The 121,896-nt window shown below is 37.0% G+C and overlaps 2 protein-coding genes across 10 annotated transcripts; one reads left to right on the top strand and one right to left on the bottom strand.

The window, feature by feature from the left end:
- The first annotated feature begins 1,591 nt into the window (after positions 1-1,591).
- Positions 1,592-39,280, top strand: CLIP4 (CAP-Gly domain containing linker protein family member 4). Of its 8 annotated transcripts, none has more exons than XM_087934769.1 (16): positions 1,592-1,614; positions 6,873-7,020; positions 11,663-11,802; positions 12,269-12,362; positions 13,854-14,015; positions 17,339-17,457; positions 17,796-18,032; positions 22,357-22,492; positions 23,919-24,056; positions 26,272-26,352; positions 28,802-28,945; positions 29,525-29,656; positions 31,324-31,447; positions 33,316-33,377; positions 35,527-35,599; positions 36,501-39,280. In XM_087934769.1, the coding sequence occupies exons 2-16, from the start codon at positions 6,888-6,890 to the stop codon at positions 36,820-36,822; spliced, it is 2,097 nt and encodes a 698-aa protein (XP_087790895.1). In that variant the 5' UTR covers positions 1,592-1,614; positions 6,873-6,887; the 3' UTR covers positions 36,823-39,280. The 8 variants fall into 8 exon arrangements, with proteins under 8 accessions (XP_087790895.1, XP_026551413.1, XP_087790898.1 ...); XM_026695628.2 differs by lacking the exon at positions 1,592-1,614 and adding an exon at positions 1,649-1,804 and having other exon boundaries at positions 26,272-26,343; XM_087934772.1 differs by lacking the exon at positions 1,592-1,614 and adding an exon at positions 1,649-1,804 and having other exon boundaries at positions 29,528-29,656.
- A 4,413-nt stretch (positions 39,281-43,693) lies between these two features.
- On the bottom strand, positions 43,694-79,733 carry LOC113433073 (ALK tyrosine kinase receptor). Of its 2 annotated transcripts, none has more exons than XM_087934733.1 (11): positions 79,626-79,733; positions 71,183-71,369; positions 65,365-65,455; positions 64,430-64,494; positions 63,638-63,767; positions 56,063-56,160; positions 55,474-55,566; positions 52,175-52,276; positions 51,728-51,862; positions 50,350-50,440; positions 43,694-49,228 (listed from the first exon to the last, which is right to left on the bottom strand). In XM_087934733.1, the coding sequence occupies exons 1-11, from the start codon at positions 79,630-79,632 to the stop codon at positions 48,557-48,559; spliced, it is 1,671 nt and encodes a 556-aa protein (XP_087790859.1). In that variant the 5' UTR covers positions 79,633-79,733; the 3' UTR covers positions 43,694-48,556. The 2 variants fall into 2 exon arrangements, with proteins under 2 accessions (XP_087790859.1, XP_087790852.1); XM_087934726.1 differs by lacking the exon at positions 79,626-79,733 and adding an exon at positions 76,414-76,529.
- Positions 79,734-121,896: the final 42,163 nt, after the last annotated feature.

Genomic DNA, 121,896 nt, shown 5'->3' with positions numbered 1-121,896 from the left:
TAGATAATTTGCCTAAAGGTTCAAGTTAATAGAGTTTTAAATGCAGATACCAGTAGCTTCCTTTTCATTTCCAAAATGGAAAGCAAGAGACAAGTGGAAAATTTGCCCGATTAAATGTAGTGTTCTAAATCAGAGCAAGAAAAGCCAAGAAGCTATAAACAAAGCAAGTGCATTTGCGTCCTTTTCCTTTTGCACATATACTTGAACATATTGAATGGTACATTTTTTGAAAAACTAAAATCTTCACAGGGCTGTGTAGTGGGCCATAAAGGGTGCTTTGCATGATGCATTGACAGTGCACTTATAACATCTCTGCATGTCAAAATGTGTCACTCATTATATCTTTAAAAGGAGCAATCAACAGAATTGGGTAGATTTCAGGAAGCACCATGGAAGAGCTGCTGAATCCTGATGGGTCAATTTCCTGTTTTATAAATGTATTCTATGTAATCCCTTGGGGATTCTTTCCCTACAATTTTACATATAATCATATTTTACTTAAATTTTAAATACTAATTTTTGTAATTTTAGATGTTATTACATTTTACAAAATTTTTGAGTCTACTTTGTAACTTTATCCACTGTATAGATGTACTTCTTTTGCTCTAGTTAGGTTGTTTTATAAATTTAACTAGTCTTAAATTTTATTTGCTATTTACCAAGATTTATAAATACTCAAATAACACATTGCTTGTACTAGTCTAAGACAGTCAGAAACTGGCTCTCAGCTAACAGTCAGCTGATTTGCTGAGTGTCATTATATTCCTCTGCTTATTTTATTAGAGGATTTACTATCTGAATCTAATTTTTCTTATTCAAGGGGGAAAGGACATTCTTTTGCTCCTCTTTAAATCCACTTGCTTATGGCCACAACTATTTCATTCCATCTAATACGAAATAAAAGATAAGAATAGTTTTATTCCATCTAAAAATAAGAATACTGTAGTTTAATTCCAACAGAAAAGCCAGTACAAATGTATAACCTATTAGCACAATGCTACACAAGCTTATTCAAAACTCCGGTCTAAAGGATTTACCTCCTTAGTACTTAGCAGCACTGTAAAATGCCTATTTTGATATTATACGAGGCAATAAGATGAAGTTATTTTTGTGAAAGAGAACACGTTACAGTGTTCTATTATCATTTAGTGTAACTTCCTATAAAAGGACAAAAATTAGTGATCAAAGTACACAGATACAGTTATAAAAACGAAGTGCTTTTAGGTCGCCTATCATATATATATCTATCATATATATGTATGTCTTTACGAGCCTACGCTCTGCAATGTTTACGAAGCTGCGAAAGTCTTCCCCCTCCATCTGCTTTGAAACCAGACACAAATTGCTGAGACCCGATGAAGCCGCTCGAATTGCTTTCCGAGGTCTGCACATGCGCATCTCTTTCTTCATCTTTAGAAAACTAAAGAACGAACGTGGGGGATCGAATTCAGGTGCTCCCCTCCTCCCGGGAGCTAAACCACGCAAGAGGCGCATCGGGAGGCGAAGGCCAGCGAAGGAGGAATCCTGGATATGCAAAAGACTTCAAATAAGGGGCGGAGTTAATGATGCTGATTGGCTAGGCCAGACAGTTGCGTGCCGGAATGGGAGTGAAGGGTAAGCGACGGGAGAGAACCTTTGATGCAGATACATTGCTGCATGGGGGTGGTCGGGGGCGGGGCGTAGCTTAGCGGGACTACCTGATCTACCCTCTCAGACGTCTGTGCGGTGGGCGGGGCCCCAGATTGATGGGCGGTAACTTTTCCCCCTCAGTTCTCAGGAGCCGCAGTTGCGGAGGGGACGGCAGGTGAGGGCGACCGGGGACGGGGGCGGCGGGGAGTTGTTCCTACTGCTGCTGTCTTCATGCGGGTTATCTGGAAAGACTTCGGGGCAGAGCACGCCGAAGGGTTGGTCCCCATTCCCCAAACCGGAGGCGTGGCGTGGGTTAGACTGGGGGAAGGGGGGAAGGCAGAATGACGCGTTGGGGGGAGGGTATGCCCAGCTTTCTGGTGTGAGGTGGGGGGGGAGAGGAGGGATGACACGTGGTACCCTAACGTCTGAAAGGAAACCTGCCGCTTGGCTGCACGTGCACCGGGTGGCGCGGTGGGAAGCCGGTTTGCGTGCGCTGATAACCGCTGGTTTCGGGAGCGCGTCTTGAGGGTTTGTGGCAAGGTGAACGGTGGCGATGTTTGCGGGCGGAACTGGGAGCCGAAGTCAAGACAGCTGGAATGCCACCCAGGATCTGTTTCTGCATGTATAAAAACGTTATGTAACACAGGTTTTTAGGGAGTGAAGGGACTGCTTCGGTATCCCCTAAAGGCGTTTACCCCCATCTCTCACGATCAGCCGCATCTTTTTATCAATTTCATAGAACAAATAGCCTCTTATCTTTTTTTGAAAAGCCCAAGACTTTTGAAGTTAAGACTTGATTTCCCCTCCCCTTGGTTTCCTGGTCTGCCCAAGCTTTGGCAAGGAGAAACAATTCCACTAATAAACCTTTCATAGGTGTCACGTCTTTAAAGTGGAGGCATTTAAGGCAAAACTGCAGGCTAAGGCCATAGATTGACGTTGAAGTTACCTGTCGTTTTTCTTCTGTCCATTTGCTACTGATTAATTGAGGTCGGATTTAATTTGAGCTAAGGGAACTATTGCCCTATGTGTAAAGCAGCCAGATTGAGCAGCTTTCAGTCCTAGTAACTCCCCCCACCCCCATTTTGGGCAGCTAGCCTGGTTACTTCTTTGACATACCAAACCTTTTGTGACAGAATTTCTGTTTAATAATTTTCTGCCAATGTCCCTCTATTAAATGAGCAGATAGTATAACATTTTATCATGTTTATTTTTGAACATTCAGAAATACAGTCAAAATTTATTGGTGGAACAAGGAAACATCCCTTAATTTATGAAGATTAATAAATGCCTTCCGTGTCAAACTAAAAATGTTTTGGTGATTAGGTTTTATTATTTATGTATTATATTTATATCCAATTGCAACAGAAAAACCCTTTTGATTTCTGTGCAGTTATCACAATATGAAACTTTATACGCCCTGCATCTTGCTGAAACTTAACAGAACTGTTGGTTATAGTTGATGAAGCTTGTGCTATATTTAGTAGCAGGATAAGACCTAATGGGTGTTTAATGCTATTTACAGGCTAAACTGTGCACAACAACTAAAATGTAGAACACTTTCTCTCTTTGAATTCTTTAGTTATTCACTAAATGAAATCAACTAGATGTAGGAATAGAATAGAATTCTTTATTGGCCAAGTGTGATTGGACACATAAGGAATTTGTCTTGGTGTATATGCTCTCAGTGTACACAAAAGAAAAGATACATTTGTCAAGAGTCAAGAAAGGTGACTCTTGAGCTAGCTGTCTAGCACATTTAGGATGTGGGAGTGTGTTATAACATCCTTTGAGAAGTAAACCAACTCACTGAATCCAGTGAGTGAAGAAATTGAGCCTAGTTACTTGTGGCTTGGCTTCCTTCAGATAACCAACATGCATGCAGCTGGTGCGTTGAAAAGTCAAAACATGTTTTGAAGGAAGGTGTGACTCATAGCCAAGTCCATCAAAGATGTATTTGCCTTTTCTTTTGTTACAAAGCTATTATTAAGTATTATTGGAGAATTGTTTTGCTAATAAATGCTTACTATATTCACAATTTACAAAACACAAGATCTGTAACATTAAATATTTCTGGAAGTCACCCAGAGTCATTGATGAGTAGGCAGCCCTATTAAAGTATAAATAATATCTAATTTGCAATTTAAGATAGTATAAATTATTTTATATTCTTAAATGTATCTTATAATCAAGATTAAAGTAGTAGATTTAATCAGTTCAAATATTCTAGCTCACAATAGCCAGACACTGTTTTTTGGCTAAGTCTAAAAACACTAGAGAATTCCTGGAAACCTGGCACTCAGACAAAGCAGCCATCAACAGGCACATAGAAGTAAACAACACACACATACACACACACACACACACACACACCACATTCCAAAGAGACAATCAAAAAGCCAAAAATGAAAGAAAGAAACCAAAACACCACCCCACCATCACACAACACACAGATAAACTCCGAGACAAATACAAGAACAGTAATTGTTTACTTGTTTGTTTACAATATCCCAACAAACTAATAGTAAACAGGCTAATCAAGGAACCACAAGAACAGTAACACTGGTATATAAAAAGAGAACAAACCCTACACCTTTATAGCACTGATGTTACCTTGTTTGGTAATGAAACATCTGCCAGAAAACAGCTAAGCTTAGACAGCACCCAGATATATCCTGAAGTAAAAAATTGTATTATAATATGCTCTGTCAGAGAAATATTCATAAACATATGAAATAAGTAAATAAAATTGGATAGAATCCTGAAAAAAGTTCCTTCAAAATACTAGTGGAATTGGAATCTATAAAAACAATAGGCCAAAGACAGAAATGATGGTTGCTTTCTTATTTTATGTATCATTTCACCCATCTATTTCTTAAAAGAACATTCCCAAGTATATGAAAGAATAAAAGAGATTGACAGGTTGTAATTAGGTTTAAAGAATATTAAAATGTTTTTTGTATTTTGCTGGTAAATTTTGCTTTATGTATTGTTGCAGTGCACTAAAATTGACTCATTGTCTTTAGAGGTCCGCAGAATATAATTCTCAGATAATTTACAGTTATTGACCCAGATGTATCTAAGCTAGCTGATTGCAATGAATCAAGCTAATAAGAACCGTCTCTAGAAATGTAGAAAAACAGTGCTTTTCAGACGTCCTAATTTATTTTTCTATATTTAACTTCGAATAATCAGTAGATCATGGAATAGCAGTGCTGAAACAGAACATATGCATTCTAAGATATCTGGAAAGAAAAGGAGGTGTTTTTCTGCTTCATCTAAGACTTTTTTTTTCTCCAAAAAAGAAAAATGAAAAGAAATTGATTTTTACATATTTTCTTTTCATACAATAAAAAATATTTGTAAAACAAATTGATATGACTTTAGAGATATTTCTGCCAAATCTAAGAAACAAACAAGTGAAGGGTTTTACTTAAGTCCATGCAAATGATAACAGAAGATTATACTATAGTTTGCTGTTAAGAAAACATTTCATTTGAAAAAAGATATGGATTCTGAGTGGCTGGAAGCATGGTGGCTCAGTGGCTTAAAGAGTCTGGAGAAAGTCTATGCTCTGGCACTTCGAGTCCTAGAACGGGGTGAGCGCCTTGGCTTCTGCCAAGCTATCAATTTGAGAGCATGCTACATGCAAGTAGATAAATAGGTTCCACTTCAGTGGGACAAATAACAGAACTTTATGTGGAAGTACAAACACAATTGATGCTGGATCTGCCCGAGTGCAATGTCTGAATGCGAGGCGACATTGGTAGAGGGAAAAAGCCCTGGCTGCTGCTGCGGAATGCCATTAGCCATTCTGAGTGCATTCTAGCTCACCCTCTGTGGTATACTTTTAGATAGCGTGTGAGCATGAACCGAATGGACTAGCAGTCTTAGGCAGGCAAACAACTACTCTATATTAACCCTGTAGTCTCCTAGCTAATGTATCGTTACCTTAAGATAAATAAATCCTGTGGCTTCATGCCTAAGGCTGGATTAGAAGTCTCCTGGCTTCTAGCCTGATGTCTTAACCATTACACAAGATTGACTCTCATGCATTTAATAGTACAATTATTTTTCTTATCCCATGATTGAGAAACACTCTTCAATTTTGATTTGGTGAAATCTATGCAAGTCTGACTTGAATCATATTTATAGCTTTTTTAATCTTGAGTGCTATACACTGGCTCATACAATAATTTCCCACAGAATAGTTGATAAATGTTTACAAAGAATTCAGGTGATCAGCAATAGCTCTATATTTACATATGGATAATAGTCATCCTGTAAGCCTTTATTCTATTTAAAACCATCCTTATATATTAATCTATAATACTAGATTACAGATTAGTCTTCTTTAATTTGTATTATAGGTTATTATACTAGATTATATACTACTATAAATAACACAAAATGCTATTCAATGACAAACCTTTTGTTTTTTTTAAATGCTTCATTGCATTAAAAACAATGAATAGGTTTTTATTTCTATAACTTCACATTTGGGGAAAGTATTTTATTACCTACCTTACGTAATAGTGACCTTAAAGTTATTTTTGCTGAAAAGTAAATATTATTTAATTAAAAATTAAAGATGCAATGCTGTTACTGTTAGCAAGCCTAACAGTAACCGTAACAGTGAGAGAGAAAAAGTAATATCCTTTGAGCAACCTTTCCTACATTTTGCTCCTCAGTTCTCTAGAAATAGTTCCTAAATTTCAGATTAATTAGAATAAATGTGTCTTAAAAGATTTGACCAGAACTATTAAAAGAAATAGAATATGTAAACAACAAATTAAGATTTTCAAAGAATGGATATTGAACTACATGTTTCATAACTTTATATCTGTAGCAGGTATGTTCTTGGCCATATTTTCAAGCAATGTGAGGACCAAATTTTATCTAGAAAATTGCAGGAAAATAATTTTTGGATTTAAGACCATATGCAATATTTCAGTTTAGATAAGGAGATCTGCTAACCCTATACCATATTGTCAATTATACCTTGCTAAGTAAGATTTCATTTTGCCTTCTAGTTTCATCTCAAGCCTTGTGATAAAATTCTAATATTTAGGAGTGATGAAATGATGATGCAATAACCTATGAATTCACATGATGTTCAAAATATTTGGACATATATTTATTATATTTTAGTAAGTAAGAGAAATACAAATTGCATGAGCAGATAATATTTCCAGTCATTTGTCAATTGATGAGATATTTTTGAAAAAAATCCTTTTTCGCCAAAGGTGGCTTTCTAAAAGATGACCATAGAGGAACTTCCTGACCCTTCTGAAGATGAAGTTTCATTAAGTAGAAGACACCAGTATTTTATCTTGGGCTCTGAAGATCCAATTACACATTCAGTCTCTGCTGCACCAATGCCTTCAGAATATGGTAAGACTATTTATAGAAGGAGGTAACTATGCAGAGCTGTTTTCAAAATATTGAATGAGTAGAGATTGATTCCAAAGGGATGCTCGGAACTTAAAACTAATTAACATTATCTGGCAAAATATTACAATTCTTTTAAAAAATGTGCTGTATGCTAGATGTAGTGAATTATCTTTCTCAGAATAGCTTTATTATATAAATGGTGCACAAGACACATCTTGGAAAATTACTTGGGTTCCAACAGAAAAAAGTAGTTTAGTATGAAATATATAAAATTATATTGCTATCAGGGCATCAAGAACAATTTTGAGTGCTATGAGAAAAAAATTTGTGCAAGTGTCATGGAAGCTGTTGTACAATATTTTATATGCTAGTCATGTGAAAAATTGATATATTAGAACTTCTTTCCTCTTTGGGCATCTTTCCTTGGTGCAAGACTAGAAGCAAGCAGGTGAATAAATATTCTCTGACAAAATAAACTTGCACAAAAACAAATTATCTCAGATTTGCATATATTGTAATTAATTAAATCACATTACAATTAAAGAAGGCAGCTCAATAAATAAAATGTGTAATTTAATACAAAGCTAAATAAAATATTAATAAATAACATCATATTTGTTAAGCTGAACTAAATTTAAAAATGAAATTGAGAAATTAAGAAAGAACAAAATGAATTGTAGCCGCTTCTTCAATAATCTTAACAATAAGAGTGACTAAAATATAGTTTTAGTGAAGACCAGTTTATGCACAGCTTCAGACTATGTTGCACTTGCTTCTGATTATTAACTTACTCAAAAGATCAAATAGACAATGCAGATGACCTTCTGACAGGTTAGAATTACAACAATAAAATGGATAAAAAGCTTTTGAATATTTCTTGGCACTGAAGCAAATGGCAACAACATTTACCAGTTTTTGTAATGCAACAAGGTATGCGCTCATGGTTTCTGTTTTAACTTAGTTAAACAGAAAGCTATCTTGATTTTACTCCAGGAGGATAAATTTCTGTAAAAATGCTTATCTGATTGTCTGTATGAAGTCTGGTTTTGTCTACACTTGTTCACATTGGGAGACATATGACTTAGAGAAGCTACATTTTTAAAATAAAATTTCGAATTTGAAAATTTCTAAGCTGCATGTTTTGGTCTCTATGTCTAACAGCTTGAGGTTAGACAGCTCTTTTCTATTAACAGTAGTCTCTAGAATAAGATTTCTCTCAATTTTGGCTATTAAACTGGTTTTTAAGACTTTGGATAAATGAAATAAAATAAATGTAAAGTAAAATTGTTATTATCTGCACAGAGTAAACGTGAAACAGATAATTAGTTCATTGACTAATTAAAAAGGGAAGGTGCCAAATCACAACCTTATTTCCTGTCTCTGTTTAGAGAGGATAACATGAAGATTAGGCATCCCTTAAAATATGAGGCATAGACAAGATATAGAAGGTGATGGAAAAAATTCCTGTGATAAAATTAAGTATAAATTGTATTGAATGCCAACATCCACAAAGAAAGCAAATAATTTGCCCATCCTGATCTCTGTATGTTTATTAAATAAATGATTTCAAATATAAGCTTTATCAACAATAGGGTACATGTACACCTACTACAGGTTTTGCTTGTTCTGAAAATATATTATGCCAATATCTCTAATTTTATTAAAAGAAATTGCACATATATTTCAGCCACAATCTTTATCAAAGTAATTGTTCTTTAATTAATGACAGTTACCTACTCCCACTTAAAAAAATCTTATACGTCTTGTATGCATGCTTTTAAGCTCCATGTGTTTAAATTTCCATCCAGTGGGCATATGATCAGTCAATTTTTATTATAAAAGATTTTACAAAAATTGGCACTACAATTCAGGTTTATTTTATATAATTAGCCATATAATTAGTATCTGAACAATAGCAGAAGGTAAAGTGGTAAGAACTAATAACTTGTTATCTGTAACAGGGTACCAAATAAGTGTAGAGTAAATTTCAGAGGATGCTTTTATCTGTCCTTCTGTTAAAAGATAGATTTAAAATGACATACCTCTTCGTTCTGGGAAACAATTGTTACAGTTCTGATAAAGTATTTTCCAGAACCCAGTTTGGTTTTTTTAAGTTCAAATGCAGTCCATAACTAATTCTGAAATAGCTTCATGTTGTATTTTTAAAAAAACCAATTACCCTTCTTGTCTAACTGATGAGCTTGCCTCTTTTATATGAGGTTCTTTGGTTTCCAAAACAACACAGAATTCTTTTGTTGTCAGAGAGGACTAAACATGGTCTAATATTTTTTCTCAGTGCTCTAAATGATTCCAGTATTAATAGTCTATTTTAAAAGTATTAGAGATTCAGATGTTTAAAACCATTCAGTACTGGTTTAGCTAATTGGTCATTTCAGGGACATTTTATTTATTTTAAAATTGATATAGCACTCAATCTGCAGAAATGGGACTTTGACTCTGTTATTGCAATCTTTATTTCAATATTTATGGGCTTAATATATAGAGTGCCAAGACAGCCAGATCCATCGATGCTTCCCATTAATAGATTCATCTTTAAAAATGAAAAAAGAAATGCTTGCTGTTGAATCCAAGAGTGAAGAAATGTAAAATGCTCTCCTAAAATCTCTTTTCCTATTTTTCTTTCTGCATAGTTAAAATTGTTTGAACAGAGTCATTCAACCTACTTCAGATATTGTACAGTTATTGTTCTTCCTCCCTCACATTCATCCTCTTTAGGGGGAAACTTTTCACAATAGTAATTTAATCAAAAGTGTTTTCCTATTGCACAATAACTTATTTTTCTTTTTTGCAATCTGAAGTGTAAGTCACCACCTAAAGAATTCCACTCCATTCTCTGCAAACACTGATGATTCTTTAGGGTTTTATTTGAATCTCAATAAAAATCTAGTGATATTTTTGAATATAAAACTAAATGGTATATCCTAAATGGTTTTTGTGTATATATAATTTGTAGTAAGAATTTTAATTACAATGGAAGAATCTAATGCAAACTAAAAGTAAAATAGAAAGTAAATGGTGCAAAGGAGAAGAAAAAACATAGAAAATAAAAATTAAAAATAAAAATATAGCAATGAAAGAAAAAAGCCATATATAAAGAAATGACTTCCAATCTTCATCATAATAAATATATAAATATAATCTGTTTTTGTAACTCTTCACTCCCTCCTAATTTACAACCAATGATGTCTTGATCCAATATCCGATGTCTTATCTATAGAGAAGTCCATAAAATATCATAGCCCTAATGTCAGTAGAATGTTCATTAAGTATTTATTTATTTATTTAATTTATATTAGCAATAGCACTTAGAATTATATACCACTTTACAGTGCTTTTACAGTCCTCACTAAGCGATTTACAGAGTTAGAATATTGCCCCCAACAATCTGGGTCCTCATTTTACCAACCTTGGAAGGATGGAAGGCTGAGTCAACCTTGAGCCGGTGGGACTTGAACTGCTGGCAAACAGTCAGCAGAAGTAACCTGCAGTACTGCACTCTAACCACTGAGCCACCACAGCTCACTAATTGGCGCCTATTCATCCATGGCGACTCAAGGCAGCTTACAGAATATAAAAGCACATTTAAAACAATAAAACTAATAAAAAGAATCAAATTAATATAGTAAAATATAATAAAATTTTAATATAATAAAAATTTTAATATAATAAAATCACCCCCAGCCCCTGCCCTGGCAACAGCAGATCACACAAGCCATGTAATGGGCTCCATCCTGCTCTGGGATCCCCAGGCCCATTGGCAGAACCAAGTCTTCAGCGCCTTCTGGAAGAGTATTAGAGTGGGGGGCATGCTAATCTCTGGGGAAATGATGTTCCAGAGAGGGAGCCACCACGGGGAAGGCCCTTCTTCTGGGTCCCAGCAGGTAAATTTCTCTCGGGGATGGGACCTGCAGCATTACCAGAAATAATAAATTATTTTATTTTAACCTTGGTCAAATAAACCAAGTTTATATTCCTTGCTTTTAATTTTGACAATCTTAATCTTTAATCCATTGAAATGCCATAGAATTTGCTTTCTTTTCATTTTTTCTTTTTCCCTTCTGATGAGATTGTTCAAAGTTTTAACAAGCTTTTTTGTAAATCCAGTATAAAAGAATTATCCAAATCATGGTTTATTATTTTATTTCCTTTTTGATTTTTAAATATCAACCCATTTCTTTTCTTTTTCATGTCATTCCCATAGCTTGTCTATTGTATATCCACTTTAAGTGCCATCTCTATCTTGTCAAGTAAAACATGTTTTTCCTTAATAGATTTTCTGGGTTAAGAAGGAAGATTTTCTATAGCAAAATATGAAAGAGTAGTACCCTGAGACTGCCACATTTAAATAAATAATAAGACATCATAAAAATTGTAAAAAAAATATCCTATGTGGAATATTCAGTATCATCAAATTAGAGAATCCCTTATTGATTACATAGTAAAATGTTTTCCAATTGTAGATTGTCCAGATGTTTTACATTTGAACACTGTATCTTTAGCTAGCATCTTCAGGGCACTAGGTGGTGAAGGTTTGTTAAGTTGTATTGACTAAAAGTGTTTTTAAAATCTTTCTGAATATTTTTATCAACTAATTTTTTCTTTCATTTTTTCATTCCTGTAGAGTTCTCTTTTTTTGATCCAAATGATGCAGCATGCCAGGAAATTCTTTTCAATCCCAAAACATCTGTGTCTGAATTATTTGCTATCTTAAGACAGTGGGTTCCCCAAGTTCAGCAAAATATTGATATAATAGGAAATGAGGTGAGATATTTATTGATTTCCTGGATTTATCTATAAATATTTATGTTATGCCCTCATTTAATATATGGAAATATTTGTTTAATTTTTGTTTACAGTTCAATGTTACCAAATATGTCTTTACATCTGCATCCTTATTAATTAGAACTTTTCATGATCTGCTAAGAGCAGAATCCTTCATTAAAAATGCATTAAGAACTATATATCTTTTGGGGTTTACATGATTTTGGCAAGTTTTTTTAATTTAAGTAATTCTATAGTACTAAGTGAACTGATGAAATGCAAAGTGGTAATCACATGAACCCAGATATTTATGTCATCATTGCTGTGAAATGTATCAGCTAATCCCTTTGGCAACAAAAATAATTTGTTACTAGGTATCACTATGAGAGTGATATATATTTTACCTTCCAGGAAATAGGAGTTGCTGCATCAGAACCATAAATGATATTTTTTTTCAAAAAAACAGATCATTAAGAGAGGCTGTAACGTGAATGATAGAGATGGCTTGACTGACATGACTCTTTTGCACTATACTTGCAAGTCAGGAGCTCATGGAATTGGTAAGAAAATGAATTGGAAATTTTCTGTGGCTAGTTTTTCCAGCAAGAATAGTAACTGTTTTTCCAAACTTTATCCAGGTATATTGCTTATGCCATTATAGAGAGGAATGAAGTGTCATTCCTCTTCAAATCATCTATCTGTAATATTCTAATATATTAGAAATTCCACCTCCCTCTGTGTTCAAAATTCTACCAATTTGAATAATTTGGATCTTCTGCAGCAGTTTTCCCACCTTCAGCAAATTCTGTTCAAAAGCCACATATCTTCCTGAGCACCCCAAAAATCATTTACTGAATTTCTGAACCCTCCCTCCCACTGGCCAAAGTGATGCGCCTTGGTAACATCACAACATCAGTTCCTATAAGGCTTTGTATAGATGATAAATTAGGTTCTGATACATCAAATAGCATTTTAAAATTCATGAAGTGGCTATATTTACTATATGTAATCACAGACTTTGTACGCTGCCCTTTCTCTCCAAACTTTCTAAATGGAATCATACTACCTTTTCTATTTTCCCATTGTTCTGTAGCCATGTAACCTCCTATACAGCAGCAATTTTAAATTAATGGGGTGGAAATTGACAGAAACTTTATATTTTATCATTTGAAAATCCTAGGAAATAATAGAATTACATGTTAGTACGTGGTACAGATAAAAATGTAACATAATTTAACAGTTGAATTAAATAGTTTTAGTCCTAATTGCTATGTAGAAATCAACAGTAGCATTCCACTGAAGTCCTAGCATAGGTATAATTTCACTAATATTTTGGTCAGATGTCTTTTAGCATTGCTGGATTGATTATGGGACTCTCTCTACCATTGGTTACTTATCCATTAGCTCTCTATCATGATCTAGAATAGTAACATGTGATGTTTAAGTTATCATCACCACCACCACCACCACAACTGTTACTCCAGCATCTGTGCAAGGAAGGAGCTGTTCTTACTTGAACTTCTGTTCCTATTGTATGAGATGCAATGGATCCTGCAGTATTTCTGCTGTCCTAAAACAGAAACAAGACAATGTAATTCAAATCGAGACATAGAAAATTGCATGGCATACCATAAAATATATTTTTCTACAGAAAATAAGACAAAACTCAAGCATCTTTTTTGCTGCATATGAATCTGTAGAACAAATTTCCCCAATTTGAATCTTTCCAGATGTGTTGAGATAGCAGTTGTCATTAATTCAAGTCATTGGCTATAGATATTTAGAATCAAGAAAGCTATTGCCCTGGACATCCAGAGAAAAAGGCTATATATAAAGTACTAGGAAACTTTACTGAGTTTTTTCTTCATTGTTGATGTAGTTATAGTCTGACTAATCTTCAAACTCTGGTAAGGAAACATCTTGTAAGGACTGGCTATATGGAAACTTGCCAGTTTTTGACATAGTCTTCTGTTATCTAGTATGTTGTGAAAATCTACCAAGAACCCACTAAAGTACATATAAGCTATGTTTTCAAACTATTTGCTTTGCAGGGGATGTGAAAACAGCAGAAAAATTTGCCTCTCAACTTATTGAGTTGGGTGCAGATATCAGTTTGAGGAGTCGCTGGACTAATATGAATGCTCTGCACTATGCTTCCTATTTTGATGTTCCAGAACTCATTACTATTCTTTTGAAAAATGCAAAACCAAAAGGTAAATCTTGTCAGATGTAATATCAATAAATAAAATGTTCCTTTCCCTTGCCAGTAAGACTATATCCAAACTGATGTTGCCCTGAATATGAGGACAATTTAAAAACTTGGACAAAGATGCATATTGTAATGTGATAACAATGTTGCTAAAATCTCCAAATTATCACACATCAATGAATTACTCATTTTAGCTGCAGTATTTATTAATTATCTCTATCTCTCTGTTTGCCTTCCTTCCTTCCTTCCTTCCTTCCTTCCTTCCTTCCTTCCTTCCTTCCTTCCTTCCTTCCTTCCTTCCTTCCTTCCCTGGTTTCCGTCTATACCAGTGACGGCGAACCTTTTCGGCACCGAGTGCCAAAAAGGTGATGAGGAAATGTCGTGTGTACACGCGTTCATCAGAGCCATGCTCCGGAAAAGCCGAACTTCTGGGTTCTGGTGCACATGCGCTCCCAACAATCAGCTGGCTATCATGCGTGTGCACACCGGTTATCAGCACTGGCACATGGGCGAAGGACAGCTGATCGTTGCACACGCATGCTCACCAGAAACCCGGAAGACAAACAGGCAAGGCCATGCGTGCCAGGCGACATGGCTTCGCATGCCACTTTGGGCACATGTGCTATAGGTTTGTTATCACGTGTCTATACTATTACTGGCAATTGGAGGGTGTAGAAAGGGAAAGGGAAATGTTTTGCTCCTACAGTGTTTAAATATACAGCCACATCGCTGATCACTGATATTTACCATCATTGTGTCTACCTGAACATACTATTACTAAATATCTATAATGATCTCTTGAAAGTGAAATAATTTAGCTCTAAGATATACAGTATATCTTAAAATAAGTATGGAAAGAAATATTAGAAAAGTGTGTGTGTGTGTGTGTGTGTGTGTGTGTGTGTATCAGTACGTATAAATTGCATACACATTTTCCATATTGAAGTTTTGAATTTCTGTTTATTCTGTTAGTTCCTAAAATTCCATATCAATTGCCACTATTTTAGTGGAAACTTTGAATTGCCATATACTCAAAAAAAAATTGTGTTTTTTATATATATATATTGCATTGTAGGTTATGAGGTCAATCATTAACAAAGCAACTGGGTTAAAAGGTATTTATTTTGGAAATTATGGCTCTGAACATTCAGTTAAAAAAGATGAAAGATAATATGTGGCCTTCCTTTGAGGTAGATTCTTCAGAGAGAATTTGAGATGGATTTAATTATTATGTGTAATATATTATTGTTTTGAAAATTATATTCATCTTTGTTTTCTTAATAACACATGACAACTGATCTCCCCTTCCTCATGGTGGCTCTTTTTATGCTTATGTCTATGGAGTTGTCATAGACAGGTGATGTAGAACATACTGATATCACATATATTCATTTTATTTAGTTCTTTAAAACATTTTCTTTAAGTAGCTCAATCATACAGATATAGTTATGTCTTATCCTCCCCACCCCTTTTATTTTCATAATGATATTGAGTTTGTGGAAAATAGGAATTAATGACTGCTTTCTGATCATCTTATGAAGTTTCATGTCAATTTTTTTTCATCACTTAATGTTATAAAAATTTAATGTATTCATAATTTTTTACTTTGGGTTTTAGCTTGAAGCTGAATTAGAACAGATGGAACTGTTTACTCCTTTCTGCTTTTTGATTTCTCTTTCTTTTGTTCCCAAATGTATTTTTCTCCTTCAAAATTTCTCAGAATTTCTAGCACAGGTTCTTCTTTTTAATAGTGCAAAGATTTATATTACCAGTTTCTTTTAGCACATGTTTTTATTGATGTGGATGATAAGGAGTAAGCTCTTCACTTCTCCAGTAAATCATTAGAATTTCTTTCTGTCTTCTCAAACATATGAGATGACAGCATAAGATTAGCTATATTATAAGAGGCAGAGAGTGTGAATAAGTTATATGATGGTAGTCAGATGAAAGAGTATATTCCTTGTGAGCCCAGGTTCATGATGTTTGAAAATATTAATTTATTTTTTTGTAAAGCCTTCATGTTTCCCTAGAAGGGAGCATTGGTTCATAGAGGATGACTTTAAGCAAGTTCTTAACCAATGTCAGCACTTCGCAACAACACGGTTGTTACATAAAGTTGACAGCCGTGTAGGCTTCCAGTAACAGGTAGTGTTTTCTCTGATGCTAAAAGGTTTGCTGCATCTTGTTCCATTGAAGGGGAAATTTTAGCAGAACCTTTGAAGGAAGGAAGTCCTATTTTCCCTTCCCATTGCTATTTTTCTAAAAGCAGAGGAACAATTGATCCTTAAAAATGCCTGAGAACTATTTAATGCCTGAAAATTATTTATTGGCCCTTTTCTCACGTTACGTTTAATTAGGCCAGGGAATAAGTGTGAAGAAGCTGAAAAACTAACACATCAGACAATAAATTGAATAAATCACAGGATCAATTCAATTTCCTACTCTATACAGGAATCCAAATTCATCCATCACAAATGGAAATCTAGGCTCTACCAAAACACAACCAATGGAAGGGAGCTATCTATTGTATTAGAAATTTAATAATTATAATTCATTGCTGCATTGTGCAGATTTTCTCTAAATATTGCCTTCTTTCAGTTGTTTCAAATGTATGTTTAGTTTTACCCATGAGGTATTCAGCTAGCTTTGCTCCTCTTTATTCTTGTTCATTCTATCTTTAAATAGAGAGGATACTTGTGTAACTGAGAGCTTCCTTTTGATACTTTATGTTTAATTTCCAGAGTTAAATTGTTCAAACAATCAGGAAAGAATTTGTATCTGCCTTTTTAAAAAATGATGAATTTAAACCATCAGCATATGCATGCTTGGATAACACTTTTGTGTGTAGTGACCAATGTGAACATGAAACATAAATATGCACAAAGAGACAACTGGAGAAAGATTTCAAAGTACTTCTGCCTAGTTTCCTGGAGATCACAACTGATCTGACACTTTGAGGAGGAATGCTTTTTGCTCATACTTTTTTTGCTCTCACTTATTATTATTGCTGATGTTGAATTCTCATATCCCAGCTTCTCTGGTCCCAATGTTTTCAGACAGCCTTTAAGTTGCTATTTATTAATCTGTCACATGAATTGTATTCAAGCTAATTGATATTATTTCTCTTATTGCTAAAAAGTCAATTTGGAAAGCAGTAGTTGCATATACATTTAATAAATTAAAAATATTTTTGCGTTTGTTTAGTGGGTGACTGACTGTTTGACCTCTCTGACTTGAATTTGAAATTTTATTGGCTATATCTAATGTTGTCTTAGTAATTGTATTTGCTCATAGTATGTCATTAAGGATATTGGTTCTTAATTGTAGATGTTGATGCCACTTGCAGTGACTTTGATTTTGGAACTGCCTTGCATATTGCTGCCTTCAATTTATGTACTGGAGCTGTAAAGTGTCTATTGGAAAATGGTGCTAACCCTGCTTTTAGGGTGAGATGTTGATTTTGTCAAATATTTGTTTTATCTGGCTGAATCTGAATTACAATGATTGTTTAAAAATGCAGTTTAGTTTTATATTGGAAACATCAAAAATGCACAGGAAAATATATGTAAATTATATTTGTACTTCAGTTTATTTTTAGATCTTTTTGTAAATTATTTGAAATTTGTTTACCCTGGCAATGTAAGTTTAGGATTAGTTGTGTTTGATGATGATGATGGCATATTTAGTTATATAATAGGTGTTAATGTATTAATAGCTCTGTTTTGATTTGGATCAATACTGTGTGTGAATTTACTCCCTTGTTTTGGTGATTATTGTTCCACAGAATGACAAAGGGCAGACACCTGCTGATGTGGTTCCTGATCCAGTAGATATGCCATTGGAAATGGCTGATGCAGCAGCTAGCGCTAAAGAAATCAAACAGATGCTTATAGATGCAGTACCTCTGGTTTGCGACCTTTCCAATATAATGCTTCCAAATTATGATAATGTCACTGGAAAAGACCCGCTTGAATCCCTTGGTCTAAAACTGGGAGATCGAGTTGTCATTGCAGGACAGAAGGTATGGTTAATAAGCAAATTGTGAAAGAAAAATTAACTGGATTGAAAATGTTTCTGGATTTATATGTTGGGCTGTTAATCACAATGAGCTAAATGATTCTCCTGGTAGCTCTGTCACATCAGCTAGTAAAATTTAATGTTTTTAAAGGAGATCTGTAACTGGCTTACTTGGATACACTATGTAAAAATTATATCATCCCTGCCCACCTGAATAATATGCACGTGTTCTCTGTCGTAAAGTAGCAAACATGGTACCAGGTTGATTGCAAGTTTCATAAAACTGTGCTATACTTTGCACTTTAAAATGCATGTTGCAAAGTTTTATCGATCCATATGTTGCTTCCACAGTATTTTATTAATTTTAACTTTTAATGAAATATAAATTGTGCTTCGTTACCTTTAAAAAGAATTGATGCAAATATATTTTGGAAAGCAAACAACTTTGAACAGAAATTCAGTATCTGGAACTTCATAGAACTGTCACATTTCTGATGTGTTAGAAGATTAGATATCTGATAGCTACCCTAGTTGTTATTTCTAGACACTGCTCAAAGCAAATTCTTAGTTTTAATGTAAAATGTAACATGCAAAGCACAATGGTTCCAATAAAAGTTTTGAAACAAGCTAAATTTTTAAGCAGAACTGATTTAAAACTTCAATTTTTTGAATAAATAATATAATAGGAAGTTTTGGTTAAATGTTATATTATAATTTAGCATGTTTGATAGTAATGCAATTGTATTTAGTGACCAACAAATAATTTGAAATTAATAGTTTGTGTGTTAAAATTTCGTATAAATATGCTGAGCCAAATTTAGCATTTTGAGAATTTTGCTTCAAACATAAAAAATTATTTTGGCAATGGTTTGCTCTCTAAGCTTGTTTCAATTTAGTTTCTGAAAGTTTCGTTATCAGACAAGGTAACATCATCAGTAGGTTTCTTGTCTTATTCTTCTTTCTTATAAATAAACTGACCAATGTGGTCAGTTGGTCATGGGATTGGTTGTTCATTTAGAGCTATATTTAAATTCTGAGCAGCTGATTGGTTCTCTTGTTGAATGGTTGTTCAAACGGTGTGGTTTCTTACATATTCATATGCTGGATCTAGATGAATATGCTTGTTAATTGCTCCTTTAGTAGAATACCAGGCGTCAATAAATTCACAAGTATAGTGAGTGTTGGCATGGTCAATTGTTTGTGTTCTTCCAATGAATTGATGATGTTTATCAATATAGTTTGAGATGTGTGCATGTGTATAATATTTTTAGATATTGTATGTATTGAGTTATAGAATCATAAAACTGGAAGAGTTTAACTTTATCTGCACAAAAACATAATAATAAAATGCATGATGATATAAACACTAGGAATTAAAAACAGCACAGCAAAGTGTTTGCATTTGTTATACCTGTTTAATATTAAAACAATTAATTAAAATGTGGGAGAGTAAAAACATATTTCTTGCTTGCTGAGAAGACAATATTGTTGGCTCCATGCCTAGGGAAGTTAGCCCAGAGTTGGGGAAGAACCACTGAAAAAGCCAGTTCATAAGTCCCACTTACAACCCTCTGTATTTATTTATTTAGTCTGCCTATATCCTGAATTTCTGTCTATATAAATATGATAATTAAGATATAAATAGGACACAAGCTGGAAGAGACATTATTTCAATTACTGTAATTGCAAGCTCTGAAAGGCTTTTCTAAGTGAAGAGCTTTCTAGAATTAAAAATGAATTTGAGAGCCAGTAAAGATTGTATACAATGATTGTATACTATGTTCATTATACTTAAATCCAGTCAGTACTCTCACTGTAGTAATTAACTGAAGTTTCTGAACTGTCTTCAAGGATAGTTTCGTGTATGAATGCATTCAGATAATCAAACCAACAAATTACAGGATGTGGATTGAGGTAGCAAGCTCTGTCCGAACGGGTTTGTAATGGGTACGCAATATAAAGTAAGAAGAAATTGTGTTCCACTGAGGATACTTGCGCCTCTAGTTCATAGTTAGATATTATGGCAAATACATTTTTTTCTCCTCAAAGTGTCTAAACAGATATTAGCTTGTTCTGAACCAGATTCCAGAAGACTGAATCATTTGGAAAGACTTTAATGGACATCATTGAGAGGACTTAGTAGTGGTGGAGAAGAAATTGCTTCATCATCATTGCCATTAAATGGATCAATATTAATTTTCTGCCATCTGTGTTTTAGTTGTCTTCTTTTATAGTCTTCAGCTGGAATATGTAATAAGCCTAAATGGGGTGCTGCATAATGGTAGAGGATATCCAGAAGTGATCATGTGAACTACCCAAGTCATGTTAAGCAAAGGGTTAACTAAGGTTTTAAAAAGAGCATCTATCACTATTCTACCCTTTTGTAGAATCCATCATAAACCATTATTTTTCAGTTTGGACAATTCTAATTAGTACTTCAGTTCTTCAGAGAGGAAGTTATTGCAAGTATAAATTAGAAATGTTCTCACCATGACAAAGAACAGATTTAAATTCCCCTGGTTCAGACCATTGTTCTGTTCAATAGATCTAAGCATCTATTACCTGGGTTAAACAATGATAAGTTGGGCAGAACCGTGTTCATTATGGCTATCGCAAAATCTTGAGGAACTGCAATCATGGCTGTCCTGGATAATGAATTCCTCTAGAACTGTTATTCTGGAAGGCCTTGGGACCAAGTCCAAAACCAAAACCATCTCTGTCAGTTGGGGAGAGTGCTGAGTAGAAAGGAGATGGTTCTGTGACACAAATCCTGTACTATTCTTAGTGCACAATATTCAGTCAAATATTCTAGATTGGCTCTGCATAGGCAGCAAGTCTAAAACAAGAAGAATATTTCTTTATCCTTTAATTGCTCCCTCTTCTCATCTCTGATCTGTTTTGGAGCTGCAATAAGGACTAAGACTTTCCCACATATGTGCACGGCAGCTCTCTGATCCAAGTTAAAATGGTACAAACCAAATGGAACCTCATAAGCAAATAACCAATGAGATAAATCTTATTCACTGATCCACCATTTAAGAATTGTACCTGCACTGCAGGCCAGGGGATGAGGCAGTATGGTTACCATACTTGTCTGAATGGGAAGAACCAGCATCTCTGTAAAAAAAATCAGGTGTTCGGTTCCTTTCTTTGTTTGTTAATTCCAAGAGCTACACTTCCCTGGACCCATAATAGCTCTTAGTTGGGGTCCTCCTCCCTTCTATGGCATTAGGTGAAGACTATCTCAGATTCATAAAACTAGGCAGCAGAGGAGAAAATAAAAGTGGCATTTAACCTCAAAGAGGCTTTCTGCACATTGCACTGTCAGTTCTGCAGAAGTCAATCGACCACCTGCTTTGGGCCTGGAAAAGATACTTCACTTGCTGTTTCAGAGCCCTTCAACAGCCTAGTAATTACTGCACAGCCTTCAGGAGGATGAAACTGTATTCACTTGGGCTTTAAAATGAAAGTTGCTCTTGGAATAGCTGCTGGTTGAAGGAAATGGAGCACGGAGAGATTCCCACTTGAAGGCTTTTCTTAAGAAAGTTAGGAGCACTTGCAGACAGGCCAAAGGAAAATAAATGGCGCTTTCATTTTAAATTTTGGAATTGAGAGAAGAGTAGCACAGAAACAACTCTTTTGCCTTGTTACACTTCTTTTTCTCTTTACCGCATTTTGACACAAGCTTTAAACATAATGGATGTAGGTAAGCTTTAAAATCAAGAGGATAATGCAAGCAGGGGGTGGAAGGAATAGAAATAAAGCCAGAAGGAACATCTTGGTGAGCATGCCTTGGAATAACAGTGAAAAAAGCAGAAAAGGAAATTAAAGAACAGAGGGACAAGAAGGAAGAAAATATGGAAGCGCACTTGTCCTTTTCTAAATCCCAAATTAGAAAAGTAAAACAAGAGAATATGAGAAGAGGCTCTTGTTCTTAGAGCTGTAATAGAATAAAACAATATAGATGTATAAAATGTGAGGCATAAAATATAAAAGACAAAAAAATAAAAGAATCCCATAATATTTTCTAGTCTCTGCTTAAGAACTGCCAAAAATAATAAAATAAAATAAAATACCCTACCATCCCTCCGGTGATGGTTTTATTGTCATACCACACTTCCTTTCAAGAAGTTTCTCCTGTTCAAAAGGAAATCTATCAGCATGATGTGTGGAAGAGCTCATATATAAGCCTTCAGTTCCTGTGTTGGAGTGAAGAACTATTGAGAATAACACATTCTATGTTTCAATTTTTTAATATAATATTCTGTTATCACTTTCAGCTGTTGTCACTTCAACTTTCAACTTAGTTGAAATATTTTTTTTTCCAGATTGGCATATTACGATTTTGTGGCATGACAGAATTTGCAAGTGGGCAGTGGGCTGGTATAGAATTGGATGAACCTGATGGCAAAAATAATGGTACTGTTGGAAAAGTACAGTACTTCAAGTGTGCTCCAAAACATGGTATTGTTTTTAATTTTTAAACTTCTTCATATTTCTCTCATATTAAGCCATTTTTTAAAATTTCTCTAATACTATTTGAGTCTATCATTGAAAATTATCCAACTAAGCACTTAAATAGTTATTGATATTTTCTTACTTTGCATGCCAGTGTTGTAATTCAGACTGATATTTCTTATTCCTCTTTCCAATACTGTTATGTACTTTGATTACCTGTGATATACCTGAATTTATGTAGGTTAGCTAAAATTGATATTTAATAAATTATTGTATTTGCCTACATTCTGCCTTGGGAAGTGGCAAGCAGCTCTAGAACTGGTGTGGCTCAGGGGCTTCTTGGGGCTCTGTGGGTCTGTGGATGCAAGAATCCCCTGAGCTGCACCAATTCACCGGTTGCACCGGTTGCACCGGTTGTAACCGCTTCCAGCAATCACCAGCAACTGGCGCAACAGTCCGCTAGCAAATATTTGTTTGCCCAGAAACCTTCTGTCCCAGTTCCCCACACCAACCTTTCACTTTTTGCTCCCAGCTGCAGCTAGAGTATAAGCGCCTTGCTTCCTTTGCTGTCTCTTTTCAGACCTGCAATCACCATGCCACCCCAGCTGCTCCAGCTTCTCCCGCAAATGCTTCCTAAATATCCCCCCACCCCAACCCAGTCCTGCAGTGCAGTGCAAATTAGAATGCCAGTCAATGGGGAAGGCTGCAAGTGGTTTCCTCCAATGGGAAGGCACCAGGCTTTGGTTTAGGATTGGCTCACACTTCCTACATGTGGCTCCCAGCCTCACAACAGCTGAATGCAAAATATGAAAGGTTGGTTTGGGAAACTGGGAGAGAAGGTAGCTGGTTGAATGAATGCTTGCTGGAGCTTCCTAGGTGTTTCATCTTGGCACCATACTGTTGGGCCGGGATGGGGAAGCTGCAGCCCAGAACTACCACATGGCAAGCAGCCCCAGAGCTGTGTATTTCTGGAGCTGCTTGCCATCCCACTAGGCAGGGTACGGGGCAGCCAGAAGAGCAGAGATGTGGTGGGGTGGATATAGGCAAGTGAGGAGAGTTGGAGGCAGTCTCTTATCTTATTGAGGCACGTGACTGGAAGGAACCAAGTCCAGAATGGCTTGGCTTGAGGTAGGTCCTCTGCTAAGAACCACTGGAGTTTGTTTAACAACGGTAACGAGGAGTGTTGGGATTTCCTTGCTAAGTGATGGAGTCATATGTTATCTTGCTTTACTACCATATTGTTTAGAGATGGAAATTCCAATCTAAGTTGCGGTCATAAATCAAAGACTGACAATGTTTTATTTGATTGGCTCTTGCCTTATATTGCTTTCAAGTTTTCTTTACACATGAAACCTTATAATTTCTTTAAATGTACTGTGCAAACCTCTTTTTAAAAAAAGGATTGTACCTTATCATGTATCTTTTCTTCTAGGTATCTTTGCACCACTCTCTAAAATAAGTAAAATTTCTGGACACAAAAAAGGTACAAAAACTGCTTCTTCACGACCTTTGCCTATAATCAGATCCAAGAAAATTGATGTAACCCACATAACCTCTAAAGTGAATTCTGGTAAGCATGTGGACATTTTATTTTGAAGTAAAAGAACGCTTCAGGAAGTATAACAATTTACAGACTAAAATCAAAATTCATGGTTTGTAAGTAGCCTTTGTTTTTCAGAGACTTAAGCAATAAAAGGTATTATAATGTTAGGTTGGCAAAGATTAATTAGGAACAAATTCAACATGCATTGAAATTCAGGACTAATGTGTGTTTTCTCCCATTGTAATTATTTTGCTTTCTTGGCATATTTAACAGACATTACCTATCTGTAACTGTCTTAGGATTTAGATTAGAGTCTTTCCCAACCCTAAAGCTCAAAACTTTTCATGCAAAATATGTGCTCAATACACTGGACAAGTTCTCTGATCTTTTCTTTGTATTCTGGATTCTTTTTCCTGAATTTCTTTTAGGAATTTTCATTTTCTTTTAAAAATTTAAAGCATGTTTTTAATATTCAATTATGTACATTTTTAGAGGTGAAATATTTTTAGAGCAATGAAATATTGCTAAGCATTGTTATTTTGTTTGCATGGAAGGTTGTATACTTTAGACAATATTCTTTTGGCAAATAATTGATTATATTGTACAATGCTTTTACATTCCTGTTTAAAAATAGGCTTGGGTATTTTAAATGTGTTTTGTGCTAGCTTATACAAATGACAGCTTACAACTGATATAATGTAAAAGAGCTTTGCTTAAAAGCTCCATAGTTTATTTAAAAGCAGACCCATCTGTTTATGTACTACTAAAACACTTGTTCCCATAACTTTTAACTGGGCAATATAGTCATATCACAACAGTTTTTGGACCAAGGTACCTCAAACCAGTAACTCACAGAAATCTAGGACATGACTCTCATACAATTGAAATTTGGTGAATTTTATAAAACGTAATATAATAAAAGTATCTTTAAAAATCTCATGTGATCAACTCCTGATATTTGACTGAGCTATACAGATCAACATGAGCTATTTTCAAGGCAGATATTTTTCTGAATATCTATTTGAAGTTTTAAGAACTTTTCAAGTGTATTAGAAGCTCTGCCATTTGTGAAGGCATTGAGGAATCTGGTAAGGCAGTATCTCTGAAATGTTTACCCAAGGGTCATGGATTGTCTAGTTCAGCGGTCACCAACTGGTAGGCCGCAGCCTACTGGTGGTTGGTGAGAAAATTTTGGTGATCTGCAGAGAAATGTCACCCCCAGAACACCCCCCCAAGCAATTAATCCAGGCTGCACAGGAACACAAGGCTGCGCCACCCACGTGACCCACTGGAACTCTCCCCGCCCACTCACTCTTTACCTGACAAACTTGCCTGCTAAATTGCTACTTTTCCTTTTTCTGACCATCAGCTGTTCTGCTGTGCCAGGAGATTTAAATTAGCTAGAAAGCAGGAAATCGTTGGATTTCCTGCTTTCTAGCTAATCCTTAGATGAGCCAAATCTTCCTTAGGACTAAAGCAGTGCATACTGAGCTAGCCGATGGCAGAAACACAGATCTCTATGTGAATCTGTGATTCTGTGAGCAACTCAATCTGCCTGCCTGCTTTGGAGTAAAAGTTGCTCTTTTTGAAATAAAAAAATTCAAAATTTACATATATGGTGTGTGAGTTAATTTGCTCAAATTTTATGGGTTTGCTTGCAAGCAAATTTTATGTGACAGACTGAGCTAGCTGATGGCAGAAAGATAGATCTCTGAACGAATCTGTGATTATGTGAGCAACTCAATCTGCCTGCCGGCTTTGTCTGCTTTGGGGTAAAAGTTGCTCTTTTTTAAGAGCAATATTTATATAAATATTTATAATACTTACATACAAGCCATGCCCAGCCAGTTACATGACCACTAAGCCACAATCACAAATTATGCCACACCCACAGAACTGGTTAGTGATCCCCTGTATATAAAATTATGATTTTGGTGGTCCCTGAGGTCCAAAAGGTTGGCAAACCCTGGTCCAGTCGCTACTGTATCTCTGAGATCTCTTCAACTGAAAATTGAAGAAGGCATGTTGATAAAATATTGATTTTTATTGGCTTGTGAAATGCAAGAAAGGCCTTCATGCACTTATAGATGAGTTTACTTACTTCCAATATTCCATTATACATTAGAGGAAAATAGAGGATTTGTATAAATATCTGTTTACATGTTTAATTGTTATATATACAAAGATGTTTGGATGTGTTATTTAGACTATGGTGGCTTCATAGGTTTGGTTTGACTTACAGGTTTATCAAGAAAAGATGGTACTTCCAATTCCACATTTGTAGGCAGTGAAGAAGTAAAGAAAACTGTGTCAGGTAAACAAGGTAATGTGTCTTCCGGATATTTTTGGCTGTCATATTTGGTCTGGATGAGGGAAATCTATAATGATACTGTATTACTAATTTTAGATAAAGTTCTCCATACCGTGAAAATCTTGTTTGCTTATGCCAGGATATATAATTCTTTTTCAGTGACACTTATTTATATATAGGAGTGCTTGGCTTGAAACCTAATGAGGTAAAACAGAGAATAATAATTCATCGTTATTTCAGTCATAAACTGCTTTTGCATCAAATAGATTCCAATGCATGTGGAGGAAGAGTGTTCAGAGGTCAGTAACGTGTTGGATCTTAGTTGGTCCACTGGAGGGTTATCTTGTCCCAACCAGCTGCTGAGCTTTATGCTTCTGTGCCTATTTCTGTTTAGCTGTAGAGAGAAGAGCCAAAGCAAAGCTAATTTATTTTTAGCTTATTAGGTGAAGGAAGTATTGACTTTGTAGAAGACCAAATTTCATTTTTCCCATTGTTAAGCTCCTAGCAAAGATGTGCTGGAAAAGTGGCCAATGGGTTTAGAGAGTCCTCCACTCTGGGTAGTTCCTTAATCCTTGTTAAGCTATACTTTCTAAATTACGTAGGTGCTATTAATCCAAACTCCCCCAGAAGCTGGGAAGAGCACGCATAGTTTCATTGGTTGAACTACATGGTTGCTGCTCTATTTGCCCACAGGGAGAGGAAAGATGGGAGGTGATGATGGAAGTGGAGCTGGATGTGGGCTGTCTGCACATGGGCAGAGATGAATGTAATGTTTCAAGGAAGAACAGGTTGCCTACTGCTTAGTCCTGAGTCTACCTTCTGATACTTTGGCTGAGAGGCTGCAAGTCATGTCTAGGAGCCTTTGCCCATTCTTCTCATTCTGTGATTCAAATACTGGGCTAAGACTGCACTGGCCTCTTACCAGAGAGCTTGCTGCAGATTACAGCTGCTTCACTCACCCGCAGCAGCAATTGCTATCTTCATGCGAGGGCAGTAACTTTACTGACCTTATTCCCAAGGCAGTGCAAAAGAGAAGCAATGGTTTTCAAAATGGAATACTTTAGTTTTGCCTCAGAAAAGTGTAGGAGGAAAGGAGATCAATGAAGCTGTGAATAAGATTATTATTTGACAGTATAAATAATATTCCTAAGTGCACAGATAATTATAAGTAGTCACAGTGTTCATAAATAAGTGTATGCTATGGATCTCAAGGCAATCCATAAAACTTATGCAGTGAAATGCAACAAAATAGATACATTGATAAAATATAAATAAATCTGAATAAATTCACTATGTTAAAGCAAACAGGGGAATAAATTAAACCCTACAGAGAAATGAACTGAATATTTTAAAAAGGAGGAAACGTGAGTTTTACATAGTTAACATATACACTTTTGCCATCACTGATGGAGTGCTAAACTTTATAGCTCTGTCAGATTTCTTCCTCATTGGGAGACAAAAAGGGTTACACTTTCAGGCTCTCCATATTTCATTATTTTAATGTTTCTGAAATTATCCTTATAATATACCTTTTTAACACCAAGACAGCAGCACTTATTAAGGCCTAATGGAATGGAATGGGATGCGACTGGTAAAATACTTGGTGATTTGAGCTCTCTGTTGTTGGAAATGCTCCATCCCTTTTATTGCACTTTTATTTCATCATGTTCTACATTGTTCATGAAATAGGGCATTTTCTTGTAAAGATTGTGAACCTTGCTGAAGATCTCAGGATGTTTGGCAAAATACTAGTTCAAAGTTCTAATTTCATATAGATTGCGATTTAAAAGTAAATACTGCAAGGGTACAAGCTACAAGGAGCTGCAGCTACTTGAAAGCTCTTTGTGATGTTTTCCATATTTGATACTTGTACATTTTAAAGCCCATATTCTGTTTGTAACTAAAAGAAAAACTTGCATTATCTCCAGGTCTATGGATGAATTACCTCAGGCCTAATCATAAAAATCCTTAGTGTCAGGTGAAAAACGCCAGAAGGGGAAGTTATAAAAAGAAGAGACAGATACACATAAATCTTGATAAGGAGCTTGTACATCAACATTTCACAAATTGAAATGAAAGTGATTTACCTTCCAATCTTACTTTATAGACAGAATTTTAATATTAATACGGTGCATAACAGCATGCTGTAGGCACTAGTCCATGCACTTCATAATTCATCTACAAAATGTCATTCCCCCTGTTTCTCATCAAAGATTTAATAGACTAGCTATCAAAAGCAAAGAACCGAGATTTTTTATTACTTAAGGCTGTATTATTTTTACATTTATGCTCTAGGCTTAACAAGTATTACATAGTAGTAACATAGACTTGAAAAACTAAGTGGTGTCCATCATGATCAGTTAATTTTATGCTCACAAGGAATGAAAAATGTGACAAATTGACATTTCTTTCATGTGTTTATGTGTTTTCTAACTGAATAACTTTGCTTTATTATTTTTAGCAAATTACCTTGGTTCCAGTAGCTCTTCATCATCAACTATATCATTAGACAGCAAGCTGAATTGTCCCAAGAAATGTAATTCTGCAAGTAAGAAGAAGAAGGAAAACTTGAAAGACCACCCAAATTCATCCAAATCTATGGCTGGTATAATTTCTGCTTAATTATTTGTTGTAATAAACCATTATAATGATAGAGATATGGCAAGTTTTCATATCTAAAGCAGCTGTTAAAATCTGTAATGCTTGAGATCTTCCAAGTGATTTTTTTTTGTTCCTGGAAGTGTGAATGAAGTGGCAAGAGAATATTTGGTAAGTGCAGTTGACCTCACACTACTAGCCCAGCTATGGACCTTATGCAAATTCTGTGTAAACTTCATTTATCTAGTTTATACTTAATAGGAAAAAAAGCAATTTCCCCAAATTTTCTTATGTTCTCCCAGTATCAGAGAATGCTCCAATTGTGGTCTCTGAAATTGTTTAGATTTCACATATTTGAAAGTCTCTTGTATAGTACCAATCTTAATTTCTTATATTTGTAGGTAATTGTCTTTTCTAAATTTAAAAATCATACAGATATAATACATTAGATCTTATACTGTAATTCTGTTTAATTCTGAACATAATTGACTGTGATGAGCCTATATGTGAATAATGAGTTCATAGGTATTTTCTTATTTTATGTAATTTGTATATCTCTTGCATTTTGTGAACCCAATGAACACAGAAGGAGATAATATTTTTCTATCTGGAAAGAAAAAAATATTTGATGAAGGAGAAATTCAGATTGGAGAAAAAGTACTGGTGGGACAAAGAACTGGAATAGTTAGATTTTATGGGACAACCAAGTTTGCGCCAGGTAACTTTACTGTTTATCACATGTTTGCCTTTCATTTGCCATTAAAGTATGTAATGTGATTTCCATAAGAAACAATATACAATATCAATTAAATATTTACAGTTAATAAAATAATAGATTTACAGTAAAAAACCAGTAGCAATTACACTAAACATCAATTGTAAAATTTAGTTTATTAATCAGCTAATTGTGGTATAAAGTAAGCTACTACCTAAATAAATTATTAATGGGTAACTTCTGAAGAAAATATTCTGCTACAAATACATTAGAGTAGAATCAACTTTTGTTTTCTTATTGGAAATAATGAAGGAATTTTTCTGAGCATTTAAATTGTGTCCAGAAATATATCAGGATGAGACACGTAGAGATACATGGGACAGAACCTAACTGAATAAAATGGTTTAATGTTCTAATTTTTAAATCTTTCAAAAATAGTTTTTCATGCACATTGTACACTGAAGTAACTTAATTTGTATATTTCTGGAATATACAATATTCAGCAAGATTGTCTTGCTGAAAAGTCCTGAACCTCTTGAAAAAAAAGTAACATCCTATTGGCCAAACTATATATACTAATAAGGTACTTTGTATGCAGTATTTTAGTGATAGGCATCTTGTCTAGTAAGTTAAAAAATCATTTTAATTTTGTGTTGAGTGTAAATTACTGGTTTTATAGGTAGCAGAACATTTAGCTCCCTGCTTATTTTATTTTGAAAAATCCCATGTAATGTTAAGTTAAAATGCTATCAGTCATCATGGTTGATAAATGGTTTTGTCATCTGGAATTCTGACTCTTAGCTTGGTTAGCTATTTATTGTTATCTTTTTTATGTTGTTTTGGATAGTTCTTCTTGGGATTTTAATTAGGCCTTGGAGATTTTCACTTGTTTTATATTCTACATAAACTGCTATTTGGTTACAAACAAGGAAGAGATGAATGAATAAACAAATTGACTTCTATCTTTTTAATAGATGAAAGAGCATATTGAAAGTGTAGATAGGGTAAAGAGTCTGTTCGTTATCAGAGTCTATTCTCTATCTACTTTACCAGAGTAGATAACAGAACACCTAGAGACATTATGCTTTCACCTGATTGGTTGCATGTTGGAAAAATTAATAGAAAAAAAATGACTCTTCTGAGTTTTACAAAAAGGCTGAAGAAGTCAAGTTGCTAGTCAACAACAATAATTGAGCATGTCTTCTCTTTTTTCAAAAGATTGTATTTTACTTTAGCTGAGAGAATTTAAAGTACAGTTTCCTAAAACTTACTTAAATGCATACTTACTGATAAACTTACAGATGCCACTATTGCCTCTGAAGCACTGATTGTTCCTCTAAATTGAAGACTCTGATTTTAAAGCTTTATTGTTCTTCCCTAGGTTGAATTACAATGTTTAGCAATTGATATTATACTCTCCTCTCCTTATTCCATCAGCTTTTTTGTATATGTAATGGAGTCAAATGCTTAAAATACAAGCTGAAACAAATTTTGAGGGAACACTATTGTCTTGATAGTTTACTGAAGCTGATTTATTTATTTGAAACAGCTTTTCCCCTCCCTTAGTTCTGCAGATTCAAGATGTGAGGCACATTTCTTTTCAAATGAAACTCTTTTTATCAGTTGAAAAATAATACCCTGCTTGAAAAAAATTGTATTTTTTGTTGCAGGGCTTTGGTATGGCATAGAACTGGATAAACCTCGTGGCAAGAATGATGGCTCAGTTGCAGGCATACAGTACTTCAGATGCCCCCCCAGATATGGTGTTTTTGCACCACCATCTAGAGTACAAAAGTAAGTGTCAAAAACTGTGGTTGCAGCATCAACTATTTTTATTGTATTACTTTCATTCAACCTTTTCTGGTTGGAAAGAAGCCTAGGTCAGTGTCACTCTTGCCAAGCTGTAGGTCCTTGGTGCTTTCTGAGCTTGGTGTTGCAGAGGTTTCATTACCAAACTAGGTAATATCAGTGCAATATTCTCTTCTATCAAATTTTGATTACCCCTGTTCTGATACAAGCTTGGCCAAAGAAACTAATAAATCTTCAAGATTAATATGAGATAATCAATAGAGTTGAGTTGTATTTTCAGTTTTTAAAATAAAAGTAGTTGCACCTGATGTTAGTTTATGAAATCTCATAATTGAAAGAAAGATTTCTGAAATCTTCCTTTAACTTCTAGTGCCATATAAAGCAGACTGAAATGATTGATGGGGATGCTTGAAGGGCCAGGTTGGAAACAGGTCTATCTATGTGGGCATTCAGAGCTGACAACACTTTGATGGCACTTTGGTTACTATTAACTACATTATGATGTAGCCTAGCAGACAGTACTCAGTGTTGTGAATGTGAAAGACTTTGAGGTGGCATGGAGAGTAGAAAAGAAAATATCATGGTGGGAAAATAAGGGGAAATAGTGGTAAATGAGGCTAAAACACGGTTAGGTTGAGGAGTATCTTGGTGAACATACAGTGGAAAATTGAAATTAACACTGACACAGATGGAATAAAAGAATGACATGGATTCAGCAGAAACAGTAGATTCTTTACAGAGAAAAAAAGAGAATAAAGATGCACCAATTAAAAAAGTTTGTGTTGGCTGTTAGCTAGACAAGAAGTTGGATCGGATCCATGATTATCTTCTACTAGTGTCAGAAATTTTGTGTCTGAGTTACATATTTTCCACATCTTGGAATTGAGATTTTCCTAGCTGTAGTTGCTGTTTGGGGATTCATAGCTACTTAACTACAAGAGGTGAAAAACAGAATTCTGATACAGGGCTCCTAAAAGCTGATTTACAGGATACATACTTTGCTGCTGCTGCACATGCTGCTGCAGAGTATTTGATCCCTGAAATGCTTTATTCATTAGGGAGCTTTAATAGATATTTATTCTGTCCCTCTTGCATCTGGGGAATGAGAAGAATGGGGATAGTGTGAATCATGGGGAAAATTATTTATCTCTTCTAAAGACCATTTCCAGTTGAGCCTTCCATTACCAGTTTTTCTCAGTGACGTCCCAGCACTTCATTCTTGATTGTGTTCAATCAGTTTTTTTCAACTAGTAAAAGGATCTTGATTCAGGATTATGAGTACTTAGGGCAAATCCATCTTCAGGGCATTATAGATAGTCCTTGACTTACAACAGTTTGTTTAGTGACCGTTCAAAATTACAACGGTACTGAAAAATGTGATTTATGATCATTTTTCACAGTTACAACCTTTGCAGCACCCCCAGGATCATGTGATCAAAATTCAGATGCTTGGCAGCTGGTTCCTATTTATGACCGTTGCTGTGTCCCAAGGTCATGTCATCACCTTTTGCAGCTTTCTGACAAAGAAAGTCAATGGGGAAGCCAGATTCACTTATTAACTGGCTTACCAACTTATCATTTGCAGTGATTCACTTAACAGCTGTGATAAGAAAGGCAAGAAAATGGGGCAAAACTAACTTGACAAATGTCTCACTTAACAACAAAAAAATTGGGCTCAATTATGGTGGTAAGTCTCAGGAAGATTGTATTCTGATTTCAGAAAATTCAGTCTGTAGTATGTTGCTATATGCTGAAGGATGTTTACCAGTGGTAGAATAAAGGAAGAATTACACTGCTTTTATTTTTCTTTTGTTATTTTGAGTGAGAAAAAAAATACACGATTTCATTTGCAGGTTAACAGGATCACTAGAATCTCTCACAGATACTTCAAGTAAAATGAATCATTCTTTCCCTGGTAAGAATACAACATGAATCTGTTTTTGTTTTCTATTACCTAGGCAAGTTACAGAAATTGTAGTTTCTTGAAGATGATATATTTGCTGTAGATGAGGTAAAGTGGGAATGAATTGGGAAATATAAGTTTTACATGCTTTTTCTTTTTCTTTTTTAATGCATTTCTGGATTGAAATATGTTTTTTTTAAGAAGAGTGGATTTTTTTGTGAGATTCCAGAGATCTTTTGATTATATTCCTAGATTCTAGAGATCTACAGACATATTTCTTTGTGAACTACAGTTAAAAGCTTAAATGTTGAATGTATATCATATCTTACATATTTTTGTATAAAATCCAAAGTGTGAGGCTTTATTATTAGTATTCTAATATTAATATTAGATCTGAGTTAGTATTCTAATTCTGGGGTTTCCATTGAAGATCAATCCAAAAGTGTCCATTAAGTATTTCAGTTCAAAGATTAAGTTTAAAGTTTCATGTTAGAAAAAAAACACAATTGTATTTTCAACAGAGACTGAATCATTAGGGATAGCAAATTAGAAATTAATTACTTAGAGTTTTTGTGTCCTATATTTTTTAATGTGCATATATCAGTATATTCATAAATATTTCCCGTAACTAGATTGGTTGTTAGGCATAGTGGCTGGGAATGTTGGAAGTGGAAGGGGCCATTTATGCTTTCAAAACCAATACCCAACTTAATAGAGAAATGCAAATTGAATCATCTGTGAAAGATGGCTGTCTAGTTTCCATTTTAATACACTGAGCAATTGAGACTTCACTTCTGCAAATTAGTTCTATTTTTGAATTGCTCTCATTTTCCCTTTAGCATTCAATTGGAATCTGCCTTCTTGCATCTCAAATTCATAAATCCATTTTCTTATACTTGGAAGCTGGATGAAGAACAATTATTTTGTTTTGACATATATTCAACTATTTTAAAGAATGCTATCATATCCTGCTTCATTCTTCTCAGGATTTAGTTAACCTAGTTTCTTAATTTCTATCCCTATATCATCTTCATTATTCTCTTCTGAATTTTTCTATGAATCCTTCTTAGAGTTTTCAGAATTAGACAGACTGCTTAAGCTGAAGTTTGTACTAACACAGACCATCATGGAATATGATAGCTTTTTCCAGTTTGTGCAGCACGTGAACTGATACCTTTCTCCATTTTGATGATGATTCATTGAGAAGTGCACTTTTGAACCAACCGTGTTATCATGTAATTGTGATGCTAACCAGCCCACAGTTGACATCTTGTTAATCAAAATATCACAGGAGAGGGGATTTTATTAAAATCTTTGTTGAAATTACACCTATATAATTGCAAAGTACTAAAGAAGTTACTACATCAAAAGATGACATGATAGCCTGATTGGGCTTGTTCTTGACAAGTCCATACTAACATCTGCTTCTTAGTGCATTATTTTCAAAGGGCCAATCTTTACAACTTGTTCTGTCTCTTCCCAGGCTTCAGTGTCAGACTGACCAGGTTGTAGTTCCTGGTTCTCTTTTTTTCCTTTTTTGGTAGATGGAGATTTAGTTCTTTTCTAGTTAACTGACACGTTACCAGTTCTCCAGTATTACTTACAGATAAATATTTGACCACATTGGTGGAGAGTTCTTTCATTACCCCAGAGGATGCAGCTACTGGTAATCTGGAGATTTAAACATACTAATAGAGAATAGATATTCCAAAGCCATATTTCCGTCATGTTGAAGCTTCCTCTCCGTGAAATGGTAAAAAATGATTCGGAGTAGATTTCCTTTGCTATTTGTTAAATTTTGCTGTGTTTATCGAGCTGTTAGCATACTACTCCCCCCCCCAATTATTTGAGTTTATCTTAATAAACCATTTTAATTGCATTAGTATCTTTTGACAGCCACAATTTATTCTGAACTTTAGCTTTTTCAACATCCTGTCTACTGCTGCAGCTATTTATCAATTATCTTCTTGTGACCCATCCTGCTTTCTATTTTCCATATACAATCTTTGTTTACAGATCTTTGGTTTTTTGTGTAGCCTTCCTCATTGGCTGACCTCAATTTTTCTCATTATCCAAAATACTTGAAGATTCATAGTTACAAGACCATCATAGAAATCATTGCATGTTCAATTAAAAGCTTATTCTGCTTTTTTTCATTCAGGTTTCCAACGGAGTTTCAGTACAACCTCTGCAGCTTCACAAAAAGAGATAAACAGGAGAAATTTCTTTGTCAAGTAAGTGACTTTATAGAAGAAAGAGCAGAATTTATATATTCCTAATTTTCTGAGATTAGAAGACTCCTTTTACCTGAGAAGGCGTGCAACTTCATGATTAAGGAATCATTTTGATATATGCATGCAAATCCCATATCTATTTCTGAATGTCTGTAAGAAGAACAATGCCAATGATGTTCTGCATATCTATGAATTGTCATGCTGCAGTGGTTGATAATTGTTAAAAACAAGCAGTAATCTACTGTGAAATGAATAACTCAAGATGGTAAAAAAACCAGGTCCATATTAAAAATCATTGCCACATTCCTATCAGCTCATGCTAGACTAAAAGGCTAATATTTTCTAAACTCTTGCCTCTCTCATCTTCATACTTTGTGCTACTTTTTATTGTAACCTTGCTTAGACCACCCTGGAAGTAACATTATTTTATTGATTTTTTTATTTTAACATCCTTGTTAAAATATAGTGAGCGTATTTGTCACATGTTAAACTGATAGTTATTAGGATTGCAACAAGAGAGCAGTTTTTCTTCTTCTTATGCAGCCTCTTGGCATATTTAGCTCTTCCTCAGGTAATATGGGCATTGAGAGGAAAGGGTTATACTTGTAAAATCTTCTTGACTTTCAGTTTAATGTGAATGAGGAAGATTAATTAAAAGTTTTTTTCTTGCATAACACTGACAAAATAGAAATATAGTAAACTGATCAAAGAATAAGTCAAATGAATACATATATTGCTTTGAAAATTCAATTAGAATCAATTAGTAGAAAAGAGGTCCTTGGGCTTAATTTAACACATTGGGGGTTAATTCCCTTTTGCTGTGCAATGTTGTATGTTTTGTTTTACTTTTTAAAATTTTTTATTTGGAAATAAATGTTATTGCCTCTTTTTCTCTGTCCAGATCAAAAAATTCTTCTTTGCGTCGTAGTTGGAGCAACACTACTACTACAAGCACAGATGCCCCAGTGAAATTACATGAAGGCTCACAGGTCCTCCTGACCAGCTCCAGTGAGATGGGCACAATTCGCTACATTGGGCCCACCAATTTTGCTCCAGGCGTTTGGCTTGGCCTGGAACTTCGGAGTGCCAAGGGCAAGAATGATGGTTCTGTGGGCGACAAGCGATATTTCAGTTGCAAGCCAAAATATGGACTCTTGGTGCGTCCAAGTCGAGTAACTTATCGTGGGATTAATGGAGTGAAACTTGTTGATGACATCTGTTGAAGAATATTGTTTCACTTAAGATGAGGCTCTTACAGAAACATGAGGAAAACCTGACTTGCCTGCATGGAACCCTCTCTTTACCTAACATCCTAAAGCTTCGTGGCACTAAGATGTTCACAGTTTGGAAGTGTGCACAATGAGATCTTAGTAGCTTTCACTGTAAAACATTTCTTGCTTGAATACTTCTTGTATTAGAAACATCTTGGATATGAGCTGCTCTGTTACTCCAATAATAGCTATTATTCGAACTAACTCCATTGAGAGTTTAAGAGACAGGCTTTGTCTCTTCAAAATAAGTTTTTCATCCTGTATTTTAGTGAAGCTATAATGCATCAAGAGATCATACAGCTTGTTAAATAACTGTTTAAACTGCTTTCTCTAGAAAAAAAAACAGTAAGGTAGAAAAGCAAGGGGGAAAGAACTCTGGGAAGCTGTTAGCTTTAGACAGTTCCCTGGAAGCACAAATGATCAGTGGAAAGAAAACTCTGAAAAGCAGAATTTGCTTACTTGATATGACATGGAAGCTACAAAAAACGTATATTTTCAGTTTTCCAGCAAAAGCACTTTTAAACTCTCTCTGTGTGTACGTGCAAACACGCTTAAAGAATAGGTATGCCAGAAGCACTTTAAAAAAATAACCGCCTTTGGGACATTTAGTGTGCACTTTCATTTCCCCTGAAGTATTTTCTATGATCCTTTGGATAAACTGTTTGGTAAGTTAAGACTATAGACTGTAGCGTTGCACCAGTTATATGTGTCCCAAGTACTGTATCCAGAAGAGGTTAGGAGATCAAAAAGTATTAAGATCCTGGAGAAATATGTTCTTGGATATACAACCTCTCCTGCTTCAGAAAACATGCACTTCCTTGCTATGGCAGGTGGGAATGCAGTTACTTGGTGTCTAATAGTATTATCTTCAACTCTCCAGGATGATTTGATCATGATTGCCTTTCAGGAACTGAAATTGCAGAAACTCTGAATGTTTTGCTGTATTTTTAAGTGTTTCTTTGACTACCGCAGGCGCTAGGCTGTTTTACAGCCAATACATCAAGCCAGAGGAAAGTTCAGCTGAATAGAAGTTGACTACTTAGCCTGCAGACCAACAGAAGCCAACATAGATGCCAAAAAATTATGTGCAAATCTATAGTTTGCTACCTGCATTCAAAATACATTTTAAAAAAGTATTATAGACATTTTTGTTAGAAAAAGATGGTCACAGTATTGTGTGTTTGGTATATCTTTAAAAGAAATGTCAAACATCTTTAAGGCATTGGATAACATAATTCTAAAATGGCTTTACTTTAAGGAATTAATTGCAAAATAATAATATTGGAAAAACAAATGCTTTTAGGGATATTGCTTTTGGCAAGATTTATTTAATCTATATAAAATGTTTATGATATTTTCAGCTTTGTTAGAAGAAATTTTCCTGATTTATATTTCTCATGATATAGCAGCACCTTTACTTTTATTAATGAATACTTTTGACTAAGGGAAATAGTTGATAATATGGCTATAAGCTTATTTTTAGTTGTAAGATCATGTAAAAAGTAGTTAATGAATTTAAGGAAGAAGTTGCACTTTGACGTTTGATATTTCCTAATCCAAAATTTGCTTTCTTAATAGTTAAATTTTATTTTGTTATTTATTTATATTGATAGGGTTATTACTAAGCATGGTTGTGCAAATCTTTTGAAAGACGTGTTTAGTATACATAGGAGTGTGTGCAAAGCTGCTCTCTTCTCTTTCCAAGGTTCCTCTTTTCAAGGCTCATGGAATTCATATGCTTTTTGAGGTTCAAGAGTTGTACATGTGTATGAAACAAGTTACTATATTAAGCATCATGAGGCCTAGGAAAAGAAGCATCTGCCTTAGAATTCCAATAGGGATGCTGCCACCAGTAATACAAAATAAAGTATAAGTTTTAAAATTCCATTTATGTCTGTAAAACCTGAAATTTCAGAGAAACTCAAGAGCAACAATGTAATCACTGATATGCTCCTTGGTGCTCATTAGGCAATTCACCCCACTTGAATTCAAAGATTCTTTTAGTCAAGCACAATAAATGGCAATCTAACATGCTATGAAACACCAGCCTCATACATTATCTGTATTTCCAACAGTGCCTTTGGGCTCCACAGAGATCCAGCCTAGTTCAGGGCCTCATTTGCCTTCAGGTAAAGTCTTCATCATGACCAGTCCCATGGTTGCATCTGTTTTATAATATTGCCCAAAACATTCTCTCGAAGTTCCATGTGTTCTCATCGAGCACCTCCCTCAATGAAAAACTTTGTTTTAATTGGTCTGTAGATATCTTGATGTTGAACATAAAAGTGTTTATACATTCCTTGTATACTGTATTTTTTGCATTATATTTCTCTTTCACCCTCTTCATATTTGACTAATGAAGCTTCCAAGGAAATGCTTAATATAATTAAAGAGTAAAAATGTATTGATACTTCTCGTTGCAACAGTTCTGTGATCAATTATTGGTGTATTTTTGCAATATTTACAGATTATCATTGTTATTTGTTACATTTATATCCCTCAATTATTATTGTTACTCTGGTGATTGTAATAGTAGTTTGCTTCAGTCACATTATTCAGTTTCACAGAATGTTAATGAGTGCAATTTTCTACATAATAACAAACTCTGCTGAGTTTAGTGTAGCTTATTCCCAGTTTAGTATAGGATTGCACTATATATTTTTAGACAAACTTATTACACAAAATTTTCTACATAATTGCTGTGCAAGTATACATACCTTGTACTAAGATGAACACTTTTGGGCAATAATTTGAAACAAGTACTTCAGACTTTAATGAGCAGCTGTAATTTTTCCCCCCAGACTTACACAGAACCCTGAAAAAGTTGACTTGCATTAATGAATAATAGAAAAGGCTTGAGCTTTTGCCAGACCTTAAGCATTTTTTCCAAATTAGTTTCAAAGCATATAAACAGTCCTGGTATGTATACTCAATGTAATGCAACAGTTATTTTGTAGTTTCATCAGATAAAATTATCAGAAGCCATGGCTTTATAATATAATATACTTTCCTTGGTTTATAACTTGGCTCAAATCTGAAGTAACTTTGTTATTACGTGTTTGATCCAAATTAGATTAAGTATAGTTTTTTATTTTCCAACTAATATCAAATCAGTGTCTGGGTACTAGGAAGCCAAATTAAATTAATAAAATGCATGCTAAAAACTTGAAAGAGTGAATTGACCACAAAGTTAAATGTTGCCACTATAATACTTCTGAAAATAATTGCTAAGCCATTCAGAAAGAATTTTGGAAGACTAACAATGCCCACTGATTTCCATTGGGTTTACTCCTGATAATTCAATCCAGGATTGAAGATTTCATAATTCAGTTTGATATATAATTTCAGAAAAATAGAACCTGTTACATCAGAAACATTCAAACTGGAGTTTTGTGGGATCCCTTAGATATTTTGAGTATTCCTTGAAGCCATGTATTAATATTTTTGTTTGCTTGCTCTCAACTGACTCTTGACTCCTGGCAACTACACTTACAAATACATGCAACCTAGGCTAGTGGTTCTCAACCTTTTCTTCATCATGGACCCCCTTTTGTGGTCATGGACCATGTCCAGGGACCCCCAAAACTTAAGATTTAAATCGTAACATTTCTTCAAGCCTTCGCAGATCCCCTGTGATGACATCGTGGACCCCTAGGGGTCTTCAGACCACAAGTTGAGAACCAGTGGTCTAGGCAATATTTTTGGAAGTGTTTTAACGTTACTTTCTAGGTCTTAGAGAAAGTGAATGTTCCAAGGCTGTCAAGTCAACTTCCATGTGTAAATCTGGATAAAAACTCAGGTTTCCCAGCTCCTAGTCCAGCATTTTAACTTCTAGAGCAAACTCTCTAATCATAAGTAGTGTGGGGCTACTTTAGATATTCATATTTTACACTGTATCTGCAATAATTCCAATTGTTGAAAATAAATATAAAATTGAAACGTACAAGACTAAGCTGCCTTTGGGCATTCTGTGGAAATATACTGTATAAATGAATGAATGACATTAAAATATAACTTTACTTTCTAGATTGTAATTACTTTTGATGCCAAACAATGTTTGAATAGAATAGAATACTTTACTGGCCAAGTGTGACTGGACACACAAGGAATCAAGAATCATAACGTACACACTTAATGATAGTCATAGGGTACAATCAATAATCAAATCATACTAGGAAACAGTCAAGTGGGAGGAGATGGGTGATAAGGAGTGGTGAGAAGATTAACTAATACTAGTGTACACTTTGTAAATAGTTGAACAGTGTTGAGGGAATTATTTGCTTAGCAGAGTGATGGCTTTCGGGAAAAAAACTGTTCTTGTGTCTAGTTGTTCTGGTGTGCAGTGCTCTATAGCGTCATTTTGAGGGAAGGAGTTGAAACAGTTTATGTCTGGGATGTGAGGGGTCTGTAAACATTTTCACAGCCCTCTTTTTGACTCGTGCAGTATACAGGTCCTCAGTTGAAGGCACGTGGGTAGTAATTGTTTTTTCTGCAGTCCTAATTATCCTCTGAAGTCTGTGTCTGTCTTGTTGGGTTGCAGAACCAAACCAGACAGTTATAGAGGTGCAGATGATAGACTCAATAATTCCTCTGTAGAACTGTATCAGCAGCTCCTTGGGCAGTTTGAGCTTTCTGAGTTGGTGCAGAAAGAACACTCTTTGTTGTGCTTTTTTGATGTTTTTGATGTTAGGTGTCCATTTTAGGTCATGTGATATAGTAGAACCCAGAAATTTGAAGGTCTCTACTGTTGATACTGTGTTGTCTAGTATTGTAAAAGGTGGTAGTATAGGAGGGTTTCTTCTAAAGTCTACCACCATTTCTACAGTTTTGAGTGTGTTCAGTTCCAGATTGTTCTGGTTACACTATCAAGGCAAGTTGTATAACCTCCTGTCTGTATGCAGATTCATTGTTGTCTCGAATGAGACCAATCACTGTTGTGTCATCAGCAAACTTCAGTATTTTAACAGATGGATCGTTTGAGATGCAGTCAATGGTATATAGGGAGAAGTGGAGAAAGCACACAGCCTTGGGGGACCCCTGTGCTGATTGTACAGATATTGGATGTGATTCCGCCTAGCTTCACTTGCTGCTTCCTGTCTGTTAGGAAGCTTATGATCCACTTACAAGTGTGTTCAGGTACCACTAGTTGGTTTAATTTACTTAGAGGAGTGTCTGGAATGATGGTATTGAATGCTGAACTGAAGTCTACAAAGAGGACCCTTGCGTAGGTATTTGGAGATTCAAGGTGTTGTAGGAGGTAATGCAGAGCCATGTTAACAGCATCATCTGTCGATCTATTTGCTCGGTATGCAAACTGCATGGGATCTAACAGCGGATCCGTGATGGTTTTCAGGTAGGACAGCACAAGCCTTTCAAAGATTTTCATAACTACAGATGTTAGAGCAACTGGTCTGTAGTCATTCAGTTCCTTGATAGCTTCTTTGGCACTGGGATGATGGTAGAACGTTTGAAGCAGGAAGGAACATAGCACATCTCTAGTGATCTATTGAAGATTTGGGTGAAGATGGGGACCAATTGGTCAGCACAGACTTAAGCAAGAAGGAGTTATCTTTCTGGCCTTTTCCTGGCTTCTGTCTGTGTAATAGATCTTGCACTTCTTTTTCTGTGATCACTAGAGGTTGTGAGCCCAATGGATTGGGGCCAGTTGTAGGAGGCTTGGCTGTTGTTGGTGTGTTTGAGAAGTGGGTTGTGGAGATAGGTGGCTGTAGTTTCTTTTCAAAGCTGCAGTAAAACACATCTGCTAGTTGTTGATTTCCTTTTGCTTGGGAAGGAGGTTTGCTGAAGCCAGTGATGTTTTTAAGTTTTCCACATGTTTGCTTGTTCAAATGGGGTAGTAAAGCACTGATAATTCAGGTCACTGATTGTAATACATGAAAGTACACTTGATCAAAACATTTCAGCAACTGTCAAAAATATCACATTTCAACAACAAAAAAATAGTCTGGTGTGATATTTGGTTAAACAGAAGTGACTACTTCACTTTTCCCCCTTGGAGAGTTAGTGTTTTTTTTAAAATCATCATTCAAATAATCGCCCACATTACCTTTGACTTCAATTCTGTTGGAATCATGTTAAGCTTAAGTGCAGCTTAGAAGGGAAAATGGTTCTACTATGACGGCCAAGTACTGTATTTCTCAACAAGAAATAATACTGCAATGAAAGAATGATCTGTCCATTATTCTAGTAAGTCTAAATAACAACTTTTCTTCTAGATTAAAACCAATTCACCGTGATGTGATGTTACCAGAGGTAAGGTTTTGCAAGTTTTTAAAAGTAGTATATTTAGAACAGTTGCCCTGTCCTATTTAAATGATTTTGTTTCTTTTCCTGATTCTTGGAGACTGCCTGGACAACTGCAGTTTTCTGGCAAGTTTTTTTTTCCAGAAGTGATTTGCCATTGCTCCCTTCCTAAAGCTGAGAGAAAACAACTGGCCCAAAGTCACCTTTTGTGCCTAGAACTTGCAGTCTCCCTGTTTCCAACCCAATTCCTTCACCACTGTGCCAAACTGGCTCTCATTTAAAACAATAGTTCCCCTTTAACCAGCAAAAATTGTAATTATTGCCCCTCAATAGTCTGAATTATTGCAAATCTAGTTCAATCAGACGTTTGCAATTTTGATCAATTTAGCATTTCTTAAATTAATAGCAAGCTTTCTATTCAAATTCTAATTTTCATTTCTTGTTAGAATTATTGTTAGGTATTTAACCATTGCCTGACTTTTATATACTGACCAAATGTATTTCATATTCCAGTAACAGGAATTTTTGAGTTGTAAAGATAATACACCATTGTACACATGCCTTCCTTTACAGTCATTTTATTTTCATGCCTTTAGGTTCACTACACTCGATTACAATACAAATACAATAGAAAATATGTAATGACCATATATTAGTATTTGATTTTTGAGAAGGATCCCTGAAGTGCATAGGCCCTTGGTTTATGAGTAATGTTGCACAAGCTTCTGTACAAACATGAATCACGTTCCTAATGACAAAGGTCTAATACAAAGAGAGGCACAGAGGGTTGAGACATCCAGGTGTAACTGCAAAAGGCCTTTGAAACTGTAGTACTTATTCAAAGTTTGGGCGTAGCTTGACGGCTTCACTTACAGAAACAGATTTCTGAAAGGAAATTCTTAAAGAACAGTAGCTATTGTGCACTGCAAAATGAGTCCAGCAAAACTTCATTCCCCTGGCCCAAACTCTAGATTTAGAATGAAAGGAAATAAATACATTTACTGTATGTTTTGTTGTGTGTTGCGGCACTTTTATGTATGTCCACTCTAAGAGTATATCCCATGAAAAACAGGCTAATTTTTGCAATATGCTTTCTATCTGACTTCTCATGCATCTAATACCGGAGGAGAGTTGCAATGTAAAAGTTACACCTACAGCAGTGTCATTCCAGACGAAATGGAGAAAAAAGATGTTCTGTTTGAATGTACCATCCCTTAGACCTAGGTTAGAATTCCACTCCCTTTCCCACAAAGAGAATATTCTTCCTGAATTTCAGAACCTGAAAAAAGGCTACAAATGTGGGTGTAGCTGTGGATCTAGGAGCATACCTTCTATTAGTCTTACCCACATACATGACCCCATCCTACCTTATTTAACTTCTTAATATGTTTTTCAAAGCCAATGAACCTCCAATTGAATGGAAGCTACAGTTCAAGATTGGCCTTTCTAGTGTGATACTGGGGTTCCACTGAGCCAGATACTTCTCATGAAGCTCACCATGTTTGCTGTACACCTTAAAAAAAAAAAGCTGCTATATTGCAAAGCAAAGCAAATTCCAATTCTACCTTAATTTTACAAAAGATTCTGGGCTCACATGGGATAAAAACTAGGTTGACTGGTTGTATTATGACAAATCAGTAGTTGATCTGTAATTCATTTTATCCTCATATAGGATAGTTCTGAAAGAAGGATCCTTCTAATGTTTTCTAGTACAATTTAATTACGTTTATTACTCAAGCTAAAGAAATTGACAATGTTTTGGAGGCAGCCATCAAGACAGACGTTGCAGGAGAATACTTGGAGAAATGATTCATACCATAAATACAGTAGTATCCTAGTTTTTCCTTGCCTATGCTTCATTGATTTTCCTATAACTGTATATTTTTCTCCCAACTATAATTATGGGGGAACTTCTCTCTTTCTCTGTGGTGTTTCGCTTCTGCTGCTGTGCAACTATAGTGTGTGCATAACATCAAGACTTTGCAGCAACCACATTCATTTTTTGCTCATTGCTTTTCCCTGTATGACTTCAATGTAGAGAAGCATGAATGTATGTTTTCCATATAGCTTCAGAGCTAATGCCTCAGAAAGAGATTTGCACCTCCCATCAGCTAAAAGGCAAATTGTGTGATATATTCCTTCAGCTCTTCCCTAAACTTGCCATTTTGGCCATATAAGTTATCTGCCCAGGTGGGGGTTATTCTTGGGGAACACACTTCTTGATTCCCATGTACTTGTGATGGTTTTACAGCTTGAGTTGTGGTCTGTTTGCTGTCCCTGGCATAGCATTTGATGCTATTCTGTAATGTGACTCAAATGGTTGATGATGCACTTGTGCTAGATACTTAGGCTTGTCAGCTAATTTTTTCCAGCAATATTCTCTAAAAATAACTGTTGTGGAAAGACTCAAGATTCTCTTCATAATGAGGTTTGTAAGCTTTGCAAGTATCAAGATAAATTTATCTTTAGAGAAATCTATCTTTAATTTTTCTTTAGAGAATTATATGGCTTACTACCTTATACGCAATAATCTTAGGCAACTACATCTCAGTTCAATGATTTGAACTGAAATTACACACCATTGAGGGCCTTTTGCTGGGAAGGTAAGAATGGTTACTGGTTTGTAGAGCTTTCTATGAATTCTGGCATATACTAAAACTATAGTTAACAACATTCCAGAGAAATTCTTGGCCAGTGCTGTCCTTAGCTATTGGAAGAGGCAAAACAAGGGTGCAACACACAAAGCTACATAATGTACACAAATAAGCTATGACATGAGCTTTGGGTATAATCACTGCAACACCACAACCTGCTTCAGAATTCATTTTTTTACAGAATCCAGAACTCTGCTTTTAAGAATCCTGAGCTGAAACAAACAGGGATCACAGTGATAGGATTAAAACGATCCAATGGTAGATTCTGTCCCATCTTCACAAGAGAGCAAACTGCTCTCTTAAAACTAAGTATGTGAGAAAATAGGTAATAGTTTTGCCACCATAATTGCTTATATATAAGCATCTTATTTGAAAATAAGGTATTTGCTAGAATTTGGTTGCAACCTTAAATTTCCTTGTAATTTAATGTACTATTGGATTTGAAAAATTTGTTCCTTGGATTAACTGTTTCTTGCCCAGACTTTCAGGAGACAAGCTTCATACTTATTCCAATAAATTTCTTTCTTTCAGATGATTCTGTTACGTAGAAGCAATTACTGTATGGTAAAATCTCTTGTCCAGTTTCTCATACTCTTGCAATTAAGGGGGCTGGCTGTTCCCTCTTGTGAAGGCAAGACGGAATGTAACTGTTGATTGGTTTGGTAATTGCTGGTCTTATCAGTATAAGGAACAATTCTCACAAAGAATGTGATTTCTGTTATGTGCATGTAGAAATGTCAAACAGGAAACCCACATACTTACTAATTTAAGCTCCCTGATTCAACTACAGAACATGGGGCTGCCTATGTAAAAATGATAATAAGTGGTTGTTCAGAGCAGAGAGAATGACAGTCTGACTTTTAACTATATTTTAAGATTCTTGGTTATTTCCTAGCAGGACCATGATATTCTGTCAATGGGATGGGTTAATAAATGTTCTATTTGCCTAATTTACAGAGCAATTCTGATTGACTGTTATTACAGAAGCCACGAGCGCCTGACAGTCAATAACATTTGCTTTCATTGAGGAAGATTACTCATCTTCATTTGCATATAAGGCCTAAGTAACCTAATGGTCTTATGCAATGCAAATTGCACAGAACTATTAGGAACTTAAAACAAAGACAGGAAGCACAAATTGGTCTTCATTTATCTTTACAATGATGCAAAGTTTGGGTTAGCATAAGATACTACTTTTTTCACTTGAGCTAGAAATTGGTTGAAAGTTGCACACCTGAGTAGCAACTTTGGCTCAATGTGCTAGTTTACCTGCTTGGAACAATGCCAATATCTTCCTTTGTATCAATATTCTCATACCATAGGCATCAACGTCTCTTTAATTTTTTCACCTAATACTGTGTAGGTATAATTTTGGCAACTAATAACAAAATAAAATATTTTAATAAACCTTTTCAATTCAGTAGCAATAGCACTTAGATTTACAGTGCTTTACAGCCCTAAGCAGTTTACAGAATCAGCAGTTTACAACTTGCCTCCAACAAGTTTGGGACCTCATTTTACCCACATCGGGAGGAGGGAAGGCTGAGTCAACCTTGAGCCTGGTGAGATTTGAGCTGCCAAATTGCAGTCAGCAGAAGTAGCCTGCAATACTACACTCTAACCACTGTGCCATTGTGGCTCAATTCAAGTCAAATTAATGGCTGTTTCTAACAAGCTGTTGGATTGTGGTTCTATGGCATGCTGAATTTATCAGTATATGCATATATTATATATGCTTTGAAAAATGGCAGTGAGGATTTTCTAACATCCCTTTCTCCTAAATTTTTGTTCTATAAAAGCCTTTGGCTTGGTTCCTAAACTGTGCATATTATAATAATTAGTATCTTCACACCAAAGGACTCTCTTCCTCTGATTGCCAAGCTTTGCCCTCAGCAATGACATAATGGCAGTGACATAATGAGAGTTTCAGTAGTATGCAATCTGGTCTTTACTATGTTGATAATCTTTTGCTCATCTGCCACATTTTGGCAGATCCATCAATGACATGAATACATGCTGAAAGATAAGTGTTAGATTTAACTGCTCAACTGCTGCCAACCAACAATCACAATAGATGGGAAAAGGACAGGGTTTTTACTGCCTTGCCAAAGTAATCCATTTCATCTGGTCAGGTTCTTTGACTTTCTACAATTTCCACCTCAGAATAAAAGGAGTGACATTGACACACTTAGCTATTCTGTTGGTAGATCTCCAGTTTTGCATGCATGTGGTAGCTATGATGCTATTTGAGTGTGAGCTCTTTCAGAGTCCATGTTATGTGACTTTGCCTTTGATGACATTCCCCTACCTTCTCTGAAATCATGAGGACATCCAGAATATTGTTTGGCAGGATAGAAAATCCCTAAACATTAAACACTTGGTCAGCAAGTTTTGAAGTGGCATATAAACAATGAAGAGAAAGCAGCACACAGGAAAGGCCATAGCAAACAACCATGCAAGTGATATTATGCAATTGAGGGCAGGACCTTGCTTGTAATAGTGATTATTATCTCAGATAGTTATGTGTATTTAAAGGTGTGGTTATGTAGGTGTGTATATAAAGGAGCACTGATAATTTGAAACTTATTAAGAGATTTAAAAAAAAAAAAAGCTTTAGGGGTGATGGCACTTTAGAGCAGATTGGCACATAACAGAAGGGAATTTTGTTCTGTTCTCGTGCTTGCTATATGGTTGACACTGAAGTTTGTGCCAAGGCTCACAAGTCACATGGGAAGAAAGTCAAGAAGATTAGAGGTTGATTGAGCTGGTTCCTAAGGTGAAGGTCCTCGTAACTGCGGGCACAGAGGTGGGGCTGAGGTTTCCAAGGGAAGGCCTTGCTGTTGGTATCCATAGTTAACATTGCCACAAGGAAAATGGCGGAGCCTGAAGAGAGGCACTTCCTTAACACTGGCTGTAAGTGAAGATGGTTCTAGAAGAAGGGAAGAGCTTGGCAGCCTTCCAGCCATTATGCTGGGCCCCAAAGTACAGCTGCCTTCATGCCTTGAATCTTCCTGCTCTGTTGCCTCTTTCTCCAGCTGAGAAGTCTTTTTGACAACTGGCTTCTCTGAAAACCAAGAGCCATATGTTGGGTTCCAGAGGTTGGTAGGCTTATTTCTGGACCCCCGGGTTTTGTGGAGCTCTGTTGCAGGAATTGATTGAGTGTACGCCATGTTGACATGTCCCCCTTCTAGGGAAGCCTGGATGTTAGCCTGGCTAATTGGCTCAACAGGAGCTGCTTTCATGAGAGCTTTTCCTGCTGGAATGACAAAAGGGAGAGAGGATGGGGAAGGCAGGAGCTGCTCAGCACCCTTTTTCTCTCGCTGCGGCAACACTAACAGAGGAGGAATTGCTTCAGGATCTTCAGGACGCACAGGAACCTTTTCTTCTTCTTCAATGCATGGACCATACTCCACAGGCAGAACCGTATTGATGACATCAGGATCCTATAGGGAAGGAGAGACAGTAGTGCAACATGTATTTATCTTCTAGTTATGGCTAAAACACTAGTGGAATAATATATTTTGGTTCATAAACAGAGATATTCTCTCCCTCATCTTCCTGACAATATTAAAATTCACAATTGCACAATAAATCTGTTAGGCAGAAAATGAGACTGATAAAAAAACTTTCATATGAGTAAATAAATGTATGGATTCCATGATTTCCATGTGGAACTCACGTTTCTGAGTGGATTCCTTAAGACAGTAGCACTTTCTTATGCTCATGAAATTAGTTAAGTTGCTTTAAGAAGAGCAGAGAAAGCCTGCTCTTCTTAAAAGAAGATGCATAATCCAAAGAACTTCTTTTAGATAATTTTTGAAGCGTGCACAGTCTCACTGTGGTTGATTGATCCCAGCATATTATATTTAATGGAATTATAAGAACAATAGTTAATTGATTAAAACAAAAAAAAAACCTTTTCCCAGATATATAGTATTAGGATTGGGTGGAAGAAATATTTAAGAGACAAATTCTTCTCTATACTTCTGATCTGCAGTTCCATGAGGACCATCAACTACACCTAGAAGACATTAAAACTGACTTTGAAACATATGCTAGGAAAATAACTACTCTGATTACATTGCGTTCTGTTTTTAAAACCTTTACCCACTTTGGGTGTATTGAACGTGTAAGAGAAAATGATGTGCGATGGGTATATGTGGATCTGGAGTATATTTCTAGAATGTAGCTTTTTCTAGCACACTGACTTCAAGTTGTGCCTGCACTAGATGCTAAAAAAGAATACTCTACCTTGGGGGAACCAAATACAATGTACTCAAGGTGTGCTGAAGACTTACAGGTCTGTGCAAATATGGTTTATTGAAGAAGGACAATAAAGTCCATATATAAGTATCTATCAAAGCTAAACATCCATTTTAGATATGGATGGCCTATTCTTTATGTGTTTGTTAGATGGTTTGAAATACTCTTTCAGCAATTGCTTGCATTCTTTTGAGAAAAAGACATTATCAGTATACTATACTTGGTGGGCTTGGCATGTTTCCCTTTTGTCTTCTCCTGCACCATGTTACACACAGTGAGGAAGCCTGAGAGAGATGGTTACCTGGGTGCAATATTCAATCCTCTCCAGAACAATGGCAAAGTCTGGCCTGTCTTCTGGCTGGTGTTGCCAGCATTGGGTCATTATTCGATATCTAGAACAGCAGAAGAAGAAAATGGCACTAAAGGATAGATTTAGGTTGACATTCAGTTTGTCACAGCATAAGAGGAAAAATGTCACAATGACATTTTTTATATTACCATTCACAAATGAATTCTTGATCCTTGTCAACTAGCATCATAGCTGCAATTTGAATGATAACAATAGAATGGCATGCAGCCATTGCTTGGCTAAAGCTAGATGCTTAATCTAGACCAGGGGAAGTCAACCTTTTTATACCTACCACCCACTTTTGTATCTCTGTTAGTAGTAAAATTTTCTAACCGCCCACCGGTTCCACAGTAATGGTAATTTATAAAGTAAGGGACAAAACCCCTACCACCCACCATGAAAGCTGGAATGCCCACTAGTGGGCGGTAGGGACCAGGTTGACTAACACTGATCTAGACTAAGCTATATATTGGGATACTGGCCAAATAACATACATTTTGTTATGTGTATGTCTTTGAGTCACATTTGACTCCCGGCAATTGCCTGGGTTAGTCCCTGAAGTTTTCTGGCAAGATTTTCAGAAGTAGCTTGCCATTGCCATGTTCTTAGGGCTTAGAGAGAACGAATGGGACAAGGCCACTCAACTGGCTTTGTGCCTAAGGTAAGAGTAGAACTCATAATCTCTTAGTTTCTAGACTGATGCTTAATCACTACACAAAGTAGGTTTCTAACATCTATCTATATAAGAAAAAAATGGGGATTCTTTGATTAGCAATTTCTTAGAAGCATGAACCTATTTATACTATATATCTACACAATTGCCTGTAATTAAATAAATTAAATCTACAAGGAAAGGTATTTAATTAATAGTAGAGAATAAGAACTCTGAATAACAGAGTATTTATTGATTAGGGTGGGCTATGATGGCTGGGACTATTCATCAAAAATTTGGCATCTCTTGAACCAAGCAAGAACAGCCCTCCTATGTCCTAATGAATAATAAATCTGTTATTCCAGATGCTGCTTCTGAGACAAAATGGCATGTTAAGTTTGGGGGAACTCAAGTGTTGCAGAATCACCACAAATTTCCAGACAATAAGAAGCTTCCTAAATAGCTTATTTCCATGCCCTCTGAATGCTGGTAGCTTAGTACCAATGAAAGGAGTTCTCTATATCACAGCCCTTTGCTTCTAACATTACTTGGTTTATCAGATAGATGCCCTGCATACAAGTCTGACTGACTATATATACACATAGCTGAAAAAAAAAATCAGAAATGAAATCTATTTAATGTTCGGCATGCGCTTATGGAGCCTGAAAGTTTTCCTACACAGGGCCAGGGCAGTTTTTGGGTGGATCCATCCTTCCCCCATTTGTGACGAATTCCAAGACCTCCTGGTTACTTTTGCTGGGATAGGGCATATATCCAAGCGAGAATATTTCCCACAGCAACACTCCAAATGACCTGGACACAGAAAAGCAAGAAATAAGATTACAGATTTATTTGCAAAAATCTGAGCAAAGTTATCTAAACATTAGGACAAGTCCTTTATGTTGCTTTCTTTCTCTGTCAGTGGCTTTGGATCTACTCGTTTCTATAGTGTGTCAAGGAACTGGCAGCTGTTTGACAAGCTATATTATTAGGCAGAAGAAAAAGGCATGCTCAAAGAACTTTTTGTCTTCTATCAGACAAAAATATAATCGCGGGCAGTGATATTTTAAACCCCCAAGCAGCTGCTGGCTTGCAAAATGGAAAGAAAATTCTGAGCAAGCCTACCAGGTATCTGTTTTGGACGTGAATATTCCTTCCATGAAGGCTTCAGGTGGCATCCATTTGACAGGCAGCATTGCACACCCTCCTTTTCTATAGTAGCTGGCTCTGCAGTTGAAGCAAGAATATTAATAAGAGTTAAGTATTGGCTCCTTCAGCAGTTGATTGAAGTGGGTGGCTCCGAGAGCTCTGCTGATGGCAGACGTGAGACTTTTTCCTTTCTGAAACAATAGGACAAATTCTCCCTTTTATAAGAAAAAGGGGGAATACCTCTCTTTTACTTTTCTAAACGAGGGAAATGACATTGATGATTGTTTGTTATACATAATTGCATCCTTAAATCTGCTTGAAGCAATAGTTTAATTCTTCGATGGCAACAGTTTAAGTATGAGATACCAAACTGTGACTATAATTGCAATGTGGGATCAGGTAAGAATTTCAGGGATGTACCTGCTTTCAGAAGATGGGGTGTGTGGCATTTTTGTCATGACTTTGGGACTAGAGGTAGAGTATCAGGAATATGTAGGAGATGCCCAGGCTCAGCCTGAGGGAGAAGATAAATGTGTCATCAGTTGAGTCCCTGTACGCCCCCAAAAGAGGGGGCATTGACTCTTGACTGTTAGTAGCTTAGATTCTTGTAGTGAATTTAAGCTTGCAGTAAATCTTTACACTCATTTGAGCTGCCTGAATGTCCCAATTTCCCTGGCGTTTGACAGAATAGTATGTGGAGAAGGAGAGTTGGAATCTTTATTCTTTAAGGTAGACTATAAAACACAAACCTCAGAATTTGGCCTAGAAATCAGTAAGATGTAGAAGAAGAGGACATTTTGAGGCATTTACCCAAAAGGCAGATGACCTTAAATCTCAGGAGATCCCCATAAATAAGGGATAAGTGATCAAAAAGCAAAATGCTTTTCCTACTTTGTCCACCTAGATTTGTCAATTCTATATGAATCCATTGCTGGAGATCAATCAATCAATCAATCAATCAATCAATGTTTGTATGGAACACATTCCACACAAATAATATTGCATTAATTAATTATTAATGAGATGAACAGTCTGCAAAATAATGTACTCCATTTGCAAGCCAATGAATCCTTTTCTGTTGTGTCCTTCTTTCTCAGAGACAAGTGCACTATTCACACAAAATCATACAATGCATCCTACACCTGAAACACACAGATTGACCTCCTTTCTTCCAATAAAAATGGCAAAAGTTGGGGAAAAAAGAAAAAGACAGAAAAAGTAAAATTGTGACTAAATGGAAAGGGCAAAAAAGAGTTTAAAAAGAACTGTACAGAACCAAAGCATGGAATATTGCAACAGAAAATGAAAAGGGGAGAAAACCCAATTAGGATTACAAAGAGTTGAAATTCCCCAGCCCTTCCAAGCAAGACATAAGCTTCCTGCTCTTCTTCAAAGAGATCTTCTTCCTAGTAGAAGACCCATGGCCATCCACACTTCTCTGGCAACCTTAGTTTCCAAAAAAAAAAAAAACTTCTTTTAGCTTTTAATATTCTCAATCAGAGAATTTATTTATTTATTATTTATTATTATGTATTAATTATTATTATAATATTATAAACAATTATTAGATTACAGGTATAAGTATAAACATGGTTATAAATACTTGAAATGGATATGAATAAGAAAAAAAGAAACAATAGGACAGGGATGGTAGGCATGTTTTAGTGCACTTATACATACCCCCTATATGAGGTCTCCTATCAATTCACATCTTGGAGAAAAATTGTCTCCCTATCTGGTAAATATGTAAATACATAATTGGAGAGTAATGATCACAGGTGGTATTCAGCAGGTTCTCACCAGTTCTGGAGAACTGGTAGCAGAAATTTTGAGTAGTTTGGAAAACTGGCAAATACCATCTCTGACTGGAGATTTTACAGTCTCCTTCCCCTGCCATGCCTATCAAGCCATGCCCACAGAACCGGTAGTAAAAAAAATAGAATCCTACCACTGGTAATGATATTAACCATATATAGTTTTAATTCAGAAGAATCAAAGCAAATTTAGTTTTCTTCCTGGCTTCACTGACTCCAACATATGATGCCATTCAAGGCTGGCCAAAGCTGTGTCCCCTTACATGAATGATTTAGTCTGGATCTGGGTTCTCTTATACTTCCTTAATTATTTCTTTATTTTCACAGGTCAGTAGATCTGATTATGGTTCTTGCCATCTTGTATTTGTCTTTCGATGGTCCTGTGACAAAACTGCCCTTGTTTTCAGCTCATCTGACAAAGGATAGGCAGAATTGAGGTTATCTCATTTGCAAATTGGGCTGAGCCATGGTGTTTTATGCAGGTATTATAAGTGATATGACTATATTAACCAGCCTCCTGAAGCTGGAACTCTCCAGCTGCATTGGGGCTTTGGATTTTTGCCATTTCTATCCAGCACTGCCTAAAATAATACTAGGAATTGTAGATTCACTTTAGTTGCTTGACATGCAATATGCCCATAAACCTCATTGTCCTGGAATGAATAATCCAAACAATTCACTTATTTTATGTCTTGTATGGTTGCTACAAAGAATGCATTCTCAACGGGAAGTTTTCAGCTTGCAAAATGTCAAGAAAACCCCCTTATCCAACCCTGCTTATAAATAGTCCAAGCTTTTGGTTTGTTGCCAGAATCAATACTGTACAGAAATATGAGGTGAAGTAATTCCCCAGGATGACATTAGAGGGCACTGTGAGGACAGTAACAATACATTATCAATAAGATCTACTGTATTATAGTAGATTATTAAAGTCTTCCTATTTAACAACTGCAGAATCATTAATCCTGGTGCCCTGGAGAAATTCCAGAGTCAGTAATTACATTCTCCTGACCCTTCTTTCCTACTTTTATATGCGATAAACAGAGACAGCAGTGCAAGGGCGTGTATGGGTCTGGTCAACACAAAAAGGGATAAAGCTTCAGGAGAAGGTCTTGTTTTTGGTATGAGGAAAGTAGAGAAAACAAGATTGGAGAGGATTCTGTTTCAATGCAATACTGAAAGTGGCTGGTAAAATAATAATAAAAGTAAGCCAGGGAAAATTCCACAGATTGAACACAGAATTTTAGTGAAGACAGCATACATATGCTCCTGAATCCTGCAAAATATAAATATCTGAAAAAGACCAATGCATACAATGAAATAAATCCTGTGGAAGCCTACATTCAAGAGAGAGAGAGGGGGGGGGGGAGACAGAGAGGGAGAGAGAGAGAATTATATAAAGGAATGTTATATATTCCTTTATAGAAGTTATAATAAGAAATAATAGCTAATATTTCTCACCTATATATGTCCCTGGCCATCCCAAAGTCTCCAATTTTAGCTATTCTTCCGGGACCTTTACATGTAAGGAGGCAATTTCGAGCAGCAATGTCTCTAGAGAAAGAACAATTGACTGTTTAAAAAATAATTAATAAAATTAAATTCATGTGGTAACCTAGACAGACCAGCTGTTAACTTACTGGAAAGCTAATAATAAAACTATTATTGTTAAAACAATTGAGCACACTCATTTTCCAAATAGGAAAGCCAAACTAGAAAATCCAGAACTAGAAAACTTCAAACTTGCTTTGAAAAATAATAATTTACATAGAGGACATTTTGAGCTCCTGAAGAAAAGGCAGAATATAAATCTGTTCAAGAAATAAAAAAAAACCACAATGCCTCAGTTCTTTCTTCTTTTTTTGTTCAAAACAACAGACCTCTAGAGGGTGGTAGTACACAACCATTGTTGTCCGTGGCTTGTATACTAACTTGATGCAAGTCAGCCACATGAGCCCCCCCCCCCAGAAAGGGGGGGAGGGAGAGAGAGAGAGAGAGAGAGAGAGAGAGAGAGAATGGTCCTTCTGTAATAACAGCTTTTCCTACTGACCTGTGAATGAAGTGATTTTCTTCCAAATACTGACAACCACAAGCAATGTCACGAGCTACGTGGAGCAAATCCAGCATGGTCAGCGAGGAGGGATGGGTCTGAAAGGAAGAATCAAAGAATTATTTCAGGAGCATGAATTCATTTAAAGGGCTTACAAGATACTTTTTTTTAATGGGCAATCTCAGAATCTGTTAGAATTAGTTGTTGCTAAACAATTCAAAAGTGTATATATTCCCCCTCCTCCTCCAGCACATTTTAGCAATTCTAAATGCTTCTTCCTAAGGTCTTGATCCCTGCATTTCACAGGGACTATCCTCTTGTTTTCTGGGCATCCCATTGTCTCTTCTTTCTTTGTTGCTAATAAACAATTCTATGCAAAGCAAGCATGAATAAAGGGACAAATTTTCTAATCAGCAGAAGCTTGACTGAACAATCTTTGAAGTCATTCCCAACTAAATATATGGTAGTGCATCATCAATGTTAATTTCTAGTGCTCAAATTAGCTTCTCTTCCACCTTTTAAATTTTTTTTTACTAAAGAACCTAAATTTCTGAAGAGGAAGCATGAAACTATATAATAAAAAAAACCAGTTCTCAAACATTTCCCCCACATTTCAAGAACCCAGGAAATTATTTGACAGAATGATCTGCCTGTTTTGAAAGACAGATTTTCTTCCAATCAGATCCTGTACAGATATAGATCAATAGAGACCACCAGGGAAATTATTTCTGGCATGATAAACAGCATTTCTAGATTTTGATAGTCCAGGGGCAGAGGAGATTATAAACAAAAAATATTTTTCATTGGAAAAATATCAGTACAATTGAGCCAGTCTCACCCTATTTTATGGTACCAAAACACTTACATTTCCCCCAATTCCTTTTAGAAATTTTATTTTTTACATTTTTATATTTATTTATTTTATTTTTTTCCAACTGATTTCCTAAGTCCTCATTATTTTCCAAGCAGAAACATGATGTCTCTATGTTCTTTTGCAAAACATTTACATTTGCAAATCCAGCATGGAGTTAAATAATTACTAGACAGTTGTCCTTTTTAGGAAACCTGAAAAACCATATGCAGGAAAATATTGCAATAAAACAATCTCTGCCAGTCTGATAGAACTAAGAATGAATGAGGAAGTAAAGGGTCAAATAATGTAAGTATTTCAGGATTATAGAAAATTTTCAGATAAGCACATCCACACTCACGTTCACAGAAGGCTCCAGATTGTTGATTCTTATCCTAAATGGCCAATACATCAGAGTGTGAAATGTTCCAGTTCATGTATTTATAGAGTAAATTTATATGCTGCCCATCTCCCTCTGCAAAGCTACCCCTATTCCCTTCCCTACTTCTGCTAAAAAGAAAAATACCTTATCTTAAAAAAAAAAAACCACTCCGAGAAAAGAATCCCCAGAGGAGCTAAAGGAGTAGGCTTTAAAAGCAACCCTCACCCCCAATTAAAGGTTAAGAATTTGTAAAAAACCAAAGAGCAAGTTTAGGAAAAAGTCAATCATGCCGGGAGTTCTGATTCAACAAGTAGTAAATGCAGGGGTGGGATTCAAATTTTTAACAACCAGTTCTGTGGGTGTGGCTTAGGTGATGGGAGTGGCTTGGTGGTCATGTGACTGGGTGTTCATGGCTTGGTGGTTGTAGAGTTGTAATTGCAGGAATGTTCCAATCTCGGATGGCAAACCTCAGATAAAGAATGTTTCCAAGCAAATACAACTCAGGTAAACAAAGTCACTAATCTAAAGGAGGATTAGAGAGAGGAAGTAAACATATGTTAGACTTTAACTAGAGATAATTAATTGTATGGATTACTGTGCTAAACAGTAATGAAAGTTAAGCAGTAACCAAAGTTAACCAGTGATGGAGGATAACTAAAAATGTGTATAAATGCAAGACTAGACTCCAATAAAGATCATCATGATTCAGTTGTTCATGATCAAACAACTCGACTGCCTTGTCATTACAACAGGTGGTCATGTTATTGGCTGGGTGTAGCTGACTCAATATCACTCACATCGAGGCACGCATCTCTTCCCCTGGCCTCTCATGACTTTGGGGATGCTGCAACAGTCGTAAGTGTGAAAAATGGTCATAAGTCACTTTTTTCAGTGCCATTGTAACTTTAAATGGTCACTCCACACAAGCAAAGTACCAGCAAAGGAGGGGAAAAAAACTCCAGAGACATTCCTAAAACAGGAAGTCTAGTCCTGCCAAGAATGTAATAAGGGTTAACGGAGAGGCAGTTTCTGTAAGCAACACCAGAATGTTTCCTTCCTGCCTTCCTTACAGGATTAGGCCAGTAATTTCTTTTAACAACCGGTTCTCCAAACTGCTTAGAATGTTAACAACCTGTTTTAGCTAATAGGTGCAAACTGGTAGAATCCCACCCCTGAGTAAATGTCTACTTAGCATTGTACTAGGGATATTTATCTTCAATGTGTTTTTGAGATGTTTGGAGTGTCCATTGCAGTATATCTATTATTGTTCTGAAAGTTCAGTTACTCTATGTTTGATACATCTTGTGGCAAGTTCCTTATATTAGGAGAAAATCTATCCCCATTTGTTATCTGCTCCAATCTTGCATTATCCCTTTTTTTGAGAGAGAGAGAGAAAGAGAGGGGGGGGAGGGAAGGAGGGAGAGGGAGAGAGATCCTTTTGAAAACATTGTTTCTGTTTTGAATATCTCTATATATTTTTCTCCTTTGCTCCCATTTGGTGTATCAGTGACTAGTTAAAACAGTTAAAAAAAACTTTTTGCATTTTCTTTGTTTTTACTGTGTAAAAATATAAGGTAACTTTATTTATTGCTTGTGAAATTGTTCCATCTTCAAAGAGAGATGCTTTGGATTTCCATCTTCTGTATGGCCACATCAAGAACTAGAAATGTGAAAGGCTTTAATCCAGCTATGTCATAAACACCATTAGTATTTTAAAAGAACCTCAGCTCTTCCTCAGTACCATGTTGAGTACCATCTGACCTGCCTCCCCTCCACCTACTTTGATACTATATAGTCAATTGTTTTATATTTTCTATCACTGCAGTTTCCTTGGTTAAAAGTGTAGGAGTGGTTCACCATGGCTTTTACCTATGCGGTATGATTTGATGCCTTTCCATTGTCACCAAAGTGATCATCTGCCTCCTGAATCTTTCTATATGCTACTGTCCAGTATAGGTACCTACTTGTTTTAACTGGGAAGATGGGATGACCTTGATGCTTCGGGTGACCTTGCTGAGAAATATACATTTGACATACTCTCCGGATGTTCTTTACTCATCCCTCCCAGGGACACCCCCTTTCCATGCCATGATGAGGAAGCACAGTTGACCTTTGGGGATTGGGGATGATGGAAAATAGACTATATACCTTTTATGTAAAAATGTCATGCAAAGCTTTTGTCACAGTTTGGTTTAATGGAAACAGAAAACCTCTTGTACTGCCTTTTATTTTATGTCTGTTGAAGTAGAAGCTCTTTCTCCACCAAGGGCAATTTAACAGAGTAATTTGTTTGAGATGTGAAGCGTTTGCACCCATTTTGTAGAGAGAGGCAGAGTGCAGGGGTAGCCTTGAAATGCTGAGGAAATTCATTTTCCGGTTCTTGGCTGCTCTTCACCCAGATGAAAGAATGAGGCAGCCAGCTAGAAAGGATGTAGCTGCCATTTGCAGGATCAGGTTGGGAAGAGTTAAAGTAACACCTTCCCTTGTTAGGTCAAACTTTGTAAAAGGTGACTGCAAAACAAATTGATTCCATTGTTCAGCATAATCACCACTCTGAGCACCAAGCTGTACGATACAATGGAGAGAAATAAATGCTTTTCTTCCCCAAAACTTCTCCCAATTGCTTTTCTAATGTACAAAAAGCTTTTAACTGCTTAAGAAATAGTTTTATGTTCTGAGCTTCTGCTCATTTCAGTTCCGAAGATATGAATAGTCTTGTATTTCTACCTCTATTAGCATCATATTCTTGCAGCAATAAGACTTTACCATTAAAAACTTTCTGAATTAAACTGAAATGGACTTGGAGGAGTTGAAAAAAAAAAAGTAAGTCTAGCTAACCAAACCAAACCAAATAGAGTATGGTTTGAGTAGTTTTCAGTTTATCATAACAGGCAGCATTCAGCTTCTTTTGTAGCCATAAGAGCTACTGAAAATGGTGCCTCCAGCATTTAGAAGGAAAATCTTTGTTTAAAGGAAAATTATATGTTCTGTATAATAAAGGGTAATGCAGTGGGCAAGGCATTATGCTGTAAACTGGGAGACTATAAGTTATAGTCCTGCCTCGGCACGAAATCAGTTGGATGACCTTGGGCCAGTCACTTTATCTTAGCCCTAGGAAGGACGCAATGGCAAACCACTTCTGAAAACCTTTGCTAAGAGGTTTCTCCATGTAGTCTTCAAAAATTGGACATGATTAAATGGAAGAAAAAAATAGGTGTCAAAAGTTTATTTGTTTTTTTTTTAAAAAAGCTCCCAATCGCCTAAAAGTAAAACAATGCCAATGCTCATATATCAACATTCTAATTCTAGCTTTACATATGAGCATCTTAACCAGTACTTTTTCTTAACAATACATAATTTGGCTTTGGTTCAGAGGCTTCTAGCATTGATGTGGACCAGTGGTAGAATTCAATTTTTTTTTTACTACTAGTTCTGTGGGCGTGGCTTGGGGGGGCGTGGTAGGGGAAGGATACTGTAAAATCTCCAGTCAAAGGTGGTATTTGCTGGTTCTCCGAACTACTCAAAATTTCTGCTACCAGTTCTCCAGAACTGGTCAGAACCTGCTGAATACCACCTCTGATGTGGACACCTATATACCATGTTCTTTTTCAAATGTGCTATGATCCTTTTGGTCTTCTTTTCATCTCCTCTCATATCCATCCATTAACTTATGTTTCTGCACCTTTAAAGTGTTTTCTGAAACATCTCCACCTTTTTGAACTAGATCTTATCCATCATCTATTAACCTTTCCCCAGAGGTGTTTTTAAAATCTGCTTTAGTATCTTTCTGATGTTACTGTATGAGCAGTTTGGTTTTATTTTGGTTCATGTGGAAGTATGTCTCTTTTAGAGATTTGGTTTGTGCCAAAAAGTTTCGCAGTGCCTAACACATTTCAGCATCTCTGCCTGGTATTATCATTCCAAGACACATCAATTTGCTAATGCATGGGTGTCAAACTCGCTGCGTCATGTTGCTGTCATGTGACTTTTGTGACGTTTTTCCCATTTGCAGAGCTGGGATGGGTGTAGCCTGTGATGCATCCATCGCATGGGCTGCCAGTTTTACACCCCTATTCTAATATCATGGAGCCAATGTGGACCATTACCACTGCTTTCTGTGCATTATCCAGCAGCTTATCTAGATGATGCTTAATGTGAGCAACCTTCACACCGGGGGCATCATGTGATCTACACAAACATCACATATTCACCTCTCTGGATTTGTAATGATTATTAATTTAGGTTTAATGATGTGATTATTTCAGTATCCTATTCTCTTGTTCTCCTCTCTCTCAGCTCCCTTGAAAAATCTCCCTTGCTTCTGTAGACATTTTCTGATCTCTGTTTCTGGTTGCAGACTCTTGGCAACCTCTCCTCTTCCAAGGAATTCTGTCTTCTGTGGTGATATCACTGCACTGCTGCCACATTCCTTAGTGCAGGGTTGTCAAACTCCTGGCCTGTGGGCCGGAGGCGTCACATGCTGGCCATGGCCATGATGGGTTTTGTGAAGGGGAAAAAAGACCCAATACATCACGTGATGCCACTGTGATGTGAGTTTGACACTCCTGCCTTAGTGGAAAATTGCATTCAACAGTTGCAGAAAGGTTGCCTGTTGTAGTCTATGTCTTAAAAGATGTTCATAGATCTGTCTCTGGTTTTATGTTTGCATTTAAACTCATGTGCATGGGAATTCATTTTTTCTGCTTTTCTTGTTCATAGGCTAAGTCTGATGTGAAAGTGATTGTTTAAAAAATGTTTCATTCACAATGAAATGAGTATGTTTTCTTGTTTTTTCCCCTCTTGTCAACTAGAATGCCTAGAAAAACTAGAAACTATGAAGCTAAAAGAACTGAGAATTTTTAGCCTTGAGGAAGAAATGACTGAGCTGTATGTAATAGCACACTTCAATATCTGAAAGGATGATGCACAGAAGGTCAAGACCTCTTTATCACCAAAAGTGCAGGACACAAAACAGTGGATTTAAGTTACAGGAAGCCAAGTCCAATTGAATGTTAGACATGGAAACTAATTACCTACAGAAGTTGTGTTTGCTCCTTTACCCTGAATTTTCAAGGAGAGGCTATGCCACAGATTTAACCACATAGCGTATGCTATAATAAAACGTCAATGGTACACATACACAGAGAGAGAGAGAGAGAGAGAGACATGCCACAACATAATGTACAAAATAATATTGAATAAAATAAAAATATCACCACTAACACTAACAGCAGCAACAGCAGCAACACAATTAACCAATGGTATAATTCTTCAAAGGCTTCTGGAAGAGTTAATTTTCCATGGAAAACCCAAATTACTTATATGTAGAAGGTGCTGGTCACTAGTAGAAAAGACTCTGTACAGCATGGGTGTCAAACTCATGGCACCACATTGCCATCACGTGACATTTCACGACATTTTTCCCCTTCGTGGAGCTGGGGTGGATGTGGCCTGTGTGTGACACATCTGGCTCATGGGCCGCCAGTTTCATACCCCTGGTCTACAGTATAACAGCTTTAAAATCTCATGCTACTATGTTATTAAAATGAACAACAAATCTTTAGATAGCTTGGCATCTTATAGTACATTTTTCAGCGGAGGTGAGGGAACAACACAAAAATGGTGATATGACACCTCAACCATAACAAGGGAATTATATCTTCTTGATTTTATTTCAGCAATGCTGTTTATGCATGAGAAGTAATCCTATATACCTTGAATGTTCAAGGTGCAGAGGATTATTCTTTAGATTCACCAATGGTAGCCCACTCCAAGTAGTCTTTTGTCCTACTTGGAAAACATGAAAACAATGCCTAATTGAGTCAACTGATATAATAACCTTCACTAACCTACTGCTCTCCAGATCATTACTTCCCAGAATTCCCTTTGTGAAGGCTGAATTTGCCCCACAAGCTGGGTAGAATTTTGGTAGAGTTGCACAAGCGAAGAATAGTCCCTGGAATTATATAGTGTTGCTCTTATAGAGGAGTAATGGTTCCTTCTCTTTTAGCGCAGGCTACTCTTTGAATCAGTAGCGGTGCTAGAGTTGGTTCACTTTAAGTGTGAAACATTGGTCCTAAATATATGCTAAATCAACTTTCCTTCAGAGTAACTGCTGGTGAGTTGATCACTTAATCAATCTATTGTTCAGTTCCCTAATCAGTAACATAAGACCTGCTCAATTTAATTGGTCAAAGTACTAAAAATCCTTGTAATGCGCTGCAGCTTTTAAAAACAAATATGGAACATTAGCAAAACGAACTAGGCTACATTTAAGTTAGGTAAAACTTTCAAGGTGAGCTGGAAGCTGAGACTATGCTGAACTATTTGTTTTCTTTCTTACCGGCTTTGGCCGTGTCTCCCTCAGGAAAGATTTCAAGTCTCCTCCAGCCATAAGCTCCAGCAAGATAAAGCGAGGCAGAGCCTGTAAGCTCACTCCAATGCAGCGTACAATATTCTGGTGATTGAACTTGCTGCAAGGAAGATTGAGGGGAAAAGACTTTAAATGCAAAAGACACAGATTGAGCCTTGTGATTTGTTTATCTAACCAAGCCTCCCCCCCCCCCCACACACACTTTTTAGCTCTCTTGCTGACCTGGTGCATTGGACTTCAGTCCCTATCACATTTGGCTCTCAGTGGACATTATAGAATTACAGATCAACATTTGTGTTAAGCCAAATCAATGCAGTATGGTGGTCAAGAGAAAACTGCTGTTAGATTGGAGTATAGAAGAATATTGCAAGCCAACATTCACTAAAATGTTATTCTTTACTACTCTGTGAATTTCAAGTATTCTTATAATTTTAAGAGACTCTTTAACAAACCAGAAAATCTGAGATTTTTAAGATAACCTCAGTGTTATATTTAGGAGATAATCCTAAATTTATCTGTCTTCTGTGGTGATTTTAAACTAATCCTATCTCTTATGAACGATAGTACTGACAGAAGATTATTTTATAAGCAAATTGTGAAGTTTGAAGAAAATAAGGGAAATGCAATTGCTTTGGACAATTTTACTGCATTATATGTGATTCATCTGTATAAAAGCTGGAGAGTAAAAATGACCAGTGCTTTTAATACTGGTATATATGCATTTGAAGTAGAAAAGCAGGCAACCAATTTGAATTAACACACCTTATTATAAGAGCTTCCATTAGGAAATCCAACTCATCTTGCTCTGAGCAAACCTCTGGCAATGTCTAGTCAAGAAAGAAGAGAGGGAAAGTGAAATTTCTTTCATGTGGAAAGTGTTTTAGATATCAACTTTCCAAAGACTATTCTAAGCCATTTAAAAGATACCTAAATCTTTAGAAACTCCCTATTAGAAATTCTCTAGAGAAACTCCATATAAGAAACTCAACTATTTAGCTTTCTGGGTGGAACGATGAGAAATGTAGTTCAACACTATTTGCAGAGTCCAAGTTGAGAAAGATGACATGTTATCAGAAAAAAAACTGGATTTAATACATATGTCTCAGACAATAATCACCACAAACATTTTCTTCCATCACTCAACTATTTTGAGAAAACTTTAGCTTTCAGTTAGCACATCAACAACAACATAGGGGGGTGAACTATTTTGAGAAAACTTTAGCTTTCAGTTAGCACATCAACAACAACATAGGGGGGTGAACTGTGACAGGATAAGGATGTTAAATAGCAAAAGTCTGAACCAACTTCCCAAATGGATAGTTGTATAGGTGCTAGATTAAATGGTCATAATTTCCAACTAGCATGGACAATAGCCACTGATATAGAAGTTATCAGAGTCATAATGACAATACTTTTGGAGAGAAGGGAACATAGTCCAAGTATTTCCTGCTTGGTATCAGTAATATTTGAAAGAACCAGAGTTTCAAAAACACGCCAATGAATTGAAATTAATAACTTTTATGAACTTCAGCAATAATAATCTGAGTGGCAGTTTGGGATTCGTAATACCTCCAATGTCTATAATCAGGAATACATTCACCATTTTTCCCCTCAGAGAAAGTAGAAAATGAACTCAACCGTAGCCCTTTCCTTATGTGACATGTCCCATGAGGCAGATTTGTCTCACTGAAACTTACTTTTACAGCCACTTGAAGAGGAGTGGGGTCAGTGGGGATCCCAATCACCTGGCCTTCATATACTTCCCCAAAAGCTCCATGGCCTAGACCCCTGACAAAACCAGAAGAGGGAAGATGATTTTAACATAACCCAAAGGCACAATTCTTACAATATATATTCTTAAATACCGTATATACTAGAATGTTCAAATAGAAAAGTCTTGGTGTTTTATTAACTGCATTGAACTATTATGTAAATAGTGAGAGATTTCTTAATGCAGTCTTACTATCCAATGTAGGAGCTACTCAAGGGAAATATTTAAAAAAAGAGCTACTCTAAGAGATATTTTTAAAAATAGGAGTCAATTTCACTATGCCCACATAGTCATATCACTGCCAGTCTTTCTTCTTTCATTTGTAATACCAGCAGCTGTTATACACAAAAGAACAACAATTTTTGATATTAGAGAACAAGATTCATGTAACTCTTATCAAGTACCAAATACATAGGTTTACATTGTTTAGGTTTAAAATGGATGAGATTCAGTCATGGTTTTCTATGCTAGAATGGATTTCATTCACATGCCTGTAAGGAAGTTCAATATTTAAATATTCTATGAAAGAAAAGGCATCATTGCAGGTTAAAAAAAAAACCCAAGCACAGCAGGATATCAACTATGTTAGAATCTTTTCCCACTGAAATGCTAGATCTTCTTATTCTTTCAAGTTATACAGACCTTGAAAGATAAGAACCCATATTCTGGATCCTGAAATAAGCAGGAATCAAGACAGCACATATATTTAAACAGAGGAGAACTGCCTATTTCCCAGTTATCTGAAATAACTGCAGTTTTCATATTATCTGTAAAAAGAAGCCTCATGGATAATATATTACTGTAGAGTGTGTTATTCTAAAATTTAGAAATTAGCAAATCAGGGTAATAAAAACTACATTACAAATGCAAGTTGGCATGCCAGCCAAGGCTGATTAGAAGGCACTCTTAGAAATGCCTAAAAATATTGTGGAACTGTTAGCGCCAATTTATTGGCTCTCACATAGTCAATAATTACATTCCAGTTCTAGTTCATTATTTTTTACTGCCTCCAGTGAATTAGGTGGGAAAAGTACTAGAATGCCATAGTTTCCAAAAGAGATAGGTATGCTAGTTTTTTTTGTACTAAGAAAAACAAACCAGCAAGCAATGTCAGAAATTCAACCACACCACCCCTAAATCTTGTGACATCTAAAACCTGATTCTTTTTATAATATGTACATTGTGATTGCTTCATGGCAACATCTCTCTTCAGTAGTGCCATCCAGAAACCATTTCAACAATATAATAAATAAGTAGAATGCAGTTGATCTTATTAATGTTGGCACCAACGGAAACTCCACTCTACCTCCATGTACAGGGTTAGTTTTCAGAAAGCAAGCAGCTGATTAGAAGCATTAAAATCTTTCTTTGCATTGTAGACAATGTCTATGTTGATTGTTACTCTGCTTATTTTAGAATTAAAAAAAGGAAACAGGCCATCTGCATCCTATATGCAGGAGCCCTGGTGGTGCAGTGGTTAAGTGGTTATGTGTAGGATTGCAGGCATGCTTTGCCCAAAGTCTGGAGTTCAATCCTGACAGAGCTCAAGATTGACTCAGCCTTCCATCCTTTTGTGGACAGCAAAATGAGGGTCTGAAAATAAAGCCATTTCATGTAAGCCACCCAGATAGTACTGTAAAGCAGACCTAAATGCTATTGCTGTTGCTACATGTTTAACCTCAGTTTGAACCTCACCAGCTTCAAGGAGATCTTGAAAAGAAGATGGAACCAAATAGGAGGGACTTTATAGGACAATAGCAACAAGGGCAAAGAGATGTCTCAAAATGTTATCTTCTGTTCAGCCTTGATCCTTAATATGGCATTCAAATTAAGGACTAAGGGGAAGGTATGAAAGAAGTTTGGATCAGATGGAAACTATATTATGCAGTCATTTCATCTGGTGCCACTAATTCTAAACCCAGGTATTCAGAACAAAACTACAGTTGCTTGTGTTAAAAATAATGCTGAGTGGCACAGAAACATGAATCAAATCAAATCCCTCCTGTGTCTCTCCTGACAGATGTCACCCATCCAAATGACCATATTGATCTCTTTGTCAACTGCTCTTGCAATTGTTAACTACAGTCCTCTGGTTGTAATATTAGCCTTTTATGTCCTTAAACTGGAAAGAAATAATTTTATATTAGATGTAAGATTCATTACATCTGGGCCTAAACATTATTGCTGTAGACCAGGGGTCCCTAAACTTGGCAGCTTTAAGACTTGTGGACTTCAACTCCCAGAATTCTGTGAGTTGAAATCTACAAGTCTTAAAGTTGCCAAGTTTGGAGACCTCTGCTGTAGACACTGCGCAAGTTTCATAAAGAGGATTGGAGGGTTAATTATTTAGGAAAATTGAAAAAAAAACCTAATAAATAAATCATACACCTTTCTATTATATATATTCTCCCGTGTGCTCATTATACAGATTTTCTGTCACTGTTCATTTCAGGATTCAATTAATAAAAGTGTTAAAAAAATATTGTACATGCAGCAACAACCAAATCCCAAGAGGTAGTTATATGTTCAGAAGCATAACATGGTTGGGGGATTGTTGAGTTGAAACATTTGCAAACTTTTTAAAGGCATTTTTAAAAAAATATGTAGGGCTGCTTATAGGGTATTAAAGGGGAAAGTGAGTTCTTTCCATGTGTGTAGAAATAGTAAAATTTGGCTGGTTTTATACGGATAGGAGAGAATAACAATCACTCTTCAAAACTGCAGGAAACAGCAAGAAACTGAAAAAAGAGGACATCACAGATAACCCCCTTCCAAGAAAAGCAACTGTGGGAAAACACAAGATAAAAAAAATGAATTCATTTTTTATTCCACAAACTAATATAAAGAGGGAAGAAGAGGATGGTTTTTCTGAGCCTCGTAGCATTGTCTTGAAAAGCTGATCTTGCAGAATTTTATAACTAGAACTTATAAAATCAATACCCAATAGTGGAATGATGAGTTATCAAGAGGCTTTCTTCTTCAGTTCTTTTCAATGTTTGATTTAGTTTTATGTTTAAATAGTATTACTTTTGTTCCTAGTATATTGCATACTTTCAAAATGCAATTTCTCACAAAGTGAAAAGTGCCGTAGTTGGTTTTTCCTAAGAAAACTATCAGCATACTTTGTGCACAGTGTCTGTAGAGCAAAATAAGAAGGATCAATGTTAAGGTCAGTGGTCTGGAAGGATGGAAAGCTAAGCACAGTTCAAATGGAAGAGGCAGAAGTTTTACAATTTTGTACAATCATGTGACATTTACTAACAATATTTGGCAGAAAGCGGGATAGCACCTATCTTCATTACCAGGTTACCCTGAAAAGAAAGAAATTGACCTGTGATTCTCCTGCATTGTATATCCACGTATATATATATGTGTGTATCAATGTGTGTGTGTGTTTGTGTGTGTGTTATATAATCCTTCCAGATTAAAAAAAACTTTATAGCATCTTCCAAGTAGTTCAAATGGGACACTATTGAAGAGGGTTATTTTTTAAAAAGCTCCTTTCTATATTTTCCCAATATAAATTCCCCCAGTCTTCTCACTTGCTTAAGAGACTTGCTTTGAAAGAAGTACAGTTTAGTGGCAGAGAAAGGGTCCTGAATATGGATGGATGTGACACTATCACAGGGGTCTTCAAACTTGACAGCTTTAAGACGTGGACTTCAACACTCAGTTTTCCTCCTCCAGTCCTGTTAGCTCAGGAATTCTGGGAGTTGAAGTCAGTAGAAAATGACTTGAATAGGTTTTCTGAGAAAAAAAAAATCTGTCCATGTCTCTAGCTGCCAGAATATGAATTAAACAGTCAAGTGATCTGATTGGGTAGAAGGTAACTACACATTTAAACAATAAATATCTGGATTGTGCCCTAGGAAATAGGAATACTAGGAATTTCAGGTGGAAAATTAAATAGTAAAAATGACAGAGAAAAAAACATTAGCCTGCCTCTGGAAAAAATAGTAACTGTAGTCAGAATCAGTCTCCACAGGATATCTTTAGTAAGGAAGTATTGTGTGGTTTGTCTTTGTAAGGCATAGTGACATGGCTATTATACACACACACACACACACGCACACACACCCATAGGTCTAGGTGTGTTCGGGTCTTTTCCCATGTAAGATTAAGAGTATCTCTTAATCTTACATGGGAAAAGACCCGAGCACACCTAGACCTACATACCTGTACCTGTGAAAATCTATGAAAATACACACACACACACACACACACACACACACACACACACATGTGTATGGTATTCAGCTTTGTTCAGATATTTTCCCATGTCATTATAGTTGTGCTTTTAAAGTTGTAACGTTTCGGGTTTAAAAGCACAACTATAAAACTTTAAAAGCACAGCTATAATGACGTGGGAAAATACCCAAACAAAGTTGAATACCATACATAATACAAAACTTATATATATATATATATATATATATATATATATATATATATATATATATATATGTATATATATATCTGTGTGTGTGTGTGTGTGTGTGTGTGTGTGTGTGTACACACATATATATATGTTCTGTTTCGCCTTTCCTCTTTCCCAAAATATGAAAGAGTACAAACTCACACCAACATAGGCAGGCAAGCTGGCTCGGACTTCACAGTGTTAATTCTTTGGAACTGATAATATTCTTGGTATTCCCACAAGAAGAAGAAAAGCTGAAGTCAAGTTAAACTTTGTCCTGTACAAAGTTTCAGGAGAAAACACACCCACTTTTATCCCCTGTGGGGTGTCGCTTAATGACTCAGCTCACTCTCTGACTCTCCCACACCTCCTACGTTGCTGCTCACGTTTCTCCCTACGACGGTGCTTAGGATTGAGCCAACACTCTTCCTCTTTACTCTCTGTCAGGAGCTGCTCCAATATGCCTTCCTCCTGATTAATCTCAGACTGTTCCTCTCGGTTGTCTGATGGAACCTGAGGCATTATCAGGGAGGAAGGTCCTGGGAAGGAAGGCATTCCCAGTTCCTCATCATCATCTTCCAGGTCTTCTTCCTCTGACAGCACAGGCTCGGGAATCGGGGCCACAACACACACACGCACACACACACATAATTTTTCTGTGGAACACAATTAGCAGAGTCCTATTGGATGTATGTCTTGCTTATGAAATTCACAGACCTCTAATAGGCTTTGTGGGAATAGGCTGGGCTCTGCCAGTAGGGTTCTTCTTATGCGGTATCTATATATTTTATTATGTAAGCTTTTCCATCCAGAATCAAATAAGCCATGTGGTAAAGGTTTTGCTTTGTCTTTCATGCCCCTCCTGAGTAGATACAATACATTAGAAGCAGTGCTTGAATTATATTACACTTTCTAGACATTTGATTAAGGTTTTGAGTACAGTTGTTGATGTTTTGCTTTCTTAGTGAATTAGGGCTGCATGGCATGCCAGCAATTAGGCATTATTACCCTGTAAGTTTACAAGTCAAAATGACCTTGCAGCTACCAATAATGTATTAAACTGAAACTGTTTCTGAATCTCACTGTCTTTAAAATAAATGGACTTCAACTCCTAGAAAAGATGACCTTTTCAATCAATCACAGGAAACAGATTTAACTGTCAATCTTAAGAACGGCTAGATCAGACTAGAAATTCAGATTTCAACTATATTCTCCACTCCATTTGAGACTTTTGAGAGTAAACAAAAGGTGCACACATGTGAATTGGTGTGCCCACATTTCTAGCAGACTAAATGTGAACATAAGGAAGCCAGGCAGATTGGTTTACCTTATCAAAGAAATATTTTTCCGGGGCACCTCTTTGAGGTCACTAATGGAAGTAGTTTTTCCTGCAAAGCAGTAATTGGGGTTATAGTCTGTCATAATTGTAGAAGTGCGCAGCTTGCTCAGCTTGTACTCAGGGCTCTGTAACTCCATCTGCACAGCTTGCAGCTCTTGGTGTTTCCGCCGATACACTAGAAAAAGTAAGAGAATCAGGAATGGGATTAAGAAATGCCATAAGGTTAAAAGCACACAAAGATACATGGGGATTGTGTTGTGCAGACTGACTTCAAGAGTGACAGGCAAGAGTGAGACTTATAGAATAAGGCTACATACTCACCAATAACTATTTGTGAGATATTGGGGATAAAGAAAAAGGTTTTATGTGGAGCACTGTTCAGGGAAATAATGGGTTTGGCATAACTACATGATTGTAACCACTAAAAGAGAAGACTAATCCAGAGAAGACTAATCCAGAATTTGCATGTGATTTCTGCAAGGAGGAAGATTTGAGATCTTAACAGAATAACAGAGTTGGAAGGGACTTTCTAGGTCATTTAGACCAGGGGTCTCCAACCTTGACAACTTTACGACTTGTGGATGCGCACTGGTTGAGAGTAGTAAAGCTCCTACAACTTCTGAACGTGAGCAATCTTCAACAGTTTGCTATGAACAGTGAGCTACTAACATATCATGATTATAATGGAAATAAAAAGTACTTTTATTGCCAGCCCCTCAATGTACCTAATCAAATGGGAGAAAGAGGTCCGAGGTACTTCAGAATTTCTTAGCAACCAGAATCCCTTGAAGTTAATGCTTCAGGTACCAAATGCTATTTTTTTTAGTGACAGCCTTCCCAGAAACAGGAAAGTTGGAAGGCTTCTTTGTCACCAGGTCAGAATGATGAGGTGCTTAGAGGAAACAGCATTGCAATTTCGTGAAAACACTACCGGGAAAGGATGACAATTTGCTAAAATTTTATTGTTTTAGGGGAATGTTTGTCTCAGACTTTGATCCAGCAGTTATCCCCAAGGACACCCAAAGTAGTTGTTCTCTGGTTGAGATGTTGCAACAACAACATGGACTTATAATGGGAACATTTATGCGGTTAAGTCTTACCCTCTGCTTGGTGCAGAAATTCAAATTAAAGCATCTCTGATCTGTCCAATTTCTTTTGAATGCCTCCTATGTAGAGGAATTCATAATCTGTCTCTTAGCTCTTACAGTCAAATTGCTCTTACTATAAGAAGTATTTTTGAAATTTAACTGGAATATTTCTTCCTGTAATTTTAAACTATTATTTCTTGTTCTATATTTTGATATGACAGATTTGATGGAGGTCTCTCTCTGGAAATAAATAAATATGATGAATAGATCTTTGTATGATATCTTCAGGTATTTGAGGAGTACATTCATATTTGTCCATAGTCTTATGAAGGCTAAATATTTTCCTTTTACTACAGTCTCCCTTTATAATTCTCCTTATTACCTTTGCTGCCCTTTACAGACCCCATTGTCAAATACTCCTTCCCTGTGAGGGAGTCAACTTGGGGTTGCTGTTTGCTCTTTTGGAAACTAGCTGCATTCATGCAGAAAGGCCTCTCTCTTGCATTCATACCTTCCCTCATAAGATAACTCGTTACTCCCAAGCACCCAATATGGTTACTCCCAAGCACCCAAGCTCTCCTTGATTGTTTCAAGAATGTGGTAATGTCCAGAGGCAGCCTCACTGAACCCAAGCCTTTAGCTTACAAAAGCAAATGCCAAAAACAGAGTGTGGAAAGTGGGATGGATGTAGGAGGAAAAATGATGAGCAAAGTGAGTGGTGTTGAGGTAATTCCCCGTTAGGAGAATGAGCGCATACAGAGAGACGTATAGAGAATAGTGTTTGAATAATACACACACAGCATACAGATACACTGTACAGTAAACGTAGGGTTTTACTTTCAATAAAGGTTTGAGCAAAGTTCAAAATAGGCAGTCCAAAGTCATTCACACATTAAATCCGTCAGTTTTCAATCCAGGGATAATTCAATAACAAAGTCCAGTGTCAAAAGCAGTTCAGTAACAGACTTACATTAAACCCAGGAATATCAGTCAATTAGGAAAAATGGAGGAACGGCAATCCTTTCCAACAGAAGGAAACAGAAATACACTCACACTCTCTTCTGAGATTCAGACTAAGACAACCCAGGTTTCTGGCTTTATCTTATGGCCATTTGAGAAACCACACCTAATTACAGTTTGGCATTTTCTTAAAGATACAGTTTTAAAATGTTTATCCTGGTTTATATATTTCTAACCCAAATAGCTGTTAGATGACTCATATTCCTAACAAGTGGTTATCTCCAAAGGTGAGAAATGGAGGCAATGTCTGGAGATTGGCAGCTGTTACAAGCAGGCAACAGGACTCATTCAACTGCCTGAATCACATGCTATGATGAGCAGGACATTCTGGTAGGAGTCCTGCATGGAGCTTGGAATTTTGCCAAGAGCTTGGTAGCTATTAGAAAAGGAGTTGCCGCATTGAGACAGCACTTCATCCCAACTAGAACTTTTGGAAAAAGGCAAATGTATGCTACTTTGTAGGATTTGAGATTTTTGTTTGAACTGAATATTGAAAGACAGAGTACAAAGGACTGAGTATTAAATACATATTTTTGTGGCAACTTCATCTGGTCTCGAATGTTGATTCAGAGCAATAGCCTGTTGCTGGGGAAGATGTGTATTGCAATAAAGCATTTACGTACAGATTTGCTATGTCATGGTACGTCAAGTCCTTGGAAAGCAAAGAACCTCACATGGTGTTGTGTCCACAATTAGGCTCCAGTTGAATTTAACCAATGAATAATGATGTGGAACTATAAATTGACTGATTCAGGTTTCTTTCTAACATTCTAAAGTCAGAGAGGATGTGATAGAAATTCACATGGGTGAAATTCACATTGTCTGTCCCCAGAAGATAGAGCAGGAAGGGATACCTTAAAATTATCTTGAAGTATCTTTGCAATTGTTCTGATTCATGCTCTCAAAAGATAGCATATTTCATGAGTCAGCCTGTCTAGTTGGTCCATATCAAATTACATATCTACCAACTACTACAATTCTTTTCCTTGTTATTCCTCTGATCCTCAGAGGTCTAGCTGGTCATTACCTTTTAAATATGATCTAGTGTTCTGTTTTATTTTGTTTTTGTTTTCCCTATGAGGGCCTGAAAACTGTATTCAATGATATGAAATATCATTTGAACTTTAGTTTTGGTTTTTATTCTCCAAAAGAATCTATTGCTGTCAGCAGTAGACTTAAACCCGGGAAGTGGGAGACTCATTTACTTTTTTTTAAATAATTACTTACTGTATAGGTAGTCCTCGGCTTTCAATAATTCATTTAGTGACTGTTCAAAGTTACAACAGCACTGAAAAATGTGACTTATGAACCTTTTTTCAGTTATGACTTTTGTAGCGTCCCTATGATCATGTGATCAAAATTCAGATGCCTGGCAACTGATTCCTGTTTATGACCATTGCTGTCTTCCAAGGTCATGAGATTGCTTTTTGCGACCTTCTGACAAGCAAACTCCAATTCATTTAACAACTGGGTTACTAACTTATCTACTGCAATGATTCACTTAACAAGGGTAGTAAAATGGAGAAAAACTCACTTAACAAATGTCTCACTTAACAACATAAATTTTGGGCTCAAATTGTAGTCATAAGTCGAGAAGTACCTATATACAGTCCTAGAGTGCTTAGGATAAGATGATGCTGTCTGTCTGTCTTATAGTGCAATCAAAATTTTTAATGCTTATCATTCCTATTATTTAACAAATGTTCCCAAGATTGTCTCAAAATTGCATTGGCCCCTGGATACCTTTATATGTTTATCAGGTTAATAGGAGATAATAACTATCAGTAACATTCTAAACTTGGTCTCTTCTGAATAATAAAACAGCCTTAAAAATGCAAATCTGTTGCAGGATGAATAAACCATGTCCTTCCCTAAAAAGTGTTCTCTCCTGCTAGCAAAACTGAAATGGTATTTCTGCTTTGTGAGATCAGACAATACCTGCAAGGGTTTGAATCCCCTTCTACAATTTTCATAAGTATTTTCTCATCTGAACTTTGAGATGATTCATACAAAACATAAAATAAGGACATATGTGTAAATATTGGCAGTATTACAAAAATATTTTAGAGCCTATTTTTATTGCTAGTTTTCCAATATTATTTTGCCTTTGTGAAGTTCTTGAGGTTTTCTTTTTTAAAAGGAAATAAATAACTTTATATGGTCTTCAGACTTCAACTAGCCTCTGTTCTAACCTTTCAAAATCCTGTGGGAGCAATACATGCTGTGTGGGGTGGGTGGGAATGGTGGAGAAGTAGAGTGTAGATCAAAATTAATTGGACATGTAAAAAGTTACTTTAAAAGAGTAATTGGAACTGGGCACAAAATTTCCCACAGCACGTTCTTGATTCTGGGAAATTTAACCCTGTGCTGTGTTGTAGATTTTGCCACAGTGACATTATTTCTGTTTCAACCGATAAATTACTAGGCTGTGTGCAAGATGTAGGACAGGATTTGAGAAACCAATTATAATTTCTCCCAATAAAGAATGATGGCTTTTAAAAGTCAAATAAAATATTCATTCAAAATTTTGTAATGAGAGTATAAGAAGTTAATGTCTTTGGGGACGGGGAGGGAGGAGGGGGATGAAGCAGCTAGAAAATATCGCAATCTGCCCACACACATATAGTGGGTTTTTTTTAATTTCTAAAAAGATAATTAAAGCCTACCTGTTAATTATTGTATTTGCTCTGACTCCAGAAATTTACATCTAATCTGTTGGCTGTTTGGAGAAAAAATGACTGTCTATCATGTCACAGGCAGGATCTAATCCTGGAATCATATTCTATGGTCCAAAGTAACGAGACCATATTTTTCCAGGTTTGAATCTTGCCTCTCTAATGAATTCATAAGATGATCCTAATTAAATCTTTATTGCTTATTCTCACCTTCCCAACCACAATAATAAGAATTACAAAGCTGGCCTGTTCTGCATAATGTTATAAGGATTGCAGAGAAGAATATATCTGAAGGGTTTTAAGACTGTTATTCACAATTTTACTTGAAATGTTGCTTGTGATGACCTGGGGTCTGGCACAAAGGAGTGGCATAAAGTCAGATAATCAGTAGGAAACCCTTTATTAGCTCCAACCTTGCCCCCAGTGTCCTGGTTACCTTCTGGCTGGAGAAAAACTCCCCCAGGAACAGTCTTTGGCTGCAGAAAATCAAATCCAAAATGTGGTCAACAAAAACTGTAGCTATAAGTCCAATCAAGGCAAAATGAGGTAATTATTCCGATAGGGCAGGAGCAAGAATTCCAGATGTGAAAGCACAGCAATAAATCAACACGGTTGGGAAGACGCCAGGAACACAGATAAGCAAAATCAACACAAGATAAACTCACATTTGGTCCAGCAGCTTCTGCACTCAAAAAATGTGATGGATTGGTGGGTGCGGGGGAATGGATTTTTAAATTTCTTTTGGGAGGGAAAACCGGGAGCTCTCCGATTTGGGTTTTCCCAGATGTGCCAATATGACAACTCTAATAAAATGGAACTTTGAGAAAATGCTTGCCTTGGAGTTTATTGGGTTGGAGTTTGTTAGTTGGAATGCTGACAATGAGAAGTGGGCTGGAATGTATTGTTAATTTATCAGCCACCTCCAATGTGAAAACCCCTCCTTTGGAGCCCCTAGCCAACTGGCAGAGATGACCCCACTTGGGGTGGGAGGGTAAGATGTTCCAGAGGACAGATGCAATGGCATCTAAATTGCAACAATATTTAAAATAATTAAAATGAATACCTTTTCATGTCATTTAGTCAATTAAGCAGCCTTACCAACCTTGTGCCATTGAAATGCATTGGGATCATAGTAACAGAAATATCACCAAGCTTAGCCTTGAGGGCACTAGATTACACAGTTGATACATAGCAGGAAATGTCTCTGCCTCTTAAGTCCTGCCATGTTGCCTTATTGTGGCAGAGATGTGTGTATATTCCAGGAAGGAGTAAGCAGAGAACAGCAAGAATGTATGTCAAGAGCATATACTCCCAGCAGGGTCACCCAAGCTATGCACATCATCCCATCTGACTAGTAAAAGTAAGCAGGAAGGCAAATGATTATTTAGTAACAATTTCAAAGGCATCCATTGCAAACAGCATGAGAAAAGGCAGTTATAAACCACTCTTGTATTTCATCAGGAAAACCATACAGATATACAAAATAAAGTAATTGACAATATAGTGCCAAATGATGGGCTCCTCAAGTTGACTGGCATTCACCATATTACTGAGGAACAACTGAGGATCTTTCAGAGTAATAATGGTACTTCTGCAGTTATAATAAAGCTTTAGGGATGTCTAGTTGCTGATGTTGCATGCAGAAAAATATCAAGTTGCAACTGTGAAGTCACAGTGGAAATGTGGAATGTAAGAAACTTGAATATGAGAAAACTCTGCACAATGGAAGATGAAATGCCTCTATAAGAGACTGTTATCTTAGGTATGAACTAATTGAAATGGATTGGAATTGGATACTTTCAGTCAGAAATCCATATTGTTTATTAATCAGGATGTGAAAAACAAAGAAGGATCAGCACCGCTTTCATGGTCCAAAAAGATATAACAAAGACAGTACATGGTACAATGCAGTCAATGACCAAATAGTATCAATTAGATTCGGCATATATTGCTTATCTAAGTTTATGCCCCATCAACCAAGAAGAGGTGGTTGATGAGTTTTATGTCAAGTTTAAGCTAGAATTAACAGAACATATGCAAGCAAGATGTTTCTTTGTGGTTGGAGAGACTGAAATCCAAAGTTAGAAATAATAAGGAGGAAAACATAGAACTATATAGCCTAGGAAAAGAAAAAAGAAGAAGAATGACTTATCAGTCTGATTTATTTGTTTCTTTATTGCTAACAGTTCTTGAAACAACCAAAACAATGGTTGCAAACATGGACGTCACCAGATGGACTATACAAATACCTGTTTATATTATTAATATAAAGGCTCACTTATAATACCAATGTTGTGGTCAGGACTAATTGAGAGCTATGTGGATGTTCCAAGTCAAGATAAAGTAGTCGAACAAAGCCAGACAGTTTGCACGATAGGATCTTGACTAGATACTCACCATTTTCAGGGAGAATAACAGGAATTGTTTTGTAGTCCTGAACCTCATTGATAGGAAACCTCATTGATAGGAACTATGGAATGAAATCAAAGCAGTTATTAAGGATGAATGAGAGACTGCCAAAGATCAAGAAACAGAAGAAAGCATACAGCATGTCAGAACAGACAATGGGAATTGCCAAGGAGAAAAGAGAAGCCAGAGCCAAGAAGGACAAAAATCTTAAAAAGGAAAACAAGAATTTCAGAGTGCTGTTAGAAGAGGTAAGAAACAGTATTACAATGTCATCTGTAAAGACATTCAAGATGGAAACAGACATCGAAAAACAAGGAAAGTCTTCCAAAAGACCTCCAAACTCAGAGAGAAGGTTCCAACTTGGAATTGGTCCACTAAGGAATGCCAATGGACAGATAGTAATTGCTTTGAATTAGATCGAACAAAGATGGAAGGTGTTTACTGAAATTCTGTACAATAAAGATATCAACATCCAAGATATCTTAGAAGATATTCCTTTTTACCTCTAGCACTAGAAGATGATGTTAGACTGGCATCCCAGTCATTAACAAGGTGGAAGTCTAAAGGAATTGATAGAATATCTATAAAAATATGGCAAGCAATGGAAGAAAAATCAGTAAAGGTTCTAACTTAATTATGCCAGCAAATGTGGCGAATGACATACTTGGCAACAGATTGGAAGAGGTCAATCTATATACAATAACTGAGAAAGGAGACTTAACAGAATGAGGACTATTGTACAATATTCCACAAAACTGAACTGTGTAAAAGTAGAATGAAAAGAGCATCGACATTTTTGAATTTTGATGTTGGAGAAGACACTTGAAAATATCACAGATAGCAGAAGAAACAAACAAATGAACCATAGAAAAACTCAGTGTAGAATCCTTACTTGAGGCACAAATGTAATTTATATGGATAAATTAGATATTGTGAATGTGGTATGCCAAGACTCCCTTGAGTAGCCCATAATCCTGGGAAAAGTGGAAATAGAAGTTGATGTTCAGCAGAAAGATGGATGGACTCAATTATAGTGGCAATAGGTACACCATTGGGAGTTCTGAAGATCCTATTTGGGGTTAGATCATCCTGGAGAAGATCATTGTCACTAAGAATCAACACCAACTTGATGGCACATAATCAATCAATCAATCAATTAGCCAGCTGGCCAGCCAGTCAGTCAGTCATTCAATGAATTATGTGGATAATTTATACATTGGGTGTGAACAAAAAACTCACCTATCATAATCCCCGAGAAGGCTAGAATAAGTCCAGCAACCAGAGCTGAAGTCACTACTGACAAGACCAAAGAAAGAGGAGGATTCTTGGTGGGCAGGATCAGTTCATCTGGAATATAAACATGACAACACATTAGTTATTTTCAGCTTCTCTTCCTGTTACCTTTCCCTTAAAAAAAAAAAATCTGTATCTGTAGAAAACTTCCAACCCCACATGTTTTTGTACTAGTAAAAAAGAAGTTTTGGATGCACACATTTAAAAATGTAGTGTCATGTGGAGGTAGGTATCTAGTATCATTGCACAAATGATCAATTAAACTTCCACAATGAGCTGCCCTAATTTTTTTTTTTTGCCACTGTAATCAGAATCCAAAATCAGCAATGGAGTCTGATTGGGGGTAATCCAACATAGTCAGAGAGCAAAATGTTTAAAGTTTGTAATGCAATGTCTTACCTATGCAAGAAACACCATCATTAGCCAACACATATCCATAGCCACAAATGCAAACAATTTCCTGAGTTTTCAAATCTCCATGGCACATATCATGATCACAATGACTGCAGTTCAAATATAGCTTAATGTTGACTTCACCATGCCCCTCTGTCACTAGAGAGTAGATGTAAGAATTATTGATTTGTATAATACCTGTAGGTCAAACATTCGTAACACTCTAAATAAAAAAATAGCAAGTAGGATAATTGTGAAACTACCAGCAAAACTGTCAAATAGCTTTAGTTATTGGAAGTGGCAGGATGGGGGTAGTAAGCAGGAATAGCTGCCCTGTGTTTTCAGTGATAGTATAATATTACTATTTTCACATATGATTTATGCTCAAATTATACTTGCATATGATTCTTTTTTTCTACGGATTTTTTTTTTACTACAAATGAACATATACAGAAGAGGAGATGTAAACTTACTCCCACTCCGCTTTCCACCTTTACTGGAAGATACTGGGTTTGAATTGCTCCAGATTCTACCCATCTCTGTGGGAGATCACTCTCCCAACATGGTATTGCCCCAGTTATGTTAGAACTATAGTTCCTAACCAGCACATTTCCTGGGCATAATATTTCAGTTTTAGGGGAATAGTAATCAAAACATTTGAAAAGCATTAGCTTAGAAAATATTGTTCTCTAGGAATGTAGAACTTAATACCTCCCTAAGAGGTTTTTATAATGCCTAATTTAATGTGGAATATTTTTAAGCTGTTTCAGAAGACATATTGCTGATATTCTATCTATTCTGTACATGTGATAAAATAAATAACGGAAAATACCTTTTAACGCAGGAGTAAAGAGTGAACCGTACTGGCTATTAATAAAGGATACACCATCCTCCCCATCCATTTCTGGGTCATTTTGTTCTGCTGCATTGCCACCTACAGAATTGGAAAACAACTTAAATAATTGTTGTATGGATTCCACTAATGCATATCCAAGAACAACAACATTCCTTGCGGCACCTTAAAATTAAATAATACATTGTAGCATAATTTTTTGTGTGAGCTTTATGTGAGTAATCTGATATAAATATATCTTCATGAATGTTGAAAAAATAAAACTCACCATCTTTTGGGATAATGAGGCCAAAAGGCCAATTAGTATAAGAGATAAGATTATATTTTGAATACAAATGAATATAGAATTAAATCCAATAGATGAAATGGTCCATTGGCATAGTGATAACAGACCACTAGATACCATAAGTTATCACATATTAAAAAAGATATCATCACCAGATGTTTGGACAATTCACTTTGGGTATTCCAACTTCAATTAAAGTGATCATCTTAAGAAACCTCTTGTGATCAGGAATTCTAAGTATATGAAGGTTTGTGAGTTCCCTCTCCAGTGACAGAGAAATGAGGTCAAGGCCTCTATGTAACTTTCTCTTTTGATTGTTCCCTTTGAACAATCAAAGAAGGATCATTTTAGTCTACCATAGATTTACAAAATTCTTGTGCTTAATACACATACATTTGGCCAATTGGAATATATGTATAAACTCAACCTTACAGACTTGGAGCCCTAGAAAGTACTTATCCATTTTCAAGAATTTGTTTATACTTTAAACATACTTTGTCTATTCATCACCAGTGGGAATAGATCTGATTAAGTGGTCTGACCTTCTAAGGTTTATGCCACAATATATCTTTCAGGTGACACAAAACATTTTTTTCATGCAACATGGTTACCTTTTTGGTATTTGTCAAATGCAGGTAAATAAATTATGCCAGTGATCAACACTTCAAAACAAAAAGCATCTAACAGAGAAAAAAAAGCATACATCTGGCATAATATACAATAAATTCCATATGGTTGCAGCTTAATGGTTTTTTAAGCTTCTAACATTCTGAATCTCAGATTGACAAAACTTTTTGGTTATTAATGAAATAAACAGGCATTATGGCAAAATCCCCACCACAACGATGACAAATTAGAAAAAAAGGCATAACATAAACTCTGTACAGCCATTTGAATGAAAGACTAAAAAAACATGATATGAAAAAATTAAGCTATACACAGAATAGTAATAATTTTTATTAGCTTATTTAGTCTTCAGCAATCTCTCCAGTATGGAAACTTAAGGATAAATATGGTAATTCTGAAATGGCAGCCAATGTTAAACTGGGTTATGAAACTGTGCATTTATTTCTCATTATTTATTTATTTAATCATATGGTATAGGGTTTCCTGCCTAAGCAGGAGGTTGGACTAGAAGACCTCCAAGGTCCCTTCCAACTGTTCTTCTATTCTGTTCTGTTCTGTTCTGTTCTGTTCTGTTCTGTTCTGTTCCTTTCCGTTCCATTCCATTCCATTCCAATCCATTCCATTCTACTTTTTTGTTCAAGCCAATCAATCTACCAACCAATCATTCAACCATTCCCAGTTGCTTTTTCAAGAGTAGAATACATAACTAAATCATAGGTAAATTTAAGTATTCACAGAGGAGACTTCATTCTATTTTTTTCCAAGAGAAAGCATGTGCATATGAGAGAATGTTGATAAAACTTTGGGTTATAACATCTCTCCTGATTATTGGCAATTATAATCCAAAATATCTTTTGAGAGTGCTAGATGTATTTATGTAATACATCTGTGGTTAAATTAAATGCTGTAAATATTTATTAGTTTCCTCCGAGATTCTCAAATATATTTTGGAAGAGCTGATTACCATGATAGAGTTACTCTAATGTGCTTTTAGTTTGGTGTAAAAGGTCATCTGTACCATTTGCATCACTCAACAATGTGTCTGGAATAGGATTTTCTGCAAGCTCCTCTGAACTGCATAGATTGCCATGTATTTGATATGGAACTGGTCCTCACATTCTGGTATACAAACAATCAACTTAAAATATTCATCTCATTATAATAAAAACACAGTAATCAGCACATCTACCTCACTTGTAGTCAAAGGTGTTAGTAATATAAGGTATCATAATTTATCTATAAGTGAGAAGAAGGGGAATTCAGGATGCTCAAAGTAATTGAAGATGATTTTTTTTTGCAAAATTTTTGTTTTCTTTCAAATGGCCATTTTAAGCTAGACAGTGTCTAACAGCCAGTAAGCACTAAGTCTTATTCTTGTAAGCCTTCTATTCTGGTGGTTCTGTTAATTTTTTTGGGCAATCCATTTGCAAAGAAGATAAGAGCCCTGATTTATTTGCTTAATCTCTTGAACTTTGGGCTGAGGGATGTTCATGGTAAAAAAAACAACAACCTCTTAATGAAAACAGTACTTTGACATCACCACATCCATACCATCCAATGGTTTGTGTGATTTACTCTTTTGTAAAGTTAAGGAACAAAAAGCAAACACCACCATCTTGTAAACATTTGCAGCAGAATCTTGAAGGTTGATGGCATGTCCTCATTAGAATTCTCTTTTCACCAAATAGGATGCATTTGAATAACTTTTGTCAAATATTCTGCCACATTGACTGTGCCACAGATTTGGACTTGCACTAATGCCAAGGGATATTTCAACACTTTGACACAGATACTAATGTAATTTGCAGAGATTTGATGTCACAAAATAATGCCAACTAGATATCTCTCTCCCAGTTCAAACCATGGGGATATACACCAGCCTTCATTTCTCTGGGCTGCTTCTCATTAAAATATATTTTACAACATTCACCTAGCATTAAAAGGCAATATATACCCAGAGGTCCAGAATTCTGCATACAATTTTTTCCAAATCAATGTTTGTCAATAAAGATCCTAGAAACATATAGTTGAAATCAATCAGGTATAATTTCTTGTAGGTTTCCATTTTTTGCAGAATGGTCATTGCACAATTGAAATTGGAAAGCAAAGAACATTGAAGATCACTTTCCAGAACACTTATGCATCTTAGTGTCAAACTGTGAAAAGTGACATGCTTTTTTTTTTGCCTTTGGAAAAACAGAAGTTCCTCACTACTGTCCTTCCTTCCCTTTTAGCCAAGGTTATCTACAGAATTTTAAATCTAGCAATGGGTAAGTTGCTATAATACAACCATGCAGATTCTTGGACACCCTGTATAAATATGCAGCATTATGAAAAATTTCATATACAGATAGATGTCAAGGTAAATATAGATATGTCAATTATAGGGGAAAAAATTCAAGATTTTGCTGAGTATTAGCACTAAGGGAGGGAAAGGGACACCTTGAACACAAAGCCACTTTACCTATATATCCTCCGCCTCCTCCACCTGAGGAGCACCCCCTCCACCCCCTCCGAAACCCCCTCTTGTCTCCCACCCCCACTTCTTCATGGCTTGGGGCAGGATTTTCCTCCGGTAGCGCCTTCCAGCAAGGATTTTCCCGACCAGAGGAAGGAAGTGTTATCATTCCAGCCGCCTCCACCACCTGCAGTTCAACAGAAGGAAAAATAACATGCATAAGGTATTTGTTGCAGTCCCTTAGAAGGCACAGACCATCAGGATGAAATCAGGCTTCCCATAGGAAGAATTTGTACAGGTTTCCTAAGAAAGGCCAAACATTTCTTTGGGCTTTGTAGTGTAGTATGCAAGCCTGTACATACACATTTAACAATCCTCTCAAGGCAACAAAACCTAAATTCTTAAACCTAATTCTGCTCATCTAGAGTACAGATTATATAGCAGTCCTAGGATATACACATCCTGGAAGAAGTTTATATGATGTTACTGAGCCAGTTAGATTCATGGAGTATGGCCCTGTCTATAAACTTATCCATTCAAATAATTGATATCACATTGGTATATGAGAGATAAATGCCATCTAATTAGTGTAAAAGTACATGTAATATATTACATCTGAGTAAAACACATTTGCCTGTTTCAGGAATTGAATTTCTTAGACAAAGTCTGTCTACTGTTAGCTTGTGTGTGTGTGTGTGTGTGTGTGTGTGTGAGGGGGGTGTTCCTTGGTACTGAAATAATCAATATGAGGAAACTTATCAATATCTTCTGTTCCCAGCACACATGTATAGTTGGTGCATTTGGAAATAGGATTTTCAAGGGAGAAAAAAATAGGGTGCCAAAATTCAGGTTTGCCATTCAGATGAACCAAGATTCAATTCTTGCCACTTCCAAGTAAAAGAGCAGATAACCATACTAAATGGAAAATTCTTGAAAGCCACCACCAGACGGAGTAGACAAGATTGGACCAAATCTTTTGATAGCTATAATTTGCATTGTTTGGAGATTATCTGATGCATAATAATGGGCATGATTAGAACACAAATTGTTTGAGAATCTATGTCTTGAAATAGGACTATACTAAGTTTAAGAAATGAAGTAGCTGTAGGATTTTACATTTATAGCAAAGTTTCTGAATGTTTTTCGTTTCAAAATTAGGATGTCACCAATTTTCAACTACAAAACTGAGTGCTGCCAAAAAAGGGGGGGGGCACATATAGGAATGTAGGAAGTCAAATTGCTGTCTCCTAGACAATTTTGACAAACAACCTGCTCTAATATCTAATAGATTCCTTGTCCCTAAAATGTACAATAGAATTAAGCATAGTGTAGGTTAAAGGGAGCCCAGAACAATGATATTTCTGTAATAATTTGATGCTTTCCCCACGCTCTTTATATTTCTTCCTGCCTATGGTGAATGGGTGGTAACAATATCATTTGTGTTCCTCTGTGGATCTTATTCAAGATAATGAAAGAGAATTTCCTATAGAAATGCTTTCAAAAGAAGAGAATTTGGGAGAAATGAGCCCAGTGTGATTTTTTTTTGTTTGGACTTCTTTTGTTGTTAAGGTGGTTAAGGGCTATGTGGGAATGTCTCCAGGGTCCTGAAATTTCCAGGAGGTCTGCTTCACTTAAATCCCAAAGCAATTTTTTTCTAGTGAACCTTTTCACTATGGTCACTGCTGAAGAGGGGTTGAGAAATTAAGAAATAGAAGGAATCTTCATTCCCCTAAAATGAATGATCAGCCATATGGTTTATTTAGAAAACACTGAAAGGTATTTTTGTATTCCTTTTTCCTGTTGGCTAAAATAGATACCTATAAATACAAGACTGTTTCTTTTTCTCACATACACACAGAAGGGAAAATTGCAAGGAACAACGTCAACAAGCAATTGCAATCCTAACAAAAAATGGGAAAATGCACATTGTACAGAGTTATACTTTTTTTTATCTACTTTTCCTGACAGTTGGACTTGTCTTCCTTTGTGATAAATATAGTACATTTTAATGCTCCTAAGCTTTGTAACTTAATTTCCTTTTTTTGTACTTAGTCCCACATTATGGGTTTTTAATTACACTTTTGTGTCTGTTGACTCCTGCTGTTTTATTACTCTTTGTTATTATCCCTTTATTTATTTTAGCCCATTTCATTTGTTTCCATTTCAATGTATTTTTATGCAAATGATTTAGAAATAACGTTTTACACACTGTTTTTAAAATGTTTATACAAGCTGCCATTGGAAAAACAAATAGTGCGAAATATGGCATTAGAAATTAAAATAAGTAATAAAGCATCACACACTGATGCTCTGAAACATTATCACAATCTGATCTGTCTAAGGCTCATAGGAGCAGCTGTCTTGATATTTATAGAGAGGCAAACCCTTGGGCTTGCTGTATACTGGAAATACAATTAAATACATCTGGGAGTGGGCACTGAATTAGTACAAAACAGACTTAAAGGCATAAAACCTGTTCCTAACTGTATTCCCATGAAATAATTATGTGTCATTCAGCAGTAACTTTGACAAGAGATGCAGAACATAAATGTAATAAATAGCATTGCAGTTTTTTTTAAAAAAACCTCTGCTTAACAGGGAACAGAAATTGCATAACAATTCTTTGCCTGTTTTCCTAGCAGTACCATGTTTATATTTCTTTAAACCTTTTCTCTTTGGGATTTTATTATTATTATGGTTCATTGCACAGTCAGCCAGATGTTCAGACTGGATTTAGCATTTTTATCAACCTATCCAGTCTTTCCCAAGGAGTTGGAACAGGCAAGTGTTGATATTTGATGGTGTTAAAGGTATCATCACAAGATATCAGATGAGATTGTGAGTAAAGCTGTTTTTTGCAATAATGATGATGATGAAGATGTTTGGTTACAAAGCCATCCAGATGTTTACACTAGATTTGCATTTTTGTCCACCTATAGAACCCTTCTCAAGATGTTGTTTCATGGTGTTAAAGGTATCATCACAGGATATGATCTGTTCCAAGTAATGCTACCTTTTGCAATTGACTGATGGTGATTTTGTCAATGATGATGGTGTTCAAGTGATATTCCAGATGTTTTAGGAATCCACCCCAGTTGCCCATTACTATTTGTACTCTCTTTAACAGATAATCAGAGTTGGAAGGGACCTTATAGGTCATCTAGTCCAACCCCCCCGCCCAAGTGGGAGACCCTACACCATTTCTGACAAATGGCAGTCCAATCTCTTCTTGAAAGTCTCAAGTGATGGTGCTCCCACAACTTCCGAGGGCAAGCTGTTCCATTGGTTGATTGTTCTCACTGTCAGAAAATTTCTCCTTATTTCCAGGTTAAATCTCTCCTTGTTCAGTTTCCATCCATTATTCCTTGTCTGACCTAAAGGTGCTTTAGAAAATAATTTGACCCCTTCCTCCATGTGGCAGCCCCTCAAATATTGGAAGACTGCTATCATGTCTCCCCCGGTCCTTCTCTTCACTAGACTAGCCAAGCCCAGTTCCTGTAACCGTTCTTCATGTGTTTTAGTCTCTAGTCATCTAGTTGCTTTTCTCTGTACTTTAGAGTCTCAACATCTTTTTTATAATGTGGTGAACAAAACTGGATGAAGTACTCTAGGTGTGGTCTTACTAAGGCTTTATAGAGTGGTATTAGTACCTCACTTGATTAGTACCTCTGTTAATGCAATTTAGGATTTCATGAGCTTTTTTGGCTGCTGCTGCACACTGCTGGCTCATATTTAGCTAGTTGTCCACTAAGACTCCAAGATCCCTCTCACAGTTACTGCTATTGAGCCTGGTTTCACCCAGTCTATATGCATACTTTTGTTTTTATTTGCCTAAGTGTAGGACTTTACTTTTCTCTACATTGAATTTCATTTTATTAGATATGGCCCAGTGTTCTAGTCTGTCAAGATCATCTGGATCTTGAGCTTATCTTCTTGGGTGTTAGCTATTCCTGCCAGCTTGGTATCCTCTGGAAATTTGGTAAGTTCCCCTTCTATTCCCTCATCTAAATCGTTAATGAAGATATTGAAGAGTACTGGGCCTTTGCTTTCTTTTGCCAGAGTTTTGCTACTTCTATGTGTAGATCTTTAAATTTTGTGATTTTCTCTAGTTCTTTGTCTTTTATTCTGTTGTTACTGTGGTTTGTCACAGTCAACCAGGTATTCAAATTGTATTTGGCATTTTTGTCCACTTATTGGCTTTTTCCCAAGGAGCTGGAATGGGCAGGTGTGGATGTTTGATGGTCTTACAGATATTGCAGGATGTAAGCTGTTTAGGATAAAGCTGTCTTGTTCACAATCATGTCAAGTCACACCTGCCAGTTATTTAGGCCTTCATACACATAGGTTCTTTTATCTTCATATGCATCAAGTTCTTTCCAAGAAACTATGATCTCACATTGTATCATATATATGTTGAGCCAAGCAGTGTATTTGACAGGTGGAATTTTTTGTCAATGTGCAAACTTTTGAAGAGCCATCCAATATTTTTTTTGTATAGTACCCAATGTGCTATTGACCACTGGAATCATCATGCTGGTTTATGTCATACTTCTCCAATTCTTTGTCTTCTATTCTACTATCCCCTGGTATTGCCACATCAGTTATCTACACTTTCTTCTTTTCAACCGCTGTTAAATCTGTGTTATAAGCCAGGAGTTCACCAGTTTGCATACAGAAATCTCACAATATTTTTTTTAATTTTTATTAATGAACAACAAACAGAAAAAAAACATTAAAAACAACAGACGTGGTACGTACATAACAAAAAATACAAATTTACATATGTACATAAATATTGATAATCTTTGCTACAATTACTCTTTTCTTTTTTAAAACTTCTCCCAAATTCTGTAATAATCAAATTCAGTCTTATCTTTTAATTCTTGAGTTATTCTATCCATTTTAGCGCATGACCACATTTTTCTAATTATTTCCATCTCTTCTGGCATATCATTTCCTTTCCATCTTTGGGCAAGAGCTAGTCTCACCGCAGTGTTGACATGGATTATTAGGTATATTATCTCTTTATTATATTTCCCTACATTAATTCCCAATAAGAAAATTTCAGGTCTGAACTCTATTTTAATTTTACACATCTCTTCTAACCAACTTCTGATTTTCAGCCAATATATTTGGGCTTTTTCACATTTCCACCATACATGGTAATATGTTCCAAAGAAATCTCACAATATTTTGACCTGCTCATTTTCAACTACATTTCCAACTCTATGATCCCAACAATTTTTCAGTATTGGGCACATTATAATTTTACAGATGTCCCAATGAATTATTTTTGACATCATGTCGTTTATAATTCGTTTGTGAAACTTCTTGCACAAATTGAGTAAGTAATTTACTGTTTCTTCTGCTTCTTTGCACAATCTGTACTTTGAATCATTTGACAATTTTAAAGTTCTAGCCTAAATTGGATTGGTATAGATAGCTTGGTCTTGACCAACTCAAATCTAGCTTTCAGTTTCTTTTCTTAATGTTCCAACTGTAAGTTATTGACAAGTTTTATCTTTTATCCACTTTGCCCTCTGTCTTTTGTTGAGATTGACTATGCAGTGTTTTCCCTTGCCAGCAATCTGTGAATACTTTTATTACATTATTTCAATAGTCATTTTTTGGTTTTGCATATTCAGCAAGTTCCCATTTTTAACTTGCATCAATGCTTGCTCTTGGCTATCTTTCACATAGTCAGCTGATGTATACTTTTTTTTCTTTGTCAGTTTGTTGGCCTTGAAATAAATCTCTGCCGCTGTTGCTGCGGGGCAGGTATAATCTATCAATATCATGATGAGGATGTAATGCATAGTGAATAGAAAAAGGTTTTCTTGTGTTTTGGTCCAAACTGTCCTGCTCAGCTTATGTTCAGTTAATAATTCTAGCAGTTTATTGTTATGATCCAGGTATTCATGGCTTTGATGTTGTTTCTTCCATTCAATTTTGTCACTCTCTGGATGTATTCTTTACTAATCACTTTTTACATTTGGCCACGCTTCATGTTATCCAATTATAAAAAGCTCAAACACTTGTAGGTTTTGTCCTGATGGCTTCTAATGGTTTAGCCATTTGGCATTTCAATTCCATTACTGATTTTAGTTCAATTTATTGCTACCACAGCACATTTTTCTAGGCCAAAGTCCATGGCTATAGCTGTGCTAAAACTTTTACAGTATTTGCCAATTAAGGATTTCAGTTTCTGATTTTCCAGAAAGTTTCAGGTCATCAATATAAAACAGATGTGAGAGTCTATTAGCATATTTTACTGGGTGGTATCCAAGATTTTTTTTTTTTCAAAATCATTGCAAGTGAGATCATATCAATGGCACATAACAAGAAATGTTATATGAGTAGCCCTGGAAGATGCCTCCCCTAATATTGACAAGCCCATAGTTTTCATTTCCAACTACCAATTTGTCTTCCACTGTTTCGTTAATTTTTCTAGAAACATTCTAATGATTTTTTATTGATAATAGTTATTTTCAAATATTTGATGATCTAACTATGTGGTAATGAATCAAATGTCTACTTTTGATTAGAAAAACAGAAGACGTAGGTTTGAAGGTTCTTTTGAAGAACCTATTTCTTGCAAGGTAGTAAAATGTCGGATATATAGCACCACCACCTGATGGGTTTGCAACTCGCTGAAAAAATTGTACTCAATGGAACTACATCCGCATGGAGGGAAGTAATCAGTGGGGTATCCCACTGGTTCTGTATTAGGCCCAGTGCTCTTCAATATATTCATAAATGATCTACACGAGAAGACTGAAGGGGAACTCATGAAATTTGCAGATGACACTAAGCTGCCAGGAATAGTTTCAGTGCTGGCCATTACTGGTTTTATTGTTACTTTTCCTAACTTATCATTTCCGTAGTTCATATCAGCTGTTTTATTTATATTTCTAATTTCCTATTTTACTATTGTTGGTCACAAAGTCAGCCAGACCAGGGGTGGGATTCTATAGTTTCGTACCTATTCGCTAGAACAGGTTGTTAACATTCTAAGCAGTTTGGAGAACTGGTTGTTAGAAGAAATTGCTGGCCTAATCCTATAAGGCAGGCAGGAAGGAAACATTGTGTCGCTTACAGAAACTGCCTCTCCATTAACTCTTATTACATTCTTGGCAGGACTAGACTTCCTGTCTCTGGAACTTCTCTGGAAGTTTTTCCCCCTCCTTCGCTGGTACTTTGCTTGTGTGAGTGACCATTCAAAGTTACAATGGCACTGAAAAAAGTGACTTATAACCATTTTCACACTTACGATTATTGCAGCATCCCCATGGCCACGAGAAGCCAGGCGAGATGTGTGCCTCGATGTGAGTGATGTTGAGTTGGCCACGCCCAGCCAGTCATATGACCACCAAGCCACACCCACCAACTAAGCCACACCCACAGAACTGGTCATTAAAAAAATTGAATCCCACCCAAGCCAGACATAACATATTGACATTTACTTTTCTGCAATACACTTTGTAAGCATTTTATTGTCTACATTTACATCCAGTACACAAGATCATTGAAATGTCTTCATTTGCTTTTGAACTGTCAAAAACTGCATATATATCCTTGTGACAATGTATTTGTGGTGACATGCTGGTGATGGGAAGGAATGTGTCCAAAGTCATTAAAACTTCCATTTACTCTTTCTCATATCCTGCTTTTTCTCTCCCAAAATAGGTGTCTGCTGCTATGGTCAAGGTGATGCCTGTGACAGATGCAATCAAAGCTCTTAACTGTTTTTAACATACAATGGAAGAAAGAAAGAAAGAAAGAAAGAAAGAAAGAAAGAAAGAAAGGAAGGAAGGAAGGAAGGAAGGAAGAGAAAAGGAAGGAAGGAAGGAAGGAAGAAAGAGAAAAAGAAAGAAAGAGGAAGGAAGGAAGGAAGGAAGGAAGAGAAAAAGAAAGAAAGAGGAAGGAAGGAAGATGGAAAAAACTTGCATTGTTAGAGCTGCTATCATGGCTTTTTTGACCATATCCTGTGGGCCCATCTGTCGCCCAAACAGCATGTGCTCAGAGAAGCAGTCGGCAACTCTTATCAGAAGTGTGAACTGAGCAGTCTCAGACAGTTTTTGCATTACCAGAGGCAGAAAGATACACAGTCTGAGCACCTTTTAAGTTCATACTTTGAAGGAGTTTGAACAGTTAGAAAGGAAGAATCAGGGAGATTGGACTGCCATTTGTCAGAAATGGTGTACTTAGGTGGGGGATTGGACTAGATGACTTACAAGTTCCCTTCCAACTCTGATTATCTGTAAAGAAGAAGTCTGGACTGAATAGAATACCTATTACATTAAAATGGTTGTTATAATAGAAATAATGATTATGAAACCAAGCTAGACACATGGGTTGCTTGCAAGATCATTCTAACTCAGCACAGAGCCACAGAATAAGTAGCATATATTGGTTTTACCCCCATAGTCAGCAACAGGGATTAAATTATTATTTTTAAAGATAAATTGTCCTTAAATCCTTGCTCTAGCTTCAGGAAGCTATATTAGGACTCTGGAAGAATAACAGAGCAAAAGATCCCTTTCTAAAGTATACATTTTTGAGAAACATTTTTTAAATCCTGTATTAATCTATATGATAATTAAAAAACATTTAGAGGTGGATTGATTTGCAAAAGTTATTATTTTTTTCATCAACAATAGAGCAGAAGACATATATACTAAAATGATTTTAAATCTATTAAACTGAAAATACAAACTGCTGCCATATGCTGTAAGGATAAAAGATGGCTAACCTGTACTGAATAATCTTCACTCTGAGTTTATTTATTCTTAAATTCTTGTGGAAGATATTACTCTGATTAATTAGTCAAAATATAATTTAGACTTTTTCTGCTTTTCAAGCACTGTATATATTCAGAAGCACATCATTCTCTTTGACCAAATCTCATGAATATTTATACTTTGGGCAAAGTAACATGAATAATTCTGCAAAACGATATGGGAAAAAAAACAACAGCTGTAGATTCCATGTTCCCACCAATAGTGCTCCAGCAATCCTTCTTCACTAATGTTCATGGCTGTGATCCAAATAATTTTATGAATGTACATATGGATAGTGGGAACCTAGTCTGATGAATTGTCACTGCAGCAGGCTGAGGACACCGACCGCTGCTTTTCCAACACACAACCCTTGATTTTTAGGCAGCAGAAATAGATCAACTGATGCCAAATGCATGCTCTGACTGCTTGGAAATTCCTTTGTAGCTCACATGCCATGGCTTTTACACAAAATCTTTTGTTAAGCCTGGCAAAGAGGTTGGAATAATTTCTTACCTGCGGCTCCAGATTTCCCATTGAACCCCGGAATAGATATATCATTCTCCAGCCTTTCATGGTCTAATACATAGGCTTTGGCTCTGTAGGCCCTGCCACCTCCTCCTGCTGCAACAATCAAGGGCACTGGCTTTCCGTTTTCCATCTTCAAAGGTAGAAATAAAATGAGAGTTTAACTGTGCCAGGTGTGCAAATAATAAATGTGTTCCTTATGTGTAAGCTGTACTTCACAAGCCCCATAGGGCTGTAGATTGATCTAAATTACCGTTGCATTTTTATGCACAGTGAACCCTTGATTTAACAAATCTTAGCTTCATAGATTTTGGATGCTATAGGCAAATTTTGTTTTTGGATGCTACCCACAATTTACAGATGTTTATTTTTTTTTCCAAAATAAACCAGACAGCTGTTGCTTCTGTGCCTGTACTGTCAATCTTGATGGGCTGGTATTTGTTGTTTTAGGTCCTCTGGCTTTAATTTTGAAGTGCTGCTACTGTGGCTTTAAAGGCTTCAAAGAATCCAATGGTGGGCAGCAAAAAGCAATTTTAGAATGTATGAGTCACTTCCCTAGTTGATCAATTTATAAACTGCCTCACTCTTCTGCAAACAATGCATAATGCAATACGGATAAAAAATCAATGATACATGATAAAACTGCAACACAATAACAATCACAGTGTCACTGGTGGCCACAGTTCTGATTTCAGCTGTGGACTTCTGAACTAGCCAGGATTAATCATTCTCCAGATGGCTATAAGATCCTTGCCCTGAAGGCTAAGCTATTCCAAAACATGGAAGCAGCCATTACAAATGCCTTTTCAATGCTCCCTTCAGTTGTACCTATTGATAAGAAGGTACTTTCCACAAAGTCTCTGTTCAGAATTTATGAAGGATAAGTGGTCACCAAGATACCCAGGCCCTGAGTCATGTACAGCTTTGTAGATGATAACCAGTGCCTTGAATTATGCTCAGAAATGAATTGTAACCAGTGCAAATCCCATAAGAATAGTATCATATGACTATACTGTATTATAGTCTACAGTATAGTCTACACTATATTGTCTTGCAAGCACACGGGCAACCACATTTTGCACCAGCTGAAGTTTTCAGGAAGTCTTCAAGGGCAAGAGATCATATTTCAGCAATCCAACTGTGAAGTGTCAAAGGTGTGAGTGGTTGCCTTCGTTATGTCCTGATCCACCTGGGCAAAAACCCTCCTGGTCACGGTCTCTATACTGCTTTTTCAGTATAAGTGATGTATGCTGGTGGCTATTTGGTTACAAGTCTTTTCTTTTAACACAACCCTTCAATACTGAAATCACCTCAGAATTTGAACAAAGAGCCACCCAGTCTTGCTTGGACTGAATCTGCCTCTCACTGTTTAGGCCCTGACAGAGGCTAGGCATTGGATGAGGACTTCTATCAGATCTCCCAGCTCAGTGGAGAGAGATGTACTTGGATGTCATCAGTGTATTGATAATACCTTATCAGTAGATGACAGCTTCAATGAAAATCAAGATCAGGAGAAAAACCAGTTGCCAGATACATCAGGCATTTGGAGCAGGCTGCTTTAATTAGTCCAGTCTCCTTTTGGAGTTGGTGCCCCCAATTACCCCACATGAACTTGAGGAAGTGTTATATATCCATGATTTTAGGGTTGATGGAGAAGTCTTCCAGATAGTATGTTGGTGGCCTACAGACTGTTCCAGATGTTTATGGCAAAATATAATCATTCTTTAGAGAACTAAATTGTCTATATTAATCATTACCTTGACTTAACCTTTCTGTCATTCTCCACTATTAGTACAATGATCTATAGCATAATAGACAATATATAAGCTATAGCTATTCTGTACTTGCAGAATTGCAGGATTTAGAATTAATACCACGAACCTTTTAAAAATGCTATTTTTCATTTCAGCTAAAAACAGCAAGCTTTACTAATTTGGTAAGATTATAAACTGACTTGGCTCATCATGTTTGCTGAAAACCTGTGACAGTTTTCTACCACTTTAAGCTGAAAATATAGAAAAGCTGTAATGCAAACTATTACACAGGTATATCTTGGTATAAAAAAGAGGCAGGCAACCCTTAAAACCACAAACCTGTTCATTTGTAATTTTCTTTGCAGCTCTTTACCTTGCATACATTTTAAATATGGACCATGTCACTTCAGAGAGCCATATTTTCCCCCCTATGAGGGAACTGCCAATAAGCCAAAATGTCTAAAAACAGTTAATGCTTTGGGCACAGTACTCAATTGAAATTAAGAAAAAAAAATAAAGACTTTCTTGAGGCTGTGATCGAAGAGGGAAGGTAAATACCGGCACCAGGGGCTTTGCTTCAAGGTTTACATTCTTTCAGAGGTAGTTCCCCAAAGCCAGATTCCTAAAGAGCTGCTCATTCTGTTTTTGACACCTCAATTTTTCTACTTACCCTTTTCTCTTAATACAACCCAATGTTAGAGAAATATTTTGCCTGGAAAAAAAATTTCAAATTCAACCCTCTGCTGCCAAAAGAAGAGCTCATAATCAGAATATAAGGTATTCCTTAATATAATAGTACCTTAAATATGTAAGTTGCACCTCCTCCTCCACCTCCTCCTCCTGCCCATTCTTGGATGCTTCCATTTGCTTTAATTTCATCTTCAACCACATTATTCTCTCCACGGCAGACTTTCTGTATGGCATGATGGATCTGCACATACAACCAGGTAAACAAATTCAGATGGAGAAATCTCTTCTTGGCCTCCCTCCATAGAAACCAGAGCTACCCACAACCTGTATTATTCCTAGCTAATTCTGGAGTAGAAGGAGAAGATTCCAAAGTGAAAGAGCTGTTTTCTCTAATCCAGTTGTCCTCAGTTGTACTGGAACATTAAATTCTGGAATAGTCAACCTTTGTTATTAAATTTACCACCTGGCTCTTTCAGACTGTGGCTGAGTCCTCTTTTGCATAAGGAACAGTTTGCAATTAGCTTAGTATGAAAAGTAGTATGCTAGAGACCTTTACTTCCTGATAGGTTTTGATTTTTCAATTTTATTACAGGAAATACAGCATGACACACTAGAAAGCAATGAAGTAAGACAGTCTGCAGCAAAAAGACTGAGGAGTCACCATGGGATTTACAGCATCACTTCATTCTGATGCATGTCTAGAACAGGCCCAAGCCAATTGGCAGGAAACTGAGAGTAGGTTACAGGTGCTATGGAATAGAAATTAGGTTCTTGCCTAGCTTTTAACTGTGTTAATTTGCTGGTTAATGTAATGATAAAAGTGCTAGGCAATTCCCTCAGGCAATGGTGTATTTTTATTTGCAAAGAGATGATTGAAAAACAACCCCATCTTCCTGCCAGTAACCATTTGGTCTTCCTGAATATTTCAAGAGATTTGTCATCAAAGCTTAATTATTAGAAATTTATTTCCTAATGCACCACATTGCTCTACTGAGCTCAGAGATGACATAAGTAGCCGAGTTATGAATGTTGGGTCTGTCATTCTGCTCCTTGGCCCAGCAAGAAGACCTTGCTTCAACCCCAGCTGTATTGGGAAACAGCACAAATTTTAATTTTATGTTAGCATACTACTACTGTGAGACTCAGAAGTTCAGTTTATTCTTTTCTAAAAGTAGGCTTACACACTGAGACATATGCTGTGTGTGGAGAGGTACTAATTAAAAATTGGATAATTTAAATTGGCACACAGTCCATGTGGATGGGGATGTCTTATAAATATTGTTAATAAACTTTTATTGCCAGAATAGACACAGTGCAAAAAAGGATATGTTCTGTTTCTAGGGAACTTCTAACATACAGATGAAAAATTACCTGTGATTGAATGCATTCACCCCAGAGCCTATTCAGGGGTTGGAACTAAACCTGTTTAACATTGTTAAAATGCTTACTTATATTCCAGCTTTTTTTTTTTTCATGAATTTTAAGGTGACATACAAACCTGACTTTTCATGTTTGAGGGATAAGATTATGTTGAAAAATAATCACTTCAATAGGAGTTTGAATTCATAACCCAACGCTCTGAGGATAATGAGGCCAATTTCCTCTAGATGTTTTGAATGTTATCTCTTGCCTAATTTTTGAACTGGCCATGCAGGTAGAAGCCAATTATATTTGTGCTGTTTTTTTAAATTGTTTTATTTTATTGTATAGTTTTAAATTGCTGTTAGCTTCCCAGAATCATGAATTGGAAATAGTTAGCCATAAACATTTAAATCAATCAATCAATCAAATTGGATCATTTGTTCGTCATAATCCATTATTCTGTCTCTGAACAGTGATCAAATAGCCACAGAATATTTATGTACTTCCTTGAATGTTTCATTCATTCATTCATTCATTCATTCATTCATTCATTCATTCATTCATTCACCACTCACTCACTCACCCATCCATCCATCCATCTTATATGCTTCCCATCTCACCTGGAGGTGACTCTTTTGCAACTGATTTATTGCACCTGAAGGTATTTTGTGGCATTTTCCAAATCTAGAAGATGATAGGCATAGCATTGTGAGCCAAACCCTGTCCCTTTTGTATGTGCGTGCCACATCATCATACATACAAAAGGGAGAGATCTTGGATTATGATACTGCTTCACAATAAGAATCTCAAAGACAGAAAAGCATGCATTATTCTTACTCTGTAGTTTACGTTATTAACCAGCTACAATAATGTAACTTTTATAAGAAGAAAAAGAGAACCTAATCAGCACTAATTTACTAAACATATATCATTTAAGTTTAATTTGTTGATCATTAGGCACTTGACTAGAATTGGTCCTTCAAGGGCCATTTGGTGGCATAAGAAAACATCGACTAGCTCCATCCAATTCGCAATTGGAGGAGGAATGGCTAATCAAACGACTTCATTGCAGTGACTCGGCTGTTTGATTAGCCATTGCTTCTCCAATTGTGACACCTCACAGTTGGGTTGGGTTCTTACACACACACACCAGAGGTGGTATTCAGCAGTTTCTGACCAGTTCTGAAGAACTGGTAGCGGAAATGTTGAGTAGTTTGGAGAACAGGCAAATACCACCTCTGATTGAAGATTTTACAGTATCCTTCCCCTGCCGTGCCCACCAAGCCACGCTCACAGAACCGGTAGCAAATTTCTTTGAATCCCACCACACACACACACATACACACACACACTATACATATGAAGCACACTTCAAGCAAACACATAACTGATTATAATCCAATGAAGTTAAAACTACTGCTACTACTTTCACAAAGTCAATGCAATATCTTTGCCTTGATTACATTACCACTCAATAAATTCTTGTAAAGATTACAGTGGCCTGTAATTTAATGACTTCATATATTAGAGAATGCCACAATGCCCAGATCACTGATAAAAAATAAACAAAAGTGGTTCCAAGAGGACAAACAACCTCTTGTAATCATTTATAAGCAACAACAGGGAAATCTGAATAACAGAATAACAGAGTTGGAAAAAATGTTGGAGGTCTTCTAGTCCAGCCCCTTCTACAGGCAGGAAACCATATACAATTTCAGACAGATTGTTGTCCAATTTCTTCTTAAAAATCTCCAATTTTGGAGCACCCACAACTTCTGGATGAAAATTGTTCCACTTATTAATTTTTCTGTCAGGAAATTTCTCCTTAGTTCTAGATTGCTTCTTTCCTTGATTAGTTTCCATCCCTTGCTTCTTGTCCTGCCTTCAGATGTATTGGAGAATAGGTTGACCTCCTCTTCTTTGTGTCAGCTCTTAGATATTGGAACACCGCCATCATGTCAAGTGCCTGGAAAGTTTCTCAGTCATCCAGGTCATGGTTGTCCCAAAAGTGTTTTTTCAAGAGGCAACTGGACTTCCTGGTTTTTCTTTGAAGAAATTTGCCTCTTGAAAAAAAAGTCGCCTCTTGAAAAAGCACCTTGGGACAACTATGACCTGGATGACTGAGAATCTCCACAGACATTTAGCAATACACTTTGCGATGAATACCCTTCGAATAGTGAGGGAAAATGAATGGATTTCTTCAAAGAAAAACCAGAAAGTCCATTTGCCTCTTGAAAAAGCACTTTTGGGACTATCATATCAAGCACTAGTGCTTCTTTTCATTTAAGTAGACATATGCAATTCCTGCAACTGTTCTTTGTATATTTTAGCCTTCAATCCCCTAATAACCTTTGTGCTCTTCTTTGTTCTTTTTCTAGAGTCTCAACATTTTTTGATATCGTGGCAACCAGGGGTGGGATTCAAACTTTTTAACAACAGGTTCTGTGGGCATGACTTAGTTGGTGGGCATGGCTTGGTGGTCATGTGACTGGGTGGATGTGGCTTGGTGGTCATGTTATTTGCTGGGCATGGCCAATTCAATATCACTCACATCGAGGCACGCATCTCCTAGCCTGGCCTCTCATGACTGGGGATGCTGCAACAGTCGTAAGTGTGAAAAATAGTCATAAATCACTTTATTTAGTGCCATTGTAACTTTGAATGGTCACTCACACAAGCAAAGTACCAGCAAAGGAGGGGAAAAAATCTCCAGAGAAGTTCCTGAGACAGGAAGTCTAGTCCTGCCAAGAATGTAATAAGGGTTAACGGAGAGGCAGTTTCTATAAGCAATACCAGAATGTTTCCTTCCTGCCTTCCTTACAGGATTAGGCCAGTAATTTCTTCTAACAACCGGTTCTCCAAACTGCTTAGAATGTTACCAACCGGTTCTAGCGAATAGGTGCAAACTGGTAGAATCCCACCCCTGGTGGCAACCAAAACTGGATGCAGTATTTCAAGTGTGGTACTTACTAAGTGGTATGAAGTGGTATTAACACTTCACATCATCTTGATTCTATCTCTCTGTTAATGCAGGCTAAGACTCTATTTTGGCAGCTGCAGCACACTGCTGGCTCATATTTAAGTGATTGTTCACTAGGATTCCAAGTTCCCTCTCCCAGTTACTACTGTTGAGCCAGGTACCACCTATGCTACACCTATGCATTTGGTTTTCCTTGCCTAAATGTAGAACCTTACTTTTTCTGACCACTGAATTTCATTTTGTTAGATAGCTATTTTTCCAAAAATTGTGCAGTTAACCCTTGCCATGGAGACCCCCCAATTTCATTTGTTCATAAAGAACCACTGTTTGGATCTTAGCCATTCAAAAGATCCTCAAGACAAGAGCCCTGAAGAATACAAAGAGCAAAAAGCTGGGCATTTTCAAAATATATCACTGAATATTTTCCACATCTTGGAGTTCCCATGAGAAAAAGAAATCAAAATTAAAAAAAATAAAATTGAAAAAAAAATGTGCCTGAATCCATCATACTCATAATTCAGTTAAATCACTGTCCTACCATCTCCCCCCTCCAATTGCCTGCAGGAATCCAGCTGCCATACCTGGTGTTCTAGAACCAAGCAAGCTTCCAGTTTGTACACTAAGATGCTTCATTCACACTAACTCCCAAGATGAATGAGTTTTATTTACTGGGTAAGTAGAGAGCTGTAGCAATGGTTAGTACCGGCTTCTTGCTTGATACCCAACTTATCAGCAGTCACATCCATTCTTTCCCCTCCTCCTTTAGACAGTTTATCCAGATGCTGCAGCAGCATTTTATACCAGAAATCAAATTCCCATTCAGAAGAACAGACTTGACAAAAGATGGACATCATTTTAAATATCTGAAAATGCATTGCCTGATGTGACGATAGGCTGTATGCAGTCAGGATGGCAGATGGAGTGATTGATCTACAGTGGCACTTGGCAGGGAGCAGAGGAAATCTTTGTATGTGGGAACATCATTGGATCAGGACAGGCCATTTTTCCTGGGCCAGATACTTTTGTTGGATGAAGGGAGGCATGTAAGAACAGGCTACAATCAATAGGACAAAATCTGGGAAGCTCAGGATGCCAAGTTTTTAGCAGCTGCACAGAAATGAGAAGAAATGCCATCATGTATGTTGGAAGGACAATCACTTACACTGGGACAAGCATCTTCTCCTTGTTGTCCCACCAAGATGTATAAAGTATCATTCTTCTCGAGCGGAAATATTCCCACAACATTCACACCATGAGATCTCATCATGCTATTTTTCCCTTTGCCACCAGCTGCTCCATAGCCTGAGATGCTGCAGGTAAAAGAATAACAAAACAGCAAAAAGGCAAAAAGTCATAGGAGAAATACAACCAGAATTATTTATACCGGCCAAAGAATAACCTAGTACAGATTTTGTTTCCTGGGTTTGTCATTTTCTAAACCTTACATTTACTTGACAACTAAGTGATACTTCTTTGCTCTATCTTGGTTACAGGTTTAATTAGCCCAGAATCTAAACTCATTCAAGATGATCAGAAGCTGGCAAAGGAGTTGCTGAAAAAATTGGCTCCCTAGCTCCAAATAGCTCATAAAGTAGAGGGAGTTCTTGGAATCTGATCTGATGGTGCTAATGTGTAACTTTCCATAACCCAAGCTATCATTCTTTAATAAGGCAGCAATTGACACATGAGACGACATGATGGCCATGAGATAGGAGCTCCTGAACAGATGCTAGGAGGAGCAGGAGGCATTGAACTGATTTTCAGCAGGAAACTGTAATGGCTAATGAGGTGCACTATTCAGCAAGGCAAGCTGGCAGGGCTAATTGGCAGCAATTAGGGGCCATATTTTTCTGTGTAAGAGTAGATTTTGCATATAAGCAATAAAGTCAGGAACCCAGAGAGATGCTCTTAGTGCCTCATTCAGCAGCTGTAAAAGGAGAACAGTTAGCTTCAGGTTACAACTCTACATATTTGTCGTAGCTTATAGCTACAAAGAGGGAATTTGTTCTGCTATCGATAATGCATGGCAAATTTGCACAGCTCCTATAGTGCCAATTATCATCTTGTTGGGATGAATGACAGTAGTTGAAGCAGCAAGAAAGTATACAATGGTGTTTTTGACAATATCTGTGGATACAAAAATGGGGATTTGTTTTGCAAAAGAAATCCATGCTTGCTGCATTATTATTATTTTGAGGGACACTAAATCATGCCGTAAGAAGCCAATGGATGGTCTTTTCTATGACTTGGGTTGGACTGACTGCTATAGAATTTGAGGGGTTCTGAGAAATGTAGATAGAAAATACTAACCAATTGAGATCTTCATCTTCTTTTCCCTTGGATTGATTGCATATATTTCATTGAGTTCTATTTAATTTTCCTTTTCCTATAAAGCACTTACCAGAGCAACATAGAGCAAAAAAAGCTATTTAAAAATACATATAAAATTAATTTCCATTCTGTTGTCACCATTAAATAGCAGGAATAAAATTAGTAACAGAACAGGCTGTGGTACTAAAATTAAAATTAAAAGTTAACAAATGTGGAAGAATAAAAAAAAAAAGTATCCTGATGTAAAAAATAAAATAAGAATGGATCCCAGACACCCAGTGTCTTCTTTGGCAATGCATTTCAAAAGTGAAGGTTTGCTGCTAAGGAACAGCCATTAGGCTCTTCTCAAAGATGATAAGGAGTTGGATCTGAATATACATAATATTTTGTTGCTGCTGCTGACAGAATCAATTATCTGCGCCTTGCCACTTCACTAATAATCAATCAGCCAAATGACAGAAAAAAGAAATTGAGGTGGGCACCAGTCCTAAGAGAAAGTGCTTAAGCCTGTGAGGACATGAATTGTCCTTACGTGCATTAAAAATGGGAAGAGAATATATATTTTACAACTAATATACAGTATAAATCTGCAGATACTAGAAGAGCTCTATGGAGCCTTCTTATAATGAATTTGCCCCAGGGGTGGGCTGCTTTGGGTTTGCATGGGTTTGGGCAATCCTTTAGCTAAGATTCTGCATGGTTCAGCAAACTCGCAAATCCCACCCTGGCTGGCCCCTCCACCCCGCCCCTCCCAGGAGTCCCCACACAGCCTGTTTTGGATAGCAGGTAAGTACAGGGCCTGCATGAAGGCTCGGGGAGGGTGAAAAATGGGCTTCTGGAGGGCCTCTGGAGCCCAGGGGAGGCCATTTTCACCCTCCCAGAGGCCCAAGGGAAGCCTCCAGACTCTGGGGAAGGCAAAAACAGCCAAACTGGAAGTACAGGAAGTCCGGAAACGGGCCTGTTTCCAGCTTCTGGAGGGCCTCTGGAACCCAGGGAGGCCATGTTGCCCTCCCCACCATGGGGTAGGAGGCTGACTAGGCCATGCCCATCACGGCCACACCCACCCAGCAACTGGGCAGAGAACCGGTTGCTGATATTTTTTGAAGCCCACCCCTGGTTTGTCCTCCGACTTAGTTTTCTTTTGGCTCTTCATGCATCCGTGCGGACACACAATCAAAAAAATTATCCATATTTGTAAAAAAAAGTTTAGATTTAGGAGAAAAAGAGAGGCAGCAGATATGGTAAGGCAAAAGGACACATTTTAAATATCACCCAGGAAAACTTCTGGGAAGAAGCAGCTTCAAAATAGAGGTGATGGCTTTCAGCCAAAGAACTCTAGTGGTTGTTATAGATGGGTTGCTGGTTTCAATCTAGAGAAAAACTACTGTAGAGATTGATTCTAAAATGGATTAAGTATTTCTTGCACTACTAAAAGCTTCTTAGTTTGTAAACAGTATTATATCTACAAAGTGTCTTAAAGAGGAAGATGGAACTAGTTTCAGAGGACCCTTGGTAAGGTTGAGAGTAATGAAAGAGAAGACCAGACTCATTACTTGTTAGATGAAGGCATATTGTCAGTTTGCCTGACTAAAAAAAGGAAACATTGCCACAAAATAAGAAGGGAATGATTATAATTAAGGAACCAGTGGTGGTATTCTACCGGTTTGGCCTGGTTCTGGTGTACCAGTAGCACTGAAGATCAGCTGGCAGGGAACCAGTTCGCTCTGAGCCTCTCCAATGCTCTACAATTGGACCCACCCACCGGCCCCTGCTCCTAGGTCCTTTTTAATCTCTCAGCTGTTTGGGGCAGTAGAGCGGATTGCTGTTATAAACAGTTGTCAGGTGCAGTAACTTAGTTTTTACTGTTTTAATGCATGCACGAAGCATGTGTTTGGCGCGCTTGCATAATTGCACGATTATACCCAGCGCACAAGTCATGCAATCCCACCTCTACAGCCAAGCCCACCAAGCCACACCCATAGAAATGGTGGTGGGAACTTTCAAACACCACCACTGTAAGGAACCTCATGGAGCTCAAGTCCCTTCACAATACTGAAAATCATAATGTTCCTGCAGTTGTTGTTGATGTCTACTCATCTCCCCCTAGTTCAGTTTGAGATTGAAACCTCTATCACCAATGAGAACTACTCCATTGTTTATAGACAAAAATAGATTATGTAATAAGGGCAATGCTGTTGAGGTAATTCCCCATTAGGAAAATGAGCACATACAGGGAGACGTATTGAGAGCAGTGTTTGAATAATACACACACAGCACACAGATACACTGTACAGTAAATGTAGGTTTTTGCTTCCAGAAACTTTTAAGCAAAGTTCAAAACAAGCAGTCCAAAGTCATTCACAGGTAAGACAGTCAATTTTCAGTCGAGGGATAATCCAATAACAAAGTCCAGTATCAAAAAACAGTTCAGTATCAGACTTACATCAAATCCAGGAATAGCAATCAATTAGAAGGAATGGCAAAAATCTCCAACAGAAGGAAAAAGAGACTCACTGAGACTAAGACTAAGACAATCCAGGTTTCTGGCTCCATCTTATGGCCGTTTGAGAAACCACACCCAATTATAGTTTTGGATTCTCTTAAAGAGACAGTATTAAAATGTCTATCCTGGTTTATATATTTCCAACCCAAATAGCTGTTAGGTGACTTACATTCCTAACAAATTCACAAATGCTGAATGTTGGTACCAGTGGTGTCTTCACTCCAAAATACATCAGAATGCACATAACCCATAGCATATGTTATTTTGCATGTCAGGTAGAAAAACTTCCAAGCACTTTGCTTCCAACAATAGCCTTAAAAATAATGTTTTTCTGCCCTTTCTTAACAATTTGAATCAATCTCATTCTGCCCTAAGAAATGAAATGAATGATGTGATTGAGCTGGAAACTGGGGAAAATGTCTCTGGTTTTCAAGAAGTCATTGGCAATGGGCTTTTCTTGGCCCAAGCCAAACCAAACCAAACCACTAAAACCATAAATGTTTGTATTTAAGAAAATAATCCTCTTCCTCCACTAAATTTGTAGGAATTTAGTCTGCTTTCATTCCATGGCAATAATAGAAGAAAGAAAAATCAAAGAGTAGGCAACAAGAACAAATGCCTACTGAAATGCATCTCTTTCTCTGAGAGAGAGAGAGAGAGAGAGAGAGAGAGAGAGAGAATGAGAGAGAGAGATATTTGAAAATGTTCATCACAAGCAGCCTATAAGCATAGCATGCTGTCTGGGGAATTTCTGGAAATTGAAGGCCACATATCTTAAATTGGCAAGGTTGAGAAACACTATTGTTGGAATGGATTAATTGGTGTTCAAAAGCATAGTGCTGATTTCCAATAGATAAATCAAGTATCAGATTTTTCTATCATTGATGTCTATATGGAATCTAACTGAACTCATTCTACTTAAAGATATATTAGACTCTTAATCTTAGGGGGAACCACCAATAAAATGCTCCACGTGGACAATTTATTTCATATACGTTTAATTGTTCACTTTTTTTGCTCCTTTGTGAGGGAGCAAAATGCTCATTCATTTTGTCATATTTTAGCCAAAAATGAAAACCATCCTTTTGTCCAATATCATACCCCACACCCCATGATGTCTTGGGACCAAAGAGCTTCAGCTGATATCATTCATTGAACCAGGGCCAGCAATACTGAGGATCTAACAACAGAAACAATATAAGTTGCTAGGGAAATTGACCCAAAGGAATGTTCTGATCAACTCTGATAAGCCAATTGCAGTAATTTCTCTTAGCCAGAGATGTCAATCAAAGGAAAGTGCTTCCATGATATCCTATGTAAGCTTCTATGTCTGGTATTGTGCAACAGGTTAAAATATCTTGCAATAGGGAGAATGTTAGCATATCTCTAAAATAAGCAGAATTAAGCATTAAAACATGAAAGACAAAATGCACAACATCCCATTTAAAAGCTAGACATTATATTAATGAGTTGTAAGTTTGGATCTACTTGTTAGTGTATTAAAGAATAAAATCAGCCTTGGGATACTATTAATTGTTGTTTCTTCCCACAGCATTAACATTAAATAAATGAGACTTCTGTACATATAATTTAGTACTTTTCTCTTTTTACATTAGGGCAATATTTTATATGCACTCATACTACATGCTAGCCTAGAAGAATTCTTCTCAACTGCTCTCCCATAGGCAAGTCATTCTTTTGAATGAAATGCTATTTTTTTTTTCATTACCAGCAATTTCCCTAAAAATGGACAGGCGAGCAGATTTGGGTACTTTTTCTACTCAATTTCACCAAATTGTGTCTCAGCTGTTTAAATTACTATGGGCTAATCTGGGCACTGCAGGGAGCTTTCTTTGCTTGCCTGCCTGCCTATCTATCTATCTATCTATCTATCTATCTATCTATCTATCTATCTATCTATCTATCTATCTATCTATCTATCTTCTATCTACCATCTATCTATCATCTATCTAATCTATCATAGAATATTCAGAAATAGCCCTTCAGAATAATCAGGAAAATGGAATCATAGGAATTTCCAGTGAATAGACTAGTTCTTTAGAACCTCTCTGGATAAGAAGAGGATTAAAGATCACCCATGTGTACTCTAGACAACTGCTGTTCGTGAGAAGACCACAGGACATTTTGAGTGCTGGGTATTGAAACGATCAGCAATCTTCCTCATCAATGAGTCTTTTAAATGACAATATGTTCACAAGCTGTATTTTCTAATCATTTCCAAAATTGCCTACAACCAACTATTAGAGGCCTTTGAAATACCATATTGGAAAAGTCTATCTGGTAAGTTTTTTTTCAATTCTGAACAAAAGAAAAATTAAATGTAAATTTAAGAAAAAGAATTTGAAATAAATAGCAGAAAACTAAGTAGGATTTTTATCTAAGAAAGTTATATATGGACTAATGGTCCAGATAAATATGGAACATTGATTTTTATTATTAGATGTTGGAATTAGCTATTAAAAATAAACAGTTTCTACTGAGAAACAGATTTATTATGGCTATCCAACATCAGAACAAAGATAAGTGATAATATTGGAAATTGGATGCTAGAGAGGACTAAAGGTTCTAAGCAGAAAACAAAATACAAACCTATTTTTTATATCAGTTTATACTGTGATTTAAAAAAAACACAAAATGTTATAACATTGAAAATATTAAAGGATATTTTTGAAGAATGGAACAAGAAATTACTAACTGCAATATCAACACTGTCAGTAATGATGTTTGCTTCAATGCTAGACTACATCTAAAATATGTTAATGAAGGAATGACAGATAAGGAGCAAATTTTATCTGAAAAGTAGAAGTAGCTCATGGGAATGATTTGGAAAAGGATGATTTACTGGATATGCATAAGAACCTAGTTGAAGTTTTAAAAATTGCAAGGGAAATACAAATGATAAACCAAGAGAATGATATGGAAAATGTTTCCTTATTGGATCTAATAAAGAGATTTGTTAAAGCTTTGAAGAATTCTGTGCAATGGGATAAAGAATTGAAGGGATATCAATTCCTACAACAATATTTGATTGAAACTTAAGACTATTAAAGGATATTTAGTTAGTTTAGCTGATCAAGATCGAAGGCATTTTCTGCAAAGGCATGATAACCCTTTATTTTGACATAATAATTGAAAAGTTAATGTTTTAAGGAATTGCTTATAAATAAGGGATGTATACAGGATGAAAAGATATTTGTTTGTAATCTGTTGGAGTATGAATTTATTCATACCTGTTGCGATGAAGGTTGGAAACCACTTCTTTATATATTCTTTTCTTTTTCTATATTATATTCTTTCTTTTTTTTTCTTTCTTTTTCTTTTTTCCTGCACTGTCACTCTTTTTTCCATTCTTTTCTTTCTCTATATTTAGTTTGCATTAATTTTACTATTGTAATTAATATTCTTAATAAAAATGATATTTAATAATGTCAGGGTTCTGACAGATGCCCTAATTAAACCATGTGCCTTGAGTTTCAAAAGAAATCCAGTTATTTATTAGGAGCAACATGTCGGCACATACCCAAATGAAGTCAGCTCTGCCTCATGTAATTTGCAGACCACCTATGACCCTGTTTCCTCCCTCCCCCAGGGTGTGTCATAAATCGCATTCTCCAACATAGCACTTTTGCAGGCTCTGGTTGGTCCCGGTAACCTGGGATACAGCCTTGAATAAGGTATGCGTGGAATGTGCTTCTGGTTGTGGCTGCTCTGCTGCTCCGTCAGTCTCCCCTCCTCCTGACTATGTCAACTCAAGAGCAGGCCAGGAATGCTTTATGAGTTGACAAATGACAAAAGTAAAATTGTGCCATTAAAATATTATCTTACTCCTTGCATCCCAGTGCAGATCCCTTTGCAACATTTGGTACTCCTTGGCAACCTTGATGTTAGGCAAGATTCCATTTTCTGTACAGTTTAGCTTAAAAATTCAGAACTTGATGATACAGTTTGAAGCTCAAAAATACACCATATGGTTATGGAAAATACATTGCAACTGAGAATGCATTTTCAAAAAGTGGTTTGTATGATATGTGTACAACAAATATGTATATTTTGGAAAAAGAAAAGCAATGTTAAAATATTGTAGGATGGATCAACTATATTAATTCATGTGGAAGTGGCACAGTTTAGAAATAAACTGAATCACACATTGCCTACCCCAGTCTTCTCAATTTTTCCAATGTTTTTTAAGCAATGCAGTGCTTTCATTTCTTTACAAAAACAGCCAAACGTGATTCTTTTGGCAATTTTTTTTAACCTACAAATGGGTTGAACTTAGTAGCATTGTAATTGTGCTTCTCAACTGTATAACAATTCTACACTTCATATTGGTTTCTGTGCAGCACTTTGGATTAAGTCAGGTTGGCAGCCCTTTGGTAATTTCATTATTCACTGAAATCTAGAAATTCTAAACCAGAAGTCATCAACTGTTGTGAAATCTGACAACTCCTGCTCCCCATAAATACACACGCAGAAAAGGAGACAATTATACAAAACTACAAAGATATTACAAAAGAAAACCTTGGGGAGTTCTCAATAAGTTCTTGCAAGATTTTGGTCATCTCCTAAATTCTTGCACTGGATTACACCATAAGCTTTTAATATTTATTTAATTATAATGGGATGAGAAAGATTTCTTGGAATTGCCAAAGGTGTTCTGGTATCCTTGGATACTGTGCTACCACTCCCATAAGACTAGACGTTTCATATTTAACTCTGCACAATTCTCTCCTTAAAGTATGATAGATTTACTGCTCTACTCATACTATAGTACAGATGTGAGAGTTCCTTATGCCATTTCATATCTGCTACAATTGTAATTGCTAATCATACCTCTTAGACATGGGCTGATCTGCACAACAGGCTAATTAAGCTCTTTTAAATGGAACTGGCCAAAGATAAAATCTAGTCATTAGTTCACCCTACATTTTTCAGGAATAAGGATTTTTTTCTTTCTTTCTAGTCCCTGAAATAATTGATAAAATCCAGTTCTTCCCCTTGAAGGCAATGGGGAAATTTCTTAATCTTTTCATTTTTTCATGTTTCAAAGCTTCAAAGTTTAGGGAAAATAGATTTTAGAAATCAAGCTCTGCAGATTTTTTGCCAGCTCATTTTTAACATAGTAACTGTTGTATGAAACTAATACATTATGATAAGAGTTCATGAATTGGAATAGATATGGTAACAAGTTAGCCAATGGGGACTGTTTGGTGACCCAGACATCTTGGAGCCTGGCCATGGCTTAGTTTGACTGATTTGCATATAAGAGTCGTTTTGTCCTTGCAATATAGCCTCTGTATTATACTGCTTCTGGCCTTCAGTGCTGGTATTTCTGGTGGTACTGATTGCTTCTGCTTCTTGTCCTTGTACTTGCTACCATGTTGCAAGAGCTGCATGGGTATTGTATACATGCATCATGTTTTATATTATTGTATATTTATACATACACACACACACACGTGTGTGTGTGTGTGTGTATGTGTGTGTCTTAGAGTAGCAACTGTCTTGCTCATATTATTAAGTCAGTCTGGGAACATTTTAGGGCTGAAGACTAGGATATCAATGTTTCAATGAGTAAATAAAAGAAATCTCACCTGTATATATTGGCTGCAGGAACTCTCCATATTTGTACACCAGGAAAATGTTCCTCTGTTCCTACCAGTACGCTGATACTAGTGCCCCTATAGATATCATTGCACTGGGTCTGAGTAGGCCCTTGTGATCCACTGGCACCACAGGTATTAAACATCCAATTATCTGAAAGAGATATGTGCAAGTATATCCTGAGTATCAAATAGGTGGCAGTAAATACTCTCAGCTGCATGACAACAAATGAAGAATCTACATGAGCATCTCTAAAGAAATAAACTTCACATTCAACTGTTCCAATATGCCATGTCCTCTCATTAGTTAACAAAGAAGCTCCCATTTCTGCAAATCACATGCAGGATATATCTGCTGGTAGAAGTTTTTAAAAAAACCTCTTAGGTAATCTTTTTCTTCCTTTCGTTCCTGATTTAGTGATTTTATAGTCTAGTGTTTCATCCACAATTGCATTAAATTCTCCTAAAACAGTGGTTGCCAACTGGTGGGCCGTAGAGAAATGCCACCCCAAAGCACCCCCCCCAAAGCAATTAATCCAGGCTGTGGGGAACACAAGGCTGCACCACCCACATGGCCCATGGGAACACAAGGCTTGTGTTGCTTGCATTAGGAACAACATGAGGTAGTGAGGGGAGTGGGGAAAGGGTGGAGGGAGGAACTTGCCTGGCCACCAGGTTGCTTCTTCTGCTTCTTTCTTCTGCTTTTGGCTGCATGCAAGGGAAGCAGCAAAAGCCCTTCTTTCTCTCCCCCAAACTCCAGCAGAAATGAGTCTTTGGGACCCTGCAAGGCATCCTACTCCAAGGGGCTGCACCGGCAGACTCATTTCTGGCAGAGTTTGAGGGGAGAGAAAGAAAGAGTTCTGCTGCTTTCCTTCCACGCAGCCTGAGAATAGAGCTCAAAAGCAGGCTAGGAATGGGGCTGCCTTGGAAGGAGTGGGGATGTGTGAGGGAGAGAGCACAAGAGAAAGAAAATCACCAGCCCTCAAGGTTAGATCTCTCTTTCTCCCCTCCGTCTGAGAATGTAGCTCAAAGCAGGCTAGGAATGGGGCTGCCTTGGAGTGTGTGTGTGTGTGTGTGTGTGTGAGAGAGAGAGAGAGAGAGAGAGAGAGAACATCACCAGCCCTCCGAGGTTAGATCAGATCGCTCTGTCTCTCTCTCCTTCTCCCTCTCACCAATGTCAGCAAGCCACATCAGTCAAAATTCACACTAGTGGTCCCTGGGATTTAAAATAATGAGTTTGGTGGTCCCCGAGGTCCAAAAGGTTGGCGACCCCTGTCCTAAATGACAAATGTTTGGATATTCCATTTCCAATATTTTCTTATGTAATTATTGGTACAAAATTTGTTGCTTATTATTTGGTATCTATATTGCTATTATCAAAATCTTTTTTGATTAATTATTTTTTCCACCATCAAAAATCTTCCTTCTTTATTAAAGTACATGGAGGATGGATCCACTGGTAGGAGCAAACCTGGGGGAACCTTGAGATTTGAAGGAGAAAAAACATTTGTGGGAAACAAACACAAATGAGAGATAATCCCAAAGTAACTCAATAAGGACTGAATAAGTCCAATAGATATACAGTAGAAAAGAAGCACAGAGAGAAAAATGAAGGAAGAGAGAATGGAATAGTTATACAACAGACTCAATTCTTATGTAGCTTCATACTGAAAGAATCATCCCTTAATGCTCCCCAGTTAATGTAAAATCTACAGATAACAAATTATTAGGCCCTAATTTATACTGATGGAGAAAAATGATACCATAAAGCAATTAAAACTTAATTGCAATTGCTTTTAGCTATATTTGTTTGATCTGGGTTTCCCCTCCATTGTGACTTGCATTTTAATTTTTTAAAGTTCAGCTGAATGCTTGAAAATGGCTTGAGAATGTCCTTTTCCCCCCCAAAGTTCTCATGTTCAGTTGCAAATTCTGAAAAGGAATTATAATCATATTTATTTGAATGCAAATACAGCATTCCCTGTGATCTGGCCCAATAAAGCAGGTTTCCTCATTGTGGAGGAAGCGGTATTCACATTCAAGTAAGGACCCATATCAGATCTCCAAAGCCCAAGGAATGATTGGTGGGCTCAGTATACAGATTCCTAACATTTGAAGGGGCCTTTAAATTAAGCCTAAGTGAATTAAATACTGTTATGTCCCTGGAACTTGCCAAAGTCCCCACCCAGCTCCGTTCATGCTGCGGGGGCGTTTGCTGCCCCTCATTGGCTGGCCTCCCTCGACAGCCGGCTATAAAAGCCAGCTGCAGGGTCCGGCCAGTCGCTGATCGCTGGGAGCCTGCTCTAGGCAGAGCTAACACGTTCAGTCCTTTATTGCCACAATAAAGCCTTGTTGCATCCATGCCCTGGTCTAGCCTCTCATTGCTCAACTACAACACTGGCGACGAGGATGGGATGGCTACCAGAGGCAATTCGCAACAGCTGAAATCACTGAAACCGCTGAGCCGCAGCCGCGCCGCCAGAGAGCTCGGTCAGCAAAAGCGAAAGTAATAAGCGTCTGTAGCCGCTTGTTAGCAAGCTACAGAGGAAAGTGAAGCGCTGTGAGCCGCAGCCGCTCAATACAAAGAGCGCGAAATTCAAACGGCTGTCGTTTGAATTTCAAGCGAATACAGCGCGGTGCTGTTATTCGAGTCACTGACACTTACGCAGGCGCAAAATTGAGCGCTATCAGAGGCGGTAAGCCATCACCGCCTACGCTCTCCAGGAGCGCGAAAATCAAAACGCTGCCAACAGCCGTTGCAGCTTAGCCACAATTGCAGCCCAGAGAGAGAGAGAGCAGAGAGGTTCTGTGGAGCCTCTCCAGAGCTGTAATCACTAGCCTGACAAAAACACAAGGGCCATTTGTTGTCCCAGAGAGATTTCTCAACAGCACAACGCGCTGAAGTCCTCATCATGAACTCCAACCCAGCCTTCCCACCGTTCAAGCCGGAAGAAGAAAAATGGGAGTCATACAAGAATCGTTTTAACCACTATATCGACGCTATCGGTCTGGCTGATGCTGGGGAGCACAGAAAGAGGTCATTCTTCCTCAGTTATTGCGGAGCCATCGTTTTTGATACAGCCACAGCACTCGTCGCTCCACGTGAGTTAAAGAATATTCCTTGGGCAGAATTGCTAGAGATTCTCACCAATCATTACTCCCCCAGACCATCACAAATCGCGAGGCGTTTCACCTTCCGGATGAGGAAGCAAGCGGAAAAAGAAACCATCAACCAATATATGGCCGCCTTGAGGACTGCAGCCCTCCACTGCGGATTCAGGAACTATCTTGATGACATGCTCCTCGACCAGCTCGTCTGCGGGGTCAAAGACCTTCACCTCCAAAGGCGACTACTCGCCAAGAAGGACCTCAATTTATCCCAGGCCGTCAAGGAAGCCCTGGCAGCAGAACTGGCAACACAGTCAGCCACTGAAATTCAAGGTCCCATTCCCAAACAAAGCTGCGCCACAGTCCATTCAGAAGAGGTAGTCAACGAAGACGACCCTAGTGACCAAACAGACATCTACCGCCTCACCCATGCCAAACAACCACAGGCAGGAGCCAGGCAAGAAACCAACAGCGCACCCAAACACATCATCCTGTGCCTATCCTGTGGCGGACCTCACTCGAGAGCTACATGCAAGTTCAAGGGCGCCATCTGCAACCATTGCCACAAAAAAGGTCACATCGCCAGAGTCTGCCAGGCCGCACACAACTCAGCACAAAAGGTTCCTTCCTTTTCCCATTCTGGGCCTCAAAGGCAAGTACTAAATTGTCACACTTGCTACCATGCTAACCACACCTGTCACTCTATCAGTAAAATAACAATTTCCGTTTTATTAGAAGGTAAACCTTGTCGTATGGAGGTTGACACGGGGTCAGCACTCTCAATCATCTCTTGGAGCACTCTCAAGAAAATCCAGCCCAAGCTATCCAGAAACCAGCTCCAGAAGTGCCAGATCTCCTTGAGGGACTATCAGGGAAAAGACATTCCAGTGCTCGGCAAAGGCAAGTTCCGGGTTAATTTTAAAGCTTTTAAAGGCCACCTGCCTCTAGTGGTAGTTAACGGCAACCTCCCCAGTCTCCTGGGGCTTGATTGGTTCCCCCACCTCGGCCTAGGGTTAACAGGAGTCCATGCTGTCTCAGCTTCTGACACTGACTCCTTATTTACTGACTACTCAGGCGTATTCAGCAATGAGTTGGGGTGTTATAACGGTACCCCATCTCATTTGCAGTTGACCCCAAGCGGTTCCAGTCTGGCTGAAACCGCGTACAGTCCCATTCGCCATTCGGCCTAAACTGGACGCAGAACTCGATAAATTATTAAAGCAAGGGGTCATTGAGCCGACAGACTTCGCCAAATGGGAGACGCCAATTGTCACACCCCTTAAAAAGGATGGCAGCCTGAGAATTTGTTCAGATTACAAAACAACAATCAACCGCTTTCTACAAGTTAGCGCGTACCCAGTCCCGGTCATTCAACATTTATTGCATACTTTTGAGCCTGGCAACATTTTTGCCAAATTGGACATGTCACAAGCGTATCAGCAGTTCCCTGTTGACAACCAAACAGCCGAACTGCAGACCATTGTGACTCACAGGGGTGCTTTCCGGTGCAAGCGTCTCCAGTTTGGCGTAAGTGTTGCCCCGGGCATCTTCCAATCCCTCATGGAGCGTATACTACAGGGTCTCCCTGGCGTAGTACCCTACTTCGACGACATATTGGTCTCGGCCAGGGACAGACCTCAACTATTCCAGAGAGTCAGAGCAGTGTTAGACAGGTTCAGACAGCATGGCCTCAAATTAAAAAAGGAAAAATGTGCCATTGCCACTAGACGGGTGGACTTTCTGGGCTATAGAATTGACACCGCAGGCATCCACCCCCTAGAGTCCAAGGTCAAGGCAATTCATGAGGCACCCACGCCTACTACTAAAGCCGAGCTTCAAGCCTTTTTGGGATTATTGAACTTTTATGCATCATTTCTGCCTCACAAAGCATCGGTAGCAGAGCCCCTACACAGGCTCTTAGATAAAAAAGCACCTTGGCACTGGGGACACAAGGAAGACACCGCTTTTCGCGCGGTCAAGTCACTGCTCACATCTGACGCAGTCCTTATTCAATTTGACCCACACCTTCCACTGGTAGTAGCTGCGGATGCATCCCCTTTTGGGATTGGCGCCGTATTAAGCCATAGACTACCCAACGGCTCGGAGGCACCAATCGCCTTCTTTTCCAGAACGCTCTCAGCAACAGAGCGTAACTATAGTCAAATAGACAAGGAGGCCTTAGCCGCAGTGGCCACGGTTAAGAAATTTCATGAATTCCTATTTGGCCACAACTTTGAGCTAATCACGGACCACAAACCTCTCCTGGGTCTTCTTTCCGGAGACAAGCAGACTCCCCAAGTGTTGTCTCCCAGAATGATGAGGTGGACTTTATTCCTGGCGGCTTACTCGTACAAGCTCATCCACCGCCCAGGAAAAACGTTAAGCCACGCAGACGCCCTCAGCCGCTGCCCCCTGCCAGCTCCAGCAGAAGACCCGGCCCCGGTCCACGCCATCTTCGATGTCACCGAGCTCGACCTTCCTGTCACCGCCCTCGACATCGCCACCAAATCCAAGACGGACAAAACCATCGCCCAGGTACTGGACTGGGTGAGGAGGGGGTGGCCGGGCTCTAACCTCGCAGCCGAATTCACACCTTTTAAGACCCGTCAACAGGAGCTTCTAGCATACAGGGCTGCCTGTTGTGGGGCACACGGGTTGTTATTCCGGCCTCACTTCGCACACCAGTCTTAGAGGCACTACACGAGGGCCACCCGGGGATCGTCCGGATGAAGGCGTTGGCACGGAGCTACGTCTGGTGGCCTGGCTTGGACGACGACATCGTCAAGTGGCTAAGCTCATGCCAACCCTGCCAGGAATCCAGACCTGCCCCTCCAGTCACCACCCCCACCAAGTGGGAGAGCGCCAACGCACCTTGGTCAAGGCTACACATTGACTTAGCGGGTCCTATACACGGCAAGACCTTCTTGGTGGTCGTAGATTCATACTCAAAATGGATCGATGTGGCCCAACTATCCACGACTACCACGTTAGCAGTTACCAAGGCTCTAACTCGCCTATTTGTAACACACGGGCTACCTGATACCATTGTTTCGGATAACGGTCCCCAGTTTGCCTCAACAGAATTTAGCCGTTTCGCCACAAATCTTGGTATCCATCATATCTTCACGGCCCCCTTTCATCCTGCCAGCAACGGACTGGCAGAGCGAGCCGTTAGGTCCACAAAAGAAGCATTGGCCAGATTCAGCAAAGAAGATTGGCATCACAGACTCTCCCGTTTCTTGCTTAGTCAACACTCGACCCCTTGCATGGTCACCAACAAATCCCCTGCTGAACTTCTAATGGGTAGACGCCTAAGAACTGTGTTAGATAGGCTCCACCCTCACTATTGCCCTGACACCCCTCTCGCTTCAATGACGGGGGTCCGAGATTTTGTCTTGCAGAAACATGTTTTTGCGAGGAACTACGCCGGAGACCCACTGTGGATTCCAGGAGTGGTAGTAGCAATCACCGGTCCCCGGTCGTACCGAGTCCAACTGGAAGATGGCCGCATCTGGAGAAGACACCTGGACCAGCTAAGGAAGCGACAGGGTACCTTCACCAGCGTCGGATCGTGGGCTCAGGTCGATCCTCAGGTGCCACACCAAGCTCCCGTCGTAGACCATGCCAGAACCTCTGCACCACCGCCATCCGGACCAGAGGAGCTGGCAGTAGACCGGGACTGCCCGACGGGTCCGCCACCGGCACCAGTAGACGGGGCCACGACATCGCCAACCAGAAGCACTACACCGGTGCCTGTGCAACCCGCAGAGCGAGGCTGCACCCCATCACCAACACCACCGGGTTCCTTGAACTCTGAGACACTTGGTAACTCACCGGAGTTACGACGCTCGGGGCGCCAGCACAGACTGCCCGCTTATTTAAGTGACTATGCGTGTTCACATCTGGGGGGAAGGGGTGTTATGTCCCTGGAACTTGCCAAAGTCCCCACCCAGGTCCGTTCATGCTGCGGGGGCGTTTGCTGCCCCTCATTGGCTGGCCTCCCTCGCCAGCCGGCTATAAAAGCCAGCTGCAGGGTCCGGCCAGTCGCTGATCGCTGGGAGCCTGCTCTAGGCAGAGCTAACACGTTCAGTCCTTTATTGCCACAATAAAGCCTTGTTGCATCCATGCCCTGGTCTAGCCTCTCATTGCTCAACTACAACAAATACAATTTACTTTCAAAAACCTAAATGTAGGACTGTGCTTTGTTGAGGGTTTTTTTATTATTTTGATAGTGTTATACTGTTTTATTGATTTTGCTATTCTCTTAAACATAATAAAAGGGTATGATAAAAACTCCAAAATCAAGGATGAGAAATGCACAGCTTAAAAAAAACACACCTCTTTTTCAATCCATGGAACCTACACCAATGGATATATCAAATTTTACACCACACCCACCCACCCACCCACACCCACACCCACCCACCCACACTCAAGAATGGAAGATTAATGGACAAAATGGGTGCCCTAAAATTTTCAGCAACTTAAATCACAATGAAAAAATTATGTGAGAACTATATGTTCATTATTTTGCCCTTTTTGGAGAACTGATATAATGGTAACAATTTAACCACTGTTAGAAAGATTACCATAATGTGAAGGCTTAGAACTTTCTTGTGCACACATCTGCTTCCAGAAATGGGAAATAAAGCCCATGAGACAGAAAAGTTAGGAGAATTTGTAACTTTTAGAATTCTATTGTTAGGCTGAGATTTTTATTGCACTGGGATAGGCCTGTCCTATACAGCGACTCATTATAATATATCAGCGAAATACTTTTAGCACATTCAAGGTGGACCCAATGGATCTTAGAAGCTCCTACAATGGCAGTACATGTTGTATATATTCTAATTATTGTATTCTCTGTATTCTTTTCTTAACATTGAATCCATTCTTTTGTCCAAAGAAACTAAGCTGTCTGTATTTTGAAGACCCAGAAGTCAGGATTTCATGACTCTGATGCCATCGGGCAACTGATGTTAATATGGTGATTAATAATTTCTCAAATAAGTGTTAGAGCTGAAGGGGACAATTTATCATATACTTTCTACATGATAGCCTTATGTTGTGGCAAGATTGCTTATAGCATCAAGCTGTAAAGGATGTAATCCTGATCTGTAATAAAAATGAAGCTTTGCATTAACTTCAGTGAGATGTCAAAGGCACTCCTGATGTCCCTAGTTTCATAATGCCTCAAGGAAAAGCATGAAAGAAGCATGAACCAAAAAGAAGAAGAAGAATTTGAAAGATAAGTATAATATTAGAAAGCAACAGAAGAGGGATTACAGATGAGAGAGTTAGAAGTAGAGAGATGAGGGAGTAAAAAGGGGAGGAAGAAGAAGAGGGGGAAGAAGGCAAGGAAAAGAAGTTGTAAAAGACAGAAATAAGAAATGGAGAAACAGGGAAAAGACATAAGAATTGTAACCATAAGCTTGTTTAGAGATAACGAGTGAAAATTTAATTGCAAAAGGGGTTCTGCAAAAGTACATAAAATAGCATTGTTATATTATAAACAGAAATAATTTTAGAAAATATGATTAAAATGATGGATAAAATATTTACTGTAACGTAGTTGAATGTTTGGTAATAAATAAATGAATTAAAATGATTGAGGAAATTAAATGGGAACATTTTTAATTATTAGTAATGATTTATAAAAAATATAAGTGAGAAATATGGAAAAAAAAGAATTAACTATGGAAAGTTTATAAGTGTTCCCAAGGAAGTATGATATTTAATTGAAAAGAAATGTTAAAGACATTAAGATTTTAATGAATATTAATGATAGAATTGAATTGGAATGGAATGTGTGATTTATTTACATATATATATATATATATATATATATATATATATATATATATGAATATATGATCTTTTTTAAAAAGAATATAGTGTGTATTTTAAGAATGTACCAAGCAGAATTCGATTGGAAGTTATGTATTATATTGAATGCCATAATCTTAAAGTTATACACTGAAGCTTAAATAAGAGCTTGAATGGATAAAATTAAAAGATATAAAGGTGTAATACTCCAATTGGTAGCTACAGGGAAAAATTTGTTTAATAATAAAAGATAATATGAAATTGAAACAGGACAGACAAAAGTATAAATATAATGATTTGATTGAGATGAGATAATTAAAATAAAGTTGAGAAAATTAAAAGAGGGGAAAAACTATGTAGAAAATATAAAACGGTAATAAGATATGGAATAGAATATAAAAATGAGCATGAAATTGAGTTTGGTGTCTGTATGAAGAAGTGATAAGCTGGGACCACGCTATTTTCAAAAAAGATGTTTTATTTTTATTTTGTTTTTGTGAAAACCCAAATAAAACTTTCAAAAAAAAAAAAAAAAGGAAAAGCATGAGAAACCATGAAGTAGAATGCAAGCTACATTTCCTATTTGAACCTTTCCCTAGCCAACTTAATCTTTTTTTTAAAAAAAGGTATTGCACTCTCGCAGAAATTCATGCCCCTCTGTTTAACTGCAAATCAGAAAAACAGAGAGATATCCTGCCAGTAATCTTGAAGTCTTTACACTTTTCTGTCCCAGTAGGTACAACTGTAACAGAGCATATGTTAAATAAAATGCGCAAGCAAAAGTTTATACCAGGAATATTAAGAAACAGTTATATTATCTCTGGTGAAAAATTAAACATGTTCTCTCAAGTGGTAGCAAGTGACCTTGAAAAAAGATTTTTTTAAAAAAGAGAAAAACCATGCAGCATGAGAGAAGATTAAACAAGAAAAATGGAACTGTAAAGATTTATCCCCATGTCTCATTAAGAAATAAGGACAGTTTAATTGTTGTTTAATGAGTTTCTTATAACATGAGCTTATCCTTTACATTCTAAGTCTGATATCGCTTAATTCTTTACATTTTTTCTGACACTGCTAATTGGTGCCCAAACATAAAGTAAGAATGTGCTAAAAGATGTGTGACACCATTTTGTAATCACAAACCTGTACTCCTAAATATATGTGACCTTCAAGCCCGAAAGAACTTACAACACCTTTTATGCTAGTTGTATCATTAAGACAGCTTATCAGACATAAGAAATATAATGTATAAAAATTAGGAACATCCAAATATTCATACTAATTAATTCAAACTAGTAATAGTTGTCATTGCTTGATGTAAATAAGCAACCATTAGGCAGTATTGGGCCATTGACAAAAATATTCTTTGGATAATTTCTATCTGTTACAAAATCACCTGATAATGACGTCAAAGAAACATTTCTTCTTCTGTTAAGAATTTTATTGAATCAAAGCATCATTTATTGAAAAACAATTCCGAAGAAGCATTGCTTCATTATACCTCCAGTCTTATTTCAAATTGAATTTCCTATTTTTCATTCTTATGCTTAATGTTGGCTCAGATGTCTACCTTATTCTGAACAGGACCTGTGGCCACAAGACATTGGTCAGATGATAGTTTTGGAGGGTGTCTTATCTACCTCTAAGGACCATTGCCTTCCCCATCATTTCATATTCCAACTTTAAAAATTACTTTTCATAATTGCTTGTGTAGATTTGTATTCAAGTATCTTCAACAGAAGGTCGGGAAGTAAAATCCAGCAGAGGCTGTGGTATAATTCAAACACATCCAAATTTTCTTTTCCTTTTGAAATGCTAAATAGGATCCAGCTATGTGAAGGGGCTTATAGGCCTCTAATTCTCTCAATCCAGTTTTGCTGTCTCTTGGCAGCTTCTCAGGATTTAAGATGTCCGTACTATCAGAGATCCTGGGAAAAACATCTGGAGTCTTTTCCACATAAAGTATGTATTCTTCTGCCTCGCCTTGTGAAGCATCTCCAAGAATATGCCAATGTGGACACTGACCAGTATAAAGAATCAGAGACTTGTGGGAACAGGGCCATGCCTACATTGGGCAAAGGAAAACAAATCACCTCAGGAGGCAACAACATCAGCCTTTT

This window comes from Pseudonaja textilis, chromosome 1 (assembly GCF_049901715.1).
Source record: "Pseudonaja textilis isolate UNSWEBS1 chromosome 1, rPseTex1.2, whole genome shotgun sequence".
Taxonomy (NCBI): domain Eukaryota; kingdom Metazoa; phylum Chordata; class Lepidosauria; order Squamata; family Elapidae; genus Pseudonaja; species Pseudonaja textilis.
Note: the sequence above shows the minus strand (reverse complement) of the source record. Positions and strands in the feature narration are given on the sequence as shown.

What these genes read in the sequence shown, in the direction of transcription:
- CLIP4 (XM_087934769.1), top strand. Translation starts at nt 6,888, where the DNA reads ATGACCATAGAGGAACTTCCTGACCCTTCTGAAGATGAAGTTTCATTA. An exon ending in CAAGTGTGCTCCAAAACATG is followed by an intron (nt 22,493 to 23,918) that starts GTATTGTTTTTA and finishes CTTTTCTTCTAG; the next exon opens with GTATCTTTGCACCACTCTCT. An exon ending in GACAACCAAGTTTGCGCCAG is followed by an intron (nt 29,657 to 31,323) that starts GTAACTTTACTG and finishes TTTTTGTTGCAG; the next exon opens with GGCTTTGGTATGGCATAGAA.
- LOC113433073 (XM_087934733.1), bottom strand. An exon ending in ATGGAAGCTCTTATAATAAG is followed by an intron (nt 63,768 to 64,429) that starts GTGTGTTAATTC and finishes TCTTCCTTGCAG; the next exon opens with CAAGTTCAATCACCAGAATA. An exon ending in GGGAGACACGGCCAAAGCCG is followed by an intron (nt 56,161 to 63,637) that starts GTAAGAAAGAAA and finishes TCTTCCTTTCAG; the next exon opens with ACCCATCCCTCCTCGCTGAC.